At 45.8% G+C, this 141,898-nt stretch overlaps 4 protein-coding genes and 1 long non-coding RNA gene across 9 annotated transcripts; all 5 read right to left on the bottom strand.

The window, feature by feature from the left end:
* Nucleotides 1–30,148: 30,148 nt before the first annotated feature.
* MCM5 (minichromosome maintenance complex component 5) lies at nt 30,149–39,396 on the bottom strand. Its single transcript, XM_066184651.1, has 17 exons — nt 39,338–39,396; nt 38,900–39,082; nt 37,916–38,042; nt 37,691–37,819; nt 37,236–37,408; nt 35,822–35,977; nt 35,563–35,729; nt 34,801–34,972; nt 34,587–34,698; nt 33,690–33,833; nt 33,318–33,383; nt 32,582–32,758; nt 32,366–32,478; nt 32,024–32,152; nt 31,639–31,781; nt 30,939–31,066; nt 30,149–30,509 (listed from the first exon to the last, which is right to left on the bottom strand). The coding sequence occupies exons 2-17, from the start codon at nt 39,064–39,066 to the stop codon at nt 30,408–30,410; spliced, it is 2,205 nt and encodes a 734-aa protein (XP_066040748.1). The 5' UTR covers nt 39,067–39,082; nt 39,338–39,396; the 3' UTR covers nt 30,149–30,407.
* A 2,059-nt stretch (nt 39,397–41,455) lies between these two features.
* On the bottom strand, nt 41,456–47,703 carry HMOX1 (heme oxygenase 1). Its single transcript, XM_066184013.1, has 5 exons — nt 47,523–47,703; nt 47,069–47,189; nt 44,259–44,750; nt 43,540–43,651; nt 41,456–42,188 (listed from the first exon to the last, which is right to left on the bottom strand). Exons 1-5 carry the CDS (start codon nt 47,552–47,554, stop codon nt 42,052–42,054), a joined length of 894 nt encoding a protein of 297 aa, XP_066040110.1. The 5' UTR covers nt 47,555–47,703; the 3' UTR covers nt 41,456–42,051.
* An 8,540-nt stretch (nt 47,704–56,243) lies between these two features.
* Nucleotides 56,244–77,596, bottom strand: TOM1 (target of myb1 membrane trafficking protein). Of its 5 annotated transcripts, none has more exons than XM_066184007.1 (16): nt 77,488–77,596; nt 69,748–69,832; nt 67,950–68,028; nt 67,635–67,784; nt 67,388–67,522; nt 66,999–67,145; nt 65,910–66,026; nt 65,324–65,457; nt 64,642–64,675; nt 63,995–64,103; nt 62,877–62,997; nt 60,386–60,461; nt 59,918–59,980; nt 58,168–58,227; nt 57,785–57,821; nt 56,244–57,683 (listed from the first exon to the last, which is right to left on the bottom strand). In XM_066184007.1, the coding sequence occupies exons 1-16, from the start codon at nt 77,537–77,539 to the stop codon at nt 57,535–57,537; spliced, it is 1,548 nt and encodes a 515-aa protein (XP_066040104.1). In that variant the 5' UTR covers nt 77,540–77,596; the 3' UTR covers nt 56,244–57,534. The 5 variants fall into 5 exon arrangements, with proteins under 5 accessions (XP_066040104.1, XP_066040108.1, XP_066040109.1 ...); XM_066184011.1 differs by lacking the exon at nt 77,488–77,596 and adding an exon at nt 77,222–77,239; XM_066184012.1 differs by lacking the exon at nt 77,488–77,596 and adding an exon at nt 77,016–77,053.
* A 1,030-nt stretch (nt 77,597–78,626) lies between these two features.
* Nucleotides 78,627–93,646, bottom strand: HMGXB4 (HMG-box containing 4). Its single transcript, XM_066184006.1, has 11 exons — nt 93,437–93,646; nt 91,243–91,348; nt 90,504–90,619; nt 89,081–89,156; nt 86,999–88,152; nt 85,757–85,838; nt 84,919–84,983; nt 84,517–84,622; nt 83,808–83,977; nt 82,509–82,631; nt 78,627–80,926 (listed from the first exon to the last, which is right to left on the bottom strand). Exons 2-11 carry the CDS (start codon nt 91,271–91,273, stop codon nt 80,882–80,884), a joined length of 1,968 nt encoding a protein of 655 aa, XP_066040103.1. The 5' UTR covers nt 91,274–91,348; nt 93,437–93,646; the 3' UTR covers nt 78,627–80,881.
* A 5,714-nt stretch (nt 93,647–99,360) lies between these two features.
* LOC136289829 (uncharacterized) lies at nt 99,361–104,850 on the bottom strand. Its single transcript, XR_010720877.1, has 3 exons — nt 104,765–104,850; nt 102,769–102,895; nt 99,361–100,134 (listed from the first exon to the last, which is right to left on the bottom strand). It is a non-coding gene; the product is annotated as an uncharacterized lncRNA (long non-coding RNA).
* Between the last annotated feature and the right edge of the window lie 37,048 nt (nt 104,851–141,898).

Genomic DNA, 141,898 nt, shown 5'->3' with positions numbered 1-141,898 from the left:
CCATGATGTTGCAATAGCAAAGAGACTTTACAAGATTTCTGTGGAACGCAGAGCTTTTTTAAAAATTCATTGCTTTTTTTCTAGAAAAGTATCTCATGAAGAGCAGTAGTATCTTCTTAGAACAAAGGCCTGGGAGGACAAATTAAATGTGCTGGTTTTGCAAGGAAGTGATTTTTCCAAGGAAGTTATAGTGAAAACCAATCAGTGTCCAGGTCTGAGTACTGACATCTGCTGTAGCTACTAGAAAGATGATATGCCTCTGTGAAAACAAAGGTTAAAAATTGGAGAAAATCCCAAGAAGCTCTCTTATCCTTCCGGCCTGAGAACAGGTAACATAGGGGGCCCGGCTCCCTCCTTGCCGGGGGGGGGCAGGTCCCTTCCTGGGGAGCTCGCCGGGAAGGAGAGCAGGCCTTGTTCCTGGCTGGATCGGGCCATAACGGCTGCTACCATTCTGCCGCTAAGCCACCCCTCCATCACGGCCCCTGGGAGGTCTGGCAGGGCCAGGCCTCTTTAAATGTGTCTTGTAAATCAATAGGTTTTAATAAAAGAAAAATAACAGACATCATAGAGCAAAGAAAAAGCCAAGCACAGGTGTCAGAGAAACCACTGACACCTTGCTAAAACACTCCAAAAAGGCCTTGAGTTCCTTTGTGCTCCTTCTTAAACACCTAATGTTTTAGGAGGGACAATTTGGCTTGCTGCCAATAGAATCTAGCTACATTCTGAGGAATAGCTCAAGAGACTTATCAGTGTTTTTATCTTGGCATTGAGCCAATTACTCTCAGGACAGCAAAGTTGTTTCTGGGTCCTTTACCTTATAAGAAATGCAAGGCCTGAGTGTTAAACCTTTCCCTGTATGGAAACACCTGCTCGGATTTGGGGTGCCTCCCTACAGGCCACTGCCCAGGGAAGAACAATCATGCCCTATGCAGATCTGGGAAAATGTTAACTCTTTCCTTGACAGATGAAACTTGCAAAACATTAAATCCTCTCTGAGTGAGAAAAGACAGAGTAAAGTCATGTAGAGAGAAAATATGAAGACATTGAAGTCAGTAAGGAAGAGTTACATCTTACATAAAAGAGAATGAGAAGATGCCTTACTTTTAGGCTGAAAGTCTTTTGCAAGCCATCGTAATCAACTGTAATATACTAGAATATTCCTTTAAATCGTGGAAAATATGTATTGGGAAGATGAGAGTATTCAAATTGTAGATCTGAGCAAAGGTATTCGTGGGGGACTAAGTAAATACTGAAATAGCTGTGATCTTACAAAGAGCTTGAACAGAGAGAGTGGGAGATGAAATGAAAATCTACCCCTAGAAAAAGATCTGTTCCTAAGAATGAAAAAACCTTTGCTTTTAGAACTGTTCATCTTTAAAATGGTATCCCATGAGCCCATAACCCATATGCAGCTGTGGGAAGGCTGTGTAAGATGGGAAGGACTTCACAGATGCAAATTCCTGGGTGGCTGCTTTTGTGAGAAATAAAAAGCCACACGAGAACTGTTCTTTCTTGGGAGGAAGTTACCACAACCTATCAAAAAGGCCTCTCCCTCTAACAGAACTAATGAAAAACTATTTTATAGGTAGTAAACTGACCAACAGTTCCAAGTTGTCTCTATATGTTGTCCGTGAGAAGGGAAAGAAAACTTGTGGAGGAGGAGAAGTGTTTTGAAGGTTTCATTCTAATTCTTCTCATTTTTTTTTCTCTCTTGTAGTTTTATTAATAAACCTGTCTTTATACCCTTTTAACTTTTGAGTCTGCTTTGCTTTTCCCTTAATCCTATCTCACAGCAGAAAATTCTAGTAGACACTCAAATCACTACACATAATTTGGGAAACAGAAATTGGTGAACTTGAAACTGCTACATTAACTCTATTCCATTCTCCATAGGAAAGTGCATTGCAATACCCAGTTCACAAGCTCCACTCTAAAAGCATTGCTAGTTTTTGCCTTACTAGTCCTCTCAGCAGAGGTTTCTCAAAGGTTAAATGCATTTGTGGAAAACTTTTTCTCGTTTACCCCGTTCATCATTGTCCTGTGTCTGGAACAGCTGCTCTCCCAACCTGATATTTTCCTCCTGTGCTCAGATGAAGCCAGACTCAAGAGACAGGCTGTTGTGCTCTCTCCTTGTATGACAGCATCTCCTTAAACTCCCCAGGAAACTCCTTTCTCTGCCTCTTGGATTCACCTTTCCTGAACATAGTTTGACTAGGGTTGAATGCAGCCTGTCAGCCTGAGTTTCACTGCAGATGATATCCACTAGTCTTTAGATGTCTGAGCATCTGAACAGTTTTTTTAATTCCCTGAAAAGGTACTCACACGTATCCTCACAGACCTAGACTCACTTCCTGTTCCCTAAGGAATGTCTCTTTCCAAAGGCTTCATTCTAAAGGCTTTTTATTTCAGAGGTGAATGCAGAACAGGTGATTAACCCATGGAATTTACCTTATCACAGCTGATGTCATTTGCTTCCCTATTCCCACCAGGATAAAATCTCATTGAGATAAGATTCTTTTCGTGTAAAGTGAATTCTCAGGGAAGGCAGCTTTGGCTGAAGCAGGCAGCAGATTACAACCCTGTGTTGTATTTTTGGCTGTGATGCTGATTTGATGTTAAGCATTCAGCAGGTTATTCCTTTTCTGTATCCCCTCCATCCATGTTCCTGTTTTGTCTGTTCACACATTTATAGTCCCTGGGGCACCAGTTCTTCACTATAAAGTACAGAATAATGCCCCTTGGATTCAGCATCTAATTGCTGCTGTTTTAAATACTAATAATCACAATTCAACAAAAAAAATGGTTTTGAAGTAGGAATTCTGCTCTCATCCCAGAGACTGATAGCTCTGACGTTATCAGTGCATAGTTCTAGTTTAGTTTTACCATTTCAGTCCAAAGCTGTAATACTGCATCATGGGAGCTCAGGGCTTTAAGAATAGCATCTTTCCTATTCACATCAGACCATTCAGTATGTAATCTTTTTATCTCCTGCTGCAAATGCTTCTTGTGGTGAGTCCAATCTTCTATTGCAGCATTATTTGAAGTGACTAGTCTTGACAGATTCTTAAATTCTCACTCCCAAACTTGATTTTTCGAGGTATTGAGCCACGATGCTTCATGATACATTTCCCCCCAGATTATGATCAAAAATGGAGCAATGATTGTTGTTTGTTTGAAGTTGGATCTTATTTCCCTTTAGGCTCTGAATAAGGCAGTTTTCTGGAGCTTGATACTCACAGAGGAAACACAAGATTAAGAGCTTAATCAAACTAAGAAACAATGCCTGGCAGGAGCCAAATACTTCTCAGTCTCCTTCTCAGTATCAGCTTAAGCTTAGAATTCTCTGTAACAAAATTCCTGGTCAGGAACGTTCCAAAGAAGGTTTTTTTTTTTTTTGTTTTTTTTTTTTTTTTTTTTTTTTTTTTTTTGTTGTTGTTTTTTTTTTTTTTTTTTTTTTTTTGGTTTTTTTTTTTTTTTTGTTTTGTTTTTTTTTTTAAGTTTTCATGCCCATCCATTGAAACTGAGGATTTTTTTCAGGGATAAGCCATCTGAGTTGAAACTTGCCCTTGGAGGAGATTGGTTGTCATTCAGCATGTTGCTGTGTATTTTTTGCTATTGTTGAAACTGAAGGGAGAGACCCATCCCCCAGTTGATTCATATCAATGTAGGAATAGAAGAATTTTTGCCTTTCAAAGAACTTCTAAGCATGGGAAAATGTATTTACTATACATATTTATTCTGAAATATATCTCCCATTGAAGACTGCAAGCTGATTTCCATCTCAAATGAATCACAGGTACTTGTACTGGCCTGCAGGGATGTTCTGTATCTATATGGTCTTCTTATCCCAAGGAACTTGCACAGCCCATAGATATGTGATCCAGAGTCAATAGCAGGTTTTGCTACTGGCTTCAAAGGCTTTACATTAGTCCTCTCTGTACACAGCAGGATTTACTTTAGGAAACTCAAATCTGGCATAAAATGTGACATCTGTGTAACAGATGTCCAGAGAGAGCTTTAAGGTCCTCCAGAGAAAAAAAAAAAAAAAAAATCCAAACCAAACTGCAGGTAAAGTTTGGCAGATTGAAATATGACCAGGACATGAGCAGTCTGACCACTGCTCTTTGAGGAGGTAGTTGCAAATGACCATAAATTATGAGTAGCGTGGGTTTCTATCTGATCAGAATTTAGAACGTCTTTTGATAACTGAGTGTCAGCCTCCTATTAAAGATACTATTACGTTTCTGAGGAAAAAAAAAGGTACAGTTATGCCAAGCAGCAGGAAAAGAAATGTCTATTTTGTTAGAGTTAGGCTAAAATGGGTCACTAGCTTGCAGTAACACTGTAAGCATGAGTCCAGGAGACAGCCAAAACACTGCAATAAAATGACAGGGTTCATACAAATAAAAGGCAAGTTGTCTCTTTAAATGGGAAAGAAGAATTATGGAAAATCAATATATATTTCTAACATTTTGAAAGTTATTCTGTTCATCTTTTGGACTGCAGGAGGTGAGATAAGTCTTTATTCGCCTTTGAAATGGCTGATAGACCCTTTTGCAAAGGACAGGACAAAAGGCTGCACTTTATTTTAATCATCCCTCTGACTCTAGCTGGTTCTGAAAGCCATCTAATTGGCAGCCCACAAGAGTGGGCTTCCACTTACCCACTTACCCACAAAAAAGCTACAGCTGTGATAGTGGGAAGGCAAGCTACTCATCACCAGGAGAGGACCTTGGAGGAAAATGCTTAGACCAAGTGAAAAAGGTGCTGTTTGTAATACATTTGAACCATTCAATTCCATTGAAAATTATGCTGGGGGGCTGTGATGTTGGCATCTGGTCATTGTGTCAAGGATCCTCTCCATTTCACCTCTATTTATGTCGCTCAATTAAAAATCCATCAAGCAGGAACCACTTCTAGTTACTAAGGGCCAAGGCTGTGCTTGAATGAGTGGCTGGCAGGGGAAAGTATTAGCACTCTCTAAATTCAGTTTCTTTTGTAAGTACCTCTTAAACCTGTAATCTCTTTCATTGTTGAGGGTTTGATTATTACTCTTTTCTAAATAAAAAAAAAAAACCTTCAGTTTTAATATGATTATTTTTAGCAAATATCTATAGTGAGGGATGAAATATGTCAGTGAGGCCCAGCAGTTTTAGGTGAACAGAAGATACCAGCCGTTCAGCATCTACACAGCATCCACATCCTGGCAAGCATTCCCCACCTGCTGGACCAGTATGGTCTGAAATGTGTGGTTTCAAATCGAATGGCTACTTGTCTCTGGCAGGTTTTTCCTGCACTCTGTCTACAGCCAGGTCCCCTAACCCCTTCCATCACCCTGATACTGATGATTTTCTGTACCTGCGGCGAATCAGAAAACAGGGTTAGGTTAAAAAAAAAATTAAAATATATATATATAATTATTGCTCAAGAGGATTTTTCTCTAAACCAGTCTACTGAAGGGGTCAAATGATTCCCAGTTCCATCAGAAAGGAGGGGAGGGGAAATGGTAGCTGTCACACACCTTCCTCATCTGGACAGTCCATGGTGTCCACATGAGGCAGATAAAGGCTGCAATTAGGGTTTGGGAGAGGGTTAGGATTGTTATAGGTGAGTAAGAGAATGATTGGTTCTCACAATTAAGGGATGAATATTGTATATATGTTAAGAGAAGCTTTATTGATGTATAGTTACATTATTGTGTTTTGTTTGGATGTCCTCTGTTCTTCCCTTAGTCTCCTTTCCCCCCCTCTGTACTGTTGTAACCGGACAGCCTGGGTTACCTGGGATATGGGGAGAGAAGGCGTGTAATGAGGAAGGCTTGTTGCTTGGGGTGTGCGGCATGACAACACCTGACCCCCAATCAAGTTCCAAGAAAGTGGTCTCCACCAATGGATAGCGAAGAGGAGTTGACTGACAGATTTTGGGACAGGCCAGGGTTGCCTGATGCAACCCCAGGAGTATAAAAGGCAGAGCAGGCATTTTGTAGACTAGGGGAGGTAGGTGAGGTGCTCTCAGTCTGCTGCTTTTTTCCTGATTCAGTCTTTTGTTGTATTTTGTGAAGGTTTAATAAATCTTTGAAATTTAAAAAGTGAGCGTTGTTTCTCACAAATGGGGTCCAGGATACACACCTCGTCTCTGTGGCCCTAGGAGATTTTGAAAGGGAAGCACACCCCGCCGAGTTCAGTGGCTTAATCAACTTTTCCTGGGATGATCGGTGATTGCAGGTCAACACCCTGGGGACAGCAGAGGACTGAATAATGAAAAAGAAGAGGGGGAATGTGAGGAGTATTCTCATAATTGTTTTGGCCAGATGAATTGCCCATATTCCAGGTGCACTAACCCCAGCTCCAGGCGTAGCGCACGGGGCCCGTACCTGGTCTGTTGGAGTTTAAGGATACTGGACGGTTGGGCTGATATAGGGTGGGACTTGAAGTAAGAGGAAAGCGGGGAGCTGCAAAAGGCAGGATGTGGAGTAAGGGAGAAGTGGGAGAACCGTGGATGGCGGGATGCGAGTGAAAAAGGGGTTGTTTAAAGCAGAGGTGGCGGCGGGAACCACCAAGCAGTGGGGACTGGAGGTGGCAAGGAGCCATGGGCAGCAAGAGACTGCTGCTAGGTGCTTCGGAGACCGGGAGGCGCTGAGTGCGGCAGCACCCGGCAGGGGTGACACAGGTGCACATGGTTGCCGGACCAGGGGACTGCAGGGATCCACGTAAGCAGAAGCCAGTGGGGACTGGGCACAGTAATTTCCAGTGCTTACTGACCCAGTGCAGGCGGTGGTGGCCCTGAACGCAGCTTGCACGCGGCTCTGCTGAGGGTCAGGGGCAAGCTCGGTTGTACAGGGGTCTCAGGAACTGTGGGCAGGAGCCCACATGAGCAGTTTTTGGCAGCTGCCCGCGCTAGTGTGCTGGAAGGCGCCGGGGTGCCAGAACGCAGCAACAGAAAAAAAGGCAGTGGAGCCAGCCCGGTGGTACGAGAGTCCCTGGATCACAGGCAGGTTATTTATTTGCCTTTGCTTTCCGAGAAGAAGGTAAGGTCCTTTTTTCTTTCCTTCTTTCCCTTTTCCTTCCTGCCTTCCCGCCTCCCTGTTGGGAGGGCCTGTGGTTGGCCAATTAGGAAGGCAAGCCTTGCCTCGAAGACCTGTGGTTGGCTGTCGGGGAGGCGGGCCTTGTCAGGAAGACCTGTGGTTGGCTGTCGGGGAGGCGGGCCTTGTCAGGAAGACCTGTGGTTGGCTGTTAAAGAGGCAGGCCTTGTTAGAACAGCCTGTGGTTAGCTGATTGGGGAGGCAGGCTTTGTTGGGAGGGCCTGTGATTGGCTGTTGGGATGGGACTAGGAGCAAGTAGGGAATCCCCAAAGGGAAAGAAGTGAAAAGATATCAAGCAGCTCCATGAAAGCTTTTAGTGAATGACAAGAGAAAGAGGAACCCCCCACCGAATGGTTAGAAAGACTCAGAAAGAATATAAGGCAATACTATGGCATTGACCCAGAGACAGTAGCGGGTCAAACACTATTAAAAGTTAACTTTGTCACATGTGCATGGCCAGATATCCAGAAAAAGCTACAAAAGCTTGAAAATTGGCAGGAACGAGAGTTGAATGAACTACTAAGAAGGGCTCAAAAGGTCTATCTTAGAAGAGAAGAGGAGAAAGTAAAGGCAAACCCCAAAGTTATAGTAGTAGCTATAAGAGAAGAGAATTGATCTGTTAGAAGTAGGACCCCTCAACAGGATGGGGGGAATCAACAAAAGATATTCAAGAATGGTAACAGCCAGAGCAGAGTAAGAACAAAGGATCAAGATCAAAATCCCATATGTTTTTACTGTAAAAGGAAAAGACATGTAAAAAGGGGTTGTCCTCAGAGGAGGGAAGATTTAAAAGTATTTAAAGAAGTGCAAAAAAGAAGAATTGGGGTGCTGCCATTAGAGAAAGAAACTTGCAATTAAGGAACAACCCCCTGGGACAGATTAAAGAAAGATTTCTCTGACCTCTCAGTTCTAAACTCAAAAGAAAAAAACTCTAGTTTAGAGTGTGCTTTGTTTTTCTCCTTCCTTTTGCCATCTCCTGCCTTTTTCTCTTTCTCTGTGAACACTAATTTTTAATCAAAAAACTTAAGCAGAAACCAGTGCTCAAAAAACTGGAGAGAACTGGATTTGTAGTTTAGACTACGCCCAGGAGCCTTGGAGGACAGTGAGAGACCAAGAGAGTCTGTGCAAAGACTGGGTTCATCCAGCAGACACCTGAGGAAGACTATTTTACTTCATCCAGTGACCCCTGCCCGAGACCACCAGGAGACAATGCGCCAGCACAGGCCGACAAAAAGCTGATTAACATAGGAAGCGAGAGTAGGCAGAGATAGGTTCTGAATATGTATAGGAGATGTTGAAACTTCCATAAATATGTATGAGTTTAAGTATATTTGAACAGAGCGCCTGCTCTGTTCAGGGCGCATATCTTTGGCGCCAAGTAAAGCATACTTACTTCCTAACCTTTGTTTGTGGAGTCTTTGTTCCACTTCAGTTTTCTGAATTTAAGCATCTACAATGAGGACAGTGGCCAGAACCAAATGTACCCCTGCTCAACCATTCCCATCTCTACCCTCTGTTCCTTCCTCACATAGCCCTTGCTGCATTCCATGTCTCCTCCTGGCCTCTCACCCCAGCACAACTAGATCATGTGGAAAATGTTTTGACAAGCACTAAATGGAACTACTTGCAAAACTGGGTCAAAATCAACAAATAATTTTGGCTGGGGAAAAAAAAAGTTGTGAAGAGAAGGAGGAATTTTGAAAATGCCATGCTGTGTCACTCAGACATGTGCAAAATGAGATGTTCCATTCTGGAAATGCCTAAATCACATCGAAGATTTTCTGACTGACTTCAGACTTTCAAACAGCATTCCAATCACTGGATTTCAAAACAGTGGGTTTTGGTAGCTGACTACTAAAAAAAAAACCAAAAGATTTGCAGACAATTCAGAAAACAATGTTTTCTCTTTGCTTGAGCAAAAAGGCCTCAGGATGACCTGAAATGCCTTTACTTTTGAGTTTTCCCTTTTTTATTTTGAGAAAAATATTTGCAAAACTTTCTATTTCAGTTTGACCCAAACAATCCCCGCTACCTCTCCAGTATTCATCTCAGTGAAAAGACACACCAAGAAGGATCCTCTTTCACTCAGTCGAAGCCATGGCCTTGATTTCTACCATTTTAAACAGAATTTTGTACGGCTTCTTTCAGCTTTGGCGACAGGGGCACCTCCTCAAGACAGATTTGCTTTGCTGAGCTGATAGTAGCCTTTGAAAATCCACCCAGTAGAGTGGGTGGATTTACGTTTAAATGTAATGTGAAGAGATTTGAGGTTAATGTAATGCACTTTTAATTCAGCCAAGCCTAAAGGTAACAGCTTTCAGCACAATGCCTCACTCAGAAAATGAAGCAGGTGACCCACTCCATTGAAGTTTGAAATTAAAATGGAAATGAACTTCCCCATTCATCCATCATGACACCCTCACCTTAAAAAAGCTTCGGTCATCAAGAAAAAAGATGGGATGTATTTTTAAATACTGTTTCCATTATGCTGTGAGTTAATTTTCATGAAAATTCTGAGAAATCACTTGGCAGAGAGCTCAGAAAAAGAAGTGGATTTTAAGTGGTTTATAGGAATTTGAGAGAGAAGATTCTATGATTAATTTCTGAATTGTGGTGCCACTTCCTCCAGCCAGGAACAGTCCTAGCAGCCTCCAGGGAGTCAGGTTTCCAACCGGCACCTGCTCTGCAGGGCATGTGCCTGACTTGGCTTGACCAAGGGCACTGTTGCTCAAAGCAAGGGTGACCAGGGCCGCCAGCAGCACCCAGAGCCACAGCCATACCCTGGGTGCCTTGTCCCCAGCTGGTGCCTGCCCACCCCAGGGCTCGCAGGCTGTTACTGCTCCGCTCTGTCACAGCAGTGACTTGTGCTATTCCATCTGCATCCCATTCTGCAAATCAGCGTGGGCTCATCTTCACCACTCAAAGGTGTCAGATGAAGATGTGACTTCAAAGGCTGGAAATGCCACCCCACTAAGCCTGGAGTCTGACTACAGGGTCTGAATCTGGCTCAGAGCTGAAATGTGCAATCCTGTGAACCATTTGTGGCGTTTCTTTTCCTCCAGCATCTCTTTGGTGTCTCTCATCACTACTGCTTGCTAATTAGCATGCTTACTGTGGGTTGCTTGCTTCTTTTGAAATGTGCTAAGACACATAGTTCTGGAAAAAGCACACTGACAAACTTGAAACACCTGTAATTATCTTCAGTTATAGCTACAACTTGGGTCCAATGGCAGGGAGCCACGCTATTGTACTGTATCACATCCTCTGCCTCTGAGCAGGCAGATGTCCCCTGCCTCCCAAAGCACCTTTCCCACAACCAAGTAGCACGTGGCCCTCCACAGCAAGGAGTGCTCATCACAACCAGGCAGCAGCACTGTTTCCACACCACGCTCAGAAGTGTGTCTGTTGCTACTGGGCATGATTGAGTACGGCTGCCAAAAATCACCAGGGAATCTTTAAACCCCACAGTTAAGATAATTTCACTGCCTTCCTTGTCATTTTCTTGTTAGATTTGAATCCTGCAGGACTTACTCAGGACCCACCCCTTCTTTCTCGCCTGACCCACAGTGCTGAAATCAAATGCAAATGCTGTGAAACCTGAATCACTGCACGTCTTCTAAATCAAACTTCAGGGCACAGGTAGTATGATACAGAAAACCACTTCTGGAGAAAACAAACATTGTGTTTTAACCAGCACCAGCCTCCCTGCCTGATAAGGAGGACACCAGTTTGTAGTTTCTTCCACATTCTTCCAACCTACGCATCAGCCCCTACATCCTTGCTCAGATCACACAGCATCTACATGATCTGAATCCCACAGGCAGGGTTTATTCATTGTCACATGGCTGGGGAAAACCCACACTCATCACTTGACATATCTGCAGCCTAACCCAGGACAACGGAGAGACTGGCAATTTAGGAATCAGTTGGAAGCTCCCTCTCCTGAAGCTCTCGTGGGACATGGGGACCTGATGAAGCTGCTCAGGCCTCCAGGAAGCTCTGTATCAGTGAGTGCCCCGGCCATGTCAGCACAAACTTGAGCATCCTGAAAAATGCTTTATCTGAAACACAGAAGAGTAACAGGACAGTTGAACCAAAAGAGCAAAACATTTTCTGCCCCTCATCTGAAATGAGCACAAACACTCTCTAATCAGTCTAGAAAAAAGAGCTCCATCTCTACCTTAAAAAGGTAGCCAGCTTGCCTGCTCACCCCTGGAGGCGCACCCATAAACCGTCTCTGCCCCTTTGGCTGGATCCAGCTGCAGTGTTAACTGGGGCTAGGCTCTCAGGCTGATTCTTGTCACCTGTGCCATTCCTCCTCGCTAATTTAAAAATACTGGTATACTCCATTACTCTTTGCTAGGTGCAGCTTTCTGTGAGCCCACGGGGTGGTTCCAGCTTGGTGATGAATTGTACAGCTCAGGCTATGCATCACAGCATGGTGAAAGTGCAAGATGGAGGAGAAGATGAGGCAGGAGTTCTACACTTGGCATTTGCAGCATTTTCCCACCCATGAAACAGTGATCTGGAAAGGGATGGTGACATTTCTTCATCACCCCTGATGTGATGTCTGTGCCTCTGGGCCTGCCTTGCTCACATCTGAATCACCCCATGATGGTTGCTTGCATTCCCCTTCCTGCTCTCTTCTCACCTGGGCTTTGGAGCAAGTGAAGACTTTCTCCCATGTGGGCACACACCACTGACCACCTACGAAACCTCTGCACATCCTTTCCAGGGCCAGAGCAGCCTTTGTCTCACAGGTGTATAACCATGAAGGAAGCAGAGTGTTTCCATCAGAGCATGACACAATCTCTTTGCTGACCAGGGTCAGAGGGAGGACAGTGAGGGATAGAGGCAGGAAGAGATGCTCCTCACTGCATGGATTAGGGCAGGAGGCTGGGAGGGTGGTTGGCCACACTGCACCTCCCTGTCTTGGGTCTGAAGCCGTGTGGTAGCAGATACTCTGCGTGATCTGGGGGACCCTCATCTCAAAGGGGCAAGAGGGACCAAAGTGGTGACTGGAGGTACCTTGGCCCTGCAGCCCATGGAGCTGGGGCTGAGCTATGAACCCAGGCTGGAACCTCCTGCCTCTCTTCGACAGCCCCCTTCCACTGCCCTGGGTCCTTCTGGGCACCAGTGCAAACCTCAGCTCTGGGTCTTTGACCGCAGTGTAATATCCATCCTTGCAGCCAAAGGCATTTTGGAACATGTACGTTTAAGCACCTGGCTAAAACCATCAAGGCAAAGGACCAAATCATGTCACCCATCCTATTCATATAATTTAATATATATGGTGCACATACTTTTAATGGTCCAAACGCATTCAGATTCACCAAAATAAACAGAAACAGCTGATTTTGACAGCTATTTCTGCAGATGGCATAACTAAATTTTCTTATCGTTTAATGTTTGTCTTTAATAGAGAAACATGAATTAATTGCGCCTGTATTTGCAAGGCAGCTTAAATTCCTTTTATAAAATAAGCAGTGTAAAAATCCTTTACCTAAATTATCTGTAGATTACTTTTGATTCTTTATCTCTGTTTCTTGTCAATTACTTTTTTCCCCTCTCACATTATCTTAAAATGTAGTTTTTCCTTTGTTCACCATACTTCCTCCCTTGCTCCATCCCCCTGTCCCTCCCTCCCTTCTTCCCTTCTTCACTCATTTTTTGTTTCTTTCTTTCATTGAAATTTAAAAAAAAAAAAAAAGTGGATTTATTTTTTATTTATTGTTTTTCATCTGGCTGTCCTAAGGAAATAAGACATGAGACAATGCAGTCTGGCCATCAGTCTCCTTAGTTTCTATAGTGAAAGCATCGAACATAACAAATTCTTACAAGTTGCATGAAAACCAATGACCAAGTGAAGATATTCAAGCTAGGAGTGTACTGAGGGGGAGGCCACAGCATAAATTTAACAGTTATTTTTCCTGTTCAGTATGCAAGCAAGCCAAACTGCAAATGGGGATCAGACACATGATCACTGTTGTTTGGGCTCTTGAGTAGATATAGAGACAGAGGCAGTGGGTACAAATTTACAGGAACTCACATTGCATTCTTTCTGCTGTTCACTGAACAACTTGCTTTCTGAATTTCCTAGAAGACATTTTATTACAGTAAAAATAAACAAAACCTCTGCTACATCTGGTTTATGAGGGGGAAAAAATGCTCACACTGAGAAAGGGAAAACACAGGAATGACAGAACCCAGAGAAAAAGGTTTTGGGACTAAAGTCTGCCTCAGAGTTGTGAGCAAAAAAACTGTTTCCTGCTGTTTCATTCCTGTTTTGTCCAAAGAAAGAGGGCTTCATATACCTTCTGTGTAAATAAAGCAGGACTGCAATAAGAAAATACATGGCTCCATTATTAGTTTTCTTCTCCTAAATGAAGCAGTCCTCAGGACATTTAAAACTGGCAAAAATACAAGTCAAAAAGGGATAATAGCTTTGTGAAGCAATACAAAATGGTCCCGACATTGCACAGGCCTGGTGTGTGTGCATTATCTTAACACTCCACTGGTGTTTATTTTATATGTGTTGTCACGTCAGAGCTCTGACAAGGCTCATGCTGAGTTTCCATTCCCCTGGAAACACTTAACCCTCCCAAGACCAACGGCCCTGTCCAAATGAACAGAGATCAGCCTAAACTTCCTCCCATTCTCTTGACCTTTCCCCATGCACACTGTCTCCCCCCACCCCACAGTACACCTTCTAAGCAATCCTGTCCTCCAGTGGCATCCAAATGGCAGTACTGATGGCTCCAAAACACTAAACTGGGGCCTAGGAAATTCACAGTTGTACTCTGAACTGTAAAGTGTTAATGGCTGAGAAACCTTGGATTTGTTGTTTTTCCCTTCTGGTTTTGAATTTCCATGTCGGTCTTTTTGTTGTATTTGTCTCTTTTAACCTAAAAATCTTTTTCCTTTCCTTTCCTTTCCTTTCCTTTCCTTTCCTTTCCTTTCCTTTCCTTTCCTTTCCTTTCCTTTCCTTTCCTTTCCTTTCCTTTCCTTTCCTTTCCTTTCCTTTCCTTTCCTTTCCTTTCCTTTCCTTTCCTTTCCTTTCCTTTCCTTTCCTTTCCTTTCCTTTCCTTTCCTTTCCTTTCCTTTCCTTTCCTTTCCTTTCCTTTCCTTTCCTTTCCTTTCCTTTCCTTTCCTTTCCTTTCCTTTCCTTTCCTTTCCTTTCCTTTCCTTTCCTTTCCTTTCCTTTCCTTTCCTTTCCTTTCCTTTCCTTTCCTTTCCTTTCCTTTCTTTTCTTTTCTTTATGTCATCTAGTTCAATCCTTCTGGGGTCTGGGTTTTAGAAAAGCAGTATCCCATGCTGCAGATAAAAGTTGTGATAAAGATTGAGTGGTACTGGCATCTGTTTTAGTACACTTATTCTGCTGTCCCTGCTCTTGTGGCTGTCCTTAGCTGTCAAAGAGCTTTTTTAAATCCCAACACCAGGCTCTTTACCCTCCGTGTGATGAAGAAGAGTTTTGGTGCCAAAAAAGAAAATCATATGGATGAAGTGCTTCATGACTTAGTCCAAAAAGAAGTCACAGATTGTTTTGCTTTCCAAATTGTTTCAATAACCTCATGCAAATCTCGAGCTCCGGAATCCTGATATCCCCATTTCTCAGATTTCAGACATCTTTTGCCTGATCGGTGCATGGGGCATGAAGCGTTAAGGAAGTTTCCTTTATTGAATTGTACTTTCATTCTGTCTGTCTCTACTCTTCCCCACCCTACACCCCCTCAGGATTTTATAACCTCCATGCTCTATTTTGGCTAGTGATGTCAGAGGCAGAGCAGTTACCATGGAGAAGGGGACAGACTCCGCTGAGATGGACACAAACATAGCCTAAACCTACAGCAAACTCATGATTCATCAGCCAAATTGCGTGTCATCATTAATGACTTGCAAAAAGGGTCATTGATAATTTTTCATTTTAATGTATGTGGTGGTGGACAAGTTTATTAAGAATTTAATGAAAGCCTGGCTAATGTTTATATCAGAAAAAGCCACAACACATGTTATTAATGAATAAGTGGAACAATATCAGGCACCTTCTCAAAAATGGTTACAAGAACATGGCTATAGAAACCAAGCTGGGGGCTGGAAATTTTCACTAAAAGAAAACACAATTACTCACTGCACACTAGGATCAGTGTCACAATGATGCACAGAAAATGCAAGGAGCTCCTTAAATGGTGAGGAGAGAACAAATCCATTGGCACTAGGTTGATTAAAAGGCATCTCTATGAGGATGCACTGATGTATTTCAAAATATTTCTGCTTTTCTTTCTGTTGTTTTGTTATTCCTAGTATTTGGCTTACTTCTTAAGTTTTGCTTATTATGTGAAATATTTCACTCCTGCATAATCCTCTTTTTTCAACAGCTGCTAAAACTTTTTCCTCTTCCATCATTCTAGGAATGTTTTCATAAAGTTAATGCTCCACAGTAACCTTTCCTTACATATGAAGGTCTAAGTTCAGTACCAGGAGAGGCTCTAGGAACACCATTTGGCTCCAGAACATTGTGACTTGCCATGTGTTCTGGAGCCAAATAAGTGCCTAAGATCAGTGAAAAATCCTATATACTACCTAGATTTAGGAAAAGCAGTTCAGAAACACCAAGAAACCCTTTTTTGGTCATAGAATTCAGCACTGAGATGCTCTGCAAAAGTTTTCTATGAATATAGCTTTGCACATTATTTCATAAGAATAGGAAATATTCTCATCTTATAAATAATAACAGAGTTGGAGTTGTTTTCTCAATTTCCTTTATGATTGGGAGGCGTTTTTGTAAATCCTCAGGGTGCTGGAAGTATTTATCTCTCTAGCAATACAGAGGCGAAGCTGAAACACCAAATTCAGCTCCAGCTCACAATCCAACATAGGCAGAACAGCATTTGGTTCACTCTTGTATAATTTTATAGTGTTTTGAATACCGTCAAGTATAAAAATGTAGTAAAATGACAGCACTAAGAGCTCTCTGTATCTTGGCAAAAAATGCTCATTATTGCTACAGTGGAATTTCTTGATGAGGTGTTGTGGTAGCTGTAACTGGCTTCTTCGGTGATTATTAGACACAGTCACCCAGGAGCATCTCCTGGCTCAGGAATTCCTGTAACTACTGATTTTCAGAAGGGTTCTTCTGAGGCAACACTTAAGACTTACATGCTGTACTCTTCCTTACGCAAAACTGCCTGCTAGAAGAGGCAAAGGAAAGTTGGATCTCAGGCTTGTACCACCATGTTTTCTTTACCTTACATTCACCTTAGCTCCACTGGCATGAACCACATGAACCTACCTTGGAAATTATGGAGTTGTAAGGGCTCCCACCCCTTCAGGATCCAGTATTCTGGAAAGCACTCTTCCCTGAGTACAGCATGTACACCACCCTTGTCCCTAAATGTCCTGACCCCTCTCATTTGGGTTTGTTCTCTGCTCTGGAACAGGGAGTCCTGCTCAGGGAAGGCTGGTATAACACTCTTCAGAAACACATCCCAGCCCGCCAGAGCAGGGAAAGAAAAAATGGGGGAAAAAAAAGAAATCATGGAAGACTCCCAACTGTGCTGCAGTACAAAGGAATATCTTGTTCTTTTTGAGATCCATATGGGAAACTTAAAACAAATTGATTTGCTTTATGGATTTTTAACTCTGAAGCCAAATAACCCCATGTATTAAAAAAAATTGTGGAATGGGAGATCCTGACACAGCTCTGCAGTTCCAAGAGAAGAAATACATCTAATTTTTCCCTATTTGTTTCCTTTCCTCATCTCCCATTTCCCATCTAAGGGAGCACCCCTGCAGAGTGCTTTTAATTAAGCAAAAGCCATTTGTTTAATGTCTGGAACTCAAGGAAGCAGGAGTAAACGTTCCTGTGAAACACCAATGTAAATTTATTTAAGGATGAGTGTTTGTAATGACCAAATCACATCTTGTACTCAAACTCCACTTAAATAATCAGATTGAGAGTGCCCAGAGACTGCCTGGGAGCTGTTTTTAGAAGAAGAAATGTTGTGTTCTGTTATCTGAGCTGTCCCAGGACAATCCTGCTGAGAGGATTTTGTTACCCAAGGGTGTCCTAAGTGGGTACTCATGGAATGACCTTCTGTGCAAACTGAGAGAGACATGGAACACAGCATGACAAAACACTTGTGGAAGATGATCACACTTTTCCCTTAATGTGTTTAGAAATTACCTATTTTATTCCTTCCAAGATGAATGTTCATTCAATCCATCTTCCTGAAGCCATCTTCACCAATTTCCACTCCTGTATTTGGTAGAAAATGAAGTATTGAAAATTAAAAAGTTGTTGTTGTTGTTGTTGTTTTGGGGTTTTTGTTGGGTTTTTTTGGTTTTTTGTTTTGTTTCTTTTTTTTTTTTTCCTGAAATCCCAGCATTTTTCTTTTCTTTTTTGCAAAAAGAAAAATCCTAATTTTTTTTTATTTCACTAAAATTTTCCATTTGCTGACGAGGTCTGCCTGCCTATGAAGACTCCCACCTGTGCCCCCCTCCATCCCATTTCTGCTGAGATCCACCCTCCTCAGGGTGAGATGACTGAAAGCTCTCAGGGCAATGGTCTCCAAGAAGGGACATTCAGGTGGCCTCAAACCGAATCATCTGAAAGTGGTCACTGCTGCATGCCATGGCTTGCACGCTCACCACAAATTGGCTCTGACAAATCAAGTGTGGCTGACCTTTTTCTGAGTGAGTAATTTGTTTCTGTGTACTTGTCACTGCCTGCTCCACTCAGTGGTACTCCACCTCCAGCCTGATGGCCTCCATACTCAGAGATAATGCTTCCTGACTCCTTTCTGATTTCAGGTGGTCCTGGGTGTTAATCAACATGCTTTCATTTCTTTCTGCTGTCGTCTGCACATTCCTCTGGGTGTGGGAGATATGCTGCCACTGTCTCTTCAAAGCAGCAGTGTCTTTGGGCTTGGGGCTGGGTGCAAACCAGTCCTGAGGGGAGATGCTGGCCCTCCTGCTGTGAGAGGTGAGAGATTTGTGGAGGAAAGGTACTGGAAAACTCATTTTACCACTGCATCTCACACTGGGTGTTAGCAAATGGTCACAGGTGAAGCCCAGATCAGTGCACAGCCAAGCTAGAGGCCCCCAGGGATGCACACAAGAAGGAAGAGTGTGGCCCCACCACTCCTAGGGCACAAGGACAGCTCTGTCCTGTTGCAAGAGTCTGGGATGTATCCAGTCCTACTGCCATGGGGATCTCACAGCATACCTTGTTGGAGGACAGATAGCTTTTAGGTGGAGAGCAAATTTCCAGGAGAAGCTCCTGCTTCTAACCAACACCTAATGTCTCCTCCCTCATCTGCCCCTTTTCCTTCTTTCTGGCACTGACAGTGATGCCACCCTCTCCGCTCTGTCACACATGTACCAAAATGCTGTGTGACCTTCAGCTCTTTCTTCCCTCTCCTCCTTTCCTGACTTTATAATAAATTCCTGCACTTACAGTTCAGCAGACTGGGACTGGCAGGGCCTTTTTCCAGCCCTGGCAGAACCAACCTGGAGCTGGTTTTGCACATCTGTACACACAGTATAAACACTGCCAGTAGCTGAGACCAAAAAACAGGGATTCATTCAGTTGCAAGCACCCTAAAAAAAAAAAAGAAAAAAAAAAAAGAAAAAAAAAAAGGTGAGAGATTGGAGCCATTTTCCTATTTTGGGATGTGGGAAATCTCTGGTTATTTATGCTGGTAGTGTTTCCAGCCAGCAGTTCTCAAGGGTGTTGAGAAGGAGCTACAGTGTCTTTTGGATGAGCAGCACAGTAATTTAGAACTTACAGATGAGTGCACACACACACAAACTTGTTCACATATCAAAACCCAAGCACCAAAACTGCAGGCGACCATGGAGCCCCACTGCAGAAACCTCCCTGACTGGTCCTGTGAAGAACTGTCAGAGGTAGTAGCATGTGGTCATCTTCACCATCCTGGGAAAAATCCATGTCGCCAGGCTCTGTCCTGCAAGGCAGATTCTGCTGCTGCTGATCAGGTCCCCTCTGGACAGAGTGAGTCAACTCTGAGCAATAAAGTATTAGCTAAGCAACCACCACGGATCCACTGGGACTTCTTTAGAAAACCAGTTCTGTTTCATTCCCACCAATTCAATGTGCTCATCCCTACTAACAGAAACTACAACTACAAATGAAAAATACTAACATAACACAAAACAGACCTTCACTCCTTCTCTGAACACTCTACACAGATCCCACTCCCTGAAAGCCTCCACTCCTGGGGCAGGTTGACTGGCTTGGGCTGGGGTACACACAATCTACTTTCAGTGTCCTGTTCTCACATGGGTGACTGTGATACCCTTATACCTTGTACACAGAGAGGAGACCGACCCATTCCTTAAAAAATACCAAAATGTGGTGGACAGGATCATGGGCAGGGCAATACTTTAATTTTGGTTAATGACGCTTCTCTGTGCTTTTTCTTGCGTAGATTGAAAAGAGGTTTCTGCCTAAGTCTATAAAGTGTGCGGCTCAGAAATGTATTTAGCCCTCACAGCACAAAATAAACCTCCTAAATGGGGTTGCTGTAGGCTTGAGCACTTACTTGTCTAGTAAACTGGAACAATCTCAAATGTACTAATGATTATGGATTAAAAAAAATTTCTTTATTAAATAATTGTGTCATTGATCTCCAGCAAAACTGCCTCAGACCTCAACAGGCTCAGATCAAGGGATCTATTTGAAGTGAATATTTAGAGTGACCTCATGTTCTTTCCATTTATTTTCCAGATCCCATCTTCACCTGCTGGGTATGTAGCATACCTTTCCATCTATTGGCATGGCTCTGTACAAACAGCAAATAAGAAAGAGTAATTAGGTGGAGTGGCAGAGAGGAGTTCCATGAGGGATGAAGCTCACAGCCTGGCAGTCCCAAATATCATGGGCAGAGGACTGCTGCAAAGAGGAGCCTGTCACTGCTGCAGTTGTGGAGGCCAAGAGAAGAAAAGGCAGGTGTAGGAGTGGAGGCTTGGGAGCTGGGACTGAGCAGAGTGTGCCCTCACAGAACAAATGGCATTTCTCTGCTTGTCTCTTCAGAGGCAGCTGTGTGTTTTGTCTGAAGCCAATCTCTCACTGGAGCTGCTTGGAAGCAAGCACTGAAGAGCCCCTATTGTAAAAGCCACACAAAAACACAAAGGAGAGAGCCCAGAGTAAGGAATACTTCCATAATAAAACTGTCAAGGGGAAATGAGAGACTAGAAACCTCTGTACTGCCAAGTAATTAGGAACAGTGACTCCTCTCTCCAAAGCACTTGAGATAAACTGTCTCCTTGGAGAGGAGCATTTGGGGTGAGATGCACACATGGACCAGCGGAGTAGATGACCCAGGGAAGAGCGCCGAGGAGCTGCAGGGGATGGATACATGGCTTGAGCTTCTGCCAAGGAGTACAGAAATTCCCACTTCCCTGTGGGCTTCCTGATGCTTCTCCCACAATTTCTCCAAATTAGGTCACTCCCACACAGCCTACAAGTAAAAGCAGCCAGCACTGGACCACCCAGGGCAATGGGGAGGATGCTATAAGGATGATGAAGCAGAACCCCAGATGATATCATGCAAGGGGGGATTGGGCAATTAGAAACACGCTCCTGTGGAAAAGGGGCAAAGAAAAGTCCCAGATGATGGTGGAATGTGATCTCTGGGTTGTGGCCCAGCCTAGGTGGAAAGTCCTCACGTCTTCATGCTCTGTGCATGCGCTCAGCCCAAGCTGGCACATGAGGGTCCATCTGTGGTCTCGCTGCACTCGCTCGTAGTATGGTGGATCCTCAGGTGAGATGTTTCCCTGCCAACAGAGGAGAGTTGACTTTGCCAAAGTCATATTTGCTCTGGTCAGCTGAGAGGGTTGTTCTCATGCTTAGCTTTCCACCAGCAAGGAATGAAATGTGGTGTCAGGTTATTTCTCAGCTCAATACTGAGAATCTGCCTCCTTCTATGAACCATCTGGGATTCAGTCTTCACAGCACTGGACCAGTGCCTGTTTCCCTGCTGCATCTCACAGTCCTTTTCCTACCCACACTGCTTTTATCAGAGGGCTGGCTGCCTGCGACAGTGAAGAATAACAGCAGCAGATCACCAAAATTCCATTTCTCGTCCTTCTTCTGCTCTTACTTCCTAGGTCACAGGAAGCCCTACCAAGAAGTTGCCAAATGAGAATCAGGCCTTTCTAGGGCAAATGGTGGTGAACTCCAGGCCTGGATGGTCTTACAGACTCTCAGAGGAATTCAGTTCACATTTGGGTTTGCAAAGTGAGTCTGTCTAACAGGCACAGGAATACCTTCAGGCTGATAACTCCTCTTCCTCACTGTAATTAGGAGAAGGCATCTAGCTGATAGAGAAAAATCATGTTTGGTTCAGCTCACAGTGCTGAATGAAAAAGTCTGTGTCCCCTGAAAGCCATTCATGCACCTCATGGCTCAAAAGACTGTGGGACTAGCAAGAGGACTCGTATTTTTGAACAAATCACCTGCTGTTTTTAGCCCAGACACTGAGGCATAGAAGTGTACCAAATGAAATAACAGATGAAACACAGATGTGGAAACCAAGACAACCAAGAACTGATGGAGTTCAAAGGACAGAAATAACCCTAACAGATCAATACCAGACTAGGCAACCTGGAAGAACCTATGGTCTCAAATAGTCATCTGTCAGACTGAGAGCAGACGTTACTTTCATTTCAGAAGTGATGAAGTCATCCACATGCCAGGTATAAAACACAAATGCCAGACCCTTGGCATTGTGCAGCTACCTGGCAAAGGCATTAAGTTAGTTGGACCAGTTTGAAGCACAGTCTTTTTATATTTTCAAAACACCAAGTTCTGTGCAAGTATTCAGGCTGCCATGGCAACATGGTACATTTGTTCCCAAGTGTCATTTCCCAACACAATTGGTTGGGATTTTTCTTCAGAACTTTGCCCAACTTCAAAACTTTGGTTGCTGAGGCAACATGTCTCTTTAGAGGGAAGTGATTGGCTCTTCCTATCTGCGCCAAGGCAAGGGGGTCTTCTGTGAGGACCGGCGTGCTATGGCAAGGGCGGAGGTGTTAGGGAGGCTATAAAGATATCCAGGGAAGCAGGGGGAGAGGAAGGAAGTGCGCTGAGAAGTGGCTGTGGAAGGGCAACACACGCCTTCATGTGAGGCAGGTGGGATGGGCTCTGAGTGGGAGGCTCCAGGCTTAGCACAATGAGCTAATGTGCCACGTTACATCACTGAGGAGATTAAATGAGATCCCGTTGAGAAAACACTTTGCCTTTGATATATCCCATGAGGATCTCATGGAGATGCATAATCCTCACAAGACCTCTGCAAGAAAGGAATTTGTCACTGGGCTTGTTTGACAAAAAAAGTGATGGAGGCAGAGAGAGCTTGAATGAACTACTGAAGGTCACACAGTAAATTAGTGGCTGATACAGGAATAAGCCCCTGGAGGTGTTATGTTTCATTTGTAAGATCATCATTCCTCTGATATTTAACTTATGCTTAAACAGAAACCCATTTTCCTTCTGCAGAGAAGCGCTGCAATCCCTTTTTCTCTCACTAACATATTACAGTCCTCACCTCTGCTATTTGTCAGTGTATTTGGCCGAAATGCACTGAAGCAGGGATTACTTTCTTTCCAGATAGCAAGGCCCAGACTCTTCCTGACATCCTGCTGCAATAAACGTGATCACCACAATCATAACAGACCTGGGCAACAGTCTGGGAACCAGTTTAGGACTGGGAAGTGGGATTGCCCCGGCATGCTTTACACAATATCTCCCCTCCCAGCAGCTCCCATTTGGTGTGTTTCCCTTGCCCCACCCAGCACCCAGTGGTGCCCTGGGCAGCCTCTCACTGCTCCTTTTCCTCTGCTGTCACCTTTTCATGAGGGATGCCACAAAAGTGGCCAGAAAAAGCAGAGAAATTAACTAGCAGAGAAGTTACGGGCATTTGGACTGTACAGGTTTCACCTACTTCTTGCTGCTTGCTGTGACCCAGAACAGAACCATTCACATTCTTTTTATATGTCTTACTTATGACATGCTTAAAACAAATTACCATTTCAATAGGAGTTCTCCAAAGCCCTTGGCCCAATGCCCGTGGGCCAGCATCTTTTCCAGCCTGGAGGTGCACACAGGATGTGCTGCTGAGAAGCACAGCCAATGAGTAAATATATTGGGTTGGTACCAACAAAGGCTTGACCAGAGGGCACAACTGATTCATTAGGCCAGCTCTTGCCAGGTCTCCACTTTTCAGCCTGTATCTCCGTGCCCCAGTTCCAGACTGATGGTGACTCTGATGCCTGTGTATGGGTCACTGGAGATTAGGCTTTAATTTCTTTCCATTTCAGCATTTCATAGATGACTGCATAAACAGAGTCAGATACAAACCCACTGCCTGGATGACCACCTGCCTGTTCCAAATCTGGGTCAATGTAGCATTAAAAAACATAAACAGCCAACACAGCCCTGGCAGGCAGATGCAAAGAAGAAAAGTAAACATGAGAATGCTCTTGATGTCAACAGAGGAACATACAGAAGCAGAGGGCATGAGGCTTTGTCTTTCTCCGGCATTTAATTGTCTAGGATGCTTCCTTCCCATGGGCATTCAATTTTAACTGCCTCTTCCAGGCTGATGGAGGAGATCAAAAATGGCCTATGGCCTATGGCTCTGCACGTCTGGCAGAGAACCTCCTGGGAGCTGCATCCTCCACATCCTGGGACATTTTCTTCTGTCCAAGTGACCACAAAAGCAGCCTGAAAAGTGACTCCTATGGTGATCATATTTTCAAGGGTTGTCTACACCCCATGACTTCTCTTGCCTGGGCACTGACTCCAGGAATTTTCCCTCATTGGACCGGGCTGTCTCATAGCCTTAGCTGTGAACCTCAACACATGTGTAGCAGCATTTGCTGAGGTTATGAGACCCTGAGGCAGAGCATTGCCTCTGCTCCCCCATGGGTAACACAGAACATCTCTGGGGCACACATGAACTAGGTGAAGAAGTCAGAGGAGAACCTAACAGCTCCTAAAATACTTCAGCACATGGCAGATGTTGAAGAAGACCTCAGGACCTCTACCTTGCCTTCTGATCCCAGTGTGGGGGGAACAAGTCCTCTCCCATGCTCTAGCATCTGAGAATTGCCTGTGAGTCTCCTATTCCCAAAGGCAGGACATTCAACAGCTGCTGGACAGCCCAGCAAACTAACAAGCAACTTCTGCAGAACGTGTCTGGACATCAGCCATATTAACCATGAGTGCTGCTTTCCCCTGTGGATAAAACAGCTGCCCATTGGAATAAACAGGAAACCATTTTATCCTCTGAGGAGCAAGAAAGGTGAAGGAGTCACGACTGTAAATTGTGTCTCTGGGTTTGGGGGAGGCAGCATGAGCCACAAACAAATAGGTCTTCTGTTTTTTCTCATAGAGGGACTTGAATGCTGGGCTTCTCCTTCTGAGCTGGGTCTCTGACCTAGCATTACCCTTTTCTCCAGTGCAAGAGATGCAACAGCAGAAGCTTCACCCTCTTTGCATGTGATTTGTCTATTACTGTAAGTTGCATTTGTACCTGAATAGGGTACAGTAAAGTGATGTTGGTGCAGCGTGGCAGTAGTGATGTTACTGTGGAAACCATGACATTTTAATTGCCTGACTCAGGAGAAGCCAGGTAAATCAGTCATTGTAGTTCCCCCATTGCAGCAGCTACACTGCCAAAAGATCTGGACTGAGCATCAGGTACGTAGGACTCTGGCACTGAGCAGTTTATTAGAGCCATGTGGTGTTGTCAAAGCTGTTCTCCCCTGTGTCTTCAGTTCTCCCCAGCTCATGCCCTCGCCCCTCACCTGCTGGGTCCACATGAATGGCAAACCTCCCAGACTGGTGACAGTTTCTGCACTCCTGGGCAGACCACCAAACACCTCCTCATTACAAAACAGAAATGGAAGATAACTGATGATGTAGAATGTGCACCTTATTCTGATGCAAGGCTCTAGGATAGTGGTATTACGTGTATGCTAGATGAGCTGTCAACTGTTTCTCCAAAAACCTTAGAAATATCTTAAACATTATGCACTTAGCTCCAGAGCCCTAGTGAAATATTGAAGTTCACCTTTTTGATCATTTGGGTCAGAGTCTAAAAAGTACCAGGTGCAGTTTGAAACCTGACAGACTCTATAAAGTGAAGGATTTCCAGAAAGGATGGATGCCTGTGCATCTATTTATAGATGCATATTTAAACTGCAGAGGTGCTGGGTGCTGACGGGCACACACTGTGTGGCCAGCTATGGATTGACCTGCTTCCCACTCAGCAAGCAGACCACGAGCACTGGGATCAAGGCAAGCAGGACAGTGCTCCTGCTTTTGTTCTGAGGGTCCAAAAGGTTTATAAACCAGTGCTGCCTGGCTTTTCTGGCCAGGGATCTGTGGGATTTCTGGCCAAATTGCCCCCACACCAGTCTGAGAAAAAGCTTTATGAAAAAAACTTTATGAAAAAATAAAAAAGAGAGGCAAGAGAAGGTGAAGATAAATGATGAGAAGGTGGAGAACCTCGGCTGGGTGAAAGCTGAAGGGCAAGGAGAAGAGGAATGGACAGGAAGCAGCAGATGGTCCAGGGGGTGTTGTCTGAGGAATGTCCCTTGGTGTCCTCTTCCTAACAGGCAGTGCTGAGAGTTGATCCAGCAAATTATGTCCTGATGTCCTACCTGCCTGTGAAGCAGAGAGACTTTTGCTAAGCACTGTGTAAGATGGCATGGGACAGACCACACTGGCCAGGAAGGGAAATAAGAGGGGATGACCATGCAGGCAATAAGAGAGAGCAGGCATGAGGCATGAAGTGGAGGGGAGGAGGAGTAAATGGACTCTCTGGGATTGCTGGGAGAGACCTGGAGCAGATGTGTCCAGGAAAGGGCAAAGGATGTTGCAAAAGGATGGCAAAACATGACAAAGACCGGTAGCAGACATTGGTATGTCACTGCTGTTGGGAGAATGAGTGGTTTGGGATTTTGAAGGAACCTAGCCCAGAATTAGGAGATACAGGCTGTTAACCAGACTTAGAGGACTTGAGACTCAGCATCAGAGCCCCACCCATCAGAGCACTTCAGAGGCACCCTGACCCATGACAGATGTGCTGTTCCACATGGCAGCACAGCATTGCTGTACCACGCTCTTCCTTGGTTTCTTGATCTTTTCTGGCATTGTCTAGAGCAAATCACAGAAATTTCTTTGCCTGCAGGAGATTATTTCTCATCCTAACAAGGGCTGGAGAAGCCTTAGAATGTGTTAACATTACTTAAGCCAGCAGGTAAACTCTGCCACTGAGATTGGGCTACTGGTTCTGTCAGGCACTGCACAAAATCATGGTAAGAAGTGATGTGTGCTCCAAAAAGGTTATTATCCAGAACAGGCAAAGAGATAATCACTTGCTCAACTAGTCCAGTAAGTCAGCAGCAGAAAGGGGAAAGGAGTCCCAGCTTCATTTGTCTGAGACTGGTGCTTGCTGGACCAGATGAGATTATTTCTCACATTGCCCATGTCGGCATATCCCACTTGGCAGTGTTTATCTCACATCCTTGAGCAATAGCCCTCAGCACTCTGCAGTTTGGTTCTGTTTTATTTTATGGAGGAAGTGACACTCACAACATGCTCAGAGGTTATGTTGCCGCATTGCAACAACTCTCATCCTACACAGAGATGGAAGAAATCTGAGTGGTGCAGATGTGATGACTCAGCTTTACTGGATTTTACAGTAGTGGAGCTCCACTGACATTTCACAGAAATATTCTGATTAGCTTCACAGAATCACAAATCAACTAGATTGGAAAAGACCTTTGAGATCATCAAGTCTGACCTATGACCTAATACCACGATGTCAACTAGACCATGGTACTAAGCAGCATGCCCAGTGTTTCCTTAAACACCTCCCTGGGCAGCCCATTCCAATGACCTTTTGTGTGAAGAAATTCCTCCTAGTGTGCAGACTAAACTTTCCCTGGTGCAGCTTAGGGAAGGTTTTCGGACAACCAAAAATGCTGCCAAGAGCCCAGTGGCCCATATCTCTTTGGAGTGATGCACTCACACAGATTAACCCATCTCATGCAGAATTAGATGTAGTCTGCAAGTTCTTTGGGCACTAATTCATTGTGGCAAGAGTTCGGTATCTTCTGCAACAACCCAAGTTTGGGTAGGGAAGGGGCTTCCTGTGCCAGAGACAGCATTGAGGTGAGGAAAGGAAAAGGTCAGGTCAGCAGGATAAGTAAGTGGCTAAGCTTGACTGTTTTTTCTCTCTCTGTTAGTATTGTATTTGAGAACAGTGTTCTTGGTCATCCAATGACATTTGGACAGGGACTTTATCCCAAATCTCAGCATGCTAGAACTTCAGATGAGACCAAAAAGAGACACTTTCACCAGGAGGATGACGGTCCTTTATCAAGTAGTTATCATTTGATTTGAGGAAAAATCTGGTCATCTTCACCAGCAGGATCAGCAATCCCTTATCAAGTATGCCATGCACCTACCCAATTGAGAACTGCCGTTCCTCTCAAAATTTCCACCTGCAGTGCTACATTCAACACAAGTCAGCATTAACCAGTGATCTCAAGTACCAAACAATACCTGTTGCGCACATCCCAGCTCCGCTCCTTGTGATAGCACTGCATGCATTAATTGCTAAACAATGTTGTTTCAAGTCGTGTGTACACTTACATAACCTCATACCATATAATCAACACATTTCTTGGCACGAAGAGATCAATCATTCTGATCTCCACCATAGAAATCTGCCTTAGCTCTCTATCGTGTCATGAAAGCAACATTAAAAAATTAGAATTTCCAACCTCCACACCTGCCAACGCCCAGCACAGCTTGATGTTCCTGGAGATGATGGCTCATTTAAAACCTCTGAATGACACATGGCCACGACTGGCAGCCAGCAGCAGCCAAAATCCAGCCATGTCCTCTTGCTCCACCACAGAAAAAAAAATTGTGATGATGAGGGGGTGTCTGAGGGAAGAAAGGAAGCAAGGAGGGAAGGAAGGTACGTGGTGGAAATAGAACCCTTTGCACTGTGTTCCCTTACCCTATCCCCATCTCTCTCCCCACACAGCCCCATCACTGGGTGTTCTTTTCAAGCCTGGGGACAGAGGCTCAGTCTCCTCCAGAGGCAGCATTAACAGCAGGCTGTAGGTACTGATCCCATACTCCCACACTCACTTCCCTGTTAGCTGTGCTCTTGTGCACCTCTAAAAGAAGGACCACAGACAGATACTGCCTGCACCTTCAAAGCAAGGACAGAGGTACTTGTGGGATGGTGGCAGGGGCTGAGACCTGCAGGACCCATTACTACAGCTCGGCAGGAGCTGTGGCTGGTGGCAGAAAAACAGCAGGCCTGTGTTGACCCTGCCCTGAGAGACACTCCTCATGCTGCAAGCTTGTGAGGAGGGCAGGATGCTTTCTAACAGACAATGGTAGTCTGGAGAACTTTGGCTTCTAGGGGAGGATGTGGCCGTTACTCCCATGTTCACTTCTCTTCCTGGGGATGATCCCCTCCATGGAGCAGCAATATCCTTCTCTTATTCTTCCACCCAGGGAGCACTGTGAGGACAGAAGGTGCCTTTTTTTTTTACTAAAGGGAAAAGAAGGGGCCCCCTTTTGTCCCAGCATTGCTTGCTCCAAGAACACTGCAAGGTGCTTGGCACATGCAAAAACACAGGGCAATAAAATCGCTAGAATGAGAGACCTATCCCTGCCTACTCTTTGGGAGTCTGGGCCAGCCTTCTCTTCCATCTAGCCCTCCACAAAGGCTGTCCCCAACAAAAAAAAAAAAAAAAAAAAAAAAAAAAAAAAAAAAAAAAAAAAAAAAAATTGGAGAATGAAGAGAAGGCTCTTTCTCTAATTTGCAGCCAATCTTTCCCATGCCACCACCACCCCAGCCCCTCCAGACTTCCAACTCCACAACCACTTAAGGAGTGCACCACGTGTCTCTCGAAACCCAGGAGCAGAGGGATATTGTTGAACCCATAAGTGTTGCAGTGGGGCCCAGCCCTCACGTGGCAGCTGCCAGACTGAGTGCACACCCCACCACAGCCCACTGAAACCCTTGCTTTCCCCTCTAGGAGAGGGAGGCAGTGCCACAAGCAGGGCTACAATTTGGCATCCTCAAGACTCTGGTACCCTCTGCTGGCCCTGAATGTTTGTTGCTATTGAAACCTCTCCTGGGGATTTTCAGCCTGAAAGCAGACACAGGCACCAACCTGTCCACGATGTGCAGCATCTTTGCTCACCCATCACTCTGCTCTCTTCGAAGGCCCCCACCAGTGTTCTCACAGCCAAGGGTGCCCCAAGCTGCTGAGCAGGGAGCTACCAGCACCATACATCTTTGTGAGAACACTGAAGAGAGCCACTACTAATTTGCTAGAAGTAACAAAAATCTGCCAAGTCTTAAGTGCAAGGTTGTGCTGCAAATGCAGACGGGTGAGCAGCTGCATAAGGACACCCTGGGGCAGTGTCCAGCTGCTGTGTGGGACAATCCTCCCCAAGTCCACTGGCATAAAGCAGGAGGTGGCAGGGACTTTGGAGAGCACATAGCCCATGGGGATTATCCTGCATCCCCATCCTCACTGGAGCAAGCAGGGAACTCTGCCCATGCCTCCAGCAAGACTTTCATACAGCCCTTTAACACTGCAGGGTAAAGGGTCACCCTGCTGCAGCCCTGGGAGAAGGTAAAGAGGGATTAGCAAAGAGCAGGGAACTAACAGCAAATAATTTCCTTCACTGCCACTGGCTGAGGGAGAAGAAAGTGGCAGACTGCACACAGGGAGTGGGTAAAGTGCCTTCTGCACTGCTGAGCCCAATTGGACAGCCTGTGCCAACAGGCTTTATGCCTTAATAGACAAACGCTGAGTGAGAAATGAGTTTCTGCCTTCAGGGCTGCTGGTGCTGCTCATGAGGCTGGAGCCTGAGTGAGATTAAGTGCATAACAGAGGGCAGGCAGGAGGGACACCTTTCTATCCAAAGTACTGCACCCCCTCCGAAGGAGGAAGGAGAGCCATCCCCTCTGCCCCTCAGGGCCAAAGATCCCGAGCTACCAACATCAGGTTTTATTTTAATACAAACTAAAAGCTTTTGGAGTTCAAAGAAACATGGACATGACACAGCAACAGAGCACACAAAGGACACCCTGACCACCCCAAACTCTGGTTCAAGATGGAGGCCTGGGGCTTTTTTGGCCCCCCAAGGAAAAGCTTCTTTCAGGAGCAGGGCCCAACTCCCAGGGGCACTCTGCCTGCTCCTGGGCTGGTGTCAAGCAGCATCAGCTCACTCCTGCAGCCTGGGAAAGGGAGGTCACTTGATGCGGTACAGGACCTTGCGCTGCATACGGTGCTGGATCTCCCCCCGCCGCATCATCAGCTGCAGCACCTTGTAGATGGCATGTTCTGGGTATTTCTGCAAGAGAGGACAGCAGGGCAAGATGAGCCAGCACAGAATAGCAGACAGAAGCTCAGCAGGAAACCTGTAACCTCTGCTAAAGCCTGGCTAGGATTCCCGAGAAAGAGCAAGTCCAATAGTCCAAGACACTAATGGCTCCCTTTCCCCTCTTGCTATTTTAGATCTGACAGCAGCCACTGTCACAAATCAAACAGTTCTGGTTTCAAGGGTAGGACCCAAAACAGCCCCAGACCTCAGAGCTTTTGCAGAAAATTGCCTGAGTCCCCTTAAACTCTGCAATCAGTGCACATCATTCCCTACAAAAAACCTCAAAAGCATGACCAAAAGGCTCGCCAGTCCGCTCTTGAGGAAGGGTTTTCATGGCCCCCACAGCAGCCTGGGGTCTCTGGTTTCACCGCCCAGCCCGCCATAGAGTCCCTGACCCACCTGCCGCATGAAGTCCTGGACGATGCTGTGCTCAGACACCTGGGAGCCGATGGCAAAGCGGCGCTTGAGCTGCTTCTCAATGCGGGACAGCATCTCCTGGTCCTCCTGCGTGGTGAAGCCTTCTGCCCCTGCAGGGAGACACTGTGTGAGCTATCTGTGCTGCCCAGAAGTCACTCTCCAAGACAAAGTGCTCACCTCCTGTGCCTCCCATCATACCTACACAGCTTAGAGACTTTAGGGAACCCATGAACATCCACTGTAAAAGGCTGTGGAACTCCAACCAAACAACTGAATGTGGACCTGACTGCTGTAGCTTCCTTCAAACCCTTTGTTCCATTCTGCTGCCCAAGGAAACATTGTCTTCACCCCCCTCCAGAAAGATGTTAAAGGATTAACTGGTTGGGTAACCATGTCCAACACCAACTCTGCCCTTGGGACCACAAGGGACCAGCCCAGCCCTCCCCTGAGCAGCACAGGAGATCCTCAGTGTCATTTGCCATTGCCCTCCCTGTGAGGCACAGCCCCACAGCCACAGTGGCCCCTTGCTGCCACAAGCATTGCTTTGTCTTTCCTCAGGAAGGAGGTCCAGCACCTGCCCCTGACAGCCAGGTCCTGGGCAAAGGAGCTCGTTTCTCCCTGCTCTGAGCAGCCAGGTCCAGCATGTCTCTCCTACCCGCAGCACGGAACATCCCCTCCTCACCTGACAGGTTGCCCGACATGGCCGCATCGAGCGTGGATACATGGAAGAGCCGCAAGGCCTCCTCAACATCTGCCTCGGTGGCAAAGGGCTGAAGCCTCATCTTCGCCAAGGACTCGGCAATGCGAACAATGGCCTCCAGCTGCCTGCGGCCACAGGAAACATTCCCTGCTTTCTACTGCAGCTCCAAGGCTGTTTTCTTCCCCCCTGACTCCTGCCATCCCCACCTACCCCACTCCAGGTACTCCAGCCTCCCCCCACAGCGCTTTCAGTGTTCGGGGCCACACCCTCACATAGCAGCACCACACCAACCCCCTTTCCTGGATTAGCCCGGTAATGCAACCCTAATCCCAGAGGTTTTGGGGGGCGAGGAGGGGGAGCCGCTCACCGGACAGTGATGGGTATGCTGGAGCGGCGGTCGCTCTCCTGCTCGTGCTGGCGGGTGCCGCTGCGCATCAGGATGTAGCGGTTCTTCAGCTTCTCCGCCGCCCCTGCTGACAGCCGAGGGCCACACTTCCTGCAAGGGGACACAGGAGCTGGACGCAGTGCCACTGGGGAGGGTCCTTGGGCACCCCTCCCAGTGCTGCAGCACCACTGTGAGCTCCTCTTGCATGCTTTTTTCACGGCAGGAGTTAAGAGAAAGGTCACCCAGAGTGCTGGGTGGTTTGCCTCTCATCCCTGCCTCCCACTGCGCGGCCTGGGCGCTGCCAAAGACACGCCTGTCACTCACGTCCGACAGAAGGAGATGAGCTGCTTCAGCTTGTTCAGCTCGATCTCGCCCTCCACGGCCTGGGTCTGGGTCAAGGCACTCACGTGTAAGGACATCACATGCTTGGCCAGTGTCTGGGAAAGCAGAAGGCAGTCAGACAGGAGGAACGTGCCTGCCTCCCCCTCCCAAAGAACGGGGCACCACGAACCCCAGCTGCACCTGCGTGGCTCAACGCACCATGTCTCGCTCCTCATTGTGCTCATCCCTAACGATGAAGATCATGTCAAATCGGGACAGGATGGTGGGCATAAAATCAATGTTCTCCTCGCCCTTGGTCTCATCCCAGCGCCCAAAGACAGAGTTGGCAGCTGCCAGAACTGAGCAGCGGGAGTTGAGTGTGGTTGTGATTCCTGCCTGTGGGCAAAGGCAAAAAAAAGGATGGTGTCAAGACCACTTCCATGTCACAGCAGGTCATTAACTCAGTGAAAGGCTGAAAGCCATTTTCAAGACTCATTATCAATCACCTGCATTTAAATAAAACCCCATAAGTAGCACTCAACTGCTCTATATTTATGGGGCCAGACCCACATGTCCTTCTGGAGGGGGACTGGCTTCAGCTGAAACTTGAGCACTGAGTAATTTCATTTAAGACCTCTTGTCAAAGGCAGAGACACAGGAGACATCACCCCAGGTTTGTGATCTGAGACAAACACTGGACAGACAGGGCTGCGTCCTCCTGGCCAGCTCTGGCACAAAGAGTGGGTTTGCAGGTGCAGCCTGACAGCCACCAGCAAGGAGAAGCCATGAAGTTCAGGCTGCCCAAAGCCTCCAGGGAGGGCTGACTGGTCTCAGACCAGAGACACCAGCACCATCAATACCACTGCCTGGACTCTAAAATGGGCTGTTTTGCCAAAAGATGTGCTGGGCTCTCAGATTCCCACCTCAGGGCAGCATGCATCAATCCATAGCTCACCTTGGCAATGGAGATGGTCTGCTGCTCCATCGCCTCATGGATGGCCACACGGTCATCCTCCCGCATCTTTTCATCCCAGGTGAGAGAAACCAGGCAAGGAGAAAAAGTCACCATCAGTCACCTCTGCCAGACCTCAGCTACACACTTAATGAAGTGACCCCCAACATAAAGCTGTGTGAGGACCTCTGCCCAAGAGGGCAGGATGTAACTGAATTCCCTTGCAGCCCCATCTCCCTGACCTTCCCTGAAAGGAAGTCAGGGGGAGTCTCAGAGCTGAGTTGCCCTTCCTTCTGCAGCTCTGGGCTCTCCTGGGACAGGCTGGCATCCCAAGGGCTCTCCTTCCCACTCACACACAGGCAGCCCCACAGGTACCTTGTCAAACTCATCGATGCACACCACTCCTCCGTCTGCCAGCACCATGGCTCCTCCCTCCATGAAGAAATTCCTGGAGGCAGGGTCACGGATCACTGAGGCTGTCAAGCCAGCAGCGCTGCTGCCTTTTCCTGATGTGTACACCTAGTGGCATGTGGGACAAGGAAAGGGACTGTACATCAGCTGCAGCAGCACCCAGGAGCCCATTGCTGCAGCTGAGAGACAAAGCACCCCTGGCACCGCAAAATCCAGAGCTCCTGGGGGAAGAACCTCCAGGAAAAGCCCTCAGCACACGTAAAAAGCAGATGTGCTGGGTAAAGAGCAGGACTATTGCCTCATCCCAAGCCCCAGACTAAGCCGCTGTGACACACTGGAGGGCATGCAGACACAAACACAGATAATAAGTACAGAAGAGGGAGTGATTCATTGTTTGGTGGGCTGCTGCATTAGCTTTGTTTGCCCCTGGAGGGAACAACAGAGTCAGAGGCTGAGTTTAATAGAGACTACAAAAAACCACAGCTGAAAACATAATTCTATGCCTGGGCTCAGGCTGGAGGTCCGTGCCTGAGATGCAGTCAACTTAATTTGTTCTGACCAGCCAGCCCCTCTGCTGGTCAAGTCTCAACAATAAAAAGCAGCGCCAGGCACGTCTTTGGACATCTGCAAACAGTCTGCCTCACAGCTTAATAAAAGGCATGACCTTCTTCCCCTTCCCTCTCTCATTCCCCATCCCTTCTAGGCTACTACTGAAAGTGGCAGTTCATGCCTCTGCCAGCAAGTCTACCTGTGGATGCACAGGCAGGTGTCTGCTGTGACCACAGTCTTGTCTCTCGAGCTAGACAAGGAGCAGAACAGAGAAAAGGGATGTACTGCAAGTGGGCACCTCAGATCACGTACCCCAATGGGCGAACACTTCTCGACAAACTTCAGCAGCTGGGATTTGGCTGTGCCAGGGTCCCCCAGCATCAGCAAGTTGATGTCCCCTCTGCGGGTCAGCCCATCCGGGAGCCTGGAGTGATGGGGTTGGGAAGAAGAGGGGGAGGAGAGATGGTGAGCCTTTGTTTTGGTAACAAAGCACTGACTTTGATAACAAAAGCTGACTCTTCCGCACCTCTTGCGGGAGCCCCCAAATAAGAGGCAGGCGATGGCCTTCTTGATGTCAGTGCTGCCATAGATGGAGGGCGCGATGCTCTTGGCAATGGTCTCGTAGATGTTGGGCATGGCAGCAAGGCGACGAAGTTCCTCCTCTTCTTGAGGGGTCACTGAGCCACTGAAGCTATGTCCTGTACAGGGATGAGGGGAATGACACAAGAGTGAACAAATGGATGTTTTAAAGGAAATTGTATCATTCCCCCCATACACACCACAAACAAAATCCCCTCTTGAAGGTCATGCCAAGTGCCACCAGGTGGGAAGGGTAAGAGAGGGCAAGCATCTGCTAACCCAGCAAGGCAGGCTGTTGTCCTTAGAGACAAGTAAGAAAAAGCAAGGATCTTTGGCAAAGCAGCTCTGCGGAAACCAGAAGAATTACAGTGAGGACAATGTTTTAAATAAAATTTTAACCATGGACTTCAGCTGGGATCCTCAGGGATGGCTTAGCAGATTTTTAAACACCCTGGAGGACTCAGGCTGAGACCTCCTCATTTAATACAACTTAAAAAAGCCTTACAGGACACGACTATAGAGAACCCAGGGCGAGTCAGACCCCTGGAATGGCTTGAACCTTCTGTTGTATACACAGTAGAGAAGGACCAAGGCTGTGATTTCAAACATTTCTTGCTGAGGGATGACCTTGTTCAGGAACAGGGTGGGGAGTGCCTCCCAACACCAGGCTACCAACACAGACCAAGTGCACACCAAAAGCAACCCTCACCTGAACCCTCCGTATCCACCTGGATGCCCACCACTCGGATGTAAGCGCTCCGGATGCCCACCCCCACATTGTAACGACTTTTGTTCTTGCTCTGCGCAGATTTCTTGATGGAATAGATCCCCATGATAGTGACTCTGTTCCCTGGGACAACTTTGTCACACAGGTACCTAAGAGGAAACGGGAAAGCAGAGGATGGTGGTGGCAAATGATGGCACCAGCAAGAGCCAGCAGGGGCAGGGTGGGAAGGCTGTGCCAGTACCTGTCACAGTAGAGCTGCAAGTGTCGGGGCATCTCCCCATGTGGCACAGCATCCGGGGATTCCTGCAGTTTCAGGACCTGGAAATCCACGCACTTGCACTTATCTGGCATGATAAAGTAAGGGTCCAGAGGGCACCTTGGGCGGCCAGCTTGTTCTCTGTGCAGAGAGATCAATCAGGGCAGGCTGTTAGCACTGAGGAGCCACCCCTTGGAGCACATCTGTGGAGGGGACAACAGCGATAGCAAGGGGCAGCTGCCTCTTCCAAGCAGTGCCACATCAGCAGGTAAGGGCAGACACACGGGCCCAGACCAAAGGCCACCAAGCCCTCTGTCTTGTCTTTAACAAGTGCTAAATGTGTACATCAGAACAAGTCAGAGGCAGGGTGACACTTGTCTGAGCACTCTCCCTGCCTCCCACCCCTCCCGTGCTAGCTATAGGCAGGAAAGGTAATTCATTAATTACACAGAAGGTAGCAGCACAGACTCAGTGACACAGCAGGGCATTTTTCTTTACCACCTCATGCACGAAGCAAATGTTAAGTGGTTTCTGGTGAGAAAGCAATTAGCAATGTGACAAGGCTGACATCCACCTCCCAGTCTCTCAAGACATATGTGCCTTGCTAGATTACAAGCTCTCTGAGACAAAGAGCAGCTCCACGTCCTGCTGCTGTCTCAGAGTGGCACAACTGATGCCTGACTCCATGCAGGGCTTTCAGGGAGGGCAACACCAGAGTGCAGATTGCACTCATGCAGTCAGGGATCGGGAGTGAGGTGCTGTACAGACCACACACAAGAATGATCCCTAGCCCAAACCCCATACAAGCTACATTAGAGTTCAGGTGCAGAAAATAAGTACTGGCAGGTATGAGCCCAAAGACACAACCCACCAGGACTGGCTGCCTCGAGAGGTGCAGCACAATGGCAGGCTTATGCTCACAGTTCTCGGAGGCACCAAGAGCTGTAAAGCAGGATAAAAAGGCTAGAAGAAAAGCATCCCTAAGGAAGGTAACAGAAAACAGCTCCCTCAGGAGTGGGAATGTGAAAGCAAGGAGTTTGTTTGGAAAAGAGGAGGGCAACTCAATACAGTATTATGGGACAGCTGGAAGCAGGAATGAACCTTTAGGTACAACAGGTAAAATTCCCTATGAATAAAAAGAACTCCCTGGGCACGGTCACTCAACACTGCACGCAGCACTGACCATGCAGGGTCACAACCAGCATGACCACAGATGGACAGCTAGAACTTGCCAGCCAGAACTGCACGCTGGCACAGGGGCAGCACCAAGGGTGGAGGCAGAGCAGTGCAGACGCTGCTGCCTTGTGGAACAGGGAGCAGATTCCGCAATGTATGGAAGAGAGAATGCAGTCTTTTCTTGTCCTCTAGCCTGCTGGTGCACGCCCTTTTGAGTCCTTACGTGTTGCATTTCCTGGGCAGAGCGTAGCCCTCCAGGCCCGGGCGCACCGTGATGTTGCTGATGGTGTTGCGGCAGCTGCGGCACTGGATGGTGATTCTGGTGGCTTTGGCCCTCACAGGGGTTGCTGCAATTACAATCCCAGGGATCTTCACAAGGTGGGACATCTGGTCAGACTGAAAAGGGAAAGGTAAAGGGAAGGTGAGAAAGCCATCAATGGAAGATGGATGAGAAACTAGAAAGCGTGAGAGCAAAAGACAGAACACTCTGTGCAGAACATCACTAACAGCAATAATGTCCCTGCAGCAGGAACCAGCAGTAACAGCCCTTTGCAATCAGATTTAAGCTGCAGAGTCTTGTAAATTAGCGAGTGACTTGTGATCAGATACCAAAAGCTCCCCTGCAACCACACCCACACAGACACTGCTCTGCGTAGCAGCCAATTCACTTCACCTCACCTTCAGGCTGCGGATGTTGGCTGCATTGGCATCCGACCTCAGCATCACTTGGATGTCTTGGAGAGTCTCCTCCCCAGAGGGACGAGGACGAGTGACCTCATCTGCAACTTCTTTCGCTGCTTCTTCCAACTAGAGAGGGAACAATGGGCTATGAGTGGGTCTGTTACAGCAGAACATCAGAGCTGCTCTGGTAACAATGTTCTAGGCTGCAGCCTCCATCCTTACCAGCTGCAGGTGCTCTGCTGGTTGCTTGTAAAGATAGTCTGCGAGATCTTCATCAAAGCTGGCCAAGTCTTCCATCTCCACCTCCACCCAGTACTGCCCCAGGTTGTAGTGCCGTTTGAGCTCATCCCTAGAAGGCAAGAAGCGGCAAAGGTTTGCAGGGCAGAAAGCACCAGTCACCCACAGTGGCCTTAGAACAACCAGGGATCAGAAAAGGCAGGTTCTGCAGGAAGTCCTTGGTTTGGAAAGCAAGCAGGGAAAATTAGGGGAGTTCTAGGAGAAGTGCAGGGGAACCTGGGCAATCTTTCACCCAAGCCTGCTTTGAAAGGTGACCAGGGCCACCAGTGTTTGCAGGGGCAATATGAAGTATTTACTGGAGCTACATGACCAGATAAACAAGGAGAAAATTTCTGTGTAGGATAATAACTACTATACATAAGAAGTGGTTTAAAAGAAAGAAAGTAATAACAGAACAGACAACATTTTGCTTAAAAATGCCAGGATTCATGAAATTCAGAGGTGAAAGACTGTTCTAGCCCTTGTTTATGATGTATCTCCATGTTTTCTCAATGTTGTGTCTCCAAACTGCATAGGCAAAGGGTGGCCAAAGGAATTTCATAGATTAGGAAGGCACATGTGGAGAGTGGTTTAATGGATACAGACAATTCTCCAGACCAGAAAGCACTACACCTTCAAATACAGACCCTGAATCTCAGAACTAAGTGCAAGCCTGGCAGCGTGGATCCCTCTATTGCTACCTTTTCCACTGCCTGGCTGCCTAAAAATTTGTGAGAACACCAGACCTCTGCTTTTCTATCAGGTTAGATACGAACATCTCTTAATACTGAGTTTTATATAACCTACGAGAAGAGACAAAGTGCCTATTGTGTATGTGGGGTGTGCACTGCAGGAGGAAGGTTAAGAGCAGACTGGGCGTGGAGGTGGGGAAGGGTAAGGCTCAGAAGGAGAAAAGGGGCACAGCCGCACCTGTATTTGAAAGTGAAACCCGTCCGGTCCGTGCCCACCCGGTACTGCCGCAGGAACTCCTTGAACCGCTTCTGCAGCTGCGACTTCCGAACCTGCCCCTCGTCCACAGACGCGTCTCCACCAAAACTGTCGCTGTAGTAAATGCCGGGGTCATCGAAGCCGGACATCGCGGCTGCTGCTCCGCTGCGGGGACGAGAACGCTCGGTCAGCCCCAGCCGCCTCCTTTCCCCAAATGTCCCGCGGGACGGCCCCTCGCCGAGTGCCCCGCACCGCACCCCACCCCACGCACTGGCCGCGCTCATTCCCCGCAATGCCCCAGGGATATCGACATCCCAATCCCAATCCCAATCCCAACCCCAATCCCAATCCCGATCCCGATCCCGATCCCGATCCCGATCCCGATCCCGATCCCGATCCCGATCCCCTGCCGCTCCGCACCTCGCTCCCCGCCGGAACTCGCTGACAACTTTTTCGCGGCAAAACCGGCGCCCGGCGGAAACCAAACCGGCGCAGGGCGCGCGCGCCGCCTGTGCCGCTGCGCGCACCGATTGGCCCGGCCGCCGAGCGCCGCCGCCGATTGGGCCGCGGCCGCCCTCCCGCCCCGCCCCGAAAGGGAGCGCGCGGCAACGCTGCCGCCGCTGATTGGCCAGAGCGATCCGCCCCCTCCCCGCCCCGGGCGGTTTGGCGCGAAATCTGGGAGCGGAGGGCGGGGGAGGCGAAATGGCGGGTGGGCCGGACCATTGCGGCGGGGCGCAGAGGGGGAGTGGGTGATACCATTGCGGGTGGGGGGAGCGGCCCGGGTTGTGCGGGAATAAAGTGAATTAATTACTGCTGTAGGCTTCTGGGACAGCTGGACCCCGTCACTACTTCGGGGCCTCAGGACAGGAGTTCTCCGGGATGCCTTCCTCCTGGCTCTTAGTGAATTTAAGGGGACGGCTGGCAGGTCCCTGGATGCGCATTTTGGCCCTTCCAAAGTGTGGTAATGCGCGCCCTAAATGAAGAGTAAGCTGGGAAGCACAGTGCATGGCAAGGGAGGTCTGAGTTGCAGCCCCTGAGAAATAAAGATCACAGACAAGTACAAAGTCTTAGTCTCTACCTCTGCAGACTTAAGGCTCAGTCTGGAGTCTTCAATGTGTGACAACAATAGCTCAATGGCTGTGAGATACCCAAAGCACCATCTCTCTCCTGCCATGAGCAGGGAGGGTGTGATATCAGTCGGAAACCATATTTTCCAACTTTGAGGTTGTAGTCAGGCTCCTTGAGTGGTGGAGAGGGGCTGAGTGTGGTGCAGTGCGATTCTGAGCTCATGGGCATTTGTTTGGCTCTTTGGGATCTTAGTTACCTCAGCATGTTTGAATGAACAAAGTTGTTTAGTTGGGATGGTTTAGAGGGACTCAATAGGTAGAACTTAATTCAAACCTGAATGAACAAGTTATGGTATTTAAATAACTATCAAGCCTTGTATCCTTGCTTTTCAAACACCCGACTATCTTTTTTGAGAAGTAACAATTTTTTCTGGCAGGTGGCTCCAAAGAGAGAATTACTAAAAGGGGTTGTGGAAGGGATGCAGAGTAGAAAAGAGCCTGATAATGATGACAATCCTGTTTTCCCATTGCTCATTCTCAGCAGGACCTGCCTTCTGATTCTTGTTCTTTGAGCAGGTTCATTATTGGTCATTAAAACAGATCAGTAGAAACATGTGTCTTTGGGATTAAGGTCACAGCCAGAACAGGCAGATCAAGACGACAGGTTGATCACAGACGCTTTCTGGTAGAAAGAGAGGACTCTGAGGTGATACCACAGCAGTTTTGTCAGTACCTGCAGCCTCTCCTATGTTGGGAGAGCTCCTGGAGCAGGCAGGGCCTGTAGCTGGATACAAAGCCAGCCCTCCAGATCTGCCTCAGCAAAAGGCAGGGAAAGCAAGCTGTGTGCATGGGCTGCTCTGGCAGTGCTGTGTGTCTGGAGTGCCTTTAGCAATGCTACGAGTGTGTCACGTCCTGGGAGTGAGGGGGTTGGTTTGCTACTCGGATGAGGGCAGTGTTTGTGTGCTTGATGCCTCCCATTCAGCTGCCTCGACCAAAACCTAGGATGCTTTTAACTTTTGGGTGGTGAAAACATACTTGCAGTTCTGATTCACACTGAAGTTCTTGCAAAGGCAGCCTGGTAATGCAGCCCTTTGCTGGAAGTTCAGGGAGACCTGTCCTGGTTTCAACCAGCTGAGGGTCCCATCCCATCACCTTTTGCTTATGATAGAACAGCAACCAGCTCTTATGTACCACTTCTACCCCTTAAAAATACTTTGCACGCTCACTGAATTTCATGCAGTTTCTAGAAATAGAGGGCAGTGTGTAGGAGCCGAAGGAACCTGCCCCAGTTTATAACAGGTTATTGTTAGAACTGAGTGGGAGCAGAGTCTGGCTCTGATGATAGCTCCCACTTCTGTTTATTGTCATGTCTGTGCAGGCAGCAGCTCCAAAAGACATAAAACCGGGAGGAAGAAAGACACCTCCTTTTTCCCTGGGTAAGGCTTTAATAATAGGAAACACCAGGCCTGAATACTTTACACTGAAATTTATTATATGTATAAATTATACAACCAGACAAGAATGACACTGTATCTTCAGCAACTGTCTTTTGTTTTTCAAAGATCAAAAATGATTGGAGAAAGAAATAACAAAGACCTTCTACTGTCATGTAAAACCGTCTGTAACCCATGGGAGCCGTGTGGCTCCATAGAGAAAGTGATCACAGTATTATCTAGCAGTATAAAAAAACTGAGCAAACAGAGCTCCGAGGAGCTCTGTCTTTCTGAGGAAAGACAGGTATCAAAGCTGTGTTTCTGATCCTGTAGGGTTTTTGTAGGCACTCTGTAAAGCAGTGACAATTCTTGGCCATTGTTTGTAGCCTTTTCTACCCTTGGTTTTTGGTGATAAAGTTAGTCTCTGAGAAGAGTTCACACTAAGCACAGGAGAGACTTTGCCTGAACCTCCTTACAGCACTCTTTGATTTCTGGGGAGGAAGGTCTCCTAGTATTAGTGGCAGAACCAAGATCACAGTACCCAGTCAGGGGTAATTTCTCTCACAAGGACTGGGGATGGTGGATTAGTTCAGGGTGAGGGAAGTCACAAAGAGGAGGTGAAGGTCCTGCTTCTTCACATGGCAAATAAGCCCACAGCGACTGTCATGGCGAGGAAGCTGAGTGCCACGATCCACCGCACCAGGGAAGTGGTGGGTGTCCTGTCTGTGTTTCTCATCTTTGTCCTCTCACTTTCTTTCCCAGCTGCTGGACCTAGATCAAATAGGGAGAAAAAGCAAATAAAGACAAGTGAGAAGAGGTTGTGAAAAGAAGCTGCTAATGTGTACTGTTTGCTCTCCCCAGTGCCAGAGCACACCCTGCTGGAGTCATCCAGGGAAGAAGGAGAAAGCCCAGAGCCCAGTTGGGAGAAGCAGTGGCAGCAGGTTCTGCTCTCCCAGTGGAGAAGGAAAGCAGTAGACGACCTGGGAATCACAAAAGCCCACAGCCCTTCTGACTGTAGGTGACTACCAGCTTCTTCCCTTGTCTCCTTACAGGCTTATACCTGCACTGCCCAGCTCCACCAAACCCCTGATGTGCGCAGAGGACAGACAAATACCGAAGTTAGATTTTCAAAACGCATTTTGTCTCCTACTTCTCACTGATTTAATTAGTTAAGCATCTAAAGACAGTGAACAGTCTTCAGCACTCCAAGCAATTTTTGCAATACAACTTAAGGATGGGATTCCTCATCCAACACCAAATTTTCCTGAAAATCCTACTTGTATGCATGTACTGGGAAACGAATGGCAAAGTTTCACAGAACTTTTAGTGCCTTTCACACAGAAGCGGCTTTAAGTTCACTATCGATCTAGATATACTTAAGGCAAGGTTTGCTTTTCATCTTTGGCATGGAAAAACTGTGTTTCAATCCAGTATGCTCTGGAAACAAATCTCCGTTTTAGTTTCAGAATGGATATGCCATAAGGAGCTTTTATGTGAATTGCATGTCATCATGGAAACCACTCTGCTCTGTAGTCATCTGAGCTCACTCCTCACGCAGGTACAAGCCTGACTGACAAGCTGATTAGATTCTGCCATTCAGAGCACTGCTCACTATAAAGCCAGCACACTCTCTGGAGTGTTTTCAGTAAATACTTCTGGAAGGCAGGAAAATGATCAGAGGGAGATACAATCCAAAAGGACAGGCTGCTGGATAGGACTGTGTCCAGAAGAACCTTCTGTCAGCATTGCAGCACCATGGCTGATCTGCAGCACCCAGAATTGATGCCTTTCCTTCTGTGAACTCAAGGTCAGTTTTCCCTGTGGTCAATGAACCTTACATTTGTTAAAGCCCTGGAGGTGGAGAGAGGAGTCTCTTTTTGTAAAGCTTCCTCACTGACACACTTTCTGGAGAGCCCAAATGTGTTACCCTTGCTTTGTCATGTCTATAAGGAGCTTTGCACACAGCAGTGCCTCTCCTTGCACTACCTGCTGATGGCTGGAGAAGAGATGGGACAAACACTTCATGCTTGTTTCCCAGTGGCTTTTACAAACAAGGACAGAGGAAGGGAGGAGAAGGAAAGGAAGGAGCACTGTGAAGCACCTGCCCTTACAAGTGTCTTACCGTGCTCATGTGATTTGTTGATGTTCCTTGTGCGAAGAAGCTCTGCCTTTGGTTGCACAGGGTGACCATTCTCCTGGCCCTTGGACACCAGCTCCTGCAGCGCCTCGAACACCTGAGAAGAAGGAACAGGGTCTCATTATGTTGCCTCTTCTTGTCCTTTCACTGGACCACTTGCCCTTTCCCCAGGAACTTTAGGAACTAGAGGAAGACATGAGGCTTCAGTCTAAGTGTCCTGGCACATTTTGCATAGAACAAAAGTTGCCTGTGAGGTCAAGAGGATATCTTTCAAACTCCTTGTGTGCTTTACGGGTTCTTCTGTAAAGCTTTCAGCTAAAGAGAAGGTTATTGCCCCTCTTCTGATGGGAAGGAAAGCAAGGTACCTGCCACCTAGTCAGAGTGCACAGCAGTCCTGTGGAACTTCACCACAGAGGCAGGACAGATACTAGATGGTAACCCCCACTCCCAGTATTAACCCTCATTCATATCTGAATAGTGGCACATGGAAGAGACTGGATTCAAACTCTAAGGGAGGGAGAAGAGCTTTTCAGAGACCACTGTTTTATTCGGCTCCCAGGTTGGAGAAGCATGGTCATCCAACTCTGACCAGCTCAACCTCTCATAAACTCCCCAGTGGAAATACTGGCCTTCTATTTCCCCTGTATCTATTTGCTTGTTTGAGGGAGGATGTGGGCTGGCAGGGATGGCTGGTTGTTACTCACCTGTATATTTAACAGGAATGCTTTCTTGGCCTCCTCCATGACTCTTTTCTTAGTGGCAAGGTCCATCTCGAGAGCATTCATGCGGGAGCGATAGAGCTGCTTGAACTTAGTGGCATTGGAGACCCCATCAAAGGTGAAGAAAGCCAGCCCTTCCCCAGTGCTGGGAAGCTGGAGGGCCTTCTGGGCAATTTTCTTCAGCACCTGCCCCCCAGACAGGTCTCCCAAATACCGAGTGTAGGCATGGGCCACCAGGAGCTCTGGCTCGTTCTTGCCTACATAGTGGAGCCTCTCAACATATTTCCGAGTAGCCTCAGGACATGGGATCTCTTCCCTCCAGTTTCTGCCATAGAAGTACTTCAAGTCTTCCTCCAGGGCAGCTTTGCGGTGCAGCTCCACTGGGAAATACACAGGGGCATAAACTGGATTGTTCTTGTTACGTTCAATCTCTTCCTCCAGAGCAGAGTAGATGAAGTACAGGGATGCTGTAACCAGCTGAAAGAGAAGAAAGAGGATGAGCTACAGATGCACCTGTTTGTCTTTTTCAAGTCTGTGGGATAAATTGTACTAACAAAAAAGGTACTTGTGGGCACACCCATTATGAGTCACAAACATCTGTGATGTTGCAGATTTCCCATGTGGAAAACAGTGCAAGGTACAGGGAGACACTATTTAGCCCTTCCCCTTCTGCTTGAGAGAGCAATCAGGTGATGCCTTTCCAGCAGGTATTGGACTTACTTGCTCTTAAAGTCACTGCCTTGCCTTCAAGTTAAAGTCTTGCAGCTTGATGTAATGTAAACTGGAGCCCTGTTTAAGCATTCCTGGACTCTTCCCATTCCCTCAGTCAATAGAGAGAGTATTCCCAAAGGTACCCTTTCTGGTACATTGTTCAAATTTGAATGCTCCAAAATGTGGCTTCCCTTTGTGGGGCCGTGTAAGATGATGACACACCCTGGTTATTTTTCAACATACTCATCCTGTCAGCATCCCACTATCCTGGGAACTGAGGCACTACCACTCTTCTCACTCAGGCATGCAAATGGCGTTGCCTCCTCAGTTGCCCCAGGGAGACAAGATAAAAGGGATCTGGAGGCACAGCCTGCCTCTGAAAGATGCCTTTGTGATGGAGTGCTGTGAGGCTGTGTTCTCCCTTCTATTTTGAAACCATTGTTATTGTTGTTTTTCCCAGCTTATGCGATACTTTCTTCTATCTGCCAGCTTTTCCACGTGGTCTGAGACAATATAGCTGTGTTCTTTCCTTCCCCAGGCATTCTGTTTTCAGAGGCTGTTACACCTGCACCACCCTTTCCTTACCCTAGGACCCCTTGTGAGCAGCAAATAGTAAAAGATGAAGGTGTTGCAGTAGAGGTGAGTCAGGTTTGGGGAGGGGGGATTATGCTGCTCACAGGAGAGAAAGTAGTTTACTTTCTCACAAAGGAGTCAGTTCTGCAGTGACAGAGTTCCTGTTTCAACCTTTCCCCACTGTGGCAGCAAATAGGACATTGATAAGCACATGGGCAGTGATTGGTTGTGGAAACAAATATCCACCATCTGGGGAGTCACGTAGCAGGCCAGATATATAGGTCTGCCAAGAGAGTAAACAAAAACAGAGTTTTTTAAACAGTAACCTGTTACCCAGCTTGCCAGAAAAGAAACAAAATATGGAAACATTGCCTTACAAATTAAGCAAAAATATAGCTCAAGTGATTGTTTTCAGAGGCAGGTAGTGGTTTAATGAGAAACATGGCTTTTGAAACTTGTTAATTTTTAATATCCATGTACCCTCTCATTTGCCTGACAGCATGTAAAGAATCATCTAAGAAACAAAGTTTTATTCCTGAAGGTCATTTTACATCCTTGCCTGTCTCAAAGTTCACTGCCTAACCAATGATATATTTCTAACAGCAGGAAGTCAGGACCTGAGATTGAATTTATGCTTGGCTAAGTATTCTGAATGTCACCTGTCAGAAATAAGTAGTCTCTTTCGTACTTCTCTGGATTTATTTGCCACAGAACAATTCAACAACAAAGTAATTAACCCACAGGTTGAATCGGTAGCTGTTATTTGCAAGTCCATGCGTCACATCCTATAGCCTCTCAGGAATTTCTGGCCCAGGTGTTTGCTTTGGTTTTGCTCATAGCTTTGTTATGTGGTTCAGATCCCAGGAATTGTATCTGGCCAGGTTAGGCTAATATGTGGAAATGTTTCTTTTATCTTGAAAAAAGCAACAGGCTCCTGCTTGTTAGCAGCAGACATGGATAGCTCAAACTCAGTCTGCTTTTGAGTTATTGTTCATGATCTCAGCTGTGGTGTAACTCAAGTGACAATGCAAAGTTCAGTGCCAGCATTGATCCCATATCCTCACTTTCTCACCACCCCATCATTATTTCTAGCTGCAGCTGCCTAGTATGTTGTAAATACAGAATTCCCCCTCTTTTGGGCATTTCAGCTGCTCAAGTATCTGAACATAGTTCTATCTCCATTAACTATGACTGGCAATAATTAACATGCAGGCATTTATGAAGAAAGAGGAAGGCAATAGCATTTGTCCCATCAATCTCTTTCTTCTGTTTCAGCTTGGCTGCCCATCGTGATGTGCACAGTCCTTCCCCACCTTCTGCAAGAGGAGCCAGTAAGACCTCAGGGTGCAGAAGTTTTATGTTTTTCATGTTTTTCATAGGAGATGCTGATATATCACGTCCCCATCCTCCTTACCTGTACTGGTCCTATCCTCCCCCTTTAATCCCCTCACAGCCCATCTGATCTGACTGGTGAGGAAATCCCATCCCTGAACAGTGCTGCTATGGAATACCTTAAACTCCTGGAGTGACACCTGCCCCTTTTGGAAATTCCTCATGAATGGTGTGTTCTCTGCCTGCTCGTGCACCTCCTTGGTAGCTTCCTTCAAAAGTTCTGACAGGTCTGTGGACATCCTGGGGAAAAACAGTCAAACAGGTATTAGTGCTGTCTCCTCTGACAAAACAGATTTTAGCTCTCTAGAACAAAACAGATTTTAGGACTCTTCTGCCCGGGATGGCAGAAAAAGGAGCAGAACATTCCCGAGAGAAGTGGATGGGAATCAGAAAGCACCAGCTTTCCAGACAGTGTCCTGAGCAAGGAAGACTGACAGACTCCATCCAGAGGTGGAGGCAGCAGCATGCCTTTCCCCGCAGAACAGGAACAGGAACAGCATGCCTAAAAGCCAGGGGAGAAACACAACACTCCTCTGACAAAACGCTTCCCTCTCATTCCCGTTCCGCTCTCACCTTTCGGAGCTGTGTGACTGGGAAGTTTCCATGTTTGTCCACGTCGTTTCACTCCTCTGCTTCCCTGCTGTTGCTCGTGTTTTCCTCCTTCCCTTCAGCTCCCAGGACAGTGAAGCTCTGAGCAGGGCAGCCTGACTCCCACATCCAGCTTTATACTGCCAGGCCACGTGAGCAGCAAACCGCTGACCTCAGTGCGAGTACAAACTTCTTGCAACACAACAGCACTTCCCTTCCCAGCCTGGCTGTCACCCTCTCCTGGCCTGCAGCCCCAAGGAACCAGAAGGAAGTCACCTGATGCATCTTGATAACTAAGCGAAAACAAGAGGATGTCCAGAAACTTCTCTTTTAAGGGTACGTGGCTCTGTAACCCTTTCAGTGCCTTGCCTGTGGAAGGCAGAGCCCAGGTACTGCAAGAGGTGCTCATTGTCCTGGGGACAGCGGGGTTGGACAAAGAGGGTGGATTTACAGGGCTAATGCCTGGGGCACAGAGGGCAGGCTCCTCACCCTACACCCCAGTCTGTGTGCCTTGCCCCCTGCCTGGAGAGCTAATCCAGCACTCACTGCCACCTGCTCTCGCACAGCTCAGGTATAAACCATCCCATCTCCCATCTCTGTGCTCATGGATGTACCCGCTCGGGCCTGCAGGTGCCAGACCTGCCCTTGTGCAGTTCCCCTTGCCCCTGGCACTGGGCAGTAAACCCTGTCACTTAGCACAGAGCCAGCACAGGTGTGCCAGCACTGACGTGCAGCAAAATCCATTCTGTGCTCTTTTGCTCATGGAAACAATGGCATCTGATTAGTTTGACAGCTGGCTCCTGTTGTCACCACAGCAGCGTGCAGGGCAATTTAGGAAAATAGCACATCGTCTCCCAGATCCCCAGAAGGCTGGGGTAGCTGAAAAGATACCATACAAGACTTGTGGGAAACTGAGGAAGTCTGCAGAGACTTTCAAAGGCAAATCATTTCTCTGATTTGGGAAAAGAGTTGGACATGGTGCTTCTGCCAGTAGCTGTTGCTCTGCTGTTTTGTTTTTTTTTTTTTTATGAAGTGGTCAGTGAAGCAGCCAACAGATGAAGCTGGGCTCTTCTTTCCCACCTGTAGCTATGCTGGAAGCTGGGCTAGCAGGGACAGATGAGGCACTGGCTGGCTGTACTTTGGAAAAGCACACATTTGTGCTCAGCCCAAAAGAGCAGGGCACTTAGAACCATCATTCTCCTGTGGCTGTGGGTGTGAAAAACTCCTGGTACAGTGGTGCAGGAGGCGGTGGGGGAGGCAGAGCCTAGGTGGAAGGAGCACTCTGGCATCTGCCGTCCCTCTGCAGCCAGTCCTCTCTGTGGATGCTGCCATCCAAGCCAGCACCTCGCCTGTCTTCCTGTCACTGCATCCGCACCAACCCCAGCAGGGCTGGGGGCTGTAGGTTAAAAAGCTGTTCTAGAAAAAATATGCTTCCAGGCTTCTATTTTTGACTCCAGCAGACATCTGGCATGCAGTGTTCAGGAAGGATTACTCAGCATTTCCATCCTGACTCAGCCAGACTTTTCCTGTCTTGCTTTAGTCTTTTAAAGCAACAGTGCATGCTGGCAAAAGCTGACACGTTCTATTCTTGCCCCCATGCCGCTGCAGACAACTTGCTTGCTTTTCTGGAAGGTAAAATAAATGTATCAGGATGTCTGAATCTTCAAAGCAAATGTGACAAAGCCCCAAACATCTCCTGAGAGTACAGAGTCCATGTGTAGAGCAGACAGCCCCATGGCCAGTCCCTCCTGAAAATATTGATACCAGTTTGCCACAGGAATGGCCCCCAAATGAATGTTTCCCGCTGGCATAACTCTCTAAAGCTCTTGTTTTCTGTCATTTTCAGTGAGTCCTATTCTGACAGGGGAAGCTGGAGCACAAATTGAAACCTCTAGTTCTAGTGGAGGGAAGTAGGAAATATATGAGAATTATACGAGAATAAGAATTATGAGAGTATATTATTCATTTTGTGAAATAATATGAAAAAAATCAATCCTCAAGCCCTGCCCCTCCCTTCACCTGCAGCCCTGGCAATGCACCCAGTTCTTCCTGAGGACTTTCTGGGCGCTTTTAAGCTAATGATTTTGTCCCCAGCCTGCCCACCTGCCTTCTTACAAGAAGCTGCATGCTTGGAGGCTCTATAAAGTATATATATATATATATATATATATATATATATATATATATATATATATATATATATAAGTCCTTTTCCCTTTCATCCAGGATTATGGTAGGTCTGAATGAGACTGGGGGAAAGAAAGAGAGGGTGTCTAGTCATGTTGCTACCATTCCAGGTAGGTTTTCTGGCTTGTAACCATACTGCCCCAGGACATGGAGCAGTACCTCCTCTGGCTCTTGGGGCTTTACCTTCCCCTGGGCAGGTCTCAAGAGATGCAGCTCACCGATGCCAGGAGATTTGCAAAGGTGCAGACAAGCAAGCCACACCCCAGAAGTGATTTATGCTGTCTGATCTTTCTCTGATTTGGGTTTCTTGGGATGGAGCAGCTGTGAGACTGAGCCTAGGTTTGGGAAAGGCCCAAATGCCCTACAGCAAGATGGAAGGAGAACTGAAAGTGGGGTGTCATCATCTTTGCAGTTGCTGGCCTGGAGCATTTCTGGCCCCTCCAGTGCTCTGCAGCAAGGGCTTGAATTGCTTCTGCTGTGCTGTTGCTTTATGATGGACAGGAGGTCAGTGACACTGAGCAAGCCAATGTGCCAGAAGGGGCTTGTGAGGGACCATCTCCTCCTAAGAGAACTTTGGAAGTCGGCACTTGGGAGCAGTGAATGGGGAGAGAGGTGAGTGCTTTTAGTGGAAGGAGTAAACTGGCTCCCAGAGCATAGTGGGCCATGGGAAATCAGAGGCAGCCTGCATCCAGGTCACTAGGAAATTCTGCTTGAATATCACTGAAGTATCAGAGCTGTGGTCTCCACTGTGCCTGCCAGAAGTCCTGCTGTCTCCTGCCCTTCCAGTGAGCTGTGGCTGGGTGGTGCCAGAGCTACTCATTGTGAGGACACCAGCAAAACTGCCCAGGGGATTTCTAGCCAAGATGAATAAAGTAGCCTCAGGCAAGATATTTGTAAAAGTTCGTGCTGGGCTTTAAAGCCTATCTGCACATCCTAGCCCCTGAGAAAATGCTTAGTCATGAGATGGGAGATGAATAGTTAAAAACAACAAAGTTAATGAGGGGTCAGTGTTTCCATCTTGAACAGGGAAGTGGGGAATTTTCTCCTCTTTGTACATTAACAGCCTATTTTGCCAGTAGATTTATGGCCAGAAATGTCTATTTACACAGGCAGTCACGGGATGCAAAGTCAGCTCTCCTGAGTCCCTTGTGGGTAGCACTGTTCCATGCTGGGCTCTGGCCGGCAGCTCCCAGCAGCTCAGCTCCGCCCGGCTTCCGTGGGGAAAACCAGCCTTAGCCAGCTCAGGGGGACTAACGGGCTCTCTCACACCGTGACACAGCAAAATGCAGTTGCCTGGTTTGCACTCGGAAAGCTGACTCAGTGACCAGGCTTTGCTGTGTCATGGTAGCGGAAAAAGGAGTTACACTAACTGCTTAAAATGACTGGCTGCAGAAAGGAGTCTGTGCTGGAGTGTACAGGGATATCCTGTGTGTTGTGTTTACCAAAGGGAAATTACCTCTCCCAGCCCCGCCTTGGCAGAACTGACTGAGCTCATGATCTCTCAGCATTCAAAAATCCCAGTCTAGATCAAAGATACAGGTGGGAAAAAAGGAGGCAAAGAGTCCAATGCACTGGAAATCCCTGTGGAGAGCTCAGGTGCTGCAGCTGTCCGTGGGGCTGGCGCTGCTGGTACCTTTGGAGGGTTGTACAGATAGGCATGGCTCTGCTAGGCAAACCTCCCACACAGGAACGCTGGAAAGTGTGGTAGGAGATGGAGATGCAGGCAGATTTCCCAGGATAAATGAACCAGCATGACAAAAATAGGAAATGCAGATTACAATGAAAAGATTCATTTCATAGATGCATGGGTACATGTGTACTGCAGCACATTGGTGTCTCCAACACATAGCTATGCGCAAGGAGAGAGCCTGGGCTGTCTGGAAACAGAGCAGGGAGAAGGAGGGAGAACACAGCAAATGCCCTGTAAGGCATGTGCCTGACCAGAGTCAGGCAGTGACCTTAAGCACACGGCAGGTTATGGGTACACTGGGCTGAAGTTTTGGGAGAGGTTGCATAGAGCCCACTACGCTTCCTAGAGTCTTGGTGGTCATGGGAATCAATCCTATGTCCAGCTAGGAGCTGCTTTGGCAGTCAAAGGGAGGCGTGAAAGGGAATGGGGCAGAGTTAGCAAATAAAAATCCCATTTGTGCAAATGTTTCAATCCGTGTCGCTCCCTCCTTTGTTTCAGTGCCACAACTGTGGAAAACAAAGTGTGCCCTGACTACGAGACAGAACAAACTGTGAAACTTTGGATTTGAAAAATCACAGCTATGCAACAAAGAGGACCTTGTACCACACTGCTCACACCCTTTTCTCAGAAGGAGGAACGGGAAGCCAAGTTTTGCACAGAAGGTGAGACCCAAGTCCCCACTCCCCGCAAAGTTTCCAAATCACCTCTGCCTGGTTCCCTGGTCCAGGAGAAATGCTGGGCCACAGGAAGGGGCTGTTTCTGGAGATTTCTCGAGCTGTCCGCAGCATTGGGACCGGGACCAGGAGCCGCAGCTGCAACCCCGGCGCTGCGGAGGGACCGCCCTGCCATAAACAGCCTCACGTGGATCCCGCTCGGCGGTGACTCAGCAAAGAGCCCCTCGCACAGCCTGTGCTCAGCAATCGCGGCGGCCCGGCTTGACCCTGACTCAGCAGGACGCCCCCGCTGGGAAAAGCGTGACTCAGCACTGGCGGGAGGCGCCTGCGGGTTTTGGCGCTCATGCCCTGGCGGAACATGCGGCATCATTTGCAGCCACAAAATACTCCCCTTTCAGTTGTCCTTCCCAGAGCCGCACCGGGTGAGGCAGGAAAGGTTGGAAAAGCTGGAGTTTCAAGCTGGAAAAGCGGCACACCTCTCTGACCTGGGGACGCAGAGGATTGCTGTGTCCATCTGCTGTGGGACCGGGACAGTCTCTGCTCCATACAGGGGAATCAAGGCATGGGAACACCGGGGTGCCGGATGGACAGCCAGCTTTCACCTGTGCTGGTGGAAAACAGCAAACTCAGGAGCTATGTGTGGGAATTAATCCATTTAAGAGACTGGCATTCAGGATGTGCCACATTTAAGTGACTTACTCAAGACACACCTAGGGTGTCTATGGCATAGACTGTGCTCCCTCCTTCACTTATTACCAAAGATCGCTCCAGGGCCGGCAGGCAGGACCTTATTTACCCCACCGAGACGCTGTCTGTTTTGAGAGGGTGACAGGTACATGCTGACGAGGAGAAATAAGCCAAAGAAGGGTTAGAAAGGGCAGATGTTACTTCAAAGACCTTGGTTTAGGGCGGAGTGGGCTCAGCATTGGAGAGCCTGTGCACGATGGAGCTTACGGACTGCAGCCGGTACAGCAAGAACACCCTCTTTTTGGGGGGATGCATTCCCTAGAATCCCAGGCACCGAGGAGTCAGGGCTTTGGGCTCAGCCCTTCCCCTGAGCAGTGCTGGGCACAGCAGGACCTCGGGGCGATGGCGGCTGCTCTTTAGCTAGATAATCATTAACAAGGCAACGTGGGATTTGAAGTGTTCGCCTGCCGGGTGTGGTCTGGCAGAGGCCGAGAGGGAACCAAAGGTTCGGCAAGTGGTGAGCCTGCCCTGCTGAAACTGGTGGTTCATGGTGTACATGCCACCACAAAACACGTCCCTGCCCAGGGGCAGCGGGGCACTGCTGGCAGATCGCCCACATTTTTTTTTTTTTTTTTTTTTTTTTTTTTTTTTTTTTTGTCAAGCAACTAAAAATACCACTGAAGTGCCTCACAGCAACATTTCTAAACACAGATTTTCCTACCACTCTAGTGCTGATGAAAGAGCCTCCCCTAAAGCAGCCAGAAATCTGTGTCCTTGCCTCACCCTGCTGTCAAATTTCCTTCGTGCCTGATCCCCGCTTTTCTGCCAAGATTGGCTAGGAAAACAAGTGCCTGGATAGAGGCACATGTAGCTTTTCTGTGCTGCGAGGGAATTCCTGATCACCCCCAAGAAAATCCCTGCTACAGAGTCCCCAGGAGTCTCCTCGGCAGGGCTGAGGCCCCAGCCTCTCAGTTGCACAGTGTAGCAACCCCTGCACACCCCATCCAAGAACTGACACCGGCCGATATCCAGCCTTGCAGGAAGGCTGCTGAAGACAGCACTGCAGTGAACCTGTACTCATGGGGAGTGATCCTGTCAATGGCCATCTCTATTCCCTTGCTCCTGAGCCCTAGAGCACCTACTTTTCCTCTCATTTGTTTATATTGTCTTCATCCACCCTTAGCAGCACCAACAGTAATCTAAAATAATGGGGAAGTGTCTTTATTCTCATTTTGTGAAGGGTGGGAGAATTTTGTTATTCAGAATAAACTTTGAGGAAGTTTTGACATGGCAAAGCAACATGAAAGTTCTGTGGAATGGAGAACAGCCTTCCCAGTGCACTGGCTCAGGACGCTTCTGTGCTGACTTTGTGAGACAATGCTGTGGGAAATCGGGACATACTTTTGCTACCACCTTTTAAAAAAATCATGTAGTTTGGAGGTTAGTGGTTCGTAAGAGAAAAACATGATTTTTTGCTTGTATGAATGTGATACTGGCATGCCAAGTATCACACTACCCAAACATCATGGAAATTCTCATTAACTTTTAGCGTATATTTAGTTTTTAGAGATGCCAAGCAACTCTGACCCAGTACAAGGAAGTTATGTCTTTCTTCATCTGGCATAGCAACAGCTGTTCTGGGTCATGCAAAATATCTGCCCAGGTCAGGATGCTGTTCCCAGTGTGGTTATTAATGGATGCTTAGGCCGAGCACAAGCACCCCTTCCCATCCTCCGTGCAGTCACAACGTGTGGATGAATGCAAGTTCTGGAGTGGTTGCTGTGAGAGGCTGCACAGGGCTAATGGTTGCAGCATAAAACTAGAATACAGAAAAACTTTGTTTTGTTTCTGTCCCGGGCGGTGACAGAGCCTGCCAAGCAGGTCGCTGCCAAGGGAGGGGCTGTCCTCTGCAATCGGGAAGCCCGGGCTGGGTGTGCGAGGGACCGCAGCCATCTGGTGGTCAGAGAGAGCACGCAGCGCTGTTCTTTTTAAAACAACACCGGAAAACTTTTAAAAAGGGAAAGGCATTTAAAAGAATTCCTTACAGTGCTGTGTGGTTTTTTGTTTTTTGTTTTTTTTTTTTTTTTTTTTTTTTAAATCATGATGTAGTTTTTGCCAATGCAAAGTGCTAAGCCTCTACTTAAAATGATCTCTTGCAGACCTAACAGTTTTTTCCCCCCAGGTTCTTTCTTAAAAGAAACCTTGCAAATTTATTCAAGCTATTACTGTAATATTCTATGATAAATACGACAGTACTAATTCGGAATCTTTCCATGCCTTCATCTCCATTCTTCATATTTTCAATTACTTGAAAAAGAGATACCTTGTCACTGGACAGGCTCACCCCGGGGGCCACAAGCAGCTCTCTGCATTTTCACCTGTTGGCCATCGATTCAAACTGACCTCACTTGGCAGACACCAAAAATGCTTTCCATCTCTTTATCGCTTGACGAAAATAGCTGCCACCTATTTCTGCTGCACTCAAGTCTTCCTTAGGGACAGTTCCCTCTTGGCTTTGCTAGGTCCCATGCTGGCTGTTTGGGGAATTAAAAACAAGGTGAGTTTGACGATGGGGTCTTTACCCTGAGGTGGGCTCAGGGCATCCCAGAGGCAGTCAGGAGGAGTTTGAACTCCCCATACTCGGGATATTCATTCAGGGATGTCTTCATTTCTCCTTTTGAGGAATTTGCAGGCAGTGCTCTGAGGGAGGTGGAGGCATTGAGAACTTTATGAGCCAGCTGAGGTATGAACCAGTGTTAAAGCATCACCAGTGTGAACAGGCTGGTATCCTTCATAAACACTGATGGGACATCAGAAGTTCTTCCTTCCCAGCTGAGCCAGGCAGCCTGAGGCCAGGCACTGGCCAGAAGGCTTGGCCTTGCTTGTTCTGGACAACCTTCTGGTCCCACAGTTACAAAACCAGCATGTGTGTTCCATCATGACCCTGCTCTTGCTTCCTCTCCTGCACATGCTCCAGCCGGGGAAGCTCAACCACTTGGCTCTTTTGCCTTTCTTCAGATGACATTTTCAAATCCACTCAACCTCCTTTCAAGAGTCCTTCCCACAGCTTCCACTCAGCTAGACACTGGAGAGATGGCATAGGGGCAAGTGAGGATGTCCTGTGGATACCAGAGGGCCCTTTAGTAGCAACTATATTTCTTGGATGTCTTTATAAGTGGCTTACAGGCTGCAAGGTGGGTATTCAGATCTCATCACAAGGCAGAGAGGGAGAGGAGGTAGCTCACCCTCTTGCTGTTTTGGGATGGCCTGTAATCACCTCCTCACAAGACTGTAGTAAAAAGCAGGGCGCACCTGCCTTGGCTCCCAGCACCCTCAGCCCCCATGCTCCTCTCAGCACCAGTGCCCTTGCCTTTTCATGGGGAGCAAATGTGGCTGCATGGTTTCATCCCTTGTCTCCCCCCAGCATCCTCCCTTTCCCACACCAACATTGATGGCACACACCATATCTTCAAGGGAGGCTCAAGTCTTTGCTCCTTTAATGTGCAGTAAAAAAAGACAACTCTCCCACACTCAACAAGAACTCCCACAAGCAGGAGCCCTGAGCTTGGCACCCTCCTCCCTGGCTTTCATTTACAAGTGGGCAGCATGTGCGGTTTGCTCTGAGGGGTTTTTCTCCCCCTGTGCAGAGGAGCTTCTGGCTGCTGCAGGGCTGTTTTACTGGCATGAGATGACTGATGTCACTTCCCCTCTGTGCTTGCCAGCTGAACAAGCTTCCGCAGCAACAGCACATTCCCACTGGTGTAACAGTGCTGATGGAAGGGCCTCCTGTTCTAGGGGGACGCAGCTGTGACCCTGGCACACACAGCCATCCTGAAGGAGTCTGCGGCATTGGCCTGGCTCAGAGAGACTCCCTACACCACGGCACGATGTGGTGGAAGGCATCAGTGGAACGAGAGAGGGAGGAAGGATCACACTGGGAGAAAAGTATGATAATGGAGAATTAAATTAACTGCAAATAGTTTGCTGAAGGCACATCCTACCCCATGGGAGACAGCCCCTTCAGCCTGGGGTACCGCTTGCAGTCCTATGTGCTGCCAAGGGCTTGGACGATTGGCTGTAATGCAATGGAAACATCTGGGCTGTGGGTAGGATTCTCGATAAACTGATGGGGAAAGGGAGGTAAGCAAGAGGAAGAGAAGGGGTTGTGAGTGGGAAGGTGTTGCACACCACAAGCACTTGTGCAAGAGAGACTAGAGTAACAGGGTCCCTCTACCGTTAGCGTTCCTCCTCGGCCAGTAATGCTTCACATCCCCATGCTTTCCAGTCTAACACTGGCAGGCAGAGGGCTGGAGATATGCTTTGAATGCTTTTCAAAGCAAAGCATTCTAGGGGAGGGGCGAGGAAAGAGGCAGGCAGGAATGATTTCAGCAGCAGACTGCAGCCTCTCCTGTTTCTTGGGCAAGATCTCTAACTACCTCACTGGAGAGTAGGATGGGGGAGCTTCTTCCAGAGCTTCTTCTGCTTTGCCCACACTGTACCATAAAAAGAAAAGCCCACTGAACTCCCACATTCTCTAGTAGTTTTGAAACCCCCCTTCACAAGTCTATTGTATGATATCCCTAAACACAACAAAGATTATCTGAAGTCTGAAAGCAGCTTAAAAATAAAAACAACTCAAAAGTAAAACAGGAAGAGAATGGAGGAAGGGGAAAGAGTCCTTCCTCTGCTGGCCCCTGGTTGGAGGCAAGCAAAACAGCACACACAGCCTCTTGCTCCACAGCACACCGGTCCATAGCATTCACAAGGCAAACATAGTATCATCTTCCTTTGCTTGCTTCCGATGATGGCTGGCAGCAGGAGGGGACACAGACCTCCCTGCTGAGGAGCTGGACAAAGTGGGGAGACGGTCTGCAACTTTCGCTCGCTCTTCCAGAAATTTGTCAAACTCTGAGGGCAAGAGAAGAGCAGAACATTAGCAAAGAGGGAGGTTTGTGGAAGAGCCAAGGTGCTGCCAGGAACAGTTAGAGAAAAGAGTTGGCACGTCTTACCTTCACTCGTGACGCCTTTTGAATCCTCTGATTCTCCCTAGCAAAGAAAGAGAAGGGCATGGTTAGAAGGAAGGTAGGTAAAGGCATCTCACACATATGATTCTTTGCACATGGAGAGACAGGATAGCGTTCCCCCCACTTCTGCAGTACAGACATGTTAGAGGGGCCCTGAGCCTCAGTTCATTAGCTATGGCTCCCAGAAGGCTGATGACACTGTTCTGGTATCCCAAAGCCTGTATCCCTGGCTTTTCCTTCCCTGATCCCTCCCAGCAGCCTGTGCCACACATTCAGTGATGCCAGCACTGTTATACACTGCCTGAAGTCCAGCCCCACAGACAACTCTGGCAGGACTGCTGGCTCCAAGGAGGCAGCCTCTCACTTACCACATCAGTGGAGAGCCACTTTTCTATGTCTTCCATGAAATTGGCTTGAGGAACTGGTACCTGGGACAGAAAAAAAAAGGGTGACGAGTCCAGGAAAATAGAGGATGTTCCAGTAAATCCACTATACAGAAAGAAAGCTCAACCCAGAAGCTCAGCCTCTTGCTCCACTGTTCAGTCAGCTCAGGCCCATCCACATCCAGCCAGTGCCACTGTAAAGCTTTCCCAGCCACCAGTGCCATTGCTTACCAGCTTCCTTGGTCCTGTCCATGCCCAGACATGGAATTTCCAGGATACATACCACTGAAAGCATCTGTGGTTTGGTGGTTGGCTTTAGGGTATTAGGACTGGACCAGACTTTGCTTTTTGGCAAGGATCCACTAGGTGGAAGTTGCCTGCTTTCGTAGGCAGCCAGAGAACGAGGTGCATTACTCTATACCTTCTCCCTCTACAAACCAGTGACACTCTGATGTCAAAGTCTGCACTGCTGAAGATACTGGAGGTGCCAGGTCTGACAGCACAGTAAGGGGGGAAAAGATACCTGCAGAGAACTGATTCCCTGGTATGATCATGGAGCACAGCAGGATTTGATAACACATCAAACTACTGAAACATACCCAAAGAGAAAGTCATCTACAATTAAATTTTACTTCCAGTAGGGATGAGGCTAGCTCAGAAGAATTCATGACCCTGGTCAATTTAAACAGCAAACACACATAGTCCTAGTGGACAGAGGTAACCTTGAAAAAAACAAAGTCTGATTTGAAACCCCACATCCTTTTCTCCAGTTATGAGCTCCTGAACAAAGGTGAGCAAGAAGCAGCCCTTGCTAGAGGCTCCCCAAGCAGAAGAATGAGAGAGTATTTGTGGGAGCTTATTTATTAGTTTTCTAATATATATAGCTCCCTTGCCCTCAGGAAAACACCAAGACCAAGAAAAAGAGCGACACCTTCGTACCAAAGACAGGCAGATTTTCTCAAACCAGGGAGCAAGCGCAGATAGTTATCACAGCTGGCAGATGGATGAATGGGAACAGAAGAGGATGTGTGAGATTAAGGAAGTTACAAAGCAAACTGGCTTTGCCTACCCAGAGAGGATCTCTCTGGGGTAGAAGTGCATTCAAGCCAACTGCACAGCATGTGGGGAAACTTCTTAGAGCGGACATCAGCCTGGGCTGTGCCCATTACAGGAAGACAGGCTAAAAAGCTTCAGACTCACGAACTGTCAAAGCCTCCGTGTGCTTGAGGGAATGTAATTGCAGGAATTCCTGCTGCCAAAAGACCAAATTCAACTGCCTGAAAGCTCAATGACTAGCTATAGGAGGAGGCCTTCAACAAGTCTAAAGCTGGAATGTGTTTTCCTTCAAACGAGGCACCTCATGCTAAGGAGGGGAGACTGCAAGGAGAATGAATGGCAGCAGCCACCCTCATGATGCCACCAGCTATTGCCTCTGCCTCAGACACCCACCCCAAAGAGGCCATCCTCAAGCTCAGAGTGGCACATGATCTCTTGGCCTCAGAGCTCCTAGGATTTTTTCCTACCCATATGTTTACTTGAAGAAGGACTGGCACACTGCCTGCTTCCTTCCCAAACCCGGTCTCCACTATTGGCCCAGCCCAGGGTTGCTCTATTTCAGTTAGCGGTATCTGCTGATGTCTGCTGTGCATCCTCATGTGCTGTCCCAGTGACTCTTCTGTTTCAGCAGCCCCAGCCTCCTTCTTCCCTGCTGGCCCTCCATGACCTCAGATCTCACCATTCCTTGACGCATCATCCACTTTGTCAGCTGGGCTCCATCACCAGAGGCACCAGACTCCCCCTGGATGACAGAGAGTCTGCATTGCAGTGTGAGGGAGAGGGGAGGCAGTGGGTTTAAAGTGAGGGAAAGAATATACTAATACTGGTGGCCTACTTCTCTGATTGCAGAGAGAAAGCAACTGGACTTGAAAACTTGCTGAAGAGGAATAAAATATACATTTCCAGGTGGAAATTTCCCTGGGGAGGGACATCCTTCAACTGCCTGAGGCAACCCGAGACTTTTCACAGCTCCTCACCTCAGGGCTTTAAAGAATGAGGTATGCAGCCCAGCTAGGAAATGCAGTTTAGTGGAGACTGGGAGTTATCATCACTTGACTTTTTCCAAACAGACGGCACCCTTACTGCCTTGGTGAGCCAGGAGGTTACTCCCATTCCTGGTGATGCAGTAAAAGCTGTGGACACTTACTGCTCCTGTGTTCTGCTGCCGGGCATCCAGGGCACCAGCGAGGCCTTTGGTGGCTTGGGGGTCTTCATACTTTACCCTGGAAGCAGAAAGAGAGACAACAGGCTAATGAGATGCCTGAGAGTGAAGAGCAGGAACTCCTAAACATAAATTCAGTTCTTCTGACTGTACAATTTTTCATGCCTTGTCATTGTGCTCCCAGGAGCTTCTAGAAAGGTGTGCAAAGCCCTTATTAAAGGTGTAGCCCACCACAAAACAGACTAATCTACTCACTGGAACATCTCTGTGGGATACAACAGGACAGCCCTGGCACAGTGACAGAAGGATGACAAGGACTCATATGAAAACTAAGACACAGACTTACAGAGCTAGGTGCATTAACCGCAACACTCACCTTCTTTGGTGTGTACTGTAAAGAGAGAAAACTAACACAGACTGGCCAGAATATTACAGATATTTTAGAAGGGATTTGAGTAACAAGCCCCTACATACTCACCTACCTTCATAGACACAAACAGCTCAAAAACATCTCTATAACTAATACCATGCAAGAGGTGATGGTGGCAGAGGCTCACTGGCCTATGATGGCCATAGGTGAGACTGGATAATCAGAAGAGCCTAGTGTTGCTTCCAGGTCTCCAAATGCACCACTACAGCAACCTCTTTCCACACACAGAGGAATTATGTCTCACCCATAATTTCCCTCATTCCAATCCTGTGTCCCCTCTAAGCTGCTACCACACATGTCATCATTGTGGCACACAATGCCACATGTCATCGTTTGATCCATGCCAAGTGGGGAGAACTCTCCAGGCTAGGAAAACAAAACCTGTCACAGAAGCTCTCCACAACTTTCCTCTTCAGCTGCTCCCAGGCCCCTTTCCACAGATCCAGCAGACCATCAAGTGGAGCTGTTTTTGCTGGGGGCCAGGGGCTTGGGCCACCGCTGCTCAAACTTCTCAAAGAAGTGCTCATCAGTGAAGGGGCCGCTGTGGACAATGGCATCCAGGATGAAGTACAGCGCTGCTATCATGCCACTGATGAGGAAGAATGGCAGGAAAGGCTTGAAGTGTCTCAAGCACTGCCTCACCGAGACACACATGAAGCATGGGGGGTCAGGAACAAACCCCAGAGGCTCTCCCAGCACGTCCTGTTTGGGTGCTGTAGAGCAGTCGGTCTGTTCAAGTGGAGGGAGACACTGAGAGCAGAGGCTTGTAAGTGAAATGTGAAGCCTAAGCCACTAGAGGTTACCTGGCAGGAGTGCAAGTGCAGGCAGATGAAGGCCAGTGAGGAATAAATAGAAGATGTCTAGTTACTTGTGCAGAGTTAGTAAGCCTTAGCCTGTTAAGGACTGCACTACAGCAGAGAGGATACAATTCCACCTCTGTCCAGAACTCCAGCACTGAGCACATACCAGTGGCTCCGGTTTCAGCCCCAGATCGGGTGGTGTTGATACAACTGTTTTTGTGCTGGACAGCCTCTGTCCTCAGGCAGCACAACCTACAGTAAAAGTGGTGGGGAAACCCAGGGACAAAACACATGAAGTCATGTGTAGGCCATGGGTTTCCCCACCACATTTACCAGAAGCAGTCTGAGGCAGAGGAATGGAAGGAGACATTGTTAGGAGACCTTAATTTGACATGTTTAAGATATTTTGACATGTATAAGAGACCTTAACTTGCTACTGGTCAGCTGCAGAACAAGGCACTCCAGTGGCTGCAGGAATGCAGGAGCACAGACTTTGGAGGGCTGGAGGCAGTGATGTGCCCATGGGCTCTACTGCTTGGTACTCTATGGAGAGCAGTGAACGGCTCTGCCAGGCAAAGCAGTGTGAGATCAGCCACAGTCTCTAAACCCAGAGGTCAGCACAGCTCTTGTCAACTCCTCCAGAACAAGGATTCAGGAATCCACACTGCAGTGGAGAAGACCCCTTTGGTGCAGCCAGTACTATGGAGACCCAACTCTTAGTGCTTTACACCAGGAGGTCTCAAACACACCATGGAGGAAGAAACATCAGTCCCACTTGCCATCAGGGAAGCTCAGGCACAGAACAGTGCCGTCTTGCAATCCACAACTGACTGCACTTTTCCTGTACTTCAGCTCAATACTCTGTTAGGCTGAATCATTACTCTGCGATTCCCAAATTCAACATCACCCCTGTCAAGGCACATGAGTTCAGAGGCAGACAAGAGAACTGAGCCAGTTCCACTTCACACCTTTGTCCCCAGACACTGAATCTCCCAGAACATGCAGCACTGCAATGCTCACGTGCCCCATACCCAGGAGGATGCCACGAAGGGGAGATGATGGCAGCAGGAAAAAGGACTGGGAGCACAGGGCTCATCCTACAAACACTGCGTGTGTGAAGAGTGCATTTCTGTTGCATCCTGTTGTCTCCCAGGAACTGCTGCTGGTCAGGTCTGGGCCCCATTTTCACTGAGCCCTCATCCTTTGCAAGAAGGCAGGACAGGATGGAGTGAGCTGCTCCACTCACCCTCTGCGCTGCTCAGCCAGCGAGCTGCCACGGGTCAGGGCAAACATGTCAAAATCTTCTTCCAGCTTGCCAGAAGTGTCGAGGGAGTGCAGGCCTGCACTTACACTGCTTGAGCCCAGGTCTGTGGGAGAGACAGCAGAGTGAGCAGGCAGCACAGAACAGGAAATGGAAGACTGTGGGCTTGGAGAGTGATGGATGGAAAACTACCATCAGAATAGGCTAAACTACTCTAGGCCCACTCCTCCATCCTGCTTCTCAGCTGCAGCACAGTCTATGTATGTGTGCAGTCATGGGTGAAGTAACAGAAGCTGTTTCCTTGGCCACTCAGTAGATATTTTTAGCTCAGTTTCAGACAGAAGCAGCAGCATCAATTTACTGATGCTGAAGGCTAGATGTTCCTGACCATCTTAGACAACTCTGGAGGGAATTGCTCCATAACCTGTGGAAGAAAATAACCTGTGCTGCTGGGCAAGCACCTGTGAGACAGATGAGTGGATTTTCATGACTCAGGCATCATCTGAAAAAAAACTTGACTTGAAAAATATCTCAGCTGGCTAGTCTGTAAAAACAGACTGGTGCCAATTTTCTGCAACTGCATCCAGGCAGTGCTATGAAGGCTGTTGGTATGTCTTAAAGAACCCTCAGAATTCCTCAGGTTTTTTGAGTAAACAACCTGTCAAATCCTGGGTCCTGATCCCAAGATGCTCATGGCTGCCTTTGCAGCATAGCTTCAGCTGCTCTGCTTCTCCCAGACCTCAGTGGTGAGCCTGACACCACACAGCAAGAGAGGCAAGCAGGCAATGCTGCCAGGCATTGCAGAAGGCGCAACTTTATCCCCAGTCCTGCTGGAAGGCCAGGTCCTTAGCCACAGACTAATGCTGAGGTCCTTCTTAGGCCAGCTCCTGCACAACATGAGGTGAGGACACCAAGACATATTGAGTGCCTTGGGGCATATACAATTTTCTTCATGAGTTTTTTAGTTGAAAACACATGACATTTCCTAGGTTAGTCTAGGAATCTGAATCTCTAAATAATTTTGGGAGATGATTCAAGGGTGGGAAAGGATTTTAAATGCAGCACAGGAGAAAGAGTGAGGGGAAAACCACATGTCAACATACTCATTCCAGCCAGCTGAGAGGAAAGGTTGCTGGTGACTTCAGGCTGTTTCAGTGCTGAAGGAGTACTGGGTCCCAGGTCAATCAAGCTGTTCTCTGCCTCATTTGGTGCCTTTGGAGGAAGCAAAATGAAGCTGGTATAGAGTTTCTGAAGCTTGGACACCCTGACCCTACAATCCTAGCTCATTGATATGGGAAAGCCTTTCTGCACCCATTAAAAGATATCAGCTGTGAAGAAGGAGAAGAGGGACAGTGATCAGAGAATGGCTGGGAATAGTGTCCCAGGGCAGGATATGCCTTGGTAGCCAGCCTCCCAGCTCTGCTGGGTGTAAGTAAGTAGAGTGCATGCTAGTTCAGAGGACAGGGTAGTGCTCAGAGAAGGCTCATATGGGAATTGGTCCTCTCACTATTTGGTATGGAAAAATCATAACTGCTGCTGCTCTGCTCTTGCTCTTTGGGCAGAGCAGGAGAGGTTTGCAGTGGGAAATGGGGTGTCCTGCACACCTGGTGTTCTGGGGCAGCTTGGCTGGGACAGCAAAGCCTACCTTTTCTAAGTGGGGCAGACTGAACCTCCCTTCAAGTCAGCAGGGCACTGCTGGACCTGCAGGGTACAAACCAAGCTGCACAGAGGGGCAGTAGCTCTGAGTTACCTTAACAGGCTGTCCTGTCCGAAGTCGCTCAAACCTGTAAAAAAGATGACAGGATGCATTTCAGTAGTGTGGGCTCATTCACCCACAGCAATAAAAAGAGATTTCTTATAAGACATGGCACAGTCTGCCCTTTCCTACCCACTGGGAAACTATGGCTCAGGGTGTAATTTCCCCTCAAGATACCCTAACAAGACCCACAGAGTTGATGTCTCCTGAGAGGTGGTTGAGAAAGTTTCTCAGGATCCTCCAGAGTTACTCCTAACCAACAGCTCTCCATACAGTTCATCGGGGGATGAACTCCCCAGACTTCATCCTAGCAAAGAGATGTGTTTGTTGAAATGAAAGGAAAAAAAAGGAGTGCTGATCCCACCTGGGCAATTTCTTTCTGTTCCCATCTGCCTCAGAGCTAGAAAACCAGCTCTTTCCATGCAGTTGCCTCCTTCTTTTGGGTTATGCCACATGGACATCCTTATACCCCATCAGGAATTTACACAGCAGCTTTGAAGGGACAGGAATTAGTCATCAAAAACTGAAAACAGGCTTTGTTCTCAAAGATGGATGATACAGACTGATACATCTTGTGTATTATACTCATGGGCAGATCAAAAGGATGGCATAGGCAGCCTTCAAGGGCAGTAAAGTCTTGTGGGAGAGCAGGGAAGAGAAGGGAGGAGAGAGCTACCTTTCATGGCGCAGAAACACATTATTGAGGTTGTCATTGATGAGGAGCAGCTCCTCGGTGAGTTGCTCATGGAGGACACGGGGAATCAGCTCCAGGACTCGCTGCTGCATGGCTCTGCATGTCCGATTCAGCTCCTGTTCAAAGCAGGACAAATCACCACAAAGATCATGGCTGAGCACTCACAGATTTGTAAGTCTGACTGAAACACTGACCCCAGAGGCTACTGGGATCTATCAAGAACTGTTGATGGGCAACAAATATTGGTGTGAGAGGTAAATTGAGTCTGAGCTTTAATAATTGTATGCTTTTTGTGTAACACATCACCCAGAAAGAAAGGCCATTGAAAACTACAAGTTCCCTTCTGAGATAATTCTAGCTTTGGTAATGTGATTTCCATCCACCACTGAAACTCTGCCTTCCGTCTCCCTTATCCCTTCACTTGCTGAAAAATCCCACACTAAACTGTCCAGTTGTTCCCCACACATGACAACTGTCCAGTTGTTCCATGCATTGGGCCTCAGTCCATCGAGTAATTGCTAAATTGTGCTGCATGTGCCAGCCCTCCACCCAGCCCAGTGTTCCTTACCTGCAGCAGCTCCAGGTCTGAAGGCTCGGCCTGGGACGGCACCAGCTCCGTCAACATCTCCGACATAACCTTTGTGTTCCCATTCACCACTTCCAGCTCACTGCGAAGCTTCCCAATCTGTGTAAGTGAAGTGAAGAGACAGCTCTGCCAGGAGAGGCTGGGGACATAGCTGAGATAGCTCTGAATGGCAGGGAACGGCACCGTGTGTGCATGCCTGTTCGTAGAGCCGGAGGGAACAGCGACCAGGGAGTTTGTCACCACTCATTTTATCTCTCAGGAGCTCCCAGCAGGAAACCCTCTATTACTTACCATCAAATTAATTTCCTAGTAGCAGATGCCAGGCCCTCACCTGGCATCTTTGACCACTAGTCTAGCCTTGCCTTGATTTTTAATAGTCAGCCCAGGCTGCTATTATGATTCAAATGATTCAAATTTCTCCTCATCTAACAGCTCCCATGTGGTAGCCAGTTAAATTGTTTAATTTCCAAAGTGGTATAAGAGAGGGGAAAACAATTAATTCCCATTCAACAGGAGAGCCTCAGCTAAGTGTGCAGTTGAAGCTTTAGTCCTCTGGTTTACAAGCTGCTAATGAGCCTCTTTAGAACAGTTTCTACCCTCTGTTCTGCAAGGGAATGCAAAATACTGACAGCTAGGGCTTTGGTGCTGAACATGGTGTCTGTCATATGAAGGCAGGGTGAGGAAGGACAAAAGAGGATGGGGAAACAAGTGAGGAAGCCCTGGCTTTTGGAAACCACATAGCCAGACAGGATTGATTCATATAAAGTAAGCAGTGAGGCAAGATAAACAAAGATGATAAGGGGGCATCATGTCTTACCTCCCCACTTCCCTCTACCTGCAAGCAGCCCTGTCTTAGGGAAACATAACTACTCCATGGTTGCGGTATCCCAGTTCATCACTGTGACCACAATGGAGCTCTGGGGAGCTCTCCAAGAACTGTGCCTTAGAGGAACCGCTCCTTGAAGACAGAGCCTGGGGCAGGACCAGTACTGCACTCCCAGACCAGTGTTTGCGAAGTAGCCTCAATCACAGGAAGAGTCAGCAACATCCTGGGACTTGTGTCCAACTCACCTGCTCTGGTGTAGGTGTGATGGGCGCGTCACTGGATGTGCCCCTCCCGGGGGGCAGGGTGACAGGGTGGAGGATGGACTCCATCTGCTGAGGGGAGTTTACTGCAGGTGAATTCTGTCCAGATTGAGAGTTGGAGCTGTACACAGTCTACAGACAAAGGTGGGGAAAGTGAGGCGGAGAAGATGTTAGACACTCACACATGACAGGGCAGTGCAACTTGAGGAAAAATATTAATGGCAACTCCCCATCTGGTTCCAACAGCTCTTGGCTGTCCTGGAGCTTCTCACCACCCAAAACCCCTCTAAATTTAAGACAGATTTCCTGAAATCCCCTCATTGCTCCAGAATGACAGCTGCCCAACATTCTTCTCTTCAGCAATACTCCCATACCCTCTGTGGTGTGTGGATGGGTGACAGCATGTCCAGATCAGTCATGGGGAACTCCAAACCCTTCCGTCTCAGGTCTTCATAGACAGCAACAACACCAGTCAAGTCTGGAGAGCTGCGGAAGGCGTCTGCCCAGGACTGGGGAGAAGGAGACAGTACAGCCCATCACCACATACAACAGCCTTCTGTACAAACACCTAGAGACACACACTCACTGGGCTGGTGCAGATGCTCACACTTCTTGGCTCACCTGGATGAGGGTCAGCACCTTGTCATGCACTATGGCAGGTGGATTGTTTTTTGGCAGGATTGTTCTCACCAGGACACCTTCTACAAAATCCTGGCTGGACACAAGGACGTGAAAGCGATGGCCGCAGTTCTTGACACAGGTCTCCAGGACCTTCAAATGCAATAAAGCATTAGCTGTAGCCTTCTCTGCCCTCATGTGTTAGCCTTATTGGCTTTAGGTACATGTGTCTGTTCAGCATGTATGCTAAAACTTGTGTTCAGCACTCAGCTTTACAGCAGAGTGTCACAGAGCAGAGAACGAGCCCTGACCGCTCACCGTCAAAGCCAGCATAACTTCGTGGAAGTTCTTATTCCCTACAATTCTCTTCTTAATGGCTCGGAAGGCATCTTTGGGCCTAAAGGAGAAATGAGATGTAGAAAGATCATCAGAAGGTTGAGGCAAAACAAAACAGCCACATGTTGGATGGATGCCTCATACTCAGAGGGTATCCCTCCTCACCATGTTTTCAGGGTGGCTTGAAGCAGTGACTGGTAAAGCAGCTTTTGCTGGTGGTTCTGCAAGAGGGGTGGGGTTGGCTGATCATAGAACCATTTAGGTTGGAAAAGACCTTTTAAGGTCATTGAACCCAACCATAAACCTAACACTGCAAAGTCCACCATTAAACCATGTCCCTGAATGCTATTACTGAAATTAGAGGTCTCTGCGCTGATGTCTGCAACAGCTCAAGCTGTTCAGGACACAACAGAGAAGAGAGTAAAAACAATGCTAGAAATGCACTCCTGGGGGGTAGAGCAAAATCCCACAGCAGAGAGACTGAAGAGGAGGAGATCATAGAAAAGCTTAGCATGAGTTAGAAACAGGAAGGAGAGACCAAGCTGCAGCAATTCCTGTGTTACCCAAAGAGGAGCTGTTTAACATTCCCTGGAGAGAAGGAGGCTCAAAAGCTGCAGGGGAGACACAGTGGCAAAATCTTGGCTATACTGCAGGGGGGTAAGAGAGCAACAGCATAGCAGGGCCTCATTAACCACTCTCAGAGGGGACAAACACCATGGTCTCAGACCACTGTGGTCTTAAGAGGGTACAAATGAACCAACATGCTTTTGCAGAGCATAGGAAGAGCAGCAGAGCTGGAGTGGAAAAGTGGGGTGGAAACACTGAGGCAGTGAGGAGGGCAGAAATATTGGCCTGTGGGACAGCATTGTATCAATGGATGGGCATTAGCAGGGCAATGGGAGAGCCTGTCCAGCTGTGTTATCAGGTGCCCAGACCTGTTCACAGCTCAGGCCTGAGAACTGTGGACAGAGACAGGTGTATTTGCACCATGGGAATAGTGAAAAAGGAGTGGTGACAGATCTGTAAGTAGAGATGTTTGACTTTGTTTTCATACAACTGTGAAGCTGAAAACTGGGCTTGCTAATCCTCTGTCAACATCACTGTGGGGTAGGACAGCAGGAGTGAAACCTACATGTTTTATTCCATGTAGCACCTTCTTTTTTTACATGCTGCTCTTGACATCTCCACTGTGAGAAGGAGCATTCTCCTTCGAATTCACTGGCAAATCCCCAGCTCCTGAGTTAACAAGTCTGGCAGACTGATGAACATCTCCCTGCAAGGAGACAAGGGCTTCCCCCACCCACTTTGTCTGTATTTGAGTGACTGTACATGAAAATACCTGAGAAGAAACTCAACAGTGAGAGGACTGAATAGCAGCCTGAGATTTTCCCCTCTTCTCAGTCACCAGCCTTTAGATTTTTACATTCCCAGAGGAGAGAAAGAGAAGGGTATGAAGGGGGAATAAATCAAAGAGAAGGAATGCAAATATGCTTTCTGGAGATGGGAGGCAGCCTGGCTTGAACAGAGGGTTGTCTGGGGACCCTGAAGCCCTGTTTGGATGGCTCCTAGCACTCACCAAGATTATAGAGAAGCATCTAATAAATGCTCTGACAGATTTGCTATGTCTCCAAGTCTCTTAGCAGAGCCTTGTCTCAGGGATTGCTGGGAAGCCTAGCTTTTTACCTCCACCAGTGCACACTATCACTGCAGCCTAGGGATGTGCTGTTACAGGGAATGCAGGGACCTGCCACTGGATATGGACCCTTGCCAGCTCCCTTACCCTTCTTCAGTCTCGTTAATGATGTCACAGATCTCCATGTTGAGAGCCCAGTCCTCACTCCGCAGTGACCCATCGGTAGCTCTCTCTGGAAAACAGAAACCAAGTCAAGGTTAAGAGCAGCCCTGGCACCCTTAAATTAAGCTCTCACAAGACCCCAGACCCCAGTCTGCTTTTCCCTGGCTGCCATTACAACATGCAAGGAGGCAAATCCATGTACAAATTCTGGGTCACCAAGTGCTCCCTGCTAGGTGTCACCATGGCAGAGCACACTGCTGGGATGGTGGGTGCCCAGCTTCGCCCATGCCACCATGCTACTGACAGACAAACGCACTCTGTGGGACCTCTGGTGTCCTGCACATGAAGGGAAGGGGCTCAGTATGACTTCAGCTCCACAGCTGGGGAAAAGGGGGCTTATTTGTTTTGTTAGTGCAAGGTCAGATACCGTGAGTTCAGCCTGCTCACACTGATACGGATCTAATGCCAATAGCTCCAATTCTTGGTTTGTACCACATAAGGAGACAAAAGAATCAACTCCCCCTTTTTTTTGTACACCAGCTCTATAAAAACAAACATGCTAACATAGAAAACCAAAGCAGGGTTTCTCTTGTTTAACATTTACACCTCTCCCCTGAACTTCTGGCCTCTAGGGAATGTGGGAAAAAGCAAACTGCAGGCTGAAGTCAAAGTAATATTGTTCCAGCTTTGACTGTATCTCCTTTAATTAGGAATTCCTCAGTCAGCCTTGATGTTATTTATTTAAGGCAGAGATTTGGGAAATGAGCAGCTATTACTGGGAGCACCAGTGTCTCCACCCTGTAATTATCCATGTCTCAGTCCTAGTCATGCCATTGACTAATGTCTTCAGGACACCACCAGTAGCCGGGGGGAAGAGAACTGCCAGTGGGGCCAGCAGGACCCAGGCACTCCCGAGACCACAGGGAAACACAGAGATGCAGCAAGTGGCAAGCAGAGGACAAGAACCATCCTTTCTAGCTCTCTCATACTACAAAACACTTGACTTAGCACCGGGGCAACAGAATTAAAACTGGCCAGACCGGTTTAGCACTTGCCAGGTGCTCTTCAGGAGAGCTCAGTCTCAGGGAGGTACTTAAAAAAGTGCCTGCATTTTCAAAACTGCTGTCCCTACAAAATCTGGGGCTGTCCCTGGCTGCTGTGGGTCCTCTACCCTTTTGAAAGGTCCTTCCTCTGCAGAATTGCCTTTTTCTGCCTTTGACCCAGCAGCTAATGATCCCTGTGTGGGAATGAAATTAAATGCCCATTTACACAGTAGTGGGACAAGACTATAACACAGGAAGAAGAAGATTTTTAAACTCCTGCCTGGGTAAGCACATCCATCATATCCTGTGAGAAGGGTCAGGCACAGATCTATTCACACCACTGTGCAATGCAGCCTCTTATACACGTGTCCCTCTGACAGATTGAACACCACAGTGTGAAGCTATCTGCATCTTATCACAATCCAGCCACCACCTTTTCTGTTGGCTACAGAATGCATTGATTATACAGTGATTATGCTGATGACATTGTGGCCACAGCCAGATGGAAAAGGGCAGACAGGGAAGGAGAGTGGCAGAATGTTCTTGATGCTCTTCCAGCTTTCTAAAGATCTGGCTATTACTGGAGTAACCTTTATGCTCCTTGATTCAGGTAAACTTTTGGTACTTTGAGTATTAACTTTACATAGGGATCCTAATCTCTGGCAGATCCAAGCTTCAAAGCTTCCTAACCTGGGTTAGGGTGATGTGGAAGGAGGAAGGATTGCACTGGGTGATATGGTGGAGAATACATCCAGAGCAATAGGAGTGTTCAGTGCACCAGGGCATGTACCAGTCAGTGGGGAAAAGTGTGGTAATACATGAGGGAAAATGTTTTCCACTGGGGCTCCTTTGGGATCAGGATTCAGTAAAATGTCAGCGCTCCAGGTTTCCCCCTGCCCTGGGACACCAGCCTTCCTGGCAGGCAGGTTGCAGCTCAAGTCAGTCTGATGGGTTTGGCTCACGTGGTCACAAAGACCCCCTCACCTGCGTTCTCCCGGATCCCCTGCTCATGACACATCATGGTTTGAACAAGCCAGAAGTTTCCCTGCACTGTCAATTCGCTGCCACTGGCAATGAATCACAGAAATCCACTATACAGGGGCTGCACTGTTGAAAGGGAAAGTCTACCTCCACTCTTCTCACTGCACATGGAAGGAAAAACCCACAACTTAAGAAGAGCTCTGGCTGAGCCTGCTTGGAAGCTCTGAGCTACAGAAGAAACAAAGGACAAAATAAAACCTGCATTTAACCATCAATCCTTGCTGTTCAAACTTCCCAACCCTCCTTTGCATTGCACACAAGCATGAATTAAATCTACAAACACCCTTTCTTTGCTTCCCAATGTTAGGTGGCACGCTGTAACCTGCTCCCCACCACCCTTTCCCTCCAAATGCACCAATCCTGCCAAGGTTGAGCAGCAGGTTTGCTTTTCAGAAAGGAATGTAAATAAACCATGCGTGCTCCTTCACCTGGCTGGCCACTTAGTGGAAAACTGGGCTTCCACAGAAGTGACACACCCTGCCCCTGTAACCCCACAATTTGGTGGTCATCCTGCTACTGTCACGCCAGTTCACACACTCACCAAAGGAGAGATGCAGGAAAGCAGCAAACCTGTCATAAACACAACACAAGGTCACAAAATGCAAAGCTGGAAGAGCAGTATTAGAGCATATGGAAAACAGGAATGTGACCCTGAGGCAATTCCAAGGACAAAATGCTTGAATTTGCCCTGTACAAATTAAGGCCTGACCTAGCTGACATTGGGAAAGCTGGAGCTAATGCCCTTCTAAATCTCCTTGCTCTCTTCCAAGCTGTAAGGACTGTCCAAGCCTAGTAAGATATGGAGTTTTCTCCAAAATCCTGAACTTTGCCCTTTTGTAAAGCCTGCAGAAGGGAAGGGAAAAAGCCTAATTAGTCACATGAAGGATCAGGGTGGCTGGCCCCATTTCATGAGCCGTAATTAGCACATGAGCTGTCTGCTGCGAACAAAAACTGGGCCCAGCATGGCTGAGGACAGCAACAAGTCCCTAAAAAGAGCAAGCACAGGAGGCGGGGCACTGCCACGTGCCCAGCACTCTGCCTGGTGGGACTCACCAGGCAGCACCTACTTCTGTGTGTCACCAGCTCAGCCTGACCTGCAGCAGAGAATTCCCCTGGAAGAGATTATTGTGAGCCTGCAAATGCCATCCCCCTCCAAGCCCCAAACCAACCAGCTACTGAATATACAGGAGGCCCTTCATGGGGCTGCTCCAAAGCCGCATTGTTTTGGCAGCCAGTCTGGCTCCCCGGGTGTGACAGTGTTGGGGTTTGTCTGATTCCAGTCTGCTGCCTCACAAATCACTCAGATCAACCTAGAACCGTGCAGGACTGTGGTACGGGTTGAACCAGAGCATCAGCTCTTTTTCTGCACAGCATTGGATGTGCTCCTGCTGACTGCAGCTAGGTGATAAAAGTTATTTGGAACCAGCAGACAGCGAAGAACTACGAACACTTGGCATAACTGGCGCAAAGGGGCTATACATTGCATTGTGCTATGAGTACATTTCACAACTTTGTTTCTTTTCAAGGTTATTGTCTCTGCCCTGGTGGCAGGGGAGAATGCACTATGGGGCTGGGGATCCCACTGAGCTGTCCCTGCAGCAGCACACCAGCACTGCAGTCAGTCGTGTGGGGAAGTACAGGAGCCAGGGACAGAAGGTACTGAGGCTCCTGTCCCCCTTGCTCCCCATTGCAGACCTGAAGCACCCATAACCAGCCAGATGCTGCTCAGAAATCTTTTGCCCATGATACGCTCTGCCCATCCTCCAAGTGAAGCCTTCAAACAGTGTTCCCTGCAGTGCTTCTTGCTGGCTCTAAGTTCCTCAGCAAAGCATCGAGCACCTTCTCACCCATTTCAACAGGCATTTTCGGGCACCAGCAGCTCATTGCATGAGAGCTTAGGTTCAGCAGAACGCAATGCAAGATGTCCCTTCCCCCAGCTTCTCTTCAGTTCACAAACTCACAGGCCCAAATCAGCATCCTGTACAAGCCTCATGCTTCTACTTCCCTTGAGGGAACTTCAGCACCAACTCTGTCAGGACATCACCATTTAGCTGTATCCTTCCCCCAAAGCCTGAGAGAACAACGTGCATTTTAGAGGGACCAGAGATATGGCTCCAAACCTAATTCAAGGATGGTGATGGACAGAGACTGTGCTGACATAGTGGTGTGGGTATTTGTGTCTCTGAACTCCCGCTCCTTTCCTGTGAATCAGCTCAAATTCTCAGGGATCAAGTGACACTTCAACTGCTGCCTTTGCCCATTTTACTCCAGACAGAGCAGGCACAGAAGACAATACTTTTTTGAGAAGCACAACCTTGCAGGGACCCACAGAGGGCTAGGGTGCAGGGACACCTGCAAGGTGGGATCCAAAAAGTTGTGGGGATTTTTCTGGCATATTGTTTTGCATCTGCCTCTCTTCCTCACCTAGGAGTCTTTCTTACTTGCTTCCTCTTTACAGTCTCAACTTTTCCTAGTCCTCACGCTTAAAATAACCCCCATCCATAACAAAAGTTTGTGTCATCTCTGTGCTACACCGTTACTTCTATCCCTTGCCTGCCCTCACTCACTGAAATAACCTGCCTCTGTCCCTTTTGGTATTACTATAATTACTAGTTATTTTAGACTTCCAGGGTGAGGAGTGAGCATTGGTGGTTTCTTCTCCATTCTCTCACTCAGAGAGAATTCACCTCCTTGAAATTAGATTTTCCATTTTGAAAATGGAAAACAGCTTCTCATAGCTCCTAGATGGAGGCATAGTGGATTTCCCTTTTGAGGGGAGAATCTGAACTATGATGCTTTATCACTCTTTGGAAATTTTCCCACTGGTGTTTAAAAAAACCCACCCCACAACAGAAACAAATACAAAAACCCCAAACAAACAAGTCTGTATTCCTCCTATTAGGGAAGAGACATCATGGTGCAAAACCAGGACAGAGGCAATGTTTGTGACTAAATCTCACAACTGTGAGCAAGAAACTAGAAAATCTACTCATCTGCAACTGACTCATTCTGCCACAGATCACTGAGATTATCTGAGCATTGCTTTCCTAGTCAGCAAAATAAATGGGTCTTACTAGATTAACATTAATGAAGGAATTTGAGAACGTTGCTGCAGTGTGCCACACAGGATTTCTTTTTTTATTCCTTAGCCTTCATCTAAAGCTATTTTAGACTTCATAAGCTATATCAAGAATACATGACTTTGCCCAGATAATTTACAAGGACGCAGAATTATCTTTCTGCAGACAGCCCAGGGCAGCAGCACTGTGCAGGTTTGGTGATGAGGCTCAGGGGTTGGACATGCAGCTGCCACAGACCTACCAAACGAGTTTGGGGAAGTTATGTTTGTGTCCCAAATTAAGCAGGGAAGATAGCATTTATCCATGTTCCCAGGATGTTGATAGGCAATGTTCAAAAGAAGAAAATATTCATATTTTCTACCACCAGCCCTTTCAAGTCCTCCATAGAGTTCCTTTCTCATATGCTATAATTCCTCCACCTCTTTTGACTCCCATAACCCAAATAAACCCCAGTCAGTAAGACCTCCCTAGTATCACACCTCTGCTTCTCAACTCCTATGTGACAACACTTTTGAAAAACCTTTTCTTTTTTCATCTTCTTTGCTGTTGCTTTGTTGCTTGGGAATCCCTTATTTAATTGAAACAAAGCCTAGAGGTATAACCCGCTTACAATGTGGTACTAAACTGACCAGAAGATTTGTGAGGCAACCTTCAGATCGCCTCTACCCAAACACAAGGACATATCTGATACACAAAGAGCATTCATTCAGAAAAGGGCACACATCCTGGAACGTGTGACGAAACATGTGATGTTCTTCTGGGGGTATGTTGAAGATCATCTGGAGGATTTTGATAACACAAAGTCTTCCCTGATGATCCTTCCACCACCTGGCTGTAATGCATCTCACCTATCTGTCCCAACACCAGAGTGGCACATCACAGTGCCCCTGACACACTTTGGGACAGTGTTAAGGTAGCCTCTGAAAACATAATAAAAACATGACTTAAAACAGCTGCTTGCTCTCTTCCCACCCCAGGCACAGCCTCCTATTCACCCATGCAAGGACACAAAAAAGACTGATGTTCACAGCAAAGAGCAAAGGTCTGACAAATAATGAACAGCAAGAATGAGCAAGTACATAAACCTACAAGTGGAGAGTTTAAATGGGCATCAACCAAGCACAACTTCAGGAACCTTACACAACACGGGAACAGAGAGTCCTCATCCTAAGCATTTTAAGCACTGCATCCCTGTTCTGACACCAGTGTGGCTGTTGATGATCTTCTTTTCTCAAACTGTGGCATCTCTGCTCCACTTTTGCAGGCTACATCCTCGTCCCATGTTCCCCAAGCTGCCCTGAGCACAGCAACTGCAGGACACCGTGTGCCCATGGGCCTGCCAGGTCACAGGGTGGATGCTGTGTTCATTGCTGGAGCTGGTGTTCATTTCCGTGAGCCAGCTCATGCTGCAGGAGCCAGGACATGCCACTACCAGGCACCACTTGTCCCGCAGCTCAGTGCAGGAGGCTCAGGGTGGGCAAACACCCCCAGCTGCCCAGCGCGTGAGTCCTTCGGGTAGGGGACACTGATCCGACCGGGCGAGCTGCGTGCCCCAGGGTCAGCCCGGCCTGAAGCTACTGTCCCCACAGCCCCGGTGTCCCTGCAGCCCTCGCTGACCCCGTCCCACAGCCCCGGTGTCCCTGCAGCCCTCGCCGACCCCGTCCCACAGCCCCGGTGTCCCTGCAGCCCTCGCTGACCCCGTCCCGCAGCCCGGCTGTCCCAGCAGCCCTCGCTGACCCCGTCCCGCAGCCCCGGTGTCCCTGCAGCCCTCGCTGACCCCGTCCCACAGCCCCGGTGTCCCCGCAGCCCTCGCTGACCCCGTCCCACAGCCCCGGTGTCCCCGCAGCCCTCGCTGACCCCGTCCCGCAGCCCGGCTGTCCCCGCAGCCCTCGCTGACCCCGTCCCGCAGCCCCGGTGTCCCTGCAGCCCTCGCTGACCCCGTCCCGCAGCCCGGCTGTCCCCGCAGCCCTCGCTGACCCCGTCCCGCAGCCCCGGTGTCCCTGCAGCCCTCGCTGACCCCGTCCCGCAGCCCGGCTGTCACCGCAGCCCTCACCCACCCCAGTCCCACACCCCGGGGTCTCGCGGCCACCTCTCGTGCCACCGCGGGTCACGCGCCCCGTTCCCGCCCGGCCACGATAGGCTGCCCTGGCTGGAGTCCAGCCAATCAGCAGCTCCCCGAAGCCCCCGAAGATGCGCGGGGCGGGAATGGCCCCAAGCCAATCACGGGACTCGGCGGTGCCGGGGGGCGTGGCGCGGACCACCGGCCTGCGGCCCCTTTAAGGGACCAAACTTCACCTCGCCACCCCGAGACCCCCTGGCGCCCGGATTGGCTGGCGGGGTCCCCGATGGAGCTGCCTCGGGCTGCGCGCCCGCTATTGGCCGACGGCGCCCGTCAGTCAGACGGAGCTATCTCCTGATTGGTCAGCGAGTTTCTGGTCCCGCCGCGGAGGCGGGGCCAGTGTTTCCCCGAGGAAGGGTCCGGCGGACGCCCCCGGGGGCGCGGGGCTGGACGCGCGAATGGGGGCGCGGAGAGGTTCGAGGGGCGCGGTTGCGGCTCTCACCGATGCGCTGCCCCACCGGGGAGCTGAAGGGGTTCCCCAGCAGAAAGTCCATCGCTGCCGCCGCCGCGCCGCGATCAGCTGACGCCGCCGCCGCCGCCGCTCACGTGATCCGCGCGCCGACCGGGGCGGGCCCCGCTGGGCCCCGCTGTGACGCCACCGTTCGCCGCCCGGACCGGCCCCGCCGTGCCACGGGCTGAGTGAGGCGCGGAGCGGCCGCGGAAGGGCGGCGGCTGCCGGAGTAGGGCGGTGTGCAAGCCGACGAGTCCCTGGTCCTGCTGGCCCTCAGACCCCGGCCGCAGGAACCGAGGGGCTCCCGCCGCCGAGAGCCTCCGCCGCTTTCTGCAACTACATCAAGCTCGTGCAGAACACCCGCGAGCCTGAGCGGCGCCCAAACCCTGGAAAGCCTGTGGCGATGGGGTTTTAGTGTTCCACAGCCCGGTGTGGGAGCGTACTCATAGAAGACAGGAGGAAATTCTTTACTGTGAGGGTGGTGAGGCAGTGGGACAGGTTGCCGAGAGTTGTCGCTGCCCCGTACTTAGAAGTGTTCCAGGTTGGATGGAGCTTTGAGCAAACTTCTTGTGGAAGTGTCCCTGTCTGTGGCGGGGGTGTTGGAAATGATTTTTAAGGTCCCTTCCAACCCAAACCATTCTATGACTCTACACAGGGTGGTTGGCACCTTCTGGGACACGCTCCCAGCCCAAGGAACTGCCCTGCCCAAGCTGAGGCTGCAATCAACCAACACCCATATCCAGAAAATGGGACGTGTTAATAACCAGCACAAATCCTGCTCTAACGCTGCCACGCCTGACATCCTGCGTAACACAGGCAAGTCCTGTGTATTGGTGTCACCTGAACACCACGAACCTGAAGTGAGGTGAGGCTGCAGAGAAGACAAATGCCCTGGTGTTACCTGCAGTGCTCCAAGCTACATCTCTCTTCTGGGGGGTCCCAAGCAGTCAGGAACCTGAATGATAATTTGGGTGACCAGTGGTGCTGGAAACAGTACAGCTTGCCTGCTAAGTGAGTGATTTTAGCAGGGTTAGGATCGGATTGGAGTGTTTTGCTGAGAAACACTAAATACAAGTAGTTACAACAGCTGCAGAAAACAGCACATGCCAGAAATGAACGACAATACTCCAGAAGTTTAAAAAAAATTATATTGTAAGTACAGTACAAAAAAATCTGTGTATAATTGTAATGTAATCAGGACCAAACAGCAAAGAAATAATAAAAATATAAAAACTGCTAAGCCTTGACAAAGTTTCCCTAGAGTACCAAATACCACAAGATACAGATTATACAAAGTGTACAAATTTTAATAAAAATACAATACACCAGGGTCGTGTGTGTTTTTCACTCTTCAAGAGTTTCCTGTTGTACAGAGGACAAAGCTAAAGCTGATCCCCTTCTGTTTCTTCAAAAGCAGATCTACCCCTTCACCTCAATGCTCTCAACTGTGAAGGGCTGGAAAGAGCCGGTTATTTTGTGCTGCTCACAACAGCACAAATATGGGCCAGGATCTGAAGCAGGATTGGGCTGCCTCCCGGGCCCTTCCTATTTCCAGGCTCATTGGGATTTGTCCTAAGCTGTTAAAAGGTGTTCTGGCCTGGTGGTGTGAGAACCTTCACACCTGGTGGTGTGAGCTCCTCTGCTGAGAAAACCCCTCACTGCACTGAGGAAAAGATCTGTAAGAGACAGACCACCTTGTACAGGCACATCTGGGGAATACGTGGCAAAGAGGCATGGGGAGAAAAACTCTCCTCCCCACCCCAGGTTTTGATTTACTTCTGATTTGGGGCTCAGCCAAAATGAGGGACAGCTCACTTTCAACTGTCCTAAAAAACAAGCTGGACTTACTTGGAAGTAAAAAATGCCTCTTCTTTCAAAACTTTCCCATTACAGAGCTGATAAGGCCTGAGTCAAATTATATTTCAGTTGTTCTGTCTACCTTCACAAGATAGCCTGTTTCTACAAACACATAGAATCTTCCTGGTGTTTCCTTACACAATGCCCATGCCTACTACTATACATAGAGTTGATTCCTGTAGGAGTGAGGTGAGGCAAACTTGATTCACATTTTTCACACACTGTTGGCTGAGGAAGGAAATTTTGCTTTTAAATTATGTATATATATATAAATATATACACACATAGAGAAATATACAGGATAAATTAAAATCTGTTACAGATATTGGTAAAAGTTAAATACATGTGATATGAACACCACATACACACAGACAAAAGCCTAAACAGGAATCAAGTGTTCTCCTGTGGCTCTGCTTCCAGAGGAGCAGAAAACCAAACTCCAAGTATGTGGCTGGAAGGAAGAGAAACTGGTCCAGTCAACTCACATGTGCCTTACTTGGCCATAACTATTCAAACTGGGCACTGGTCACTGCCTTGCAGCAGCACCACAGCTCCTGCAATAGTGCTGGTGAGAGGGATGGGGGATGAGCCATTTCACAAAACAGGTGCAAGATGGGCAGAAGCAATCCAAGTTTTTCCCATCTGCTTCTTTACTCCTTTCCATCAAAGCAGGCTGACGATGCCATGGAAAAATCAGCAGGAGGTTCATTCTCTCAAGGCAATCCAATGTGTTGATACATTGTGCTAATGATGATTTGAATATGAGTCCACATGGAAAAATTAAACTTGTCATCTTCTACTTCACTTCAAATGCCAGCTACCAGACCAGCCTGCTGACACTGACAACTTTCAGTTATTACTGACTGAGAAGTAGGGGCTGGAGAAAGTGACCAAGAAGCAAAAAGCTATCCTTTCCCCTCAAGAAGTGGGTTTTAAAAGAAAAAGAGTTACAAATAGGGCTGGTGAAGAATTCAATTCTATTCCTTGGTCCAAAATATATTATCATCTCTACCTGCCCACAAAGTATCAGATTACTTTAGTTTAGGCAGGGATATCAGGAGATCATCTGGTCCATCTCCCTGCCTAAAGCAAGTCCAACTAGGGCAGATTGCTCACATAGTTTTTGAGTATCATCAAGGAAGGAGAGTCAAGAACCTCTATGAGCCGCCTGTTTCACGGAGCCCTCTCACGGTGACAGCTTTCTTCTTTATATTGAGAAGTCCATTCTCTGTTTGCTTCCCTCACTAAATCTGAATTTAAGGCGATTATCTCAAAAGCTTTCTGAATTCTTCATACAAAATACTTTCAGATTGGAGGACATTTCACTTACCAACAAAAAAGGGTTTTCTCAGCTTAACTTCACAGCTTTTCATAAAACAGAAGTCAAACAGTTACAATCCTATATATATAATATACGTATATAAAATTTTAAAAGCCTCCACATGGCGCCCTTTGGGAGCGTACCGGCATAGTGCATGAGCACGAGTCAGTTACACAGAGGTTGAGTAAATCCCAGGATCCTTTCCCGTCAAAGTCCAGGCATGATGTAGGCAATGTTGTCTAGAGTGTTTGACTGGGAAGAGAAATTTGGTGGTTTTTACTGTCACGTAATAACTCGAAACCCTTAAAAAATGGCACAGGTGAGGGTATTAAGCACAGTCACTTTGTTACAAGCTGTTGTAAGATGAGACAATCAAATCTGCCTATTGATCACCTCTAATAGGGTGTCAGATGGCAAAAAGAAGTGCCCTTCAGTTTTTCTTGGAAAATGTAACAGAATTCTGAGAGTAGGAATCCTTCTCATGCACATCAGAAAAAAAGATCCAGCTGTATGGTTTTCAGATGCAGTGCTTCAGTAAGCTCAAGCCTGTGGCTGGATAGCTGAAGGGGGCTTTAGGAACAACAACTTTAACTGAGAGATGGAGGAGCTGGATGTGGACTAGTTGATTCTAGAACTTAACAATGCCACCTACTGTCTCAAATATAAATTGCAACACAACTGCTGGGGTGTATCTGCGTCTGAGAACACTACTGTCGTATCTAAAGAAAATCAGATTTATTATCAGCTCCTGAACAACAGTTTCCATAAGTGAAGGGTAGTTGCCATAATTCACCTAAAGCTCCACTGCTCCCTATAACAATAAGTTGATCGAGTTTCTCATAAATGCACCACTGGTCATGTGGCGTCACTGCTCTGAACAAACTTGGCAAGCAGGAAGGAAAAAAAAATCATCGGAGTTTTTCCATGGCTTAAGATGGTAACACCCCACTGACTCAGCTTTTGTGCACAGAGTCAGTTTGTGGGTGTTCACAGAATAAATTGTCAACTTTATTCCTGTTGTTGACGTCCATTCTCTTAATAAATGTTTGGGCTGCCCTATTATGGACATGTCAATTCATATCCCATTTTTGTTGCCCCATCTGCCAGATTTGTTTTTAGTCTTTTAACTTTTGCGGACTGTATTTTTTTATTTTTGCTCCTCTCCTTTGCTGCTTTATTCATGTCTCCTGTAGGAAGTATGACACCTGATGGCTACTGCCATCTTAATCTATGTCCACATCAGGCTACATAGATGCCACGAGCTGTTGCTAAATCAGGGCTCAGTATTACGAGTAGCTTAAAGTGGAAAAGAAGCTGTGGTTATGCAGTTCCTTAAGACAGAGACTATTTTTCTTTCCTCAGAGAAGGTTCTACCCACTTGCAAAAGGTCCTACACCATCACATTAGGATTCCTGAGATCACAAATTGGTTTTTATGCTACTGAAGAAAAAACATCTTATGTGATACAGAACAGCTAGAGGGTGGGTTTTATTTTTATGAAAAAATTAGAAAATTTTTAAAAAAACTGGTATACTTTTATTTGATTCAGACTGATTGACTCCATCATGATTAAAACAGGATCTACCCACACTGCAGTCAACGCTACAAATATTAGGTCAGTTGCCAGTGGGAGAAAAAAAGGTTGCACTATATTGTACAGTGGTAATATCTGTAAGAATTTCAATAAATATTCCTCTATAAAAGCCCATGACCAAGACAAATTTTCATATTGCATTGGAATTATAATTACATTACACTGATTAATCAGAAAATCTCTATTTGGACTCTACTGAAATTAACAGTGCTAGAAAGAAAATAACCATAAAGAACTCACCAAGACATGCTTAGGGCAGCCATTCAGCTCAGGCAGTTGTGTGGTCAGACATGCCAATGGGCCCAAAGCACAGATGATTGAATCTAGGAGTACTGACAAACTTCCTGAAACGGCCACCATTCCCTGGTAGTGAGGTAAGAAAAAAATTGGATAGGGATGAGAACTAGAAATTTGGCTTCTCTCTCAACTGTATCTATTCGCAAGCAGATACTGCATCTTCAGCTCCTCCAGTCCACTTTCACTATTTACAAAGTAACAAAACTGTGCCTTGTACTTCACAGAGACTGCTGGCTCGAAAAATTTAGAGTTCAGTAGGCAACGAACTGGTGCAAGATAAAGGTAGGAATCAACAGAAAATATCAGAAAGTTGTCAGTTGCATAAAAAACCTGAACCCACAAATTTTTGTAATATATTTTCTGTGCCATTTTGTACCATCTGTTTTGTTAACTACATGAGTCCTAATGACAATAGTTGTTTTATTTTTGAATTTAAAGAAATGCTAAGCCTATAACAAATGCTTTAGTCATTGACATACTTTCAGGAAAGGGAATTTGTCTATGTGCTTTTCTGGGCTCTGGTTGTTCTTCTCATGATCTCAATCAATCATACCAAAACCAAAATACAAGAACATTTATTTCACTATTGAAGAAATAAGCAAGCATAGTGGGGTTAGATTATCATGCAACTCAAAACAGTTATATTATTTGAGACAAATATGTTTTCTTCTTAGAGGCTGGGCTGAGTTCTCAGAGCATACACATGTGAGTGAATGTGCATTCACAGAGTCACTGTCATTTAACAGGAGGTAACCATTAAAATATGATATTATGTTACCAGGTGAGTTGAAACAATTGTAGCCCCTATCCAAAGCACTGGCAATATGATACTGCCAGAAAACTAGAGGACATGCAAAACACTTTTTGGGAAAGGCTGATAGTTTTCTACAAAGTAGAACAGTAACAGAAACTGACCAGGGACTAACAAAATAGCAAGGAAGTACCAAATTCAAGGTGAAGTACAGTAAGAAAAGACTGAAAAGTCTGCTGAACTACAAATTGCTTTCAAGGACCTAGAGCTGCAAAGCACCTGTCTTTCTTTGATGCCTACTGTTTACTGAGGCCTTTTATATCACTGAAAATAAAGAGTGATGCATCAAAGAAACAGGGCATGCCACCTCTATTTTCTCTTCTTAACAGAAAAACACCGGTTGAACTTTTAATAAAATAAAATAATTATCCCCCTGAATGCATTGTTTAAATTACAGGACATCGCTGTGACATTGCTGGTTACAAGCTCACCTCTGTTTCCTGCAGTCTGTGTCCAATGAGACTCAGAGATTCACCCAGCAACTGTAAATGTGCAGCTACATCAATGGGATCTGTCTCAGGGACTTTGGCTGGTGAGGAAGGCACCACCACAGTGCTGGTAGGGGATTTTTTGTGAGGAGAAATCACTCCTGTTGGAGAAGCTGGAAAACACACAAATTAAAATTCCATATTCCCTGCTTTCAGTCTTTTACTCACAAGCCTATTTAGTTACTGAAGTTCAAATCTCACATGCATGAGATGCTGAAATTGTTCTGTTGCCCCAGTCCCATAGTCTTTGGCGTTGAAACGTTTTTTACATGTACAGAACATCTGCCTCAGCTAAATGCAACTGGGGAGATTTGGTATCAGAGATGCTAAATGAAGAACAACCCACCTTCCCTCCAGCATAAAACTAATCCCACTAGAACCTCCTTTCTGCCTCTTCTTATTTTACATTTCAATCCCTAAACTGCCAAAACCAATACCATTCTAGAATCAGATAAGGAAATCTCTATGAAAAATGCTGACATTATTCTCACTCTCACAGAAAAGTTGATTTGACTAGTGATTTAAATGTCTTGCTTTGTGAGAAAGCATGTAGGGGGTGAAGCAGCTAAGGCCTTTGTTTTTTATTCCACAGGCAACACCACCTTTCCTGCCCAAGGAAAATAAATAAAGACAAATAAAGTGCAACAATTACCTTTCATTTTCGGTGCACCATCTGAAGATGATGCCTTTCTCTTCACAGTGGTGGCCTCTGCTTTGTTCTGTTTGTGTTGGAGATACTGAGCTTTCTGTTTCCAGATCTGTAGTTACCATGGTAAGAAAAGAAAGATTCATAACATTAGGTAATTCTTTTACCTGATGCCAGGACCTGGAGGCAGAATGATGTTACATAGCTAGGAGGTGAAGCAATCCCATGAGAAGAAAATGAATGCTTTTATGTTTGCAAGGGCAAGGTTTCCATACTTTCCACCTTTACATGCTTTGGGGATATAGGCAACATATTTCAAGGCATTGTGGCAATGCTGCCAGCTCATTCTGATCTAAGCACCTAGTTCACAGGAATCATTTTACAAAAACATCTCACACAAACACTCACCAGTTTATCCTTCTCAGGTAGCTGCTTCCACACTTCTGCCAGTTTTTTACTTAGTTCTCCAAAATCTGGCAGAAAGAAGGAAAGAAAGATGGAAGGATGGAGAAAAGAAGGAAAGAAGGAAAGAAGGAAAGAAGGAAAGAAGGAAAGAAGGAAAGAAGGAAAGAAGGAAAGAAGGAAAGAAGGAAAGAAGGAAAGAAGGAAAGAAGGAAAGAAGGAAAAGAAAAGAAAAGAAAAGAAAAGAAAAGAAAAGAAAAGAAAAGAAAAGAAAAGAAAAGAAAAGAAAAGAAAAGAAAAGAAAAGAAAAGAAAAGAAAAGAAAAGAAAAGAAAAGAAAAGAAAAGAAAAGAAAAGAAAAGAAAAGAAAAGAAAATTATTAAATCAATTTTGATCATAAAATCCTGGAGAGAACACAGGAAATTTACTGGCCCATCCATACACATTTAGGAAGCAAGCCATTCTACAACTGGAACTCTCCCCACTGTCTTGAAAATGTGCATTCCTGTTACTCTTTAAAATGAAAAAAAAAAACAAAAAACTGATAGCAGGAAGATGAAGTCACAGTGTATTTACAGGAAAGCAATACAACGAAAGTAATTTATTCAGTAAAGAAAGAGCTAGCAAGTTATTTATCTAGATTCAAACTTGGTTAAAATAAAACTATAATACAATTATGAAACCCACTCCTGTCCTCTTTGCCACCTCTTATTCTAAATAACATTGTCAGATTTTTTGCATTATGTCAAAATTAAGACGTTGGTTTGAAACAGAGACAATATGTTATGCTAATTAATCTGACTGGTGTAAAATCAAGAGAAGACAAGGGTGGATTATTCCCTTACCTATTCCAGGGTGTTCAGACACAATATTTGTACGATATTCCTTACAGAACACTTGATAAGCAGACATGTTTTTCTTCTTTGGCTAGTCATAAGAAGAAAGGAAACAAAGATTTTTAATTATGATGAGACCTTCTCCAATTTAATAAGAATTTGGCATTTATTAAAGACTTAGAGAGAAAGATATGGTACTTAGATCAGTAACCTTACGAAACACTCCTTTACATTTTCTGGCTGAATTTAGTCTTTATGAAAGCACAGGAATCAGCCAGAACCAGTCTTTGCACAAGCCTTATCCTGCAAAACTCAACAAACTGCTATTCTAAATTCCGAATCAACATACAACTTTGTTAATGTATCTGTTATACTATTCACAGTGCCTATTATAGATCTGTCAAAACAATTTAGTCCTCATGATAATGTTTTGTTCCATTCCTTGCATCCTTACAAAGTACTTCCATTTGGCAGGAAAAGAGACTGTGTAGTACACTGACACCAAATGTTTTGCAATTGCTGAGTTATGATCAGGGAAAAATTCCCAAACAGAATAGTATAATGACTGAAAAGATTTGGACTCTGTCTGTCCATTTCCTCATACAAAGCATTATTTCTCTATCTGAATATGCACAAGCTGCTTTCCCCCATTTACTTACACAGCTATAGTTATCTCATTTGTAAACTCTTTCATCCACTAGCTACCATTTCTGCTACTTGTATCTATGCAGTAACCATGGAAAACTGATTATATAAGTACAGGACAAAACTGTACTTATATAATCAGTAGTACTTACATAATAGTAGTCTATTAGAATTAGAATTTCATTTAAATACAAGAATAAATGGCTAAATATCTTCAATTTTCAGGCAACAACTTGATTCCTTTTTACAGGAACTTTGATCACTAGTCCAAAACTCTGCCTGGGAATAGCTAGAGCCAGTCACATTAGAAAAAGATGCAGACGTGCTTGCTACATGACCTGCGCCAAGCAAAATTAGGTACAACTTTCCCAGAGAACCTCTATTGGCTAAAGACTGTCTGTGCCACAAAGCCAGAAGAACATATTTTCCTTTTGCTACAAATAGAAATCACAGTGGCTGACACATTTTTCCAAACATGCTTCAGTTAAACCACTGACAATTAGCATCAGTTATCCTTTGTTTCAATTTAACATGCCTTTGTAATGGAGTGCCTAATTCACCATTACCCACCACCCAATTTCTATTTTTCCTCCAATTTTTCCTTACTTTGTCTCTTTCTCTTTCCTTTTCTCTTTCCTTCTCTTTTTCTCTTTCTTTTTCCTTCTCTTTTTCTCTTTCTTTTTCCTTTTCCTTTTCTCTTTCCTTTTCCTTCTCTCTTTCCTTCTCCTTCTCTCTTTCCTTTTCTTTTTCTCTTTCCTTTTCTTTTTCTTTTTCTCTTTCCTTTTCTTTTTCTCTTTCCTTTTCTTTTTCTCTTTCCTTTTCCCATTTCTCAGCCTTGTCCTTCTCCTTGTCTTCCTTTTTCCTCCTCTTCTCACCCTGACCATCTGAGTGAAAAGCAGCAGGAGGAGGTGGAGGGACAACATAGGGGGTACTGGGAGGTGGCGGTGACACTCTTGCTTCTGCTACGGCCACAGGAGAGTGCCCAGAACTCTTTTTAGACTTGGAGTGTTTCTTCTCTCTGTGTTTCTCCTTGTCCTTTTTTTTCTTACTTTTTTTTGACTTCTTCTTCTTTTTGATTTCCCGGTAGGAGTCATCTATCACCAGCTCACCAGCCTCCAACTCTCCACCAGAAGAAGAACCAGATTCTGGCGGCACCTCCACACCTGAAACCTCGTACTCACTTCCATGGCCCTCTGAATGAAGGGAGGTGTCAGCACCAAAATTCTCAGGAGGTGGATGTGAGTCTGGAGGTGGTTTGTGCTTCTTCCGGGATGACTTCAGGAAGCTCTGCAGATCGTGCCCCAGCAGGAATGAGCCTTGCTCATCTCGAGTTGATTTCTTTGAAGATTTCTTTGCAGCTGCTGGTGCTGAAGAGTAGGATAAAGAATCATCATCTGCTGCACTACTTTTCTCTTTTGGTGAAAGGATGAGCTTCATCTTCAAGCCGTCAGGTTCACGAAGAGTGAGTGTCTCCGTGTTCACATAAAGAGGTTTCATTTTTTTAGATTTGTGGGAGCTGCCATCATCCACTGAGTGCTCCCCACTGCTTCCACTCAGCTTCTTCTTGGGATGCTCCTTTCTGCTTTCAGAATGGCCAGAGGAAGAATGAGATGATCTTTCAGAGGTCCTCTTTGAAGACTTTGAGCTTGTGGCCAAAGGTGTGTTGATAGCCTTGAGTAAATCCATGGTTGTATCAGCTGAGGATGGGCTAGAAGCTGCTTTTTTCTTCTTCTTTGATGGTAGATCCAAAGGCGAGACACCTGAAAAAGATCAAGAGAAATGCACATTGAGATGATTCTCTTAAAGATGGTGAAGAAGGTAAGTGAGAGTCCTGTAAGCCTTACAATTACAGGTGACAAATTTACATCCTGGCTTAAACAGAACCACAGCCAGCTCAGCACAGCCTTACTGACACAATTCAGAGGCTGAGACACCTGAGGTGGTCAAATAATTTAAGGAATTAAGGAGAGACAGTAGGAAAGTTCTTGAAGTTTTGTGAAACTCCATTTGTGAGTTGTGAAATAAAATATTTTGATAAAAATACATCTAATTGAAATTAGATGTCAAGTGCAAGGTTTTCATGACATTTTTAGCCAAGGTGAGACCACTTAGTTGAAAAGATGAGCTTTTTCATTCTGTAGACAGATTTTGATGAAAGATGAAACTTCACCTTGGCTTTCTCCTTCTATTGGACCAATAATAAATTCTAAATGTGTTAAGCTTCTATGACCTGAATTTTCATTTTCTGGCCAACTAATTAATTGTGAGAATAACTGAACAGAAAGGCATTTATTTTTCACCATCAGACATTCTGTTTTTATAAATTCAGAGAAAGTTATACTACCTGTAAGTATAATTAGTTTGCAATGCAATAGAAAACAAGAAAAGCAAATGTCAAATGTGAAGGCATGAGTTAGAAAACTATAACTTGTCAGTGAACAGGGGATGGAAGATCTCTGCCCCCTACAATGGCAATTTGTTAAGACAGACTCTGAAAATATAATTCCGTAATCTTCTGCTGTCTGGTGTTGATCAGAGTCAGGTTTCTGATTACTCGCTCTAAGGCAGGTTGATGTACTCTCCTCCTATAAAATGCTAACCACAAAGCTTGATGACACTGGTTTAAGAGCATCCTTTCCTTAAAGTCATGATCTGCTAGCCCCTTCCCCTGCTTGATTACTACCTTACCTCTGTAGCAGAACTCATCGGAGGAATGCTTTCTCTTCTTTTTGTGAGCTTCTGTCCCCGGAAAGAATTCACTGTCCTGGAATAAAAAAAAAAAAAAAAAAGTTGCTGACAAAAAGGAGGGAAACAATATGAGAGTCATATGGACTATTAACATAGATAAAAATTTGTAGGAGGATCAAAAGTTATTCATACTACTGTAACATCAAGGAACTGCTGGTATGAACCAGGATCATCATTCTAGGTGCTGAAAGGAAACTTACTCCGTCCCCAAGAGCACACAGTGTAGGTTTAAAGTAAGACAAAACACGTTACAGACAAGTGGGAGAATACAAAAAATATCATTAGCCAGGATTGATTTCAGCACAACAGACACCTAAAGGACATCAAGCTTTCTGTAGGCAAGGCAGCATAACAGGGCTCCAAGGAAACTGAAAGACAGATCTCTGTAGGGAGACTCCCAAGTGAGAGGAACACCATAAAAGAAAAAACACATTTGAGATGCTTTGAGATATGGGCAATGAAAGCCATCACTTGGAGATCAGCTGATTTGTTGATAAAAGACAGACATCTACCCTTTAATAAAGCCAAGAAATAACTTCAGATGCATAGACTGTCAAGCCTTGAAAAGCAAGGAGAGCAGTTCATGCTTACTATGCTGAAAAAGAAGTAACAGGAGGTACATAGAGGTGACAACTAGAATGGTGGGACAAAAGTATGTCCTTAATATGTCATGTCGCCAAATTATTATCTGTGTCTTGATCAATTTATGGCCCTGAAACTGAAGCTCCTCTAAAGAATTCCAACTGCATGGTAGAAGATTTTAATTTTAAACAAGAACTTGCTTTCGAGATGAAAAAACCCCCGAATCACTAGAGAGCCACCTCTGAGCTATCAGCAGAACTGTAGCTCAAAGAGGGAAGCTTTGAAGAAACTTATGTTGCCACTTTGTAATTTTAAGAGTTAAGGCCCCAAAGAGGTAAATAGGGCAAGCTCATTCTTCTCAAGAGCTATCCTTTCAGGCTGTCTGCAGAATTACGAAGACAACAGTCCATCAGTTAATATTCTATCCATCCTCTGTTGGATATTTATACAACCATAAATGCTATTTTTTAAAAATGTGTGCAAGAAGTTATTAATAGCATTTTCTGACTTGCAAGGTTCTACATCAACACTAGGACAACACTCCTACTACCTCATTTTGAGACCAGAAAAATCAGAATCAGGGACTGATCCCCTCCTTTTCCCCAGAAAAGTTACTGAACAATACAGTACATGATCAGCTGCTCTTGCTGTCTTCTACATGCATTTCTAAATTAAAAAAAAAATCAAAATAAGCACAAGAAACTCATTCCATCCTATTCCATTCCATCACTACCTTTATGCATATCCTTACACCTTGAACCTTTTCTCTGAGGGTTTCTACCTGAGTTGCTATCTCGTCTTCCTCTTGCAAAAGATCCTTGTAGGAGCGCTTTTTCTCTCGCTGTATCCTGCCAGGTGCCAGCCCATCATCAACACTGCGGTGACTATCTAGGAACTCTGTGATTTATGGGAAATGAGAAAAAAGGGAGAAATTAAATACCACATGAAATGACAAGACAAGCGGACCACTCATACAATAAGCTAACAGAGGACATTGGCACAGAGTTATGAACAAAACCCAACAAGCATGGAGGCCTGAAAGGTAACAAACAGTCTGTACTGTCTGACCAGAAGGATGGGGCTCGGTGCTCTAACATAATAATTTAGATTTAGATCTCTAATCATTAGATTTAATCTCTAATGCCTGTGTGTTCCTTCCTAAAGACAAGTGGATCTAGAAATGTTAAATGTATGACTAAATGTATCATTATACCTCACCCCCTGTCCCACTGACTTGGCAGGGAAAATAAAAGCTACAATGGCAGAATTCCCAATCAGGGTGTCTGCATTAGGAAATACCACCCATTTCTCTCAAGTTCTAATCCCAGTACTTTACATCTGGAAGTCAAGGGCTTGGGATCTTCCAGTAACTTATCCAGGGTAAATTTAAGGGCTCCATAGCACCCTAACTTCTTTCTCACTCTGACCGCATGGCCTGGTAAGGGCTGCAAAGGATACCCTTTCAAAAAATTTATTTATTTATGTTTGCAAATCCCTGTGAGAGTATGAAGCAGTCATACCTTCTTTCTTCTTGGTGCCATCATAAGCCATGGTGGTCCTGCAGGAGCCTGTGAATGAGTTGACACGTCTGGGCTCCTTCCCCCGTTCCCATCTATAGGAAAAGGTCTGAGAAACAGAGAATGAAAATAACCTTCCCATAAAGAAGAATCACTGTGTAAATGGGGAAACTTTCTCTGAACCAAATAAGAATTCTTTGGATGACAGTAGGAAAGGAAATGAGCGGTCACTCTTCAGGCTTGACCGATTTTGGTTTTTTAATCAAAATGGATGTTGTATTATTTTAAAGATAGAAAATACCACCTCTTTCTCATAAAATATCTGAATCATTGAACTAATTTATTTACAAAAATAGAAAGAGGGAGAGAAGACAACTTAGTTTGATTTTCATGACACACAAAACTGCACCCAAACTGTGTCAAAGCCATTTTTTTGTCAGGAGCCACTGAGTGCACAGAGTGGCACGTTTAAAGAGATTTCAAATCCTTGAATCTCAGATGAAGTGAAGGACAAGACGGGACCAGGCAGAAGGAATTAAATTACAAAAGAATTTTTTTTTTTTTTTACTAGAGGATCACACATTTTGTATTAGAGGTGTGTATCCTTCTGATATGTTTCCCAATGCTAGCACTGCAGCCATTCTGAATGCTAGCCTGGGAGAGGGGATGGAAGCACTCCTTTTAGCTAGGCCTGCAGCAACCCAAGCTCTGCCCCCCCTGGTTTCAGGTCTCCTCTAACTGAGTCACTGTGCCAGCTACGGGCATACAGCTGCCATGGCATAGGACAGTGCTGCTATGGAATAGCCACACTCAGGTTCCCTCAGGGTAAACTGCTTTTGTTCCTCAGCCAGTGGCCAGCTCAGCAAGAAAAGATTGACGCTCTGCCCCTACAGGATTAATCCAATGGCTCCCAGCTGCCTTTGTGTGTTTGTGTGTACATGCACAAGTGTAAACACCCAGCCACAAAGACCAAGCAGTCTGCTCATCCCAGCTGTCACAGGAAGCTCGCCACACTGAAGCTACATGGGAATACTTTGAGAGCAGGGAACCTGTGCTTGTATATCCCCCATGCAACTCGATTTTATTAACAACTGGCTGATGCTGACAATGTTATTCATTGTTATTCACAATGCTGACAATGTTATTCATAATAATGACAGGTTATTCACCCTACAGTGGTGACTTAACTGATACAACAAAGTCACAACTAAATCAGGCTTGTGGGTATGCAGGAGATGTTTCTGCTTAAATTCATAGCAATATATGTTATTTCTTTAGGTTTTAGGAAAACACCCACTGCAGAACGTCGAGTCAAGTGTTCTGACCATTATATATTGCTTGTAGCAAACACAAGGATTCTACCTACACACAAGAGCACTGTATATGTATATGCAGAGCACTGCACTCGGCAATAAAAGAGCATCTTGCCACTTGTGGGCTCATGATCTTAAACCAGACGTTGTCAACATTTTGTGCTGTTTGTCATACAGACTTCAGTGGGAAGACACACAACACCAGATTATTGTACTCAAGACGGTGAGAGTCTAATCCAGACACTGCTCAGCAAAACAAAACTGAAGACAGTAATTCATGAATGGATGGCCTGGAGAGCCTAAGATTTCTTTGTACCTATATGCATATCTTTTGGTCTCTTTTTAAATCTCACCTGCTTGGCAGGTACGAAGGTGGGCAGATACTGCCCAAAGGCGCTCACAGCCCTCCAATCCGACAAATACAAAATATACCCTTAATTACTCTCATATTGTAAACCTCAGTTAGGTTCCCCTGCTTCAAATTCCCAGGTTTCAGCAGCGATGGCACAGGCTCAGTGGGGAAGATCTCCCTTCACGTCTCCCGTTCCCTAGCGCACACACGTGCGGGTTCAAGGCCCAGCCTTGCTCTTCCGCAGCTCCGGGGCTCCGCACGGAGCCCCGCTCCTCGGTCCCGCTGCCCGCTGTGGCGGCTCCCTCACCGCCCGTCCCGCCAGCGCTCCCGGCCGGGGCCGTCAGGGCAGACGGGACCGCCGGGAATTCCGCGCGCGGCCGGGAGCGCGAACCCCGGCACCGGCCCCTCGGCGGGCACGGACCGGCGGCCGGCCCGTGCTGCGCATGCGCCCCGACAGCCCCCGGAGCCCGGGCCCCGCCGCCACCTCCGTTCAAAGCTCGTCCGCCCCGCGCCCGCCCGCGCGTCTCCTCACCCGAGCGGGCTCCAGCCTCACGCCAGCACGCGGCTCCGCCCCTACAGCAGGCCCGGGCGTGCCCCGACTGCGGGGCCGCCCAGCGGCGACAAGGCCCGCCGGCGCCGAGCCGCGGCCACAAGGTGGAGACGGGCCGCGGCCGCCTCACTCGGCCCCGCCGCTTCCCGCCGCGCCGCCGCCCGCGGCCGCCATCTTGGACAGGGAGACAAGGGACCCGCGCTAGCGCTGGCCAGCCGAGCGCCGAGCGCCTCCAACGCGGCACCCGCGGGGCGGGGCGCCGGCTTGCCGAGCGCATCGATGGCCGGCCCGCCTCTCCGGGAGCAGCGTGAGTCCTCGGAGCCGTGGGACGCGCGGGTGGCGCACTCGGGGGACATCTGTGCTCTGTCCCCGACCACCACCAGTGGAGGGGTGCCCACCTTCCCCCTTGGCGCAGCCTCCTCTTCGTGTGTGCGGGTGCTGCGCGGTCCCGGCGCGGCTTCCCCTCTCTCGTCCTCCGTGTCTCTAAGAGACTGAGCTGGCTGGGCTCGCAGCCCGGGCTGGTTGTTGGCTTTGTTGCTGCCGCGGTGGGTCAATGGGAAAGGGCGAAATCCTGTTATTAAACAGTTAAGAGAGCCAGCACTTCCATGAGATTACTCACGAGCACACGAATGGGCACATCTCCCTCAAGACTGTTTGATTCCCCGAGGAACTGAGTGGATGCACTGCACAGGTGGGGATTCGGGGCCAGCTGGGGCAGAGATAGGCACACTCGGGACTACTGCCTGTGAAGGTATCACGCAACCCCCACACCCATTCTTATCGGTTGTCCGGGAGAAAGGCAAATTGGCCCCAGCATCTTCTAAATGGTTCATTCATTATTGCAAAGGCTTCAAGACAGAGGTTAAAAAAAGGTTCAGAAAACAGCCAGGTCAGAAAAGAATCCTTTTTCCCACTAGATTAGCCCTTCTTCACTCTGACCTGTTGGGAAGTTCAACAAACCTCATTTCACTGTTACCTTAAATACCATAATCTCCACTGATGCAAGAGCTGTCTTTTTATTTTATCTGCCGGCGCGTACCCCCGTGACTCTTTGGCAGAGGCTGCTCACAGTCACATGCTGTCTGCAGACTACCGTTCCCAGTCATGCCTGAGGTTAGACCTGACCCATCACAGGCAGGCCATTCCGCAGCGCCTACAGATCCGCCTTCTGGCCCTGCTGATGCTTTTGTGTCCTAACAAGTACAGAATGATGACGGTAATTATTTGCGGTCCAGTAGGGCCTAGAGGACTTTGAAGAGAACAGAGGCTTATGCCTGTTATGCTGTGTGAAAATGTAGTTTGATCCATAGTGAGGGGCACAGCCTGTACTCACAGATCAATGTCTGGAAGTGCAGCAGCTGTAACACATCAGGGTAAAAACTCACCAGCCCCTAGGCTGAGCACAAAGCCTGTGCAGATGTTCTCATGCATGTGCACTGGTGAAACAAAAATCATGCCGTGCCCTCTAGACTGTAACTGAGGGAGGAATCACCAAGATGGACAAGTGCCCCTCCAAAAGGATGACCAGGATCTTGCCAGAGATGAACCTGATATGACCTGCTCCTTTACTTCTGTTTATTGGTGATGTTTTAAGTGGTGGATTCATACCCCATTTGACAGTGCACAGCACAACAAAATCACAGATCCCGTGTTTTAATAGTCTTCAGCTTTCTTGCTCATATTATAGGCTGCACAAAAACATCTATGGACATAACAGAAACATCAGTTAACTCCTGGGAGCTCCTGGCCTATGGGTCAGGTGGAGGCAGAATGGGAGCAAGTCAGAAGACGCTGTCAGCATGGTTGGGAGAGGCTATCTGCAGCCTAAGGAAACAAGGATTCAGATTGCTTTGAAAATGGAGAGCTTAAATTAGCCTGGTATTTGATGATAGCAGCCATTTGGTAATGATAGCTAGTAAATGCGTGGGGTTGGTATGTTTAATATTCTGCACCCTAGAAAGAGAAAGCATTTGAGCTCTCCTGCAGTTTAATGTTTTTAGTGCTGGATGGTTTATAGTTATTAGATTGTGTCAGGGACTGTATGTGTATGAGAGAGAATGAATTTGCAGGTGAATTTGCAAAAATGAGCATCTAGCAGGATGCTTATACATAAGACCAGCGAAGCACCAATCATTCAGACTTACCCTGTTGAGATCTATCCAAGTTTCATTCCTCCCAAAGAACAAACATAATAGTAATAATGATAGTAGGAATTGCAGCAGTAATGACAGTAACATATACTCCCTCCTGCACTTTTCATCAGCAAAGAAATGCTCAGAAAAATTAATTTCAGTCATTCCCGTTCTTCAGAGCTCATAGAGGGAACCAGCCAGCAGCAAATATTGGCATTTATTGGGTACTTTCAGACAGCTTAGCCTTTTGCTTTGCTAGAAAATCCAGGAATCTCTTTAGAGTATACACCTAGATTAAACAGGTCAGGTGGGGAAAATGTCAGAATGCTGATAGCAAATTTAAGAGAGTCACAACCCCTTCAAATCCTTAACACTTGACAGAATTGTTTCTTTGTACTCTGGAATATAAGAGGTTGTAGGGAAGGAATCAGAAAATCAAACTGTCCCTATAGCTTTTAAGACCTGAAGTGCAGCTTCAGTCAGTCTCAGACTATTGTGAGAATATTGCTTATTACTTTTGACCAGGGCAGCTTGCATTATTCTGCCTACATCCCTGGGAAAGAAGCTGCAAAAGGGTACATGGTATGTTCCTTCAGGTGTCCTCTTGGCTGTGAGTTACATACTGTATAAAATGCTCTTGGAAGTGCAGAATATTTTAAGAGGTGTGTATAGTTCCCCATGCTTAATGCAAGATTAGTTATGTACTAAGGACTTACTGCCCATGAAGCCACCCAATCTGGCCTTGCTTTCCCCACTTTATTTCCACCATGCACCCTTGTTGGCTTATTTTCTCCTAACTGAACAACAGTCCCAGCTGCTAGATTTAGTAGCCCTCTTTTATTTCATTGGGTTTTCGTGCTTAGTTTTGTGCTGTCTCAAGTGCAATGAGTGTAAGAGGAATGAATAATAACATGGAGATGAGCTTACAACCAAGTTATGTACTGAATTAAATTCAGCACTCAGAGTTGTGTGAACAATTATCAATTTTACTTGTTATTGTTTTGTAACTCCTAAATCTCTTTCACTCCTGTCCCAGTTTCTCATTTTTTCCCTTAGATTCTGAGATGATTTGGCATTAACTGGAATGAGACCTGGTTTAAAACCTCTGCTCTCCACTTATGGAAGAAAAGCAGCACACAGGCAGTGCTACTCTTGTAGCAGTTCTTAGTCTTGTTTGCTTGTTTTGCACAGACAGTGTTACTCTTCTCGGTGCACATTACAAGACTTGTGTGTTACCAGCTACAAAGCTGCCGGTAAGCAGGAAAGTGGAGGAAATGACCATGATGTCACAGTGACTTTAGATGTAATGAACCTTGCTTGCTTGCTTGCCAGTTGCCTCACCCATATAACTTCCTTAGTCTTATTTATAAGCAATGCTGGTGACTCCTCTTTGGATACAAGGACTTGCTTCCTTAGAAAATCAAAATGTCAAGAGATTTGATATGTGCATTGTTTCCATGTCGGGGCTTTATTTAAATTATTTCCCATCTGTCTTTGCTTTTTTTACAGGATGCATTCATTTTCATGCCTCTTCATCTTTCAGTACAGTCATTAATGAAACCACAGAGATGTGTGCATTCCTTTGTAATGTCAATACAGCAGCCTGAATGTTCCCTGGAGCTACAGCATCTGTCACAGTGGGGACACACCCCCTGCTTCTTGTGCTGCACCCTCTGTATTCATACTGAGAGAGCTAAGGTGAGATGGGAGGTCAGTGTCAGTCTGGTAGGGAAAAAGTATGGTGAACTACAGTAGGATTTATGGGGTCTGGACGGGGAGAGCCTGTTCCTGGATATGGTTAAGCAAATGAGAAAGGACTATATCGGGCTGATACACAAAAAGGGAAGGCTAAATGCAGGCAATCAGTCAGCATTGAATTTGCCTCTTTTCACTGATTTTGCTGTCTCCCTTCTCACCACCTGCCAGGGAGGTAGAATTGGTTTGATCTGAGTTTCACGGAGCCATGCAAGGCCTACTGCATTGCTTTCAGCACTGAGGTTGTCCTCCGTGCCTGTTCCTCTGGAGACCTTGCTGGTGTCTGCTCACAGCCCTGGTCCCCACAAAAGAGCATTCAGCTCTGTCTGTATTCTTGGTTTGCATTTTCCCTTTTCCCCCTTGAATCTGTTATTTTATTTAAATTCCTCCTCTCATACCTTGATTCCATTATAGCCCTCTTCTGTACAGGTCAGACTGACCTACTCTTCTCTTTTTAAACATTGTAGCATGATCTTTCACATTTAGGAAGAAAAACCTGTAACTCTGGGGTGCTTCATTCCAGTTTTCTGCTTATGACAGATCCAGAGCATTGATGTCTGTTGTGTATTGGGTAGCAGAAATTACCAAATTACTAATATTTCTCTCCAAATAATGTAGATGGCTCTCTGCTAATTCTGTGGGCCAAGACTGGATATTGCCTCTGCTTCTGGCTACAGATGCCACTGCTGGAGATCAGAACTTTTGGAAAAAGCAGGTGATTTCACCGTTACCTGAACAGCTAGAAAGCAGCAGTGGAGTTCGCAGAGGCTGGCAACAGAGCAGTGCTGCCTGTAAAATTCTTGACATACCAGCTGGGGTAATGCCAAGCTTGTGACTGTAGTGTGCCTTGGTCTATGGAACTGCTGCAAAAATATGGGCAAGAAACAGCATGTGGAAAGGGCTCCAGACTCACTAAGGCTGGAGTCACAGTAAAGGCAAGGAGATGTACTGATGTGATGAGAGGTGAGGAATAAAAAAAAGTTATGAATTGCAGAGTGGTATGTATTGGGAGAAGTCGATGGTGTCGCAGGACATTTTATGTGTTTTACATAACAGGTGATTTTCAATGCTTTCAGGGTCACTGGGTAAGACAACATGATCTGGGTCATCAAGTACCGTTCCCTGCTACTGTAGGCCCACTGTCATTCAATCCTTTATTGTAAACTGATCAATCTTTGTCTTTAAAGTAATCATTCCCCCACAATGCTCACTGGGAGACTGTTCCAGAATCTCTTTTGTCTGATGGTTAGGAACCATCTCATAGTTACCAGCTGAAATGCATACATGGTTATCTTGCATTCATTTGTTCTTGTGCCAACATCTTATTTGAGCTAATATAATTAGTCTTTTGCTGCTGTTTTTGCTCAGAAGTATTTATATAGAGCTGTCATACCTGCACTTATTCTCATTTTGCAAATAGATTATGTCACTTAAAGGAAAGAAAAACTGTACTGCATGGAGATATCAATCCCTCTTTCCCCAAATATGTAAAAGCAGTTAGCCCTTGGTGTGGGGGTAAATATAGCTGGTCAGGGATACAGTGACTGTTTTTTGTGATTGCACTATTGTTTGTTTGTGAACTTGCTTAAAGAAGCCTCACCTCTCACTGTGCCACAATCTGAAATAAAATTAAATCAAGCTCACTTTTCTGGATTACCGGAGAACCTAAAAATAATGACCTGTGGCATCACAACCTGGTACAAGAGAACTATCTAGAAGGGAATTCGGCAATCTAGGCTGTGGCTGAGCTCATGCTGGAAAAGATGGAGGAATGAAAGGCCTCTATAAAATGAATTATAGCTGTGCTTTGCACCAAGCAGAGAGAAGAGTCATAAAGCTGAGCTTAGAAGTTTTGTGTAAAGACAGTATTGGTCTGAAGTGTAAGTACAAACGTGGGATAAACTTGAAATGAGAACATTTTCTTTCTAATGCACATCAGAAACCTTCAGAAGACGTTAAAGTGCTTCAAGACGAATCAGAGTGGAAGCTCCTTCGGCTCGTCGCTCACTGCACCGTGCAGCAACATTTTGAAATTTCTTCTTTTCTTTCATCAATTGCTCTCCAGATGGAAGTTGAGGGTTTTCAATATTGTCTGGGGATGCTGAAGCTGTGACAATCTGAGAAGCAGTTTTGACCAGCCTCCCAGTGATTTTCAAAACCTTATCATGTGCCTGGGCGGTGTACTGACCACTGGTACACAAGAGGGATAAACTCCCAAGAAGTGCTGGTCCCAAATAAGACACATGGGTCTGTGTGCCTCACATTTATTTTGATAAGAGACTTAGAGAAGAGTTTGGTGGGTTTCAGTCATGATTTCAGAATGGGGGAATGTAAAAAAAAAAACAACCCAACACAAAACCTGTTGTTTGTTCCTATACAGGATATAGCAGTGTACTTATATAGAGAGAAGTAGAGAGATTATATCAGTGTATATTCCAGTCATAACTAATTTCTTTTCTTAACAGTACCAACCAGGGAAGGCTCTTGAGTATTGGTGCTGCACTTGGAGCACAAAAAGAATGGGATGTTTTACAGTCCTGGATTCAATTCACGGTTAAATGTCTCAGGTAATGGAAGTGTTTACCACATCACTCAAGAGCATTGTATTTCCTGCTAGATTTCATAAGCAAGGAGTTTTCTTTTTTATTTAGTTGAGCTGCTTGCCTTTTCTGAAGCAATAAATGATCAAATAAAATCCTTATCTGAAAACCCCCCCCACTGAGTCTATTTCAGTTGTGGCTGTTTTCTTCACATTTTCTTCCTTGAAATGCATTAGTTTCCAGTTGAAGGAACCTGAAGAAAAGATGATTATTACCAAGAAATTTGCAAATTAGCACAGCTCAAAACACCCCCACAGCAGTGTTCTAGTAAAATGAGTGAGGCTGGGCTAAAATCTCTGTATATTTATTGGGATCATTCTATATTTGGATTTAGCAATCCTATTACTGAGCTAAAATTTAGGACTCTTTAGACACATTTGTCCTGGAAACAGCACTGGTAAATTACAAGATCTGATAGGTGGGAGGATGAGGACAGTGTCTAAATCTAACAAGGAGAAAAGTAACAGATATTCTTTCATTTCTATTAAGTGCATTTGCATATTTTCAGCACATTCAACAAATGAATAGTTCTGTGCTTGGGCAAAATTAGTGGTTAAAGAGAAGCAAAATGCACCAAATATGGTGTGTGGGATATTGCAGTGCTATTATGCAAATTGGTGCTATGTCTTCAGCAGGAGTTTTCAGTTCAATTTAAATCTACTCCAAAGGATGAGAAGAGTGTTTTAGTCAGACCACTGGGATGAGACTATGCATGGAAAAACTCCCATATAAAGAAAGATTGAAACATCAGTGAAAAGATGAGAAGGGATCGAAAATGTGCATCATGTAAGTTAAAGTGCAGAAGAAGGTGTGACCACTAATCATTGAGGACTTTTTGTGAAACAAGGAGAAAGGAGAGCTTAGTGGAGAGGGAGATGACAGGCAAAATGAAGCTTTGTGCTATGACAAAAAGAGGCAGTGGAAATCCCTGCTTTCAGGTTTCTTGAAGTAAAGGAGCACAATTTTAAACTAGGGAGGAAATTTCTGTATTAATTCTAGTGTAATTACTGTAGTTGAAAATACACTTTTAATTAAAACTCTTCCATTCTGGAAATCAGAGCCCTGCCATATTCCAGAACAGAAGTCAAATTTGAATTCTGAGTACCTTTCAAGAAATGCTCATGGGAGAGAAATGATCACATAAATGTCAAATGCATCATTTCTTAAATGTTCCTGCTCTGGGCATTGGTAGCCTTCATGTCTCAGCAATATCTTTTAGGCTGAACGTGGATCTACACAACACTATGTTCATTATGTGCTGAAGACGTCCAGCACTGCATTTTTTACCCTATTCCTCTCTTTACCACCGGTAAGCTCACAGTTTATGTCTGCATTATTCTGCACTGCTAAGCTAGTGCTACCTGCCAAGATTTACAGCGTCTTCCCTTAAGCGCAAATGGTTATAAAAATCACTAGAGGGCAGCAGTGCCATTTCTGGTCTCCTGTTATCCTGAAGTCCTGGTCACAGCTTTGTGCTTTGGGTTGCTCCTCGTAGCCAGTTCCCAGGTTCGCAGGGTATGCAAGGGCAGCTATACCTACTGAGAAAATTCTTGCATCTTCCTCAGCAAAAGATTTATGCCCTCCATTTGGTGCCTTCCTAATGGCTGGGTTTTGATGGATGATTCTCTATTTTTTCTTCAGATTCCTGTTTTTCTCTGAAATAACCCCAGTTTTTAGCTTGCAGACATTGGTATGTGCACATGCTAATGGCTGTGTTGTTATGATATGTTATATGCTTCCAAGGTAGTGCAAGCTTTGGCTGAGAGCAGGGAATATTCCTGGAACAACAGAGGTTGACTGTAAGAGCATCCGTGGATGGCAGGGAGAAGGAATTCTGCTGACCTGAGATATTCTAGAATACGTGGTTTTATTGCAAGGGTCGTGGGTAAAAAGGGCCTTGCCTTCAGCCACCAGCCTCGGCTGAAGGGAAGTCCCAGAGAGAGCGAGAGGAAGAGCAAGGGGGTACGAGTCAAGAGAGAAGGGAGCAAGGGAGCAAGGTGGCGGGGGTCAGAGAGCAGGGGGAAGAGGTAAGAGAGCAAGAGAGCAGGGAATAGAGAGGTAGAAGAAAGAGCCAGGAATAGAGAGCAAGGTCCTTCTTACAATGCATTATATCTCCTTTTGTGATGAATATTCTAATTTACAGTGACCAACCAATATAAGACACAAAATCCTATAGAATCTACATATAGCCTATAAGAACTACTACATTACCATACTATGTTATATTTTAAACTCTAAAAACTGCTCTTTCGACTCTTCTGTTTTGCTACATTGACCTTTGGTTCCTTAGCTAGCAGAAAGGTATTGTTCAATCAAAAGGGATTCTCCTTCAGCTGGCTAGGCTATTGTTTTCAAGTTATATAGTAACTAAGACTCGGTATCCTACAACTCAAAGTAAGCTTCCATTTCTATTATAGGTTTCATATTTTCAGAATCTTTTGCTAAACAATCATATTTATAAGGTTTCCCTGATTCATCTTCTCCAACAGTTGACTCTATGGCTCAGGTATGAAACTGAATAACAGGAATTTGTAAATGGCACTGTTTGTTGTTGCACTGTTGCAGTTGGCTTTGCTTAACAAAATGCTAAAAGAAAAGTGCTAAGAGGAGAGAAATACACTGGAGAATTAAAAGAATAAGAATAATTTTTGTCTTGAGCAATCCTCAAGTTTTCCAAATCTGGAACTTCCTGGGAAAAGGAATAATTCCAGTCAGATCCCCAGCTACAACCATTAGACTCTGAGGCTCCATAGCAGTGTGATGAATGGGTGCACAGCCTAGCTGGTGGTGTCAGTGTTGTTTTGCTTGCTTTCCAAAGAAATCTCACCAAACTTAGGCAGTCTCCAGGAACCCTTCAGATGTCAGTTTCAAAACCAGGAGAAAGTTTTCTCTGGTGGTCACAATCTGGTCTTTGTGAGTTCAGTAGCTTCTTCCCTGTCTGCGTCAATGACAAGCTGAATTTCAGGGCAAGGGCAAGAAGGAAAAGTTATTGTAATTCTTCTGGTTTGGTTTTTTTGACAGATCCTCCCCCCATCCCCCTCCCCAACCAAAAACCAACCCACACTTTTATTCCTCACAAAAAAGCTCTTTTCAGTGGAGTTTTAGATCTGGAAATGGACCAAGGCAACTGTGTTCAAATGTACTGGGAAGGACATGGCTCTTGGCTCTTGTTACAGATTTTAAGACCACCTTCACCAAATTCTCACAAAATCAAAATAGTGCTGCTGTGCTTTGCAAAAAGGCAGATGGACGTTTCAAAACTGAGTGTCATCAAACATAATTCTGGATAGAGATTCTTCCAAGGTCACCTCTTCTATAATTTATGAAAGTACTGATTTCTTTTTTTAAATTGACACTAGGGGTTGGTGCATCTTGAAACTCTCACAAGGTTAAGGGCTTAATTCTTATTCCCACAAGTACCTATTACAATTTGGTGGTGGAAAGAATCCTCCAAACTGATGCTAATCCATGCATTTTTGAGGCCTTCTTTACATAGCCAGAGTCGTGGAAAGGTAAGTAGAAAAGAAAAGGAGACCATTTTATGTGTTTGCACACCCAAATACACATTTTGGGCTACAAATTTTCACTTTCTCATTCTCCTTTCTATTTCACTTGCTCCATGCTGTCCTTCAGCAGGGGTTGGAATTTTGAGATGGATTTAAAACAAAAATACATGCTCTGCTTTATTATGAGCATATTTCAAGGGGAAAGTGGATTGTATTTTTATTGGACTGAATGTATTCAATTGCAGCAACTTTTATTATTTTGAAACAAAGTTTTGTTATTCAAACAAAAGCCTAAGTAGTACCCACTATGCCAACTTGAAGCATTTTTCTACAGCTCATTTTTAAATTAGCCTTCAGGATTTACTTGACTAAATCAAGCCTCAGGAAAGAGAAGCTTGCAGGGGGGGAAATCACTGCATTAGAGGTGATAAAATGAGAAATGAGAGAGACGAACATCAGTGCAAACTCATCAGCATTAGAATAAACTCAGAAATAGACATTCTACATTTCCATAATGCTGTCAGCTGCCACTACAGAGATGGATCTATTACCTCTGTTTATACTGCTGCTAACTTAATTTATAGCAATTTATTGTATAAAAGTAGACAGTAACTTGACTGGCTGGGAAAAAAAAATCCCCTTTGTGCTGAAAATAAAAATGATGATGGACATAATAGATTTCTGAAAGTAATTTGAATGGCCAGTTAAAACACAAGGTGAGTTAGATATATTTTTAGTAAATCTCAGCACGAATTGCCTACTTTCATATGCACATTTGCAGATGGATCGATAAAGGGCAGACATGGGACATTTACTTTGTAAGATTGGATGAGCCCAGGTTATTCACCTCTTGCAGGCTTTTTTATTTTGCTGTGGCTGCATGGGGGGATGAAGCAAGAGCAGAAATGGGCACAGTGCCCCCAGGGCTGAAGTCAGGTGCCTATTCATGATCAGCTTTGTGAGAAAAGAATCTGACACAGCCTTGTCCCAGAAAAAACGGGCAGTTCATGTAATTTCTGTCCAGATGGTGGAGAGGATAAGAAACACCAAGCTTTCCACAGCTTTCAATCAAAGGAAATATCTGTAAGATATTTTTCAGGCAGACACATGTATGCCCTGATTTTGCTCCAAAACAGCTGACACAAGCCCCAAACTGGAGGCTTTTGTTAATGCCTTTCCCTCATCTCAGTGTCTCAGCTCAGACTCAGCCCTGTGCTCACCACCACTACTCCATGTTCGGTCTGGAGCTGATGGCATCCTGTCAGACTGGATACAGAGCAAGATGACATTGGTTTGCAAGATACCATGAGCACATACCTAGAGGTGGTGGGATCTCACCCCTTTGTTAAAGTTCCTGGCCTGACCCTGTCAGACCTGTCCTGCTCTCAAGAAGTGGTCCTCAGTCTCTTCATTCCCTGAGCAGGAGTCTTCTGGACCTTCTCTGTAGCAAAGAAGCCTCTTGGTGAGAAGTTTGCTCTTCTTTTTCAGGCCCCCTTAAAAGTAGTTAATGAGTCTCTAGGGGTGCATAAACCAGAGACAGAAAAGCATGGCTCTGGCAAGTCTAAGGAATATAATCATCAGCCTGCAGGTAAACATGTGTTTAAATGTTTTGCTGATCAGAGATGAACTGCTGAACCGGGGCCTTGGGAGCTGCCTTGCAACCACAGTTACTCCCTTTATGACAAGAAGTTGATCTTCAAACTGAGGTGGAATGCTTTTCTGTTGCAGTATTAACTGGTTTTTCAGGGAAAAGGAAGGGGAGGTGTCTTGGTTTGGAAAGACAGGTGTCTGCTAAGGAAGGCACGATCCCATCCCTTGGGATGGAGAATGTAAACCCCCTCCCTGCAAATTATTATAATTTTGAAATTAAGGGGCTTTCGGGCAAAAATATGGGAATAGGAATAACAGTTTTTTACTAGGAATATTAAAATAAAAATATAGTAGTACAGAAAAGCAAACAAACAAAAAAGAAAACACTGACAGAGTCAGAATATGACCTGACACCCTGTTGATCAGGGTGTTGGTAGCAGTCCAGTTAAGTCCTCCTGGAGTGACAGATGTGGTTCTGTTGAGGCAATGGTCCTGTAGAAGGGTGTAGTTTTCCTCTGAAGGTCCAGTGGTGATGAGATGGGTACAGTCTTTCTCTGGGAATCCAGTGGAAACAGGCTGTCCTGGTGTTCTGAATCTCAGATTTTTATCTATGTAGGAATGCTTGGCTCCTCCCACTGGGTGGAGCATCTCACAGTGGGATAATGTAAGTTTTCTCAGTCATGCAGTGAGCCTGAATGGCCCATTAACAGAAGATATCCCCCTGAAGGGAGGATGGGTTGTGGAAGAGATAAAGAACACTGCCCCACTTAGTTTTAACAGATGGTAATAGAACATATACTTTTGGTTACATCTTGCATTGCAACCCAAGACAGGAGGATAGGACTGATAGTAGTTTGTGGCAATCTGTGCTCAGCATTAAAATATATGGGAGAAAAATTAGAAGTACTGTCACTGCTGTGCAGATACTACCAGGTTTGAATAAAACAGGGGATGAGGTAGCTGAGAACTCAGTTGCATGAACCAAGCCACAAAAGGAGAAGTGTAACACAGAAACAGTCAGGTCTGGCACATCTGATAAGGACTTTGGGTGGAGAGAGGCATGAGGAGTTTGCACAATGTCAGCTTTCTGTCTTCAGAGAGTGCTGGTCCAGAAGAATCTCACATCTCAGGACATTGTCATGAGCAAAAAATAAGCCCCTGTCACATTTGGCACCACAGTGATCCTGTTGTCTCAGTGGCATTCCCAATGGCATCCCCAGTGTTTCCAGGATTAACAGGTGTGCTTGCCCTCATGTGGATGTCACTTCAGAACTGCGAGGACTCTAATGATAGCCTGTGTTTCTCAGCCCAAGCTCTTTCCATGTCTCCTGCAATTTGGAGGCCTCCAGTGTGCTTTCCCCTGAGCAGCTGCAGGCTGTAACCACATCCTCACCTCCCATGGCTGTGGAAATTTCTGGGGTTTGTCCTGCTGTGCAGGACCAGCTTGGGAGAGCACTGGCAGAGTCCCCTCCAAAGCAGCAAACTTTGCATGGACTTCCTCCAGCATGGCAACTCACCTGGCATGCACAGAGCACCCATGTGAGTCTCATCTGGATGGTGCAAAAGGCCAGTCCTGAAGGCAAGCTCTCAGGCTGGTACCTCCTGCTTTGCTTGTGTCAGTGCCTCAGGATCAAACTAGTAATTGAACTACTTTGTTGATGCCTGTGCTGCTTCAGTTGTGAGCTTTGTACAAATAGTTGTTGATAAAACAAAGTTGCACTATGTTCAAAAGTCAAAATAGTTCTCTCTGCTTCAGGCCCTGGACCCCTTAATTTGTGGCTAGTGGAGGCTTATCAGGCTGCTAGCCACAAACTCTTCCTGCTGCAGGACTATGCTGTGTTATATGTCCCTGCTCCACTCAAAGGGAAAAGAGGAGACGAGGGAAATGCTGAATTTAGAAAGGCTTTTGATTTAATATTTCAAAGCTTTACAAAATACTCAGGCAGGGGTCTGTGTAGATTCCTCATTCTAACTGAAATTTTAGGTTAAGAAAAACAAGCTGTTGATTCATTGACTCAGGTCTTTAGTTCTGCAAACCAACAGGGAATTAATTTATAAAAGGTGAGAGTCTAGGACAGTCTGGAAGCCCACATCGTGAGTAAGCATAGAAAAAGATTTGTAAGAGTGCAAAAGGATAATGCTTCTGGTCCTTGTAGGTTTTTAGCTGCTCAAATATCACAGTAGGTGTCAGAGAATTAATAACTTTGAGGATCTGCCATCTTGCACATCACGAAAACCTCCTAATGGGGTTAAAAGAGCATAGACAAATTTTCTGAAATTTGGCGGATGTCAGCACCAGTTACAGTCTCTCCAAATTCATACAGTCAAGCAAACAACACTGGCATGTGCAACAGCATTGTAGGAAGGAAGGGAAGTATCACAATGTGTGGAAAAAGGTGACAGGTCTAAGACATGGTGCCATATGAAGCAGGATGCCAGGTTGGTTGTTGGAACAGGGAACTAGACAGGGTGAGGAGTGACACTGAAGTAGTGAGTGTTGAAGTGTGAAACAACACACGTGTCAAATTGAAATCTTCTCACTATACAGGACGTACCAACCCAAAAAGAAACATTGCTTATGATTTCAAGCCTGATTGCTGCTCATTGAGGGCCTCAGCATAAGTTTATTATCAATGTGAAAGCAAGATCTTCCTAGGAAACATGGTTAAATAAAGATTTGAACTTTAAAAGCTTGGATCATAGGGATGATTTGTGACCACTTCAGCTTACTTAACATATAGAATAGCTCATGACAGCATTTTTGATAGTAAACATTTACAAATCATTTTCTGACCACGCATCAGAAAGAAGAGTCAGTTAGCAGTGCAATGTAATGCATTCAAATGCAACACATACCACACTACTCAGCCACTCTGTAGGTTATAAACAACATCACACATTGCATTGAAATAGCTGCACTGTCAGGTCTGCAGAACTGCATGAGGTTTGCCTTCAAGTGCCATCCTGCTCTGAAAAGTAGGCTCTAAAAAGCTCATTGTGTGGCTCTGTGTTTATTCAATTGTTCTAGTCCTTGTCAGATCATAATTCTTAAAAGAAGATCATAGAATTGTAGTAGTTCGTGTTAGAAGGGACCTTAAAGCTCATTGCATTCTAACCTCCCTGCCATGGGCAGGGGTACCTTCCACTAGACCAGGTTGTTTAAAGTGCCATCCAACCTGGCCTTGAACACCTCCAGGGATGGAGCATCCACTATTTCTCTAGACAGCCTGTTCCACTGCCTCACCACCCTCACAGTAATTTATTCATAGTATCTAATCTATTTGTACCCTCTTTCAATTTAAAGTCATTAGCCCTTGTCCTACCACTACATGACCCTGTAAAAAGTCCCTCTTCAGCTCTCTTGTAGCCCCCTTTAAGTACTTAACAGTATGATAAAACTCCCCAGAGCCTTCTCTTCTCCAAGTTGAACAACTCCAACTCTCTCAGCCTGTCTTTGTAGGAGAAATGCTCCATCCCTCTGATCATCTTTGGCCTCCTCTGGGCTTGCTCCAACAGGTACATGTTTGTTCTCACTTTGGGTGCTCCAGAGCTGGATGCAGCACACTGGGTGGGTTCTCACCAGAGCCAGAGTAGAGGGGCAGAATCTCCTCCCTTGCCCTGCTGCCACACTGCACTTGATGAGGCCCAAGATAAGCTGGCTTTCTTGGCCTGCAAGTGCGCATTGTAATGGAAGGATGCTTCCATTTGAGGAAGATGCTTTTTTCCTTCTGTTTCTCAGTTCAATATTGGTTCAGAGAAGAAAGATAGATTGTCCTTCCATGTCAACTCAAAGAGGATAACTGATACATGAAAGACTTAATCTCATGTTTTCCACTGTGTTTGGGCAGCCCTTGTTTTCTCACCTGATAACACTGCTGCTGTAACATTCACTACAGTATTTGCTTTTTATAGAAGCCAGCTTTACCTTCCTTGCCCAGCGTCATTTAGGTTGAGTTGCATTTCAGGGTAAGGCAGCTCACAGGTCATCTGTGGTATGGCCTCGTTCTTTTGGTGTCTGTTCTCAAAGGTCTCTCCAGCCTTAGGCTCCTGGGGATGGATAAAAACCACCATCAGACACCAAAGGGTGCACATCTGCTTGTCTGTGCATGAATCAACAACCCTGGCTAACAGATGAGAAGGAAGTCAAATGAAATGAGACATGGGGTACTGAACACATCTGTCAGAAACATCTGTCAGAGAAGCTGAGCAGAGTTTCACTGCTGTGCAATGCTCATTCCTTTTCAGTAGTTACTGACTGGGCCTTCTGGGTCTTATTTAGCTCTCCTAGATAGCTGACTCCTACTGGTCCTCTTCCTCTTTCTATCCCCTGCTTTTGTGGAGGTTGTCCTCTTGTTTCAGCAGGCAGGCACAGGTGGACACCTGCTGACAACTCTTTTTCCCGTGTCTGCAGCAGCAAGAAGCAAGGCCCTGCTGCCTAATTGCTTCTTTTCCATGTCAGAGCTGTCAGGAGCTCCAAGCTCTCTTTTGCAGAGAGAATGCTGCATGCAGAGCTTGTGGCCTCTGTGGGGGGTTTTGTGGGTTTGCTTGGTGCAGGAGCCCCTGTGTGTTTTCTGTGCACCCCACAAGCAGAGAAACTACTGCAGCACTGCTCATGACTTTTCCAGCCCTGGAAGACATTCTGCTGCAGTTGGAGTTTTCCTGTGGCGCTGTTGTCAAAGGAGAGCTCTCCAGGAGGCAGGGGACTGAAAGGTCCTGGCAGGAGGTAAGGCACTGTGAGCTGCGAGCACCAACACAGCACAGTGTCTTTTTTGTGCTTTTTGGGGTGATAAGTTCCACCTCAGGGTCTTCTGGTTGGTGTCTCAGGTGTCTCTTCCTTATGGATCCTTTAATCTCTGTGAGTGCTGAACTCATTCGTGAATGATTTTATTTCAGCTGTGCTATTCAAGTATTCACCACTCACACAGCTTTTGTTCATTGACTTGTTGGGAGGTAACAGTCTCTGACACTTTTTGTCCAGCCTGACTGGTCTCACAATCAGCCTCTTCAGAAGCTACTCATAAGAAGGGAGAAGGACTGGACCTGATAGTTTTATTAGTTTTGGTTTTTAAATTAACTTTGTTTCTGTGGGAAAGCAAGGTAACAAGTACACATCCAGTGAGTTTTCCAGCATCTAAGAAGATGACTTATAACACTTATGCATCTGGTTTCTTTTGACATGTCTGTGGGTCTCATGATCTGCTCTGACAGTCTTCTAGGAAATGCTGATAATGAGCAATCTTTGCTTTTCCCAACATGCTTGTTTGTTTTGTTCCTAATCCACTCTACAGCAAGGACAAGATCTCGTGTGGGATCCTATCTACACTATCTTAACAGAAACAATTACACTTTGTTCTTTAATTAACCGTGAGCTTGACTTTCCTTTCCAAAACCAGAGGATGAATTTTCCTTACCTGTAGCTTTCTCTGACTTGGAGATCAGCCAGGTGCATGACAGGAAGCACCCAGCTTCTTTCAGGTTTCCCACAGGTATCACCATGGGGGGAGACTCTCCCTTGCTTTTTCTGAGAATAAACTGCTCAAATCCCTCCATAACCTCTAAGGCAGAGGAATTAGACATAAACACTGCCCTCAGATACAAGCTGCTTATCTGAGAGCTGAGCAGGGCTTTGTATGGGAATCCCTTAGGAGGCACTCCATCACAGGCCTTTCCAAAACGAGCAGTCAAATGGTGAGCCCCCAGCAAGAGACAGTGATACAGCTTAAACTATCTTACTTGGGCACCCCAGCAGCCTTTAGCAGGTTCCCCAAGCTGTAGGCACTGCTCTGACACAGGGAGTTCCTTCCTTTGCTGTGCTGTCTCACATCCACAGGCTTGATGGTCAGGTGGGGCTCAAGGACTGCTGCTTTTGGCAGCATCCCCAGCGGCATGGGCTTGAGTTTTGGTAGTGGGGCTCCCTGGCCCCCATGCTGGCTGTGCAATCCATAAATGGCCCTTGATGACCTCCATCACCGTCCTTGGGCTCGGACAAGGTCTCATTCCAGTGAGTGGCTGTAGATTAGCAGATTAATAATAATGTAGTAAGAGGGAAGTCACCTGGGAAGTAATGGTCATAAAGAAAAATAGTTATCCTCTCACTCAAGGGCATTTTAGAGGAAGGTGAGAGCAAAGGGTAGTTTCTTCCTTTTATACCATTAAAAGAGAAACAGGGAAAACAGAGCATCCGGAGGGACAAGTGGATGTTGGAGGAGCAGAGGTGGCAATTCTTTCCTTCCCCATTCCTATTCACTGTTAAGAATCAAAAAGAGGTAGGGGATTCAGTACCTCAAGGAGGAGACTGCTGATGGCCCCAAAGGTACTGAAAACCTGCTGGGAGCCTGTAAGAGGCACAGGAGGAAAGAAGGAAAGAAGTGAATAGTTGATGATGGCTGGAACTTATGAGACCTGGGTCATGTCACTCCAACTGAAACTTCCTCTGTGGTTGGGGCATGTAAAAGGTTTCCTATCCATATGGACTGTCCTGAGTCTAATGAGCTGTGAGTTCAGCCTGCAGACTTTCCATCATTTAGAACACAGAGACTATGTCCTCTACCCAGACATCCTCTTTATTTCTATGAAACCTTTGATTTATGTCTATCATTCCAGTTAAAATCACCTAAAATTGCCCAGTGAGCTCAGGGGAGTGAGGAAAAGAAAGGCAGACAACTGAACAGAGAGAGGCATGTGCATTAACTCATCTGCACAAAGCATAACTGTTTGAATACCATTCCTGTAGAAAATATCTGATTTTGTAGCAAGTGGAAGACCCTGAGAGCCTTGGGGACGTGAAGGACTGTGCAAATGGGATGCTCAGTTTTTATTGTCTAGCTTCCATCACTGTTCTAGAGAAGAGATGGCACATATGGTGCTTGAAATCTTCAGCCTGAATCTACCTCCAGCTTCTCCCCTGCAATTATCTTCTATATGGAAGAAAATAATTTCTCTGCTCTCAGTCTCTAATTCATACTTTCTTCTTCTTCTTCTTCCTTTTTCCCATAAACTTCATGAAATCATTATTTGAAAAGAGGGAAAGAGGGAGAGATTAATTAAGAAGTTTGTATTCCAGTTTGAGAATTTCACTGGTAATCAAAAACTGCTGGAGTTCTGCTTTCAGGGGTTTGTAATATGAACAAAATCTCTGGATAAGGAGACAGGCTGTAATTAATTTCTCTCTTCAGGACAATTACAGATATATAGTAAAACAAAGACAGACAAATATCAGCAGTGCTGCCCACATTGCATATACTCCATTGTAATGTGGCTCAATAGCAGATTATTTTCTACTCAAGGTCAGTGATTCATACTATGAAAACGATATGGCACAGGATTTCTAGCCTTTGTTAGCACACACCTGATAATCATCATTTCAGCCACTATTCCAAGTAGAAAAGAAACCAAGCATGGGAAAGGAACCCAGCAGAGAAAATAAATTTTTCTTCTCATCCCATCCCTGCACTATCCTGTCCTCTGGAGAGCTCAGAAACCTCTGGAGCCAGCAGAAACCAGTTAAGCTGGGATAGTTTGACCATGAGTGCAATAGTGTTGTGGGAAGCAGGAAGCCTTAGCAAGGAGGTGAAAGGGAAGGATTACCAGAAGCCTCTAGCTGCTTTTCAGCATCTCAGGTTTCATGGAAAAAAAGTTAAGTGCCCAGCTGCCAGGACTCTGCAGCAAACTTTGAAAGAAAGAACTGGCCTCATGTTGCAGCACTGAAGAAGTTTGCAGACAGCTGCAGGAGCAGCTGTGGTATGTGTGTGGCATTGGTTTGCTTTGGTTTGTTTCCTCACAGCCATCACACTTGCTGTGTCTTCAGCATGGAGCATTTTGTTGCCGCCATAAGAAGCCTAGGGAGAAGAAGGAGAAAGCTGGGATCACAGAGGTTCTTGTGTTCTTCTCAGGCAAGCCAGTGGCCTGGGCAATGTTTTGGGCTGTAAGACAGCAGTGGGTGGGGTTGGGGAAGAGCATGTCCTTACTTTCGTATCCCATGAGAATGGAGATGGAATGTTCTGGATGAGGGGCCCTCTGTATGCCCAAACAGGCCAGTCCAAAACTAAGGGAAATTACTGATGTAGGATAACAGCCAGCTCTTTCCTAGAGCTCTTCATTAGCAACCATCAATATTCTGGCAAAGCAGGAAAACAGCATCACTGCCTGTTTTATAGAGTGGGACAAAGAGGCATGAGATCACACAGATCAATGCACTCACAATTTCTGCTAGCAGCAGACACTGTGTTTTCCAAGACCCATCTTGAGACCTACTCCAAAACTACAGCATATTTTAAGGGCAAAAAAGCCCCAAAGAGCTAAACTATGAGCAGCTTCCAAAGCAAGTCAATGCCATAGCAATAAAAACTGCTGTTGTTCTCTCCAGGCTTGTCAACAGCAATATCCAGCTCTGTGTGTGTGTTAGGTAAGAGTAGAAATGAGGGGATAACTCACTTTGAAAGCTTTCTTCTGAGGTTTGTGTAAAGATTTTATCAGCTTGTTCTTTCACTGACAATCTGCCTAAAATAAAGGACTTTGCTTTGAAAACAGGGACTCCAGTGCCTACATTTAAATAAGCAGAAAGCAAGCAATAGTCAGGGACTGGCTGAATAATGCAACAGGCTCCCTTTTAGAGGACAACAGGAAGGATCAAGCTGATGAGAGGTCAGAAATCATTGTTTGTCAGGTGAAGAAAAATGTAGGAGATATTGAAAGGTCCAGAGAAGGTCAGTGAAGATAGAAGTGTCATTGAATTTACAGATGATGAGAGATTGCAGGGACTCTTTAGCCAGAAATGATGACTAGTTGTAGGGAGCCTTGTCTGAGACATTTACAATGATTAAAGATGGAAAGTGAAATGGATTGCTTCTTCCTTTCTCACCCTTTTTTTTTCTTTAAACTTTGTCCTGCAACATGAGAATAAGGGGTCATTCACTGAAATTAAAGGGCAACAGCTTTAGAGCTGATAATTTTTTTTTTTTTTTTTAAATGCTGCATGTAGTTTATCCATGGAATGTATTGCCCCTCTCCCTGTGGTCATGGATGCAAAGGCTGTGGCTGGATTTTAAAGAGGCTGGGCTAATTTCACAATCCTTTACAACATACCTGAGGCAAGGCAAAAAGGGAAAGTATTGGACCACATGCTTTGGGGTAAAACCTGAAAAATCCTGCCCCTGAGGCACGATGGACATCTCTTTGTTAGAGCATGGCAGGCAGTTGAAGTGAGCTTAAATATGCTCACCCCTATGCCACACTCTTTTGTGAAGGGTTTCTGCCTCCCTCTGGAAGCATTTGAAGGCAGCATGAGGCTCAACTCAGCTTCTGTCATTTCCAAGATGGGATCTTAACAAAGATTCACCTTCTCAGCTGCTGTAAGCCATGAATTAGTGCAACCCATGCCTCAGTTCCACCACTGCCAGCTTCACGCTGCAGGAGGCTGCAGATGCAGGGTAACAGCCGTTCTGCAGCCAAGGAAGAGTCACTGTAGGGTGGGAAGTGCTGCAAGGCACGAATGGGAGGGACGTTAATGACGTATATGCTGCTTAGAGGAGCACTTGTGAGAATCAAATGTTATTGTCAGACTGACAAGGTAAGCCTTCTGTCAAAGAAATAAATGCATGCCAAGCCCAGTGCATGGGGTTTGAGTACTCTCCAGAGTACGTTCAGAGCTAAAGGACAGATTCAACTCTCACGCTCATTTGGCCTTGTCTTTTCTTGAGGAAGATACCAACCATCATGTTTAGTACTTTGGAAAGAGATGGTTTCATTATTCAATGGCCATGAAACTCCATCTACTAGGGAATAAAGGACAGATAAAGCTGCAAATCTGCTGTGATATGAGTCTCAGGGTGATTCTGCCAAGGATGAAAGATTCTCCACTTCACCACCTGGGCCCTACAGGTAAAATTAGAGCCTTCTAAAGTGCCATAGGTGGCTCACATAGAGGAAATAATGGTTTGTGGGTTATCTTTGGGGGTTGGGATATGGTTTTGTTTGCCATTCTGTTTTCAAGAGAAGATGGTGATGGAACATACATATTTGTTTGAAAGAGAGCTGCCCTCTGGCAAAACACAGATTGGGATTTATTAGCATTTATTAGTGGATCCCACTCTGGAAATACCAGTGCTCACATTCCTGTGTCCTGGAGAGAGCCATCAGACATTTCCAGGGTTACGGGAAACACAGGGCTCTTAATGCCTTTTCCCAGAATTTTCTGAAGTAGGGATTACATGTCAATGCCCCCTTGGCCCTTTTCATGCAAGTGATTTTCCTTTTTTTCTTTCCCAACAGGACCCATGACTAATAGATGAGGTTCTTTATTGTTCTGCTGTGCCACCAGACACAGTTTTTCCAGTTCACCAGGTAAAATAGGGTAATGTCATCCTATTGACAATGCTGTCAGCTCACTAAAATGTTGCATGATGACCTCCCAGTGATGACTTCAGCCATGCAAAGCTGTTTTCTTCATGGTTTCCTGCCATGAGTTTTGGAGTGAAACTCCCCTTCACATTCTGATCTTATCAGTATAGCTTCCTGGTTAGTTCCATCAAAATAAGTAAACCCTTGTTCTCTTCCCTGTCACTTCATCCTTCACCTGTATGGCCAGCTGGAGAGGATGCTTTAACTAGTGATGGACTGTTTCTCAAACTGACATAGAAGAGCAGACTTCTTGTGAATTTTTTCCAAATCCCCAGACGGTGCCCTCCACTGAGATTGCTGTTGATCAGGTGGAGCTCTTTTCCATCTGGGTTACAAATATACACATATACACAGAGGAAGGATTATTAATAATGCAGCAGTGATTGTGATGAACCATGATAGGTGGTGACAGAAACTGGGAGATGAACTTATTCCAATCAGTGTGCTTGGCAGGTATGTGAAATATTATTGTGTTAGAGAGAAGACCTGTAGCACTATCGTGCCAATACCTCAGGCAAGAGATCCAGAACTGAGGCTGTCAGTCAAATTTGATTTTTCCTGGGTTCCTCTCACCCATCACTGTGGTGTAGGAACTCATTTTATCAAGCAATATCAATGGTGTCTGTCACTGATTATTTCCTTTTTCCTCTCTTTTTGGCTCCAGAAGAAGGAGAAAAATTAAAACAGGCAAAGAGAGAGGAGGAGAACTAGTATGTCTGTGGGACTTGTGTTACAAAGAGGACTGCATAACACCAGAGGCCATTTAATAGCTCCATCCAGGCTCCCAGTGCTAAAGCAATTATTACACGTGAAATTAGGGAGAACGATATTCCACGGCAAAGAGGCTCACCCTTATGTATGCAAATGTGATTACTTTTTGAGACCGTGAAGAGAAAATGTGAGTTGACGTTTTCCAAACAGTCCATTCATCAGGCCTCTGCCTTTCTTGATACTTTAGAGAGGAAAGGATGAAAATAGTTCTAAATTTGAACCCTGCCTTTATTGTCTGATTTCTATCTCACAGACAAGCAAAATGTCCTGCTGGTCATCTTCTCTGATTCTTCTTGCAGGGAATGTTTCCCTGTAGCCCTGGTTTCATGCCTGAGATGTTTTGGTTTTCTGAAATTCTTTTCCCAGAGAATTTTCTGTAAACAAGAGAAATGTTTTTGTATCTGTAATTTTGCTTTCATTCCTTTTCCTAGGAGGACTTCTTCTTGATGTCCCTCTGGTCTGACCAATGTGATTGAAGAAGTTTGTCTTTGTCTCAGCAATTGAATTGGTCTGTGTAGAACAGTATAAAAGGGAGACACATCCCAAAAATAGAAGAGTAATTTTCAGCCTTCTGAAGTTAGAGTCTGTGTCGTTGTGGTGTAAAACAGCATCATTTTCCCTTTTTCAGTCCTAAGAAATCAAAGCTGAAAAGAATGGTGGGGTTTACAGGTCCCTTGGCAGCATGTGAATGTTGAACTCTTGAGAGAAGGTCACATCAAATGATTTGTAGATGATCCATGTGCAGTTAAACATGTTTGCACATACCGCTCATCAAATAATTTTGAATAATGAGTGCAGGTGCAAGAGTATTGATGTGTTTGCAGGCGTTTCATGATCAGAAATAACAGCTTAAAATTTGCCATCTTAAGTTGCTTCTGACAGAATAATCACTGTGCTCTGATGTGCCCTGTGGTTGCCCCTCTGTTCTGCACCTGAATTACAGATGGAAGAGATGCTCTTATCCCTCCCCATCTAAATGTTTTAACAAGCCAGTTTTCCCAGTCTGCAAAGCAAGAAATCTCAAAAGCAGACTCAGTGAAAGGTAGATTGGATCTGAGGAATTCAGAATGAAAACCAAAACTGACCTGGATTCAGAAGAGACTGGAGGTGACCAAGGTTTTGTGAAATGAAGCCATTGGCATTGGTAGTCAATCTCGTCAGCCTTTGGGTCCTTATTTCCTCATTTTACACACAGCATTCATACTCCACCCAGCTCTGTTCTGAGGAGAGAGGACTTGGCTCGGGCTGGCTTGGTGTGAACCAGTGAGCTGTGCTGGTTCATATCCCCGATGGCCACACGCAGATGTGTGTGAAGGAGAGGAACCAGTGGCCTGGGTGCAGTTGGTACTGCTCCTCATCACAGGCTGAGCTACACAGACACAGTCCCAGCAAATCCTCTGTGATCCATAAGCCTCTGTGTTTGGGGTCAGTGCTTTATCAACTGTTCAGTCACAGGAAGAAACACTCACGTAGGAGCAGATTGGACACTGTGGCCAAGAGCTAGGCAGGACTGCTGCCTGGGCAATCCCTTGCCTCCAAGGGACTTTATTCTTTAGGAATACTTCAGACCACTTAATACTACCTATGGTATAGATGTGTCCAGCTTTCCTGACCCTAAAAAATCATGTCAACAACTTTTGACAGCCAAGGGTCAGCAGACAGAACGTGTTTCCTGAAGCCAAAGATGGGAGAATTTTTGGGAGTGATTTACAGGCAGGGATTGACTAAGCCTGGCCAGAAATCCTGTTTCTTCATGGTGAGAGGGGGCTCTGACTGCAAGAAAAGCTAGTTGGGTCTTTGAATTTGTTCTCCCTCTCACACATATCTTTCTCTGATGGCAATGTGTCTTAAGATAAGAGCACCAGGTGGGTATTGCAGGAGGAACTCTCTGGTTACTTGCATATTAATGCATTCCAGTGGTGGGAGAATTGAGATGTTTTAATTTGACTTTGGTGGATGCTGGCTTGCACATGGGCAAAAAATACTGCTGGAGACTGGGACAACTCAGCAAATTGGTCTCCCAAAGTTGCAGCCTGCAGGGTTCATCCAGTCTAAAGGCAGGGAACACTCACTTTTGGACAGATAATTAAAAAGCACTAATATCTGGTCAAGTATAGAAATAAAATCCTAAAATAGCTACATAGGTGCTTTATTGTCTTGTAATTGGGAATTCTGCAGGGACAAGGACTGTAAATATGTACATTTCTAGTCAAATCTGCTTATAACCCTTTAAACCAAATTGGACACTAAGTGAGCCTAGCTGCACCTAGACTTCTCTGAGAAGCTTAGACAGCAGGGGGGTCTCATTGAAGCTCATGACTCAACAGGAGGGACCATCACCTGATAATACTGTAATCCATTGTAATAGATAATAAAGCTGTTGTTTAGACACTGCATTTGCAATATTTAGATATTGTATTTGTAATAAATCTAATCATAATCTTTCATATAATCTCTGTGTCCTACTTCTCACACCCAGCCGAGAGCCTTCTCTCCACCACTCTGCCACAGGGACTGGCTTGACTCAGATGTGAGGATGGGAGTATGAGGTTTAATCCATTCCCCATCACATCTGGGGATTTGGATTACCTGCAGTTCCTGCACTGCTATGCCTCTGTCATGGGACATATCCTACATTTGAGCTGCACTTGAACTGTTGCTGAGTCTTGACTCCGAACTAACAGGCTGGTGGCTCCCGATGAAATGTCAGAGGTACATACATGGAGATAGATGTCTTTGTTTGAATTACTCTAGTGCCTGTACCTGTGCTGGTCAGTAACTATACAACAGTCTAGAGTAGCTCATCTCTGATGGACAGGATGAGGCTCCCAGAGAGGGCAGCATCTGTTCACTGGATTGAATCTGTTTTGTTTATAAAGAGAGGACAGCGATCTTTAGGGTTGTTGGCTTGGCATATTACAGGAGTCCTATATGCTAATGTAATTATACATATGAAAATCCCCAGAGAAAAGTCCAAATAATTCTTAAATTGGCACAGAGACTATACTGTTAAAGGTGGTCAGACTACTGGTTGTTGCATTTCAATTACTTTTACGTTCATTTGGGGCCACTGAAGTGAAGCCATTTTCATTGATTAGTGCCAAAACCTGACAGATATGTTATTTCTTTTTGTTTTTTTTCTTTTTCAAAATTGTTTTTAGTGCTGGTGAACAGTGCCAAAATTACAGTTCTGCAGGCTTTATTCAGCCAGGGAACTAATTCTAGTACAGTATGAGCAAAGGATGCTTTGCTCAGGAATGGAGGTACCGAGGAAGCAGGAATCAGTCAGCTGCACCTCCTCTTTTAGCTGTGTGGTGCATACTCCCAGTGCTGGAGATGGAGTGGCAGCGTTGTGAATTTTCATAGCCCTGAATCAGCTACATGAGGCACATTTTGACATTCCTGGGAAAAGGCATCATTTTTGGACTAGAGGGAGTAGGTGGAAGGGAATCCTACACTTGTGCAGTGCTCAGACACTTGTTTTATGCCTGACTGTGGTAATAGAGTGTGCATGCAGGGAGCAGCAGAGTGAAGAGAGTCAGTCTTCTTCTCTCAGAGGCAGCATTTAATTGAGCTCCCTATATCCATGTAGCACATTCCCATGGGGGTAAGATTGTGGAAATGCTGCAGCCCAGTTAGCAAGGGTCTGTGCCTGCCCGCATAAGGGCTGCTCCTTGTGCCTCGGGCACATTTAGATTGGAAAAGATCCTTAAGATAAAGTCCAACTATTAACCTAACACTACCAAGCCTGCCACTAAACCATGCCTTTACTGCTTGGATGGGAACTGTCAGTGCTGATGTCTCCTTGGTGCACTCTTATGGTCCAGGTGGATGAGTGGTCTTGTACCCCTGCTAATGGGACTGGCAAAAACCAGGTTGCAGAAACCACAAAGCAAAAGGTGAGGTAACAGTGGTCTCCAGCTACCTGTCATGCATTTGGGCACATTGACACAGAGAACTAGTCTATGGTCCTTTCTGTGCCCTTGTAGGCAGGGGAAAACAGTGACATCAAGTCTGGGCTGGGCTTCTTGGTTTGCTTAAAGCACAACTAAGCAATGCACTGTCTTCAGGACAGGCCAAATGTTCCCATGAGGTAAAAGAAATTAACTCCCAATGCTTTTGTATGACATCACTTCCCATTTCTATGAAGCTGCACAACACATACTAATGAATGACAAGGGCCTCAGTCACCAGGAATGCCACAAATAGCCTTGCTGTTTGCATCTCACTCCCTTCTCCCCACCCTGCCACTTCTCTTCCTGGAGCCCTAAGAAAAAAGAGGAGAAAGGTGGATATTTATGAGCATATCAGGGATAAAAAAATGGCAGGTGTGCTTGAAGCCACGCTTTTCCTCTGACATTTTGTTATCATAATTATTATTCCAGTTGTCTTTGGAGGACAATCAACAGTTGTCTCCCCATGAATGTGCTTAGTAAAAATGTCTCAAATGCATGAGAGAATCCATTTATTGCTTCTATGTTGCAGGAAGCTGAAATTATGGTTAAATAACCTCTCAGTTCAAGTGAGGGTAAATCAATGCCGACCATGGAGAACAAACAGCGCAGATCTTACTCTTGCTGCACACCATCACAATGCATCTGATCTTCTCATCTTGCTAAGTGAAAATGAAGGTGAATTATCTATCTTTTTCCAGCTGGTATTCCAATGATGTGGACAGGAGCTGCTTTATTACAATAGTTTAAGGGATTTTTTCTCTTCAGTTGCCTGCTTGTACATTAAAAAAGGAATAGAAAAAACCATGATGCTATCCTGTTTAATGTGCTTGTGTATATTGTCTCTTGCTTAAGGTTTCCTCTAAAGAGTAATTTAAAATCTTATTAGGCATCTGCTTTCTCTGTTAAATATTTCACATGATTATGGACTGAATATTGCTTTCATCCTTGCCTGAGCCATCTTCCTAAGTCTAAGAGGGTATGCAGTGAGAAATGAAGTCAAGTCCTTGTCTTCTCAGTTTTCATTGTGATACATTCAACATGTATGAGGAGCTGGTTTTCCCACCTACTGCATTGGTTTGCTCTAACCCTGACAGAAGCCATCCAAATATATGATTACTTGTATTGCAGCTTTATGGCCAAAGAAGTGCTAGTGCCTATCAAATTAGTTTTGGCAGAACATGGCAGAAATTGGTGTGGGATGCTGCATATTCTGGATGCCATTTTTCTACAGTCATGTTCATCTGAGATTTACCTTCTTATGCTCTGAGGTCCCTGGATTTTTTGAACCATTTGTCCAGCCATGGAACTTGGCAGACATTTAACCATGAATTTCACTGTTAAAGCTGGAAATGTAAAGAAAGACTTTTCTCCATTTCTGAAAATTTAGTGAGTAGCAGTGGGTTGCATCATTCTTGTGTGCTGGACTTCCATTATGGTTATTTTGCCAGTTTGATTCCTACAGCAGGCCCGGAACAACAGTGAAGAGCAAGTGTAGAAAGGATGCCTACATGTTCCAGGGATATTCTAGCATCCTGGGATTGTCTGTGAAAAAATCTCACTTCCAGATGTTTGCTTTAGCTTCATAAGGCTTTCAGATCTTCATAAGATCCTTCAAGATACTAAAGAGCCCTTGAATTTGTTAATGGGATGATGAGTCAAGGAAGCTTATCATCTTCCAGACAAGGACCTTTTCTAGAAGAGGCATTTTAATTCTACTGCATATTGGTGCAAGAAGTGGAGGGTGAAATTTATGATCTGTCATGTGCATGAGTGAGATTAGTGGACTATAATGATCTCTTCTCTGACTTTAAATTCATTTTTCCTTTTATTTTTAATTAAAGTTTTGTTTCAATGATTTTAGTACTCACTTAAGCAAGGGGCTGAAAATGTGGAATATGGTCATGTGGAGAGGGTCTTGGGAAAAGCCCTGGAAAAGCTGTTAAATGAGCAAAAATTCCTCAGTGTGATGTGGGCACTAGGAGCTCACTTGTTTGTGATCAAAGAAAGGGTCACAGAAGGGTTACCACTGCATGTCTTCTTGAACATCCTCTCTGGTCACCACTGGTCTGACAGCAGAGCTATGGGCAAAGGAAAATTTACAGGACAGAGAGAGCTTTCAACCACCTCCAATTCAACTGGATGGGAAAAATCAGTTTCCATGGATACCATTTACATACTTAGACCATCCCATGCATTTTGAACTAGTAAAACCTATCTCCAGACTGTTGGATTATGTTAATTAAACTAAATTAATTATTTATTCAAATAAAATAAGACATGCCAAGACTCTCCAGGGAGTCTGTAAGGACAATAATGCCTCTTATTAGAAAAACATGTCAGTACCTCACACAACCTGGGTCCATTTTATTTGCATGGGATCCTGTTTTCTGAAATTCTTCAGGACTCAAAACAATGAATTTCCATTTGCATAAGGTAGGACCCCTCCACCCCGCTCCTGCTGTTACCTTCTTCCTACTGTGTGTTGTGGAGATGCAAATACTAGACAGAAATCTCTTTTCTTAAGAAGCTTCTGGCATATTTCACACAAACTTTTAGGATTGTTTATACAGAGAGGAGCCTAGCAATGCCAAGAAGATATTTCTTTTCCATGACACATTGTGATTCTTGCATAAAATTGCCAAAGCACTTGACAAAGTCATAATTGCGAACTAATGATCCATAAGGCGATTGCTGTAATTAGTAGCATTATTGATATTACCTTACTAGAGTAATTGGACTCACTTAACCTTTGTTTGTAGCAAGAGAAATTGGGATATTGATGCTGACAAGGACTGGCATCAAGTGGACAATAAACAGTCTGTACAGCAGTTATTTGCTAACATGCCTGCAGCCTGATCTCTGCCGCTCACCACGGCTGTGTGGTTGGCTTGGAGCTGCAGGAATTTGGAGGAGTGCAGAGCCCTTTTTTCACTTGAGGCTGCTGTGACCTGTCAAGGCTATACCTTGACTGAAAGGTTAGGTGAGTTATAGGTCCCAGGACCAGTGGATTAAGCCTAGTGTGTCCATATTCTTCATGGAAAGAGTCAGTTTGAGGTATCTGCTGGTGAGCAGAACTGGAATGTGCTTGGCCTCCTGCGCAGTGCTGAGTGGGGTGATGATGCATCCCTGCAGTGGTCTGGACCTAGAGGCACATCTGCAGGGGATGAGGGGTGCTCCACATGCTGTGATATCTTTGGTGTTCTGCCAAAAGCTGAGGAGTCCAGTGGTGAGATGTGCTTGTTTTCCCCCAGCATGGAACCGAGCTGAGACAAACCACCCATCAGATGGCAAGAGCTCTGGCTGATGAGAGGCTGGGCTGGATTCAGCGTGTTGTCATGGAGCAAAAGGCTGGCTCAGACTTCACTGGGAAAGCAGCAGCCAGAAAGAGGAGTTTGCTCAGACAGGTTGGCTCCAGTAAGGGGGTGAAATGACAGATGACAGATGGTGGTCATGTGGCACAAAGTGCCAGCTACTTTGAGCTGAGGTCCCGTAGTAAAGCCTTCAGGGAAATCAACAGCTTTCTCTCCTTAATGACTGCAATATATTATATTGTCCTCCCCCTGTGTGGTTTTTTTTTTTTTTTTTTTTTTTTTTTTTTTTAAATGGGAAACATCCACAAAACCTGTCCATCTGTGCACAGGCCTCCACTCGGAAGGCTGGTGATGAGGATGAACACCACCTCTGTTCCCACTGCCCATCTCAGGCAGGCTGGGCAATGATGATGTTCCTCTAGGCTTTGTACCTGTTCAATTTATGGCAATAATGATGATGATGATGATGATGATACCTGGAGGAAGAAACCATATCTGTATGGAACTTTCCATCCTGAGTCCCCTTTTGAAGGATGTAGTGGGGACAAAGGCAGAACTGTAGAGAGGGGTTCTTTGTGGAGAAGAACCTTTCTCCTTAGCAAAGCCATGCCTCCCAACAGCTCACCCCAGGGCATGGGCAGGAGTCTCTCTGGCTGCATGGCTGTGCCCAGTCTCCCAGAGCCTCACAGGGCTGGGTGAGGGCCAGCCTGATGGCTCTGGTTTCCATGTTGGGCCAGCTACCTTGGTGCCATTCCAAAGTTATCTCTTAATTAATCTTGACACCAGCCTTAGCTTTTCAAAAGTCTGCTGGACCTCTGAAAAATTCTATTTTTTCTCTGATGAGATAGATTCAGATGAGTTTCAGTGTATTGAGGCCAAAAAACAATCTCTGTCCCTTAAGTGTACAGGTGGATGCTTAACCATACTTGTCCTCTTCATCATAAGGAAAACCTGCTACGTGCCCAAAAATTAATTTGCTGATCTTTATAAAATCTATTTATGCAAAAAAAAAAAAAAAAAAAAAACTACAAAGGGGGAATTAGATTGAAAACTTACTCCAGATACCACTTATTAAGAATTATTTCATGCCAGTATATGTTAAATTCAATATCTATTCCACTCATGCAGTGTAGTTTATTAAAATGAACAGCATCTCAAATATGCATTTCTACCTTCAGTTACTTCAGCGTAGTCTTGATGGATCTATTACTGCTGAAGGATACAAATTTCTGTTAACTGTGAGAAAGCTCATGGCCATTTGATGGTGAAAAACAAGGGGGGAAAGTCGAAGGCATAAAGTGCCTCAGCCTAAAAACAGCAGTAAGAACTAACCAGCAGGAGACCCACTTCAGAGCAATATATAGGCTGCCTGTGGCCTTTCTGGTGATAGAGCCTGACTACCACATCACAGCTAATGTATGGCTTACTGTGACCATTTTCCATGGGAGGGAGGTATTTTTCCAGGGGTATCTCAGGAGGTGCTGGAGCTGAGGTGTTCTCAGCAGCCTTCAAAAGAATCCCTGGTCATGAGGGTTTGGTTTTGTTTGAGCCAACAGATGAAGTTCCTCCCCAAACCCAACCACAACCTTATGTTACCAGCCCTTTACCAGCTCTGCCCCTTGGAACTCCTGTCAGCAGGCACCTCTCCACCCCATCCCTGACTGCTCCTCTGGCTAGGTCTGCTCCTCCCCTCCCAAAACACAGCTGCCTCCACTTGTCATCCTGACCTCCATGCACTTGTCCAGCACCAGACACCTGTGCATCCAACATTTTGTTTCTCACACCATCTGGCTGCTTAAAATGTCTCTGTCCCAGGGACAAAATTCAGTGTGTAATGCACTCCCAACATGCAGCTGTCGTAAAATTCTGCAGGAGTAAACAAAATCCAGAGGGTCCAAGATAGAAAATGAAGAAGAACTAGGTGTGTTCACTGATTTAAACAGGTGATCTTGGCTTCTCTGTCTGCACACATTTTCACTTTTCTAAATTTCTTGCCTCCACCTCAGATGTTTTGGCATATTTGGCTTGATAACTAATTGCATTTCCAGTAGCCTGGCAAAGCATTTTGAGCTAAATGAACATGGAAGATCCTACCAGAAACAGCATGATGTGATTCAGTGTTACACATAGGCATTTGCCTTCCTGAGGTGAAAAACTTAGAACACCCATGTGTCTGGTGGTTTTAGAGTGCTGCTTGAGTGCTAATTACATGTGTGAGCTAAGCACTTCATTAGCTTTAAAGTGGGGGGAAAGATGAGGCTGATGGAGGAAGAGACTTGCTGAAAAAGTCAGCAGAGAGTCCATGGCAGAGCAGAGGTTGAAAACATGGACACTGATGTGTGTTAAGTCTGATAAATCAAAGCTTTCAGCAGTACTATATGCCTGCCCTGACTCACATGATTAGAGATCTTGCACCCACCCTTTCTGATGCATGCTGAACCCCTGAAAATCAAGTGCTTCTCCATGGGTAATAAAAACAAATGTACTCCAAACCATTAGCCATCATGGAAAAAGAAGGGAACGGATGGCTCTGGGGTGTTCTGTTATAGCTGGGCAGTGGTACCTGACATGTGCTGTGCTGGTCAGCTGCAGCCAGAGATGTGCTGTGTGCTGGAACACACCTCTGTGAATTGACTCACTGAGGCAGCTGGAGCTGTAGCCTCATAAATTAGGACTTGCACAAAATTCTGGATAAGGACATAAATCAGTGGGTCACTCCAGCACCAGAGATCTCTTTAAAATGGATCCATTTTATCCAGGGTTAAATCTTCCCAATCAGAGGCAGCCATTCGGAGCCTGGCTTTGTCATACGAGACTAATTGACAAACCTCTGTGCTCTAATATTATCCCTGTCACCCCACTGAAATGCAATAGTAACACTGGCTTCTATAAATCAGCCAGATCTTAAAAAGGAGAGTTAAATGAGCATCACATTATAAACCACAAAGTACATTCATCACACTGCTACAAACCATAAATATGACAAGTAAATCCATCAATTCAGCACCTTTCTTTCAGGTCTGACTACACGGACGTTAGTGACTTAATGGCTCCAGAAAGCTTTCCCTTCCTAAACACACTGTGGAACCTGGTCTTTCATTTACTGCAGTTGCCAGAAGTGGAGCTCAACCGTCTACCAGTCATATTGCTGTGCTGGGAGCTCCTGCAAGGGAAAAATCCACCTCTTCAGAGGCTGCACCCAGCATGACCCCCTTGGAAAGAGTAGCTCACACTATTACACTGCTGGTGCTTTGACTGTACAAACTGGGCAACAGAAGGATGTCAATCTGCTATAGACATGCAGCGACAAACTAGAGAATAGTCCAATGGAAAAAGGATAAACAGATCTAGAGATAAGTTTTCAATGATTTGCTGTCAGACTGTATGGGTTTATTGAGTGGGTGCCCTATAACACCATGTTTTCATTAAAACAGGTTGGTGGATGGGCTAGGGGATTATTAAATCTGCAGCTGAGGCTGAGCTGGAAAGGGCTCTACACTGGAATCCTGGAAGGCAGGATTTGAAATGCCTTATGGAAAAAGTGACCCTGAAAAATAGTTTATGGTTCAAGGAGGACCACCACTTGGAAGACTGGGTCCTCTTTTGGACATGCTATCACTATACCTCAAGAGAGTTCTAAGCCAATTGGTGACATAGAGAGCATAGATGGTGGAAAACATGTTGGAGGGGGAAGGAATGAAAGAACTAGGCTTAACTGAGAGAAGAGATGACTGAAGACAGAGATAGCAATGGTTTCTAAAAACACAAAAAGCCACAGCACAGAGAACAGAATACTTTCTATTTTCCCTGCCTACTTTGGTGAGGGTAAGGAATAATGGCCTTACATTGTAGAAAGAGAGACTTAAGTTTGGCATGAGAACAAAACTTCCTGACAGCAATGGCAGAAAAAGCAGTGGAGAAAGTTGCCTGGAAAGGCAGTGACATCTCCATCGTGGGAGGCTTTTAAGAGCTGACTAGGTAAACAGCAGACGGTGTCTTGTAGAATTGGGGTGGACAAGATGTTGTTTGAGCCCTTCCATCCCTGTTTTTATAATTCTGTGTTTGGCTAGCACCAGAGATGTTAATCCTGTTTGTCCTACAGGATGTAACAATCCATGCTCTGCCTGCCCAATTTGCCACGTGTAGTTAGATTTTGGAGGAAGCAGAACAAGCAGTTTCCCACTTGCATCTTTCCTACCTCCCGCTGAAGAATGGGTCCAGACGAGTCATTGCATCATCCTTCATTTCTCTTGATCCTTTGGGGTGAACAGCAGTGGAGAACAGATGGACTTCAGAAGCAGTACACGTGCAAAACTTCATGGAGGCATTGCCACTAGAGTGCTGAGTGCCCCCAGAAACAGCTTTTAAAAATCAAATCCCAAGCACTGCTTTTGTGTAGAGGAGCTGATGGCATAAAGACTGGCAGTAAAGTATCTAATCTTCCAAGCAGAGTAAAGAGAACAAACACTATGCTATGCCCAGTGTACAAGGATCCTGCCATAACTAGATGCTGGGGTAAGGGATTGGTGGTATGGGATGAGTGGAAGTATCACTAGAAGAGTTTTGGGAGAAAATTTCAGGACTTCATATTGCTTACTTGCTCTCTGTGGTTATGAGGGTCTGTGCCTGATGCTGTGAGGTTGACAGCTGACCCCCAGCTCCTCCTGTCTTGTCTGAAGAGAATATTGCTGCCTTTCTGTCTGAGCAGCCCCCTCCCACTGTACCCAGCCTGTGTGCCACAGAGCACCAGTGCACCTGTAGCTCCCCACAACGGGGTGAACTGACAAAGCCAGCAGACAAACAGCACCTTCATGGGCCTGGCTTGGAAGGGGAGAAGAGTGGGTCAGTGTTGTCTGCCCAGATCCCACACCCTGCAGCAAATGGGACATTTTAGTGGGCCTTTTTCCACCTCACCCATAAAATATCTGTTGTCATCACCAGATAATTTTTCAGCCTGAAAAAACCAACTCCAAACAAAAATCAGCAGCTTTCTTTCCCTTCCTTCCTCCCCTTTCCCCTCAAACTGCCGCCATAAACAGATGCCTGGAGAAGAATAAGAACAGGGCAAGCGTATGTGCTGCTCCTTCCAATAAACATCACTTGTTAAATAATTTAGGTCAAGTCAATACACAGAAATCACAGAAGCTGAATTACGTGGGTGCTGAGAAAGCTGTAGTTTTATTCTGTTTTGTTCAAGGTTGCACCTGAAGCCCTAGTACATTTGTTAGGGCAAATCCCACATGGTGATGCCTGCACAGGCTGTGGGCAGTGTTGTGGATAAGGAGTTGGTGACCACATGAAGTGGAGCTGATTACAGGGGCAGACAGGACCTCACCCTGGGCAGAGAGGGTCTGAGTGGGTCTGGAACCTGTGAGAAAGGTGCTGTTAGTACGTTTCTTGACTGATGAGCTTGCTCACGTGCTGTCCCATTAGCCTCCCTAAAGACTTCTAGCTATGAAAGTTCTTCTGGTGCATGTGTTTGACTTGTATGTGTGCAGCTTTAGAGCAGGTTAACTTAAGTGCAGACTCTAAACTACCCAGGTATTTATGGGTAGTGGACTTACCTAATTAGATCTTTGTCTTTTCTTAAAACAAATCATGCCAAAGATACACTCAGTATGTTAAGGCAAATACCCTGGATGCTGAAAATACAAAATAGATTTCTCTCCATGCTTAAGCCCAACCTTTCATGACAGTTCATTATGATGCACTTATTATCATGATCACCTAATTTTTCCAGATGCCTCTGTGCACCATTTCTCATGAGTAAGTTTAGTAACCAGCTGCTAGTAAGCTACAGAGGAAAGCATAGATGGTAAAAGTTGATATTCAAGTGGTTTTAATAGGCCAAATTTGAGCAGATGCAACTGGGCACAGGAAATTCTGCTGCTTGAACTCCTCTCTTGCAACATTTCCAGTCTGTGATGTACAACACAGAGGTGCAAATCTCCTACAAGCTCCATGCAGGCTTTTTAACAGTGCAGAGGGATAGGAAATTTAATTAAGGACGTTGTGGAAAGATATAGATGAAATGGCTACAAGGATTTAGGAAAGAAAAAAGGAACGTTCTGCAGCTGCTGCTCTTTCCTACAACCAGGAGAAGCATGTTGCATCAGGCAGTACCTAAAGAGGAAGGAAGAGACTAAATCCTTCTAAGAGGTGTAACACTCTTTCAATCTGAAAACCTTGACTCAATACAAATCTGAACATAAGAAAATTTAACCTCTAGAGCCAAACTTCATGGCTAGCACACACCTCTTGGGCAAATAATGACTGCAAAGCATATTCTTTTCCTTTAAATAAGGTCCAAATAGTTAGAGAGGCCTGTCTTTTAGAAAAAAAAATGACCAAGCTAATAAGTATATCTTAATTAGCTTCACTCTTCCCAAAGGAAAAAAAATTAAATGAGGTGGTATACTTCTTAGTTCACCATGCCAGAAAAGACCATCTTTGAATACTGCAGCTGTTATAGATATGTCACTTTTTAATGTACCTGAGCCTGGCTTAACACGTTTTGACAGGCTATCATAACCTGGTGTGGCATGTTAAGAAGAAAAAGTCATCCTTTTTGACTGGGCTTTCGATCAAAGAATATTGACATAGAAGAAGTACTGGGAAAAGAAAAGAAACACAAGTGGATTGTAGGAATGAGAAGTAGCTATTTGTCAGGTGGTGTAATCTGATGGTCCCAAAAGTCAATGATGTGTTTTTCAGTAGTGTCGAAACTCCTGTCAGTGTCATAGGTTAACACAGTTTGGTTTATTGGTTAATGGAATATTGTCCTGCCAAAACCTGGCACTTTGTTTTAGAAAGGACAGGGACCTATCAGGAGGCAGTTCTTTCTATTGGCAGGTGGTTTGGCCACTGAGAGAGTTGAAGGTGACTTTCGGTAATACCCATTTAAAGCTGAGTGTGCCCAAGACACCCCCTTTCTTTCCCCCCCCTCCCCCCCCCAGTCAGAGGAGAAGGTAACGGAGCTCTGAGGGGAGGCCCAGGCTGGCCAGGCCCCGCTGCTTCCCCACGGTGGGCGGGGAGCCGGCCTTGGTCTGGCCCTGCCTCTGGGGGTGGAGGCTGCAGTTTAACATCTAGTGAACTTTTAAAGCTTACTCCTGAGCTGGCCAGGGCAGGGGGAGGTGTTCCCTTTCTCCCCCCACGTGAGACCGGGGGTGGGCTCCTATGATCCTGGCTGCTGAGATCCCTGACTGCCCGAGCTGCTCCAATCTCTCAGCGTGAGTTTCTCCCCCCCTTCCCCCGTCGAAGTCACCTGCAGCTGGGAGAAAAGAAGACCTGGGCAAAATTTAACTCTCTTGGCACAGATGAAATTTCCAAAGCCCTAACTTTTTCCCTTCTGTGAGACACGGCCAGATTGGAGACATGTAAAGGGACAATATGGAGGTCTCAAAGTCAGTAAAGGAAGAGTGGAAGAGATGACAAGTTGCCTTGGTTCTAGGCTGAAAAATCTCCTATGAGTTATGGTAACAGAATGTAATATGAATATGCTAGAATAATCCTTTAAATTTGGGACAATATGAATTGGGGAGATGATTTGTGGATTTTTTGAGCAAAGGTATCTGTGATTTATTGAGTGAGTATTGACTTAGAAGTTGTGATTTGGTGATCCCATAAGAGGTTTGAACAGAGAGAGATGAAAAGAAGCCCCCTGTGCCAGTGAAGAAGTGAGAAGATACCTTTGTTCCCTGAGATGATGAATCCTTTGCCTTTAAAGTTGCTTATCTTTAAAAGTGCCACTCCAATATGTGTGAGCCTATGGCCCATATGTAGTCCCAGGAAAGGCTACGTGATGTGGGAGGTTCCACAACTGCAGAGGTTTCCTGGGCAGGCTGCTTTTGTGTGAGTTAGAAGCCACAAACAGACTGTTTCTCTTGCAGAAAGTTACCAAACAACAGGAGAGACTTCTCTCTCTCAAAGACTGAATGAAAGACTGTTTTATGAGTGGTCCTGACCTGTAGTTCTGAGTTTTACCTCTTCATATAGTTTGTAGAAAATTAACAGTTTGTGGTGGGAGAAAGGGTTGGTTTAGAAATTTCATTTGTTTTTTGTCTTTTCATATTTTCTTCTCCTTAGTGTGTGTTAATAAAATCTATCTCTTTACTTTTAAGTTGGGGCCTGTTTTGCCTTTTTCTCCCAGATCCTATCTCCCAGAGGTAAAAGAGAACAGACACCAAACCACTACACTAAATTTGGTAAAACAGAAATTCAGCGAATATGAAACCACTACAGTCAGTATTCAGTCATTACTGTTCCTGAAGTGTGACAGTTGAGGATCCTTGAATAATTAAACTAGATAAAATCTAGCCATTTGCGAAACTCCACTTAATGATTTGTTTTTTGTTGCTGCAATAGGTATTTCACAGCAATTACAAGATGATCAGGTTTTCAGATGGCCACAAAATTGTGTAATTAACAGTGATGCTAGAGGTTTCACCTGGCTTCAGCCATCCAAAGACTGTGCATGTAGTGAGTATTTGGTGGTTGATTAAGTTTTCCATCTGGATGTCAACTAGGTAAGGTTCTCCATCTTCAGCTGGGCTGGAAACATTTTTAGAATCATTGTTGTACCCTCAAGGAAAATAGAAATATGAGTTCTTTGGCCTTCTATGGTCCAAATCTTTGATCTACTGAGAGGCCTTTATCATTTCACCTTCATCATGATCCTGATAGGATCATGGCCATCCCCAGTTTACAGCTGGGATGTCTCAGGCAGAAGGCAAGTCATGTGGCATGGTCAAAGCTCCCTGGGAAGCTGGTGGTGGGATTTGGAGGCCAGGAGACATCCTCACATCCCATGCAATGCAGATAAAGGCCCGTTAGTCATTAACTGGAGCTTATCACAGCAGATGGCACTGCTCCACCTTCTTCACCAGGAGCCTGCTGCAAAGCCAGCGGTGACATTGGAAAGGCTCCCACTCACACGATGGGCTCTTGGCCAGTTCTCTGTGCTCCACCGCCAAACGTTTGGATTTTCTTGCAGTTTACGGTTTCCTCTCTCTTCATTTACCCCCATCAAGGGCTTGGCTGAATACAGCAATAAGGAAGCAAGGAGGGTCAAGTTTATAAATGACTCTGGGAAGTTTGGTTTCCATGGCTGCCAGCAATTACTGTGCAGACTCAGATGAGTGGAGATTACAGCCCTGGGCTGCTATTTTGCACGCTGGCAAGACACAATAACAAATGACAAACTTAATTCAGTGCTTCAGCAGGGAGGAGGCATCTCACTCTGTGAACCTGGGGCTTATTTTACAGGAGAAGCAGCTCTAAGTGGATTTCTCCATTTTTTTCTGGCTGTGCTGATGCCAGCTAATGCATATTCTTCAGCCAGTAGCATCATTTCACCTCAGAGATCTTAAGTCTATTAGTCAGTCACCCTTTCTATTTCTGGACCTGGGAACTATTAAGCAAATAAGAAAATTTATCCCCCAGAGTGGGCTTAGAGGTCAGCCTTATTTTTAATTTCTTTTTTCCCCCCAAAGGATCTGATGAGCTTTTTTCTAATTGAAATACAAACTAAACAGTTGCTTGGCCAAGATGCAGGGTGGCAGCTTGCATTCCACAGGGTCTGGGAGTTCACCTCTCTCCAGTACATTTCCTCATGCTGCCTACTGTCAATACAAATGCCAGGGACTTTATTTATAAGACTACAAGTCCACACTATGGAGTCATTTATTACTGTTAGCAATCAATTAATAGTGCACAGCCATCTGTACTAGCTCAACTTGGTATCATGGCTTAAACCACAGTACAGGATGTGCACTTAGGCAGTGCAATGGCGCACATTGGTATTCCCAGCAGGAAGGTTTTGCAAGAGCTTCTCTGGCTATTTTGAGTCTTTTCTATTGCCTCTGAGGCAAAGGAAGCCATTTAGGGCAAAAGAGGGACTTTGCAGTCTGCTCAGTGCTGAGCAGACTCAATAATAAAATGTATGGAGCTATACAGTGAGCTAGAACTGAGGCAGTTATTATTTTCAGCAGTTTCTCAGTTGTTGTTGCAATGTCCTGACAAGCAGATAAGTAATGTTCCTTACTTACAGGTACAGGAGATAAATACTGAGAGTAGAGTTACTCATCTAGGACCAGCTCCAGAGCAGGTATCACTCAGTAAGTAGCTACCCCACCAAAATCAACGATACTTTTGCTACTGATGCTTTCCTTTCTGTTGGATGCCATAGATGATGGTCACATCACCCCTAAAGCCATCACCCTGGTAAACTGAGCAGTTCAGCCCTTGGAGTCATGCCCAGAAAGGCGGGTTTGCAAATCCCAGGAATACTGTCCTGGATCTTCTCTGGAGCATCTCCACCTCATCAAACTATTTCTTGAACTGAGCAGTCTGGATCCCTAGCGTGACTGCAAGTTTCAAAGAAAAGATGAAATTATCTTCTTACTGGCCTCAGAGGTGGCCTTGGTCAGGTGCTCTACCAGACCTTTTGTTGACAGTATTACACTGGATATCTATGCATGACTAATTTGGGTTCACAACTCATTTTTGGAAGACATTGCTGTCTGTTCCCTGTCCTGTAGGTATCACCTACGTTTTCTCCTCTTAGATATGCTTACTTCACGTTGGACTCAACTGAAACACATATAGTTCTACCATACTTGTTCCTCCAAGATCACCGAGAAATTACAAAGTTGTTTGTCTCAGTGATGTCTCCTGATAATTTTTTAGCCTTCTAATCTTAATACGACAGATTTTAGTTACAGATTTCAGTAGATTACAAGTATGAAAGTAAAATACCATCATGAAACCCACCTTGCCTTGTGGGACCCAATCCATAAGACAATTGCCATGATGACAGCTTTCTGATTTCCATCATATTTTCAGAATTAGTCACTTTAATTTATTTACTACATATTCTGTTGGCTTTGTATTGTTCTAGCATTTAAGTCCAGCTGGTGTGTGGAACCAAGTTGAATGCTTTGAATTTTTTTTGCCATCAACACCACTGACTTCATCAAGTAAACTTGTAATCACAGCAAAGAAAGATATTAAGTTCATTTGACAGGGTCTGTTCTCCATAAACCCCTGCTGATGGGTATGAATTATATTTCCCCTATTAGCTGCTCCATTATTTTACCTGGGATCGATGTCAGCTTGACAGGCCTATAATTACCTGGGTTGTCTCCTTTACCCTTTTAAAATATTAGCTCAACACAAGATTTCTGTCAGTCCTCTGGAAATTCCCTGCTGCTTCAGGAGTTATGGAAAATCAACCTTTGTAGTAAAGAGCTGTAGCCAAAGCAGCACAGGGCAGGACAAGGCTAGCTTCTCTCACTCCCTGCCACCTCCCATACTCAGAAGGTGTCCCTCAGCCTCCCTGGTGTCATTACAGTCAGGAATGTTGCCCTGATTTCTTGAGCACAGGACCCAATTTTCTCCCAGCACCACTACACAATGCCTTTCTTCTGCTCCATGCCATGGTCCTGTCCTTCACTGTGTGGGCTTTTGGGACCAGAGCTGGGGTCTCTGGTGGAGCCATGCTCCTGAGAAGGGCATCCCAGCTGCGGGTGGCAAAAGCTGAGGATTTCCTTAATGCTGTGCCTGGGCTGCTGGGACACAGGAGGTGATACTATGTCTGGCAGCTCTGCCTCCTGCCTGGGGAGCAACCCTGAACAAGTGTTTCCCTCCTGGATACTGAGGCTCCCAGCAGGCCAAATGGAGGTGACTCTTTCTTGGCTGGGAGCTTTGTGGTCTGCTCATGAGAGCAGGTACACATAAATATATTCTTTGTCTTCTTTATTCTTTCTACTGTCTCTTCTTTTCTCCTGCCTTCTCTACAATATCTTCTCTGCTTCTGCCTGCTTCTTGTCTTTTGTCTGGGCTTCTGCTGCTGTTATCATATCCAGGCAGGGTTTGGCTAGAACAAATGCATATGCACGTAGGCACAAGAATCCACAGGCTATTGGACCACATGATGAGTTCTTGTCTTTTATGCTCTGGAGCTGTTCTCCTGTGTGTAGGGTGCATTTTTAACTGATGTCAAGGTCCCCTGGGTGAGAGACAAACATATTTTAATATATAACTAAAAATTGGCATGAATAGCTATAACTTCTGTAAGGAGGCAAGCAGACTTATGTACAGGGAAGAGTTTACAATCAATAATATCAATAATATAATAGTGCAAATACACAAGCTCCTGCTCTCTCCATTTATGTGAGCACAAAGATCAGTCAGCACATACACACAGAACAAGGGGGTATGGAAAAGGACTGCCCCTGTCAGGCTGGGCTGGATGTAAATCATATTTTAGCAGCTGATTCTTTTTTAAGGTACGTTTTCAGCACTGTACCATCTCATCCCAAAGTCAAGAATTTTTTATTGCAAAGTTCTCATGGATTTCTTATGCTAACGTCCTTCAACTTTTTCTCTGGTCTTCTGACAAAGAATGGATCTGGCATGCATAGGAAAAATCTCAAGGGTCTTTGCTTCCAAAAGTGGTCAGTATTAGATAAGGAAGAAGAGTAAAAGAAAGTTACAGGCCAAGAAATTAGGAAGGAAATATACCAGTGCAGAATATTTCCTCATGGACTATTGACAAGGGACACAGTGATGCAGTAACAGGGAGTGATCATGCTGTCAGGTCAATGAGATGGAAGACACAGGGAACTCACTCAAATTTATGAGGACCCATGTAAGATGCTAAGCACGACTTGCATTTGGATATTAGTTTGCAGGGAAGTGATGCTTCTCTTCCCAACACAGGCCCCACGGAATAGTAATAAGGAAACGTTAAGGACTGGAACCAACTTAGGGTTATTTTATTAGTGTATGTGGTTATCAGGGAAAGCTTAGCACTGGGGATCCTGTTACACACCATTGCTTCCTAGTCATTACTCCAAGCTTATGAGGGGAGTGCATTTCCCTCCTGGGGGACTCCAGATAATTGTTGATTTGGAGAGTGAAGATGAGTGGCAATGCTGAACCATGCGTGAACACAGACACACAGACACACACACACACACACACACACACACACACACACACACACACACACAGTGTCAGGCTTCACTCCCCATATTTTAATGTAGATGCTTCAAGAAGAGATCGAGTCATTGATTTCTCTCTCCAGAATGAACCCTAAAGAATAGGTAGGCACTGATGCACAATTTGTTTCTCTGTCTTTCTGACAGCAAATAAATGAAGCAGCACTGGGAGTGGCGCTGAAGCAACTCACTGACCATAAAGCACCCCCTGGCACACAGTGCACTGCAGAGAAGGGGGTATTGTAGCATTAACTCTTACTTGCTCACAGGAAAACAAGCCTGAGCTGAAACTAGAGTCACTTAGTAACTTCTCCCAGTCTGAGCTGAGGACAGTGGTATTTAACGAAGACATTGGAAGGCAGGAAAGTCTAAAACTTGGCACACCTGGCACACCTGTCCTTATTTGCATTGCTTAGAGAGGAAGGAACCACTTGAAAAGTTTAATCTAAAACTTGTTAAACTTATTTGTAGCTCTCTGTGTAGACCAGACTCCAGGAAAAGTTTCTGTGGGTGCAGTGATGGGTGAAAAGGCTGAAACAGTCTATCCATGTAAACTCCGGGAGCACAGGCAAATGAGTTGTAGCTTAGTCTGTAGCTCACTGTGTAGCTCAGTGACTTTAAGGAGTTTACCCAGGACAACAAATTTATTTCCTTTCTGGACTGAGCAAAGAATACCTGAATCCAATCTGCTGCAGCAGCTCAGCTGATGAGTAGCAATTAAATTTCTAGTGGCCACTCTGCCACAGACATACTGCTCATCCCACCACTGTTTTAAAGGAGAGGGAATCAGGACATGTGCAAGTAAGAGGGGAAGAATAAGTGTTTATTGGTACCCACAACCCCTGTGGGCACTGGGGTACTGGCTCATCAGTGGTTCTTCACTAGGAAAGGGAGCAGGCTTTTTCATTCTCAGATTAAATGAGCACTGCTCAGTCCAAAGAAAATGATCCGATTTTAAGAATTTCAGAGAAGTAAGCCATTTCTTCTTATGGCATTGCTCCATTCCCTATATTTAACCTCCATATTATGGGCATCAAAGCAGCAATGACCTTCTTCTGTCACTAGCACCTCCCAGCATGTCCAGGGACCACTTTGGCTCTCAATGAAAGGGAAATCAGCTCCAAGTACTCTCTAGGAAGGCCCTGGGAAACTCAGATGTTGCCAAGTCTACACAGCCACTGGTGTCCAAATCAGCCAAAGTCTGTGTGGTAGGCAGTGATCTTTGTAGCACAGACATCTCCAGATGGGTAGGGCCCCCCCGGAAACTCCTGTTGGAGGAATATTCACATATGTTGCAGTATCTGCATGTAGGACTGTGTGTAACCCTAATTGTGCCAGTGGTTCTTGTAAAATGTACAGGCAAGGGCCAGTCCTCCATTTCTCAGGTCCAGTAAAGGCCATTTAACACTTGCAGAATGTGTTCAAAATATGATGTCCGGCAAGATATTCTATCATTCTATTCTACTTCTATAACTGCATCTGACAACGTAGTCCTGCATGTTGAAGTCTGCAGAGGCCTGGAATTTCTTGCAGCCCCATAATGGGAGAGCAGGTGTGATTCCTGCTGCTCCATCACAACCAGCGCCTCTTTAGTGACCCTGTAATGACAGGACAAGGAGGGAGGAAGGTTCTCTCACTGCCTTAATGCAAACAGCAAAGAAAGACTTAAAAATTGTGAAAAATCATTTGATAGCTTGTCTTTAATTACAGAGCATCAGCCCTGTGCATTGACCTGGACTAAACAGAGTGGTCCCTCTGGGGTACAGATGTCTCCTGCTCTCCATGCTGTTTGTCTGGGAGCTAGAAGGGATGCCAGAAAGTCATCAGGAAATACCATGTTCTCACAGACCCAGAGGTGCCTTAATTTCCATAATAATACTGTTTTCTTCTTAATTATTAATGGTCTTCTTAGATGAACATAGTCTTTAAAAATGTATTAAGCAGAGCTGTTCTGTCCTGAAAGGAAGAATAATAGCAAAACTCCTTCTTATAGCTGCCTGAAGGTTTTCTCCCACAGTGAGATGTTTGAAGGAGAAAGAATTACCTAACACATGAGGCATTGAATAGAATCTTCAGGAGACTCACTGCTGTCCTTGACTGTGCCATGGGTGTCCACTGTCACCTCTGCTCCCTCTCTGCATATGTGTGGTGCAGAACAAGATGTATTTGTCTAGCGTGTACCTTCTTTTGAGGCTTTAATTTTCTTGCTTCTGACTGCAGAGGAGGCAGTGGTCCAGGGGATTGGTGTCACATGGGGAATTCAGCTGCTGTTGAGATTCATGTTGTAATGTAAAAAAAATTGGTGTTGGTTAAGAGAGGGTCTGGGAAGCACCTAACTGCATTTGGGAGGTGGATATTTCTAGACATTTTTTCAGGTGGTCTTGGCTGTCATCAGTCGCTAAGATAATATTCCAATGCTGTCATAAAAATAAAACTAAACTTCAAAGGCAAAAAATCAATGTCTCCCATCTCTGGTCTCAGACCTGTTTATGTATGCTTTGAGACAGAGGATACCTGATGGCAGCCCTCTCCCTTATTATCCCCTACAAGTCCTTCAATGCCAAGATCCATGTTAGGCATCAGAGAGCCAGCACAAATGTTATCCTAAAGGGAATTCTGTGCTGGCATTATTATTTATACCAGCTAGTAACATGGTAGATTGCTCCCAGATACCCCACAAAATATTGTCTGCATGGTTCAGGTACAGAAAGTAGGCAAAGAGTTTAAGCAATTTATCCCAGAGAGCACAAGGGCCAGGAGCAGAGTGGGAGCAGCACTTGAATGAGGCTGTGTGCATGAGCTCCTCTGTGCTGGCTGTTCAGCAGTGCAGTTTGTTCCCTTAAGGAGAGCAGAATCTCCCACTAGGATTGTTTAAACTTTGCAAAACTCATCTATTCCAAATGACTACCCAAAGTAATCATTTACATGCAACCAAGTATTGTCTCAGAAGTAATTTACTACTGATTACTTCTACAATGTGCATGCTACTCGTAGCAGCTGCACAGCATTACATGATAATCAGCCCTGTGCTTCGGAGGGGAAAGCTAAGTGGGTTGACACAATCCAGCCCCTCTCATGAGTGAGAAATAATCTGATTATTCTGTAAGGTTATTGTTTTTCCTCTGCAGGAAGTTCTGATGACCTGTTACTCCCAAGGACATCCATCATCCCAGCATGTGTGGAGAAGGCCACTAGATGGAAGTGTCTGCTCAGTAAGCTGAGATGACAAGCTAAATAAAAGAGGAGAAAGTCCTGGGTATCCTGGTCTGCTTTCTCTTAAGGAACATCTGCATTAGCAGCCCAACTCCAGACTAGGTGAAAGACACCACTGGAGAGGGTGTGCCATCATTTTGATGGTGCATTGTTTTATGACTTGCTGTTGAATTAAAAAAAGGAGAAATTACAACTTAAATTGAGGCTAAATACTAGGTTGAAGCAGCCCCATAACAGGGAATCCAGTTCTGCAGAGTTCCTGCTGAGCTCAGTAGTTGTTAAAAATACAGCTATTTCTTTAAGCGCCTTAAAAATGTAAAAGCAACCAGACCTAGCTTTTCGGTTTTAGGGACTACATGTGGCATTTCTGGCCTGCCGTGTTTTCCTGGTACCTCCTTAGGCCCTATTTTGCTGCAAGCTCAAACTTCTGAGGAAAATGAGCTTTTGTGGATGATCAGGCAGTTTGGCTGGAGAAGAGTTGGCACAGCGATTGGAAGAGCTGCAGAGATGTGATGCCTCCCTGACCCCCAGCTGTCCTGGGATAAAGGGGGTGACCTGGGGGTGAATGCTGCCTTTGGTGGTGCAAGGGAGACTGATCTCAACAGGGAGGCTGAGCGTGTGGCCACAGTCTGCCCATCCCCTGTGAGTGACAGGGGCTTGTCACACGCAGAGGGGGGACTCACAGGCGCTGTGGCAGCTTGGCTGCTGCCCTCTAAGATGCTTGAGTGCTGCTAAACCTGCGAGCCAGGAAGATTTCTTTCTCCAGGATGACTGAGAACGACAGAGGCTTCTTGCTTTTCTGAATGTCAAGGAGGGGGGCAGCGGGAGTTCATTCACAGGCAGAGAGGGCAGATTTACCTGTAGATGGAGGCGTTCCTGCATGGGAAACTGGTGCTTTACCTCCTTGTTTCATCTCCCAACTGCTGCACTGAATTGAAGGGCTCCAACAGCAATAAATACTTGGATGTGTGGTCTCCTCGTGAGCTGCCTTACACAGAGGGGTTTCTGGGGCTGTTCCTGTGCCCAGCCCTGGCTGTGTGGCACTCACCATACCCTCAGCTTCTCCTCATCACCTCTCTGTGCCTGAGCATGGTCAGCTGGGTATAAGTGAATGTCGAAAGGATGGGATTACTTTGGAGAATGTGGAACATCTCAGTGTACACAGGTATGGATACTGCAGCATGACAGCTCTGTAAACCCTTCTGTGCAATCCACTAAAGAGGAGAACTGGAGACTGAGAGGGAAACAATGGGTTTCTGGCAAGAGGATATCATTACATGCTTGAGAGAAGATGGGGATGATGGAAATAAACAAATGCCCTTAATAGTATGTGTCTTGGAATTACAAGGAAGAAGTGTGAGTTAAGGACACAAACTATGCAGTCTCAATCATATGAACCTTAGCACACTAATGCAGGTAGGCATTTATTGGGTTACCTTGTGGCATACCGGGACAACCTTTTACTGCCTTAAGGGCTGTTGCCTTTTGGGTAGCTCTTTCAAGAGAACCTTTCAGGGGACTAAGCTAGCCCTGTCACTGCAATGTTCCAGCCTCCCAGGCACTGAAGTTAAGCCAGGAGGTCAGGGTAGCCAGTTTTAGGAGATTGCAGCCTCTGGACTTCTTCTCAGAGGTGATACACTGTCCTATTTCATACAACAGAGAGGTGATGGGTTGGGATATGGCTAGACAACTAGTTGTGACACCGCTGGGTAGTATTTTGAATTAGTGCTTTTTTCTTTTCTCTACATGCTCCTTTTAGTCAAAGCAAACCTTAGGTTAGCCCTTTCAGTTTACATGTTAGGAAACACTCATTAGTACATATTTATATACCCCTTTCCAAAAATTTATTTTTACCCATGCTTTTTGCATTTTCATAGTATGGTCGCAGTGGATTCATTCCTACTCTGTGTGTGGCCACCCATAGAAGCCAGTGCTAGAGGTTGCACAAAAGAAGTGCCTGTCTCTCCACACCATCTTCTGTGCTTCTCCATACACTGTCTGTTGAAACACAGAAGTGCCAGACCTCCCACTTGTCATGTTGAAAGGTGTTGCTGCTGGGGCCATTATGATCTAGTTCATAATAGCAGAGCAAAGTACCCCTTGTTTTTCCCACTTTATATGTGTCAAGAGTCCCCAAGGAAGAAAGTTGCTGGTGCACCAGAACTGGTGGCCTGCAATGCTTTGCTAGTGTTGGTTTTATTTTACATGGTG

This window comes from Chamaea fasciata, unplaced genomic scaffold (assembly GCF_029207755.1).
Source record: "Chamaea fasciata isolate MVZ Bird 193981 ecotype frontalis unplaced genomic scaffold, bChaFas1.0.hap1 SCAF_5, whole genome shotgun sequence".
NCBI lineage: Eukaryota > Metazoa > Chordata > Aves > Passeriformes > Sylviidae > Chamaea > Chamaea fasciata.
The sequence above is the reverse complement of the archived record's forward strand: the minus strand, read 5'-3'. Positions and strand labels throughout refer to the sequence as shown.

What these genes read in the sequence shown, in the direction of transcription:
- MCM5 (XM_066184651.1), bottom strand. Translation starts at nt 39,066, where the DNA reads ATGTCCGGCTTCGATGACCCCGGCATTTACTACAGCGACAGTTTTGGT. An exon ending in TTGCAGCTCTACTGTGACAG is followed by an intron (nt 35,730 to 35,821) that starts GTACTGGCACAG and finishes GTTTCCTCTTAG; the next exon opens with GTACCTGTGTGACAAAGTTG. An exon ending in CATGTCGGGCAACCTGTCAG is followed by an intron (nt 31,067 to 31,638) that starts GTGAGGAGGGGA and finishes GTCTCCCTGCAG; the next exon opens with GGGCAGAAGGCTTCACCACG.
- HMOX1 (XM_066184013.1), bottom strand. Translation starts at nt 47,554, where the DNA reads ATGGAAACTTCCCAGTCACACAGCTCCGAAAG. An exon ending in TGTCACTCCAGGAGTTTAAG is followed by an intron (nt 44,751 to 47,068) that starts GTATTCCATAGC and finishes CTTCTCTTTCAG; the next exon opens with CTGGTTACAGCATCCCTGTA. An exon ending in CATTCCTGTTAAATATACAG is followed by an intron (nt 43,652 to 44,258) that starts GTGAGTAACAAC and finishes CCTTCTTCTCAG; the next exon opens with GTGTTCGAGGCGCTGCAGGA.
- TOM1 (XM_066184007.1), bottom strand. Translation starts at nt 77,539, where the DNA reads ATGGACTTTCTGCTGGGGAACCCCTTCAGCTCCCCGGTGGGGCAGCGC. An exon ending in AGGTGCTGACCCTCATCCAG is followed by an intron (nt 67,523 to 67,634) that starts GTGAGCCAAGAA and finishes CCTTCTCCCCAG; the next exon opens with TCCTGGGCAGACGCCTTCCG. An exon ending in GGCAGCAGAACACAGGAGCA is followed by an intron (nt 59,981 to 60,385) that starts GTAAGTGTCCAC and finishes TCTGTCATCCAG; the next exon opens with GGGGAGTCTGGTGCCTCTGG.
- HMGXB4 (XM_066184006.1), bottom strand. Translation starts at nt 91,273, where the DNA reads ATGGCTTATGATGGCACCAAGAAGAAAGAAG. An exon ending in AAGACGAGATAGCAACTCAG is followed by an intron (nt 89,157 to 90,503) that starts GTAGAAACCCTC and finishes TTTTTATTCCAG; the next exon opens with GACAGTGAATTCTTTCCGGG. An exon ending in CGATGAGTTCTGCTACAGAG is followed by an intron (nt 88,153 to 89,080) that starts GTAAGGTAGTAA and finishes GATCTTTTTCAG; the next exon opens with GTGTCTCGCCTTTGGATCTA.